The sequence below is a fragment of the Enoplosus armatus genome, chromosome 20, assembly GCF_043641665.1.
Source record: "Enoplosus armatus isolate fEnoArm2 chromosome 20, fEnoArm2.hap1, whole genome shotgun sequence".
Taxonomy (NCBI): domain Eukaryota; kingdom Metazoa; phylum Chordata; class Actinopteri; order Centrarchiformes; family Enoplosidae; genus Enoplosus; species Enoplosus armatus.
The window spans coordinates 8,880,266-9,010,411 of NC_092199.1; the positions used below are offsets into that span (position 1 = coordinate 8,880,266).

Consider the following 130,146-nt stretch of genomic DNA (forward strand, 5'->3'; position numbering starts at 1 on the left):
TGATGGGCTGCAGCTTTGAAGTCCATGTTGCTGGTCGAAGGCTGATTGATTCCAGCGAACACATTTCCATTTCACTTTCATCTCTCCACCAGTCAAATTGAATTTTTAGAACAGCAAAGATTTTCACAAATGATGGTTTCTCTCTGGTGGGGGTGCGTTCAGCGAGGTGGAGGATAAAACGTCCAACACCATGAGGGCTTAATTGATGCCATTATCATATGAACAGCACCAAAACAAAGAATTCAGTTAGACTTTGGGTGACATTTCCACATTCACGTTTAGCTGTGGCTTGATCTATGCCGTCAGTCTGCCACAATCGCTCAGCCTTTACAGGTATGAAGGCTGTGTGCTCTCACAAAGAAGCATGTTGCTTTGTGTCCCCCGGGGAATCGGCTTTTATTATCTGATAAATAGAGAGAAGCTGGAGCAAGATACTTATCTACAGACTGTACATGTCTCTGTTGTAATGCTGTGATGTGTGCCAGAGATAGGCCATTCTATTCAGATAATGCTTGTTTAAGGGTTATACTAGAAAAGAAGTGGATTGTGCGACGTGTTGTCAGGAATCAAAAGTGTTTCATTCAAGCTCTTTAATGAGATGTCAAAGATTTTTCAACACGTGCATTTGGATGTATTGAAATTTGTACCTGCTGACAGTGAACTCTTTCAAAGGATGTAGATGAATTCAAATGATAAGCATCCTTTGTCTGCCTATGAAATCTCTGTTTGGTACAATGAAATATCAGGCATTATAATGGTGGAGCACATAAAATTGTTGAAGCACGCACTAAAGAAAAAGACCTTTAATACTCTGCTCTGAATGGAGTCATGTTGCTCTGTTGCCCCCCTGTGGAGGCTTTAACAACACACATCCCGCACATTTTGAATGAAACATGGGGACAATATTGTTTCTGCTTCACATGAATTTTCAACACTTATGATGAATGACCTTTTTTTTTTCTCCAGATATGAAGCGCCCAAAGAGCCCCGACTGGCTGGACAGCAGCCCTCCTCCCAAGAGTCAGGAGGGACAGGAGGAGGAAGAAGAGGAGGAAGACGAGGAGGAGGAGGAGAGGAGGAGGGTGGCGGCGGCCGTGCACAGGGCCAAACGAGAGCGCCGTCAAGGCAGCAGCGGCAGTGCCACTATGTGCCAGGTGTGCAACATACAGCTGAACTCCAGCGCCCAGGCCCAGATCCACTACAGAGGGAAGACGCACCAGAGGAGGCTGCGCCGGCTGGCAAAGGTTGTCAGCACAGGTAGGGAGGCACTGAGTTTATTTTCTCAATAATTATTTCAAGTTATTATTTATGATTAGAATTGTTTAGCTTAAATGTAGGAGACACCTCAGGACTGCTTTTCAATACTTTACATACACCATATAAATTGAATTTTAAAGTCTCATCAAAACATTTCATCCCATTAATTTGAATGTTTTAATTTTAGACATTTTAGAGATGCCAGTGATTGTTTCTGATGCTGTTTGTATGTACTTGTGTGACTGGCTGGGATTTGTTGCGTGTCTTATCTCTGTGCTGATTCCTTCTGCTGTATTATGGGCTGTTTCTCAAAAGAGGCCACTTTATTAGGTACGTCTGTACAATCTAATGCAATCCAGTACAACAGCTCTGCCATATATTCTAGCTTATAATGGCCAGTTTTTGTTCAAACCTTCCGAGAGGTGTTAATTCTTTTTTAATTCTAATTTATTACTGAGGTCGTAGTTAGTGGTGTCGTTGTGTACTGGTCTGGTACTGGTCATTATATTTTAAATTTACAGGTGATTGTACAGTTGTACATAATAAAGTGGCCACTGAGTTTATATATTCAATACAATCTCTCTGCAGCGAGTTCAATATCAGTGAAGCTCATAATGTCAGTTATTTGACAAAACCACCACTATTGTGTATTTAGGGATCCCAACTCAAGACCCTCATACTAGCTTTTTCCAGATTTTCTAACCACATCACATGGCTCCACCACAGATCCATGGATGTAGTTTTCTCAGTTGTCATGGAGATGGATCTGTTGACGTGAACTCGGTAGCTGTTATGGTTTCCTCCATAGCACTTTGCTGCCAGAAAAGGGTGTTTGTGGTCACTTTTGAGGCTGTAGTTTGCAAAGTTGTTAAATTTTAATATAAAAAGGAATACTGATGAGCTTCAGCAGACATTCACCATTCATAACTGACTTTTCAAAGCAAATTAAGACAACTTGCAGAGACAGAAAGAGGCCAGGAAGTCCCAACATGAATGGACATTTCCCACCGCAGACATTCTGACTTGTCATAGCAGGAGAAGCACAGGTGCAACTAATCACATTAATGATGGCTTCATTATATTTTAACTGTCCCAGTAAGCCATGCCAGTGAGACATCATGCGCAATACCAGAGCCCTGGAACTGGAGCGCCTAAATGGAACAGAGCCATCATTTACGTTATTAATTACACCTGTGCTTTTCATCCGATGACCAGCTAAATTGTCTATTGTTGCTGCTCAAGTCTCAGTGCAACAGTTCAATGAAAATCGTGACACTTCATACTGGAGAGGAACAACATGTAGACCCTCACCAACATTGTCTGAGAGACTCATAACTTTATGTTTACTTGACAACACCACAAACTGCCTCAAAATGGCAGCAGTTTAATCAACAACTCTTACAGTCGGAACAAAAACAGAACATTATGACCTTCTTCAAATTGATGTTTACTGCAGGGCTGTTGTGTTGTCAGTGGTTCTGTAATTTTATCATCCGCAGTATTTTAATCAATTTCTGTTTACAAGTGGTAGTAGCATATGCTGCTTTGTTTCTGAGCCTCATGCTTCTTGGTGCCGGAGTTTGATATTTGAGGAAAATGTGTCCAAAACCTTCAAACATTATAAGTGTGACATGTTACAGTGCATGTACTGGGTCTACTTTTTTTCTGCTGAATAGACAGAATATTTTGCAACTAAATGCTACATAAAAAAGCAAAAATAGATGTTTGGAGACTCCGCAACCTGTCAGGAAAGCTTTGTTTCTCCACTGACTCTGCAAGTTCTGCAAATACAGGCTGTCCAGCAGAAGTTTAGTGTTTTTTTTGGTGGAAAATGTCTTCCAGCAGACTTGGAAACTGTACACTGATACTTTACACACCTTGTTCAGTTAGGTGTTTATTTGTTTTGACTTGAAGTTTTCTCTGCCGCGATCTTGTAAATATCTCACATCTGCAAGGCATGAGGAGGTGTTATGCACTCAGTATATATTTACTATTCCAGAGCAGCGTTTCCAAGTATTTTCTGCACACCTGTTTTGACGAGGGGGCCATTAATCACCTTCACTCAGCGCCACCTGTGTCACTCCGCCACGCTGGCCAGCTCGATCAATCAGTAGTCCGGAAAAAAAGCCTCTAATGAACAACTGGCCAATAAGATGGCACTTTTTTAATTTTGATTTATGAGGCTGTCTCTCTCTGTAGACTTACCACACATATTTAGCTGTTCCAATCTAACACGGCGCATGAAATTAGATTAAAACATCCATTGTTTAATTTCTCCCTCACTTCAACCTCATTTTGTTATCATCAGAATGGTATTGACTTTTTCTGTGTCAGATAATAGCCTTTGCAGATCATCATTCATACTTAAAAGTGTGAGACTGATCCAGAGCATAAGAACAGAATTGGTGTGTGTGTGTGTGTGTGTGTGTGTGTGTGTGTGTGTGTGTGTGTGTGTGTGTGTGTGTGTGTGTGTGTGCGCGTGCATGGTCCCCTACCTTTTGTATTTTTGACTTTCCAGCAACAAACTTTTAGTTCCTGACTCACCGATCAGGTGCTCTGACGTGGCTACAGTATTTTTTTATGGAAATCTGACTCAAAGGCCAACTTTTGTCCAGCTTTTTGGTACGAAAATAGACAATTCGCTTTCTAATGGGTGAAAATAAGAAAATGATGACTCCATATGGGAGGAAACACGTGGCTGTCTAGATCCTCCTCAGTCCTCCAGAGGGAGTTAGCAGAGACGAGAGCTGTCTCTGAAATCACTCCGACACTTATAAATCATCATTACATGAAGTCTCGCACAACTGTCATTTAGCAGAAAGTAGTGTAGAGGCCATAGACATTTCCTACTATATAGTGTATAAATACAGCCAAGATTTTCACTGTGAGGGGAATTAGCCATCCCAGACTGGGTGAAAATGTGAAAAAACAAAGAGAAAATTAACTTTTGTTTTGGTACAGCTACCCATCAGCTATAATAAAGACAGACTGTTTGTCATTTGAGACGTCTTGTAGTTAGAGTTAGTTCATGCTGTCTGCTTAAATAAACCAAAAGTGAAGCCAACAGCCAAAAGAACAGAGTGGTTTACTGAGCAGGCATCTCTGCAACCTACCACTGTCGTATATTTAAAAGGTAATCTCAAGTCTGCTAATTCGGTTTTGTAGGGCATTTTTAGGACTTTTTTTCATTTCGACATGTCACAGTAGGAAAAGCACAGGTGTAAATGATAAAATGAATGATGGTTGAATTCCATTTAGCTGCTTCAGTTTCAGGGTCCTGGGATTGTGAATGCTGACTCACTGGCCCCGTTTGCACCCGGTATTAACATGTGATCTGCATTACGAAACGTTATCTGGACAATGACATCCGGTACATGGGACTTTACATCTACACCTGGTATTTAAATGAGTTCTCATTATCTCGATTGTGTCTGCATTATGATCTTAATATGCAAATTAGTTGGGCAGGGCTGGCAGACTTCACGTCAATAGACACGTCAACAAGATTTGCTAGCTACTGCTACCACTCTAAGAGGTGGAGTTAGGTGACCTTTCAACTTCTTTTCTTCAGAATGTGGTCACGTTGTACGACATGCATTAACACCTGCCTGAGATCTGATCACCTCCAAAAGTGATCTGTCTGATCGGATGGCGTTCTGCAAACATTTACACCTGCATTAATGTGTTTTTCCTTTATCCAGGTAACGTATCCAGATACAGGACAGCATTTTTAATGTTAGGTGTAAATGGGGTGACTGTCACACTGTGGACCGGGTATAAATAGAACAGAGCCATAAATCAAGCATTTCTCGTCTGCACACTGACTGTTTTAAGTCTACTTTATTTGGTCACTTTGCATTTGTAAACTCAGTACAAACTCAAAACCTGCTTAGGTTTAGTTCGTAGTATGGAATGGGGGCACAGCTTATGTCTGATTGCGGATAGCTGTAGCCCATCATTTAGGGCTGTGTTGGCGTATTTGTTTGATTGGAGAGATTTGTTATCTAGAGAAGGAAATGAGTGTCCTGTCTTGCGCCACAATGAACTGAGAAAGCGTGTATGGTCTTTTGAATGTGACCTCCATTCTGCTCCAGTTTGCTGGCAAAACAGCAGGGAGCGATTTATTCAGATGAAATGCTTCCCTTACTGACACATTTCTCTAAAACAAGTGGTGTAGGAAATACTTCCCCACCATAATGAACACTCTTACATATACAGAATTTACTCCTCGGTGGACCGTAGTCGTAATTAACCATAACTGCAAATGTTTTAAGATGCATTTGTTTCCATTTTGATGTCTGTTATTGATGTATTGTTCATCGTTGCATGTTTGTCCTGATGTGCCACGTGTTGAGATTAGACGTGTACATCAACAGCATCAGCACTGACAGAGTTCAAACACCCAACCTGCTGCGGGCCACGGTGTCAGAGCTGCATCTCATCCACTAATTGATTGTTGAGATGAGACTCACTCTCGGGCAGCTTGTGTCAGTCCCTCAGGGTGATGGGCCTCTCGTTCCCCCACACGGGGCACGGAGTGATTTCACACCTGCCATGTTTCAACCAGCTAAATGAACCCTACAGCGTTTGACCCCTTTTTGTTTGGGTTGTTTTGAAATTGACAATACCACAGTCAAATTGAGCAGTGCACCAAACAACTGCCTGGCCTAAAAATAGCCAGGAAATGGTTTATTTGGAGCAAGAAATGCAACTAAACCGCAGACAGGAAAATAGCCTGTAAATTATCCTTTTAGAGATGCAGACTGCCTTATTTTTGCTAGTGTCCTGTACTCCTTTGTCACATTTAGGCCTGCAACTAATGTGTTTTTCATTATTGATTAATATAACCATTTCTTTCTCAGGTAATTGACATCATAAGTGCTTGGAAATCCAAGATGATGTCTTCAAATGTTTTATATTTGAACCTTCCAAAACTTTATGGTATCAGTTTACTATGAAAAGACAAGCTATGACCACAGTGTTTGTCATCTTTGCTTGAAAAATAACTTAAATGGTCAATCAATATCAAAATAATTGCATATTAATTTCAGCTCTAGTTATCAGAACATCTACATCACAATATTTGATACTGGAATGATCATTTTTAACATTTCTGCAGATGTTTTATAAATTGTAAAACTGTGTGCCTACTCACGCATGTTTGTATTTTGTTTAGCAGTGACCTTTTATCAGTGAACCAATAAAAACCATTAAAGTTTCATATCTAACCAACAGAAAAATACTGTGGATCAGTGAACTGTAGAGCAAGATAGAAGGATTTTTTTCATATCCAGCACTAAGCGTCCATTAATGTGGCAGCTGATATACAAGATAACTTTGTCCAAATAACATGACTCATTATTGGATTCAACAACCGTTTTCATGCAGAAAATGGCAGCCAAGCAGATCTTCTGTTAAACCTTGTAAACAAATAGGAAGGAAGACTCCTACACAGATTCACACACATGCCAGATTTTATACTCCGTCTCACAAGCCCATTCTCCCTGTTGCCCATTAGAGAAAAGGAGGACGAGCCAAGTCAATTAAGGTGACTGTTCATATAATTTAGTCTATGCTGCGATGAAACCGGCCTAATAATACTCGTTCCCTTCCCTCCGCTGAACTAGCGTTCCCTTTATTTAGCCTCATGAAGTGATTGCTCAAATGAAAAGAGATTTTTAATAGGGTGGTTCTCAGTGGGTGCCTTTTTGAAAAGGGAACGAACCAAAGCACTTTCCACTTCCTGCACTCCACACTAAGCTTCTGGAGTCGCTTCAGTTCAGTATGATGTGTTTGTGTCATGTGTGTACACTCACATGAAGCGTCATTTCTGATATGTGTGTAATATTTCACAGGGAAATATATATAATATATTATACTTTTTACTCTATTACATTTATCTGACAGCTATAGTTACTAGTTGCTTTTCATGTTAGATTTATATTAACAATATATGATATGTTTATATTTGTGACCTCTTAACTGTCTAATTGGGAGCACAGAAGTCTATGAGTTGTTAACAGTTCCTACACAGAGACATTTCCCCTTCAAACTTCTCAATGTTGTCCAATGATTTTACCGTTAAAGGTAAGTTTTGGTCAGGTAGGAGGTTATATAACTGCAGCTTGGTTGGGGGTAAAAAAATGACTGTGAATCTTTTTCACACACAACTCACACAGTTTGGTGGTTGGTCACTTTGGCTGTTGACGTGTGGTCCTTCTGGCATGGCATTCATTCATTTGAACAACACCATCATGTGACCTTTTTATAAGGAGCTAAACCATTGGAATCGATGGGGTGCAAGTACCTTTTCATTTATCTCCAACAGGATTCGGAGAGGAGAGGAGAGAATGATGTACTGAATGAAGGGTAAATAAAGAGGCCTTTGAAAAGGACAGTCTTAAGAACGCAGAAACATCTATTTGTGAGAGACTTTCTTTTATTCCTCCCCTGTCTCTTCCCACATACACTGTATCTCCAAGACATATATTACATACCTCTTAGAGAGACTGCACATCATTTGGTAATACCTTAGTGATGACATAATGTAATAATAACAAACAAACATGTCTTTGAAGGGATTTCTAGTAGAAGTAAGTCAAAAGCAGCAGGTTTTGCTGTGAAGTCCTGAATAGCGATTATCTTATACGTCTCTACAAAAATTGAGAACACAAACATTTGCCATCAACCTGAATGTCACTCATACAGAGTTAAAAACACGGTCACAGGATTAGCATTATTAAACTCCACTACTTATAGCTAGAAACAGTGGTGTAGTGGTGTCTTAGGTGAATATATTGTGCCTTCTTTTTTCTGAATTATGAGTCATCTACTTTTGATTTTTTCACATTTTGCTGACATTTTCAATGCACAATCTTTACTCATATTTACCTATATTGCAGTATTGCTATTTTCAGGATCTGAATGCTTCTTTCACCATTGATCAGCACAAACTGCCCTGCAATGCCACCAGTGTAACGTCCTTATCTAACATTACGTCCATGTCAGCGTCTCCCTGTGGAGATGTTTCTCCCTCTGAGCTCTTAACTGTTGTCAGTGTTGTTGTTGTCAAACAGTTTTTATATTCGCTTCATATTTATAGTTGTGTTTCCAATATGGAGTGACAGTAAAGTGAAGGGACATTTGTTGCCCGGGTTTGTCCTCAAGACAACGCTTCATCTGAGGCTTGGTGCTGTTTTTACGGGTTTTTTCATGTTGCCTTTGAGGAGGAATTGCCTTAAAGGGTTAAGTCAGAGAACAAAAATCTCTGGTGCGCAGTTAACACCACAGATTACATGAAAGACTGTAACATCCTTGCCTGCAGGCTTATTCACAAGATGTGCACTGATATGTATCTTTGGCTATTTTTAGTTAGTTATACGGTTGGTATATGCCGTATACCCGTGTATACGCAGAACCACACCTCAGGCAAGTTTCAGAGTAACCTAATGTGACTGTACTCGGATTTCCAGTCTTCTTTTGATTTGATTTTTCAAAGTAAGACTGTTCAAACACATCTTAAATCAAACCTGTAAAATAATCAGTCGGTCAGAAAGGTGACTTAAAACATTTCCTGCACCATTTATAACAATTTTGCCACTGAAAGGGAAAATTAAGCCTTTCTTCTTCCTGGAACAAAGTTTCCCCTCACTAATGGAAAATCTCTAAATTTCTCAAAAATGCTCTGCAGATCGCCTTGGCTTAGTGCTTTTCTGAAGGTTGATTTTTTCCTTCTGCTGTACACAAACATACAGTAGATACATGACATCACAAAAACAACCATGAAAGCGGTATGCAGGCATATATGCACACACACACACACACACACACACACACACACACACACATTCTTGCTGAAATATAATGTGTGAGCTGTGAAATAGGACATTTATCAGCTGGAGTTGGTGGTTGGCCTCATTTCATACAGCAGAGGCAGCTTAGCAAAAGCAGCCAGTTTTAAGATGCCACTTGATCCGTCATCAACGGCCATTCTGCACAGTCTTGAAGGCCTGCAGGAAGCTGGAGACGGAGTTGCAAAGGCAGAATGAAAGGGAGTGATGTTGGCGGATTCACTATTTCCCAGTTCGTTGACTCTGGCTGGCAGACACCTGTTTTACAGTGTTCCCTATGGCTGTGTCACCTACAGTGCAGGTCAGAGACGTCTCAGAGATTACCCGGGGAGCTGTACCTGGATTTTAGACTCAGATAAAAGAAGTAAATAGTTCATTTTTGGTGTTCTAGATGGCAGTGCATTGGGGTTGTGTTTGTGAGTCATTATCCACATAGGTAAATAGCAGTATGTTCAGCCAATGTTTAGTAGGTTTAGTAGATGAAAGCATGCTGTGTGTGGCCGACACACAACCGTTCTGCTCGAGGCTGTCTCCCTGCACTTTCATTGCAGCAGCCTGAAATCAAGTGTAAAACTGTCAGGATTTGTCAGTGTTGTGCTTCCACACCACACTTATTCAAGTGGACAAGGAGCCAGCAAGGAGCAACACAGGGCAGACACAAGCAGCCTGTGTGTGTTTGTGTGTGTGTGTCTTGTATAAGACATTTGAGGCCAGGGTTTCAGAGTACAGACTGCGAGAATAATTGTGCTTATTTGAAGTGATTATAGTGACTATGGAACAATGCATTGAAGGCCTGCCCCCCCCCCCCCCCCCCCCACCCCCAGCGACGCATACAAGCCTCTGTGTTGCCTCTACAAATATCTGGCTATGCGTTTTCAAATGCACTGAAACTCTTCCTCTCCTCCTCTTCAGCAACTAAAAGCACATAGCAGTGAATCTCAAAGTTAATGTATAATCTGTAAAGAGGGATTCACATTCCTCATAACAGTTACTTAGATTATTGACGCATTAACATATAAGCAGCAGGCTATTTTTACAACATGTGACAAAGGCCCCCAGCTGGACTTGAACCGGCGACGTCAGCACCTTAATCTGTAAAGTAACAATTAACTACTTGGAATAGCTGTCAAACTCAATTTTTAGTGGTGTAAAAGTACAATATTTCTCTTTGAAATGTAGTGACGTAAGTATAATAATAGTATAACGTCAAAATTGTACTTGAATAAATATGCTTTCCACCACTGTCTACTGGATATATTGAAACGACTCCCCACAATGACCTATCAGATTTTGAGAAATGAGCCAGTGAAGCATTGAGTTGTTGGTCAGCTACTTCAAAGGCAGGCGTCTTCTTTTCTACTGCTGTATATGAATGAAAAATACAACTCTAAAACAACATTAAAAACTGCATCTACAAACTGCAGATCAAGAGTGACTCTTGGCTGGAATATTCTCGCCACGCATCGGATCATTTCCCGATGGTAACACCAAGACCATTGCTGTGGTTTAATACGCTGCAACTCAAAGAGCCATTTGAGGTAAATATCACACAAGAAGCTGTAGAATGATTTATTCAGCTATAAAATGGCCAGTTAGCATCGTGGTGGAGCATGAACCCAGGATCAAACTCTGCTCTGCAGTGTGTCAACAGAGTAATCATCAAAAGATTAGTCAGAAAAATGAGCAAGCTATTAGTAAACAATAATCTCTCCCACCTGCTTATTAAAATAAACACTCTGTTGGAGCTGCATGCTGTTGGTTCCTTAATCTCAAATACTTTAAATTAGCATTGAGTGGGGAAAGAGCTGCACTATCAGTCTGATAAACTTCCATGATTTAGATTTCCTGTGACTCGTTACAGAGTGTTATCTCTACACTGCATGAATTATGTTTATCTTTTTTGGAAGATTGCGGTCTTCTGATAATGTATCCAAAAAAAGAGAAAATGCAAATTAATTCTGCCTTTGCATAAGAAATGCAATATATTTGCATGGCTGGATTAGAGAGATGGCTTTTGCATGGTTATTCTCTCATAATACTTACTTCAACCCTGCACTCTGCAAAATGCTGTTCATACTATCATAAATGGTAAATATAGATAACTCTTGGTTAAAGAAATATCTAATTCTTCAAGGACTATGTGGGTGCTGTGTGTTGGCTAATGACTGGTGAGACCTACATGTACATAACTGCCTCTCAAACTTGATTGTGGGATCTGATGTCCTCTCGCTGTCACTGTCCTCAAAATCACTGTCCTCACTATGAGCAAGAAAAACTCGATCGGGTTCCTTTCGAAGATGTGAGCTATTCTCCTAACAAGTAGCCCATGGAAAATCACAGTTTAGAAATATGTATAAAAATAAAATACACCTTTTAAACCATTAATAATGCTTCTTTAGAGAGTCATGGACATGCTTGTATTTTAGTTATCTTGATTTAAAGGTGTCAAAATGAGACTATGTAAGTTTTTAAAGAAGAAATAACACATTTTTCTCTCAAATGAAAAGCTGTATTAATAACATCAATAAAACACACACAATTAATAGACTTTGGGGTTTTGCTGCTACAGCCTCACTTGGTCTTGTAGGACCTATGATGGCTGATGTTAGCTAATGTTAGCAAACCTTAGATGGATATTGCCATGTAATGGTCAGTTTGCTGACTTTGGAATTGTAGCTGGTGGCCACAGTCACTTTTCATCTTTCCCTTTTCTGAAACTGTGCCGCATGTGGCTGTACTTCCTGTCCCATCTTGACATTATAGCCACTTCATGTGATCCATTAGAAACATGTCGACATATTACAACATGTAAAATCTAAAGATTTATAAATGAGAGGGTGTGGGATTCAAACAGATATGACGCGCAGTAGAGGGTTAAGCTTCAAAACACCAAACTGAGGTTTTATGTCGGGAAACTGTAGAACAAACAGTTCATTTCGATATTACTCAGGCTGCACACTGCACCGCTGCTGTTTAATTATGATAGCGATTATATCGGTCACACTGAAGTGGCAGTGAAAGAAATAATGAGTTTGTCCTGCATGAGTGACTCAGGTGTTTTGATTGAAACCGCTTCACACTCGACCTATTGGAAATGTAAACAGGAGTGTAGAAATAATCTAATCAAGTACGACTTTTGCAATCAATCATGCCCAACGCTGGACTGCAGCAACAACATCTGTTATACTTGGTGACATCAACATATAAGGGTGTATAATTTTGGACTGAAAGCTGATGACTCAGGAGAACAACATGGCGCGGCTGCATTTGAAGCAGAATAGAAAACAGATTGATAGATGATGCCTATTGTTGTCAAGTAATGCCAGGAAGGAAATTGCATTTGAGCGCCCTTAAGGGAGCATGCAGGTGTGAACCCTGAATAGAAAATGGTGCTGGGAAGAAGAGGAGGAAGAAGAAGAAGAAGAAGAATGGAGGTGGGATGTTCATGTTGTTAATAGCCAGTCCTCTGCCAGCTCTCTCTCTCTTCTTACTCACTTGCTCGCTCTTTCCCTCCCTCTCTCTCTGACATACTCACACACAGAAGAATACACACTTGCTCTTCAGACTCTCACCATCGCACTCTCAGCCTGTTTTCCTTCTCCGCCTCGCCCCCTTTCTCTCCTCCGTCTCATAAAGGGCAGCGTGATCAGCGGAGCGCAGCGCTTTTAATTGAAACACGCATGTATTGCTCTTTAGCCGCCGCAGTTTGGATCGCAGCCAGGATGTGTCATTGACCTGAGAAAAGGACTGCCTTTTCACCTCCAGTTTAGAGAATCAAAGTGGAGGGAAGATAGGCGCAGTAGAGAGACTGAGAGGGGTTTATCTGCGAGGAGGCACTTTGTTTGGTTTGTGTTCAACTTCTCTGATGGGAGATAAACTGGCAGGAGAAGCCTGAAGAGAGCGGCAAGCAGAGGAATCACAAAACACGTGGAGATGCTGTTTGGTAAGACAGTTTGTTTACTCTTACACTACATATATGTGTCAGTACTTATTTATGGGAATGGAACAATAGCCTCAAAAGTAACTGAGGTTTTATCTGGTTTTATTCGTCTTGAGATGTGATGTTTTTTGTGGATCCTTCCGCCTAAATGCATGCGAGCACTCCCCCTGTCAAATGTTTGTTTTACAACAATGACTTTACATCATTGCTCAAGGGCAGGCTCAGTCTCCTGCCTACCATCTGCCCTCTTTTCCGTTCCTCTGCATCCAAAATGAGTCCCCGGCCTGTTTGTTTTTCTAATTGACCCCTTTTGATGAAGCCAAGTGTGGAGTTCAGACCGATACAACACTGTCGCTCCCAGATGTGTCAAGTCATTTTAAAGCCACACAAGAACAGCGCTGATATCACTCTGCAGATTGCTGGCAATTATGTCTTTGCCTCCCCAGGGAAATATGCCCAGATTAGCTTGTATAATTGGAGCCTGTTAAAGATAAAGGCAGTGTGGGGATTTTTAGTCATTTGTGTTTATGTTTTTTTTTCAGCTAAGGGAGCAAAATGCTGATTGCATTTAGACTTTTTAAATTTAGAACCATTTTAGTTTTGCCAAGTTAAACTCTAACAGCACACATTGGAAGTACATGTAGACAATTTACCAGCCTCAAGTTCGCAGTTTGACCTCTAGATAAATGGATGCAAATTAATAATCGATTAGCCGATTGATTAATCGATCTTAACCAGCATCTATTTTGATAATCCTTCAATCGTTTCAGTCACCTTTCAAGCAAAAATGCCAAGAGTAGCTGGTATCAGCTCCTTAAATGTGAGAATTTTCTGTTTTTTCTGTTATTAAATCACGTAAGGGTGATTATCTCTGGGTTTTGGACTGTTTATTAGACAAAACAATGAATTTGAATATGTCCTCTGGCCTCTGGTTTTTACTATTTTTTAATCATTCTATAGGCAAAACAATTCATTGATTAATCGAGAAAATAATCAGCAGATTAATCTGTAATGAAAATAATCTCTAGGCATATGTTTGTGTTTTTAATTTTGGATGAACACTGAGAAAAACATTCTTATAGTCTTTATATGGGGAGGATGAGAAAGAAGTGTCGTTTCTCATCTCATAGAGTAAACGTAAAGCGTAGGTTTAAATGATGTGTAAACATGTGCATTTTGTGATATGCTTCAGTATCTTATAGACACATACACACTGTGCTGTGTGTGCCTGGATAGAAATGCTAAGAAGTGTCTGTGTGGCAGCTCTGGATGCCTTCTTCTTTAAACGGCAGATTAGAGAGATCAAAGGGAAACAGTTGGAGAGGAGATAACTGTAGAGTTTTTGCCTGGTGGCCATGCTGCAGCTGTCCCCAGCCCCCCACCCCTCCACCCCTCGTCACAAGCTCCGTTTTGAGGCTGCAGTCGTAGCCTATGTATATAAATCTCATTCTCTGCTCAGTATGACACGCAAGAGATGCGATGATGTATAAAAATCGTAGATTAAAGAAAACATTCTCAGCTTTGAGATTTCTATCTTTCTCTGTCTTTTGTTTGAAATTAGTAGCACAGGAGAAACTGGAGGAGTTACAATGGTAGTCTATTCCCAGTGCTTTGCTTAATACATTGGATGAAACCTTTATAATAGAGCACACCAGAAGCACAAGAGTGTAATAACACACATTAATAGCTCTGTGTATTATTCCGCATGACATGAGTGATGCAAATCGCAGACGTCCACAGTACGACACGCTGGTTTTGGTAATTTCATGTTCAGACGTGCACAATTGCCCCACAATTGGAAATGAACTGCGTCCAGTGGTGTAAGATGCCTAAGATCTGATTGCCACATGGTTGGTTCAAGTCTGTCTGGGGTATTTTTGTAGAAAACAAGAAACTGAACTGATATGATGAAGCTAACCAGGTAATACAACAAAACACAGGACGTGTAAAAGCGTAAACCTAGAAATTTAGAAAATTGATTTAATACAGAGATATGGGAAATGGGTCGCAATTAGAATGATTTCTCCACTGTGACACAGGCTGGCTTGGGTTGTGACATATAACCTCTTCAAATTGGTGAAACAAAAGTCTGCACTAAAATCGTATTTGTTCTTGTGCAAGGCCCTGTTGTGCATCATCATCAAAAATAAAACCCTGCAATGTATTCTACCACCCATACACATACAAATCGTTTACTATAAATCACAGGTTAGAAACACCACAGAATTGCTTTAAATTGCAACAAATGATAGTTGTCTGACAAGCTTAAAATAACCTACTGTAGGTTACAAATGACCTCAGTGATTGCTTGCTATCATGACATGCAGTTATTGTTTTGACTGTTCTTTGTTTATCCTCTGGTCTTTGGCAACATCTGTCAAATCTCACTTTTTTCCCTTTTACTAGTCAGAAATGTTCCTTTTAGAAAACTTGATTAAAAGCATGATCACCTTATGTTGGTTAAATATTGTAATAAGGTACAAGTTAAATATTTATAACATACATTTTTACATATAAAACTAGCGATTAGAACAAAACAGGAAATTTTCTAATACCGTAGAAAAACTGACCTAATGACCTTTCTGTGCACGACTTAAGTATTTACTCACTTTACTTTTACTCTAAATCATTTATTAGCAAAGTATAACAATAGAGTCAGGCAAATCAAGTGTGATATTATGACCCATCATATTAGCTATGAGACATTAATCTGTGTTCTATGGGGACGGCAGGAGATGCAGAAAGCAAGTCCTTGTTTCCTCGTTATGTTATGGAAAAGTTTTTTTTTCAAAATGTTTGAGGAGACAGAAGTTCATGAGTCAGTTTAGATGGGACCATTAATTTTCCTGTTGGGGCTCGAATTCAGTATCCAGCAGCGTTAATGACTCATTGTTCTAATTGTAGGGTAATGAGTATGGCGCAGTATGGTTTTAATTGATTGCAATACTGATGAGTGCAGATTATCTTAGAGCACAAATTTAATTAGGCTACTGTACTTTGACTCGGTGCCTGGTGTCGAGAGCATTTCAATTTATTTGTGCCACAGCAGCATCTGAAACACCGCACGTCATCAGTTCAGATAAAGTATGATGTGTATGATGCACATGCGTTTAAATTGGCACCAAAAATATTTAATAGCATTTAATGTGGTTAAAGTAGGAACATCGGTAAATCAGTCTGCATTTATCTACACATTAATATGAACGATTCTTCTTCGATATCTGTTGTGCACAGCTGCTTCATACAGTAAAAGCGTCTTCTTTAAATTAAATCCCTGCATCCATCTGAAGGCAGCAGAACAGATATGTTGATAAATCTGATTAGAGAGCGCAGTGCCATTACGTGCGGCCTTCGTCTGTGTTTACCTTGATTAAATTACATGCAAATGGCACCAGGCTGCTACAATATAACCCCAAAAACACCTCTACACACATCAGACAGGTCTGCTTTAACTCGGTATTAACTGACAGCAGTTAATGCAGAAGACGTCGTTGGCTGTTTCAGAGCTATACGACCAATGATGCAACTGTCTGGGAAAATATTTCCTCCGATCTATATTCCCCTTCATTCAACACTTTTACACTTCGCACTGCTGAACATAAAGAACCTAAATAGGGGGGTAACTTGGAGATGCCCACACAGTCCATGCAGCCAAGACCTACCTGTCATGGCGCTTGCGCAATTTAAATAGAGCCCAGAGTGTCATAACATTATTATGTGTTTGTAAAAATCAATCCTGTGAACACCAAATTCCTCCGTTACACACGAGTTACAATATTTGACAATTACACAAACTGTCTGATTGTTGCAGATGTAACAAAAACAAATTAAACATAGCACATTTCTTGTGTTAAAAACACCCCACATATGTTAAATCTACAAACAGTTCTTGTAAAAGTTGGGGTTAAATTTGGGTCAGAGGTTAACAAGAGAAGTAATTGCTAACATCTCTGCATGATATTTGCATTTGATTTTCAGGAACTAGTTTCAATACAGTACGCATAAAATCTGAATGGATAATGGCGTCCTCTCTTATTTTGTGTGTGTTATTCCAAATCGTAGGTGTTTGTAGGGGTTTTTCCCTCCTTTACCTCAACCCTGCTAACAGACACTGACAGCCCCAATCAGTCATTGTAGAGTGTTGACAGTGTGAGTTTGATTAGTCTGACTGGCAATGACTGTTCACACACACACACTCACACACTCGTTTCTCACTTAAGAGGACATTGCATTGACTTACATTCCCTGAATGCTTAGCCCTATTCAAAGCATGAACTATATATATGCTAACCCTAATCCTAGCCTCAATCTAAATCTAACCCTATTCAAGATGTTTTAGCCCTAAAATTGAATTAAGTTAACCCTTGTGGGGACCTGAATTTTGTCCCTGCAGTGTGACTGTGTAAACGGATGTCCCTGCAATGTGGTTAAGTATAAACATTCACACACACACACACACACATTTTACTTCCCTGGTGGTTAATAATAATAAATAGTTGTTTCATCATTTTGATTGGATGATTAGTCTTAAATTTTAGGTCTCTTAACATTTGTCCTTCAGTACTGATGTCTTCAGTAAAATCTGACTTATCATAATGAGATGGAGTTCATCTTGAGAAAATATTTGCTTCATTTTCTGATTGGGATCTGTATAGTTGGTGTACATGTCATGTGAATATGTTGTAAGCATTTTGATAGAGGCATAATTGACTTTAAAAACATCAAAAGCTGTTAAAAGATGGAAGATTTATGCAATGATTTTCTCTTCAGAATCATATCAAACTTCTGGTTGTAAATGTAGAGAGTGACTCACATCCTGCATCAAAATGAGGGCAAGATTTTTCCAAATGTGTCCTGGGAATGGAGCTGCATGCCAAGACCAACTACATTAAGTAATTTTAATGGTTTAGACACATGCCATGGATTTCTATTACATTCTGGCTTTGCCAAGAGCTCCTGCATCTTTAAGAAACTATTAACGTGTCACCATTAAGGGTAAAGAGGTAAAAACAGTGCAGCCTTACAAATACCTGGGGATGCAAATTAAACCTGACAAGTTTGACACTGTAGAAGTAATGTAGAGGAGAGATGATTGTATGCTGTTCTTGCATAATCTAGGGGACCTCTTTCACCGCCTTCAGCTTGATCGATGAGTCACTGAAACTTAATTACTTTTCTAAGAAGTTTTCAGTGGAGTTGCACCACTCACTGCTGTTACACTGGTGACTGGTTAATGCCTGAATCCCTGTCAAGATCTACATGACAGCTGTCATTTAAGTCATTTAAAGTTTTCAATTGCTGTTATTTCAAAACTATTAACACATACATCTGAAAATGTCACTTAGAGAAGTGATTTGGATCAGTAAGTTAAATTTTATTCATTTTTAGAGTGTGGGTGTGGTATCATTGGCAGCTATTAAAAAAAATTGATCAGTCTCTGTCCTTTATAAAGCCCCAGGATATGCAAAACAGTTTTACTCAAGTTGAAACATTTCCAACTCGTGCAGACGCGTCTTCGCATATACGCATCCACTTGCGTCTTTCCATTGACTTTGTGTGCCGCCTCTAAAATTCACTTTGCATTCTGTCTGAACGCATAGTAAGTACATGCAACAGACTGCTTCACATGCTCTAACAGTTGTGGCCTCTGCCCTTTTCTTTTGTGGTGGTGTGCTGGAGAGCCGGCATCAGTGTTGAGGGATGAAAACAATAAAGATGAAAGCACAGCGTTAGAAAGTTAGAAACAGAAGGAAGGATGAACTGAACTCTAAACAATCATCTCCATCCTCTCAAAGTGCAAGATGGGGCGTCTGAGACGCTCTTTTGTGTCAACAGCCGTCACACTATATAATGCTACCTGTCCAATCCTGCCTCCACTAACTAGGAGAATACTGAAGAACGCTGCCTGCACTGTGAACGCAGACTACCCCGGATTGCTATTCACATATCTGATTTTGTTATTTATTTGCATAGTTTCTGTCCGGTAGACGTTTCCTTAAATTCTCTTCGTATGAGTTGGCACATATTGTACTGTATCTTTGCGAGGGAGCTGAACAGGTGAAGCAATTTGTGGTATATAGATGGCAAGATTATTTTCTTTGAGTTTTGCTGTTTTTCCTATCATAATATATCTAACCTAATAGCCCTCATATCTTTTGTAATTTGCTTTTGTTGTGGGTTGTTTGGATTGTTTTGGTTCTGTTATTCAGTTTTTCTCTCTCCAAGGTCCACTTTCCACCACAAAGCCCACAATCTGACATTGTAATAGTGCACACGGAGGGATTGTTACTCCCCAATGTCGGTACATAGGAAGATACTCCCACAACTGCTAGTCAGATTGTCGGGAAATTTGTTACAGATATTCACTGAGCCGTGAAAATTATTTTAGCCACATCCTCACCTTTTGTCAAGCACCACAATTTGGTCAAAATTTCACACTGAACACTTCGCTTCATGACAAGGTATCTTGAAATCTTGGATATTTATGGTCCTTTTGTTGATTGGTTTTGATGATGTTTTTGTAACCTTGTTAGTGCCACCATCAGGCCGGGGAGGTCTGGCACCGTGTAGTTCCTAGAGCCATGAGAGTACATTCAAGTTCTAGGAAGAACATCATGAGAAGTAAATCTGTAAAAGCTAAAGAATGCGACTGTATTACATCTCTGTTTGGTTTTCATTTGCACTTACCTGACGAAGTCTAGTGTCCTCTCGGGGCAGAGTTCTGTCATATGAGGAAAGGATATCCAGTTCAACAACAACAAAACTAAACAGTCAGTCTAAATGGGATCCAGCACTCTGGCAAAATGACCATTTGTTCTGTTAAAGCAGCTTTTTTCTGTGTCACCACCTTTGGGGAATGGACTCTCGAGGACACTGGCACTGATACACCTTCCATGTCCTTCAAACCGGAGTTGTTAGCCTGTGGCTCTGCCTCTGTCGACATAAACTGTGAGGAAAAGTGCAGTGGTTACTCAAAAACTTCTCCTTGGTTGTGGAACAGCTGGGACTATTTCTGACTTTTGACATGCATGAAGTTGGCTTTGCAGTATTTCTACCTCTTGCTGGCTACATGACCGGCTGCTGAGGACATTTTCTGTTTTCTTAACCCTGTAAAGCCTGAACCATGAAATAATTGCCAGAAAATTCTAATTTTTGTGTGTGTTTATTGAAAAAAGAAATTAAATATCAATCTGCACATATGAGTTTTAATATGTATAATTTTTGTACAAAAACATATAAAACACAACATTTTTTACCCATTAAACTTTGAGTTTCAATGCCATCCTTTCTCACATCAGGGGGCACACTAGAGGTTGGCCTTTTGCGGGGGGGGAGGTGTTCCTCCTGCTTCTGGAGAGGATAGTGGTCTGCCACACTTGATTTTGCCCTTTCCTGCACTTGTGAGAGAGGTGCCAACAGCAGCTTGAAACCTTCGCAGGGGCATGGGTTTCTGCCTGGGCTTCAATTTCTTCTGGTGCACTGCATGTGTCTGATTGTATACATCAGGTTTTTCAGGAAAACAAATATCACACTGATGATGTAGAGGTCTCAAAAACTCATGTATCAAATATGATACACTTGGCGTTACAGGGTTAAGAAGGATTCTATCTCTGGAGTGGTGACAAATGATAATTACGTCATCGACTTATCGTATGATATATGGACACGACCTTGATCATTTTTGCTGACCTCGAATATTATATTTATTATATTATATTTTCATGCGTATTTGTTTACATAAAAAGATTTCCCCTTCACATTCATTACAAGACTTTAGCCTTTGCAGTTTTTCACAGCGCCTAAGCTGAATGAACAGAAAAAACTATGCTGAGGCACGTTTCGCTGTCATTTCTGGTTGCACTGCTTCTGTCCTCTCGTCTGCTCTGTGTTGGAGTTTCAACGTGGGTGGGGCTCATCCAGCTCCTCCTCCTCCTTCTCCTTTAATGGTGACATCTTTGATGGCCGAACAGTCCCATCCTGGACCCACCAGCTCTATTACAGGTGGGGGGTACATGTGGTGGTAGTAGTGGTGGCAACCATGGCTATATTTCTCCTGGCTCTCTTCAGCTGTCTTCTGGTTGTCCTCTCCATCTCCAGCATATGAACCCAGTGGTACGTTCAGCAGCAACATCCTCCAGGTCCTCAGGTCTGATCTTGCACTTCCTCAAAGTGTTCTTCATCTGATCCTTATAGCACTTTTTCGGCCCTCCAGCTGAGTGTTGACCATGATGTAGCTGGCCGTATAGCACTCTGTGGGGTAGCCAACATGAACCACTGCAGCTGCTGCTGGGTGATCATGGCCTCAATACTTCTGCAGTTGGTCTTTACAAGTATTTCAGTGTGAGGCACATGGCAGGTAATTCTAAGGATACGCACATGCAAGCGCACACACACACACACTCAAACTACACGTTCTGTCAGCAAAATGCATTCACGTTTTGGTATTTGCTGAAATGCTGAGTTGAATGAAAATATTGTGCTTCCAAATCTGGTGACGTGCCTCGAAAATCAAGCAGAAAATGCAAACCTGCTGAAATATGCAACTGCCAGGAGACATGACATTGCCTAGTCAATAGGAAAAGATGTTTCAAAGATCACTGAATGTCAGCAACTAAAATACACTACTTAGCTTATTAAAGTGTTTTAACCCAAAAGGGGTCTTAAATGGGCACTTGATAGTTACATACATGTTATCATACTCAAGGCTAAAGCCACATGTCCCACGAAAATAAAATCAGACCATTATTTAATTCTAACATAACCCTGTTTGGCTCCATGTTTGGCTTTATAGCCTACTTTTAAGATAGCATCTAAGACTGGCTTTCACACAGTGGTGAAATACTAACGTTACACAGTGGTGATAAATGATAAGCTAACATTCTGCCTTGGAAGTAACACTGGGTTACTGACTAGTTATACTGATATGCTAACAATTGCAGCTCACGTAAGAGCAGATAAGCGACACAGTTTAATCCAGTCCTTACACTTTTGTTTTGCGTTTTTGTTTTTGGAAAGGTTAAACAACAAGACATGACTCTCCAAACTTTTTAAATACTTCACCATGTGGAGAAAGCCAAAGCTTGACAGGTCTGCCGTGCCTAGTTACGGTTGCTAAGCTATGATTGGACAATCGCCTTTCCAGGGAGTTTAACGATTGGTCAGTTGATTAACTTGGCAGCATTATTGCCCATAATTACAGGTTTGGCGAACTTTGCTGTCCTTTAACAACTCAAGTAAACTAGAAAGAGCCCTTGAACGTGCTCTTTGTGACCTCTGTAATACATTTGATGACGCTAGCTTGTCTTCTTTAATGTATCCCTGATAAACATCTTTTGAGATGCACCAGTAAGCAGAGATACTGTGATACTCATCTCTGAAGCCGCTAATGTACGATCCTTCAAACTCGCTCCACCAGGCAGACAGCCAGAGAGAAGCATCGAGATGGAAAGCTGCTAATTACTAAGTTCATGGGGCGGATAAAGCTGCGACAGACTTTAAATATCAATAAGTATGTGCTGCACATCTGCTGACTGCCATTCAGCGGGTCTGATTGGACTCAGGCTTATCTCAATCAAGCAGATGGTGGCAGTTTATTTTAAGTGTGCTTGATACAGACATGCAGAATGCTATGGAACGGCAGAGGGTCGGTAAAGGAAACAAAACACAACACAGCGCAACAAACGCTGGTCCATCTGAGCTGCACATTTCCCAGCAGATCAACATTATCTCTTAGTGTTTGTTTATCCTTTCTGGCCTCAGAATCAAGAACGTTAACGGCAGAGCACATCATGTGCATTAAATTAGATTTTTATGTTTACCTGTTTTCAAAAGACAAAGTCTTCTTGACATAAACAAGATACGGAAATGGAAGGTAATAGTGAGAGAAGGCTTTGGCGATATCTATTTTTTCATACCTTCCTGACATTTCACCGGGGTAAACTGTATATGATGGTATTAACGTGAAAGAAAAAAATTACGTAAAGCTGAGGTGCTGGTTATAGAAGTCATTGTATACTGCCCAAGCCTAAGTGAGAGTAACTTAAATGATGCTTCACCAGAACATACCAAGATAATACTTTCCTAATGTATCAGACAGGGCAGTTATTAAATATAATTTGGTGCCAGTATTAACATTAGACTAAATATGGTGCCTTGTGGAAACTAATGCAAATAAAAAGTCTCAGCAAGCCGACAGCCTCCTGTGAAGTTCTGGTCAATGAGATGTGCATGACATTTGCTAGCTGATCTGCTGTTTCATTCCAGTATTGTGGATGAAAAGACTCTCGATGCATTTTGACTCTTCATTGTTTTTATTTGAATTCTCCTGTGTGGACATTAAAAGCAGCTGTAGCTTCTGTCTTTTGCAGAGTAATCCTGTCATTTGTTTCTTTGACCATAGGACACTAGTCCTGGATTTCACCTTGAGCAAATTCAATATAAGTTTGTGGTCCCTGGGGTGAAAATGGGCCCACAGTGCTCCAGTTGAAAGTAGGACAGATTCCCGCAGGGCCTGGATCTGGGCTGGATGGTACCCCGCAGGTAGACATTCTCATGAAGCCGCTGGCTCTGCCAGCTGCGGCTGTGTGGGTTTAAATTGACAGTGACAGCCAGCGGGAGAATTTGCCTGTTGGCCCCCAGTCGTGGCCTAAATGTACTTTGTCACAATAAAGATGATTTATTTAAAGACCACACAGTGCAAGGCAGGGGCAGCATTTTAAGCCATCATGGAAATTAGGCCTTCACTCTCCATCGTTTTGTTTCCAGTGGAGGGAGCTAAGCAGAGCTGTCAATGGCAGCTTTAATGGATGCTAATTCATCCTCCAGAGCTCATCATAAATGCCTAGTCCTCTGCCTGTTGTGTAAGCAATGAATGGCATCATCATTACTGCTGAAGCGCAGTGCACTAACCACTTCTGTTTTATGACTCAGAAAGCTGTGTGCTTCATGCTATTATGGAGTGGAAAACATACCATTCAATTTTCATTATTTGACAATGTGTTTTGCAGGCTTAACAGCAAAACCCTGTCAGAAGAGGCACACTTTTTAGCATTTCAGAACCACATCCCCCAGTGCTTAATCCTGCCTGTTTGATAAAACCATTTGTTATGACTGATTGCTATTCTGCAAATAGAAAGATTACTGTTAGTTAAAGATAGAGTGAGTGGGATTTTCTGATCTGCACCTACAGAATACACTGTGCTGTGGTGACTTTATTTTATGTGTCAAAGCAGTTCAGTTATACCAATAGAAAAACATGTGAAAAATATCCCCTCAGGAGTAAAATAATCTGTATTTTCCTCCAGTTTTCCATCTGCAGTTTGTCTTGCTGTAGATTATGCTTACACCACATTGTTTAATTCATTAAACGTATTTTGATGGTAATATTACAGCGGTAGTATTTTTAATGCTTTTCGCATTAAATTCAGTGAAATGAAGGAACAGCTCTAATTCAGCTGTTAATGTCACAAAGCATTAGCACAAAACAGAGGAAGCTCATCAGGGGATGTTGGTAGGTGTCAGAAATGAGAGCGTGCCTCCACGCTGCCATGTTGGTTCAGACTGAAGACAGAGAGCCTGGCTCAGACAGATGATCCTGGGGAATGTATTCACCATGAAAGGAGCCAAAGCAGCCGATTCGCTGCTAAGAAAGCCTCCCACCCCGCCCCCCCCCCCTTTTTTCCACCCATCATGAAAAGATGCCATTTCCTTCCCCTCTGTGATTGCTGTGATGTTGAGTCACCCAGAGACTAATCCTGGAAATAATAGAGATTAAGCTTTTCCCCCCCAGTTTTTTCAAGGTGCTATCATTTCTCCAGCTCATAATCTTTTATCCCTTCTCAATACGGGAAGGTTGGCTGCTGTGACCTACACTCCCAGCCTCCATGAAGAAGCTATCTTCCTGCATAGAAAAAGAAAGTGAATACGGATTAGTGAGCAGCAGCTGGCTCGTTTTTTAAAATGTGGAATTACTTTTATAGTAGCGAGAAAGAAGAAGAAAATCAAAAGTGACACGAACACAAGTCCTCGCTCAATTGACAGTTTGTTAAACCCCTACCAAGGGCGAAAGTGTAATAGATTTAACTGTGTGTTTGTCTGCTCCAATCCGCTATTGTTACCATGTCCAGCTAACTAGCTTACCTGCAGTAAGTGCATGTTACTTGTAAACCCCAGGGAGCATATCATTAGTTTGTGGGGTTACAGATTTTGTTAACTAAACACCCATGACAGAGCTAGCTGTGCATTATTTCCCTATTATGTGGAAGCCGGTCCTGGAGGCCAGCAGAGGTTATGGACTTTGGGAAGTTTACACTCTCCAGCCAACGTTACCCGAGACAGTCTTATGTTTGCCGAACACCTTTATTAATCCTCATTCATAAAAGTTACTGTTGTCATTAAAATTGAAAACATACTGTTTGAAAATATAAACAATTATATAAGCTAGCTAGCCAAAAAAGTGGTTATGTTACAGCAAAATTACAGTGTGAATTGACATTTTTCCTCATTACACACATAATTTGAGGACAAACTGAGCTAACTCTACTCTGCAATACAACAATAATGCTGTTACTTTATTTAAATGTCTTCTACATGGATCATCGACTAGTGAAGATGCTTATTTTTGCCTGGGACATGTAGCTTTAGCATCATAGCCATTAAACGCATATTGAAGACATTTTTTTTCTGGATAAAAAAAAAGCCAGCTGGAAACATTGTTTTCAACTGATTCATATGTGTATCACGTGTGGTAGTTTTGCTGTTTTGTTGCCCCCTTTAATTTGAGGTTATTTTCTATCTTAAATGGTTAACTAAATCCCTCTACTCAACATTGTTATTTTAGGTTATGGCCTACAGTAATTGAGTTCATGACTTCGAGTTCATGAAGTTCTAAAAGTGATGAGTGACTATTTATAAAAACTAATCAAAGCCTGCTGGTTAACATATGCTCAGCATGATTGGATAAAACTAATATAACCACAGCTTTAGTCCATCTTGAAGCTTTTGTGACACTTTTCTGGACGCAAACGAGACGGGTAACTTGAAAAGGGGAAAGTCCCGTCGGATGCATGTTCCCTCTTGTCGCCTGATGTACAAATTCTCACAGATGACGACAGTTTCTAGTTTGTTCAGCGCAAAACGCAGTTAATTAAACGTCTCGCCCTGCTGTGTTTTGTGAATATATGCGTGGGAGATTAATGAGATCAATTTCAGATTTGTGTAGGAGAGGGAATCAATGTCCCCAAAAGTCATACTGACAGGCAGATTAAGCACATCGGCCTAGCGGAGGGGGAAAAAAACAGTCTCTCATCAGCCGCTGGTTGTCTCTCTCTCTCTGTCTCTCTTTCAATTTCTCTCGTTTCTCATTCGTCTGAGCTGTATTGCACTGTAACGCAATTCAATAAACTTTATTGGCATTGGTGGTACATGAACGGTCCTGGCGGAGCACTTAAATGAAATTAGAATTCATCAAAAACAAAATCAAATGAGTAAACACATGTTACCGCTGTGTGTTTTTGTGTATGTGTGTGTTTTCCAGGGAGATATGTTTAGCACATTACACATGCAGGATCAAATAAACAGTAATAATCAGCTTTAATCCCTACTCTCATTTCAAATTCTAATCTAAACAGTATGTGGTATGCTGGAGTGCCTGTAAATCACTGAATAAACGGTGCTAAAACAAGACAAGACCTCAAGTAATTTATTGTATGTTTGATAAAGATTAAGATGTAACAACTTGGCTTTATTAGGAGTTAGTTTTAGCATTGGCAGTCCCCTATTTTCAGATGGTTTTCAGTGATGTTAATATAATAGGCTGCCTTGTTTTTTACTCAAAAGTTACAGATTATTGAGCCAAAATTTCTCCACACTTTAATAATTTCTCACTCGTCTGTCTTTCGCTCAACATTGGACTTTAAAACGTGCCTGTAATCTTTCCTCCTTTGGTAGCCAGGACTGTATTTTGACTGTGGTGATTCTGGCTTTATTTTTTGGTCACATTCATCTCTTCTCTGTAGTGAAGAGATACAGCTGCCAATTTCCATCCATGGCTTTGAATCAGATAGAAATTCACTTTTCTTTGTGTTTGCTGTTCCAGACAGGCAGTTTGTTCAGTTTTGTGTCTGTCTGGTTTGAGATTGTGATGCGGTGCTGGTCCGAGGTTAATCCCTCATTGGTGTGCTGCTGTTATTTGAGTCAGTCTGTTGACCAGTCTTTTAGTTGTTCATCTTTTTTAGTGGTTCAATTCACAGACCCTGAAATTTCAATTTGACGGATCCACAACTTTTCTTTTTATGAGTATTTTTTAGCCAAGCTAGCAGTGTGGCTCTAGGGATGGCAATGTCAGTCTGTTGGTCCTCTACTATGCTCCAGACTGAAATATAATAGGATGGATTGTCATAAGATTTTGTACAGATGTTCACGGTGCCCAGATGATGAAGCTTAATGATGCTGGTGATCCCCTGACTTTTCCTGTAGCGCCACAATGAGGTTAATGTTATGTGAACTATTGGGTTGATTGCCATAAAATCTGGTACAGACATTCATGTTCCCCTCGGGATGAATTTTAATAACTTTAGTGATTCTTAACTTTCCATCTAGAGCATCATTAGATCAACATTTTGATTTGTCCCATGCTTTGGTTTATGACCAAATATCTGCAAAACTAATCACATTCCCATCAGCTAAACATTAGCTTGTTAGCATTGTCAGTGTGAGCATGTCAGCATGCTGAGGTTAGCATTTAGCTCAAGGACAGCCCCACAGAGCTGCTAGCATTTTAGCTTTAGACTCTTTGTCATGTTTAATATTACAAGTTACATTTTCATATTTCACTTCCATATAAGGCATCTGTTTGGATTACAGATTTAAAACAAATTCTGGCAGGCTTTTTATCTTTTGCCATATTCACTGTCAGAAAAAAAAGTACCCTGAGGCATTTGTAGCTGCAGGCCGTGATGAAACAATACATGCTGTGGTGTGTTACATCCACTGCTGCTGCTCTATTAGTTGTTGCCTATAGTAAACACCAGGTCACCTGCATGGAACAATTCATCTCTCTAACTTGTTTTTATATGACCTGTATTAAGTATTCCCTCTGCAGTACTGTTCATAAAATGTATTTGGGCATGTTTTGAATTCTGCAATGGTTGTTTTTCTTTTCCCTTCCCCTTCCTCTGCTACGTCTCTCCGCTCTGCTCAGGCTTTACGAACCATTTTGAATATGGGACCAGATTAGTAAAAACATGCTAATGCTCAAGGACTTTCAAACCTGCCTCATCCCCAGAGATAAAACCTGAAATCCAGAGGTGAAAAAGCTGAAAATTGTGGAAAATTGCTTTCTTGTTGTGCTTTTCAGTACTACGAAATAACGTCAGTAGACTCCAACTTTAAGACTGACTGTATGGACTCTCTGCATCATTTATTTGTTGATAATGTATGTTTTGGTATGTTATATTTTTTGATAATTGCCATTTATTTCATTCTTTTCTTTCAATGTCTTTGTAATTCATGTAAGAAAGACTTGTTTCTTATTTTTAGTGGTTATCTTATCCAGAAGGAGATTAATTTCTCAGTAAGGGTAAACATGTACACTGTGGGTTCCTCACACATCTCTCCTAAATCCAAAGTTAGTGAGTCATCTCTCTTCATCCTCCAGTCGTCATCTGGTATGTTAATCCTTCTAGCTTCATCAGTCAATTTCATTCAGTTTTTCGATGCAGAAGGTTCCTCCTACCAGCCAATGCTCCCTTCAGCCGTCTCATCAAACTCCTCTTGACATTTTCCGTCCCGCTGAGGCCAAACCTCCCCTCCGCCCTCCATCACCACACATTTGAAATCCATACAAAGTCAAGCTCTGTCTTTCAAATGGAAGAAAAACACTTGATATTGAATTGTATAAGAGAAAATACAGCTATTTGCAACCTGTCTGGTTTTCCTATCTCACATTTTGTTCTTTTCTTTTTCACCTCAAGATAATTTGATCAAAAATGTTTCCTAAAATATTAATGAGGAGTTTCAACTTTGAGTAAACTTTGCGTTTCCTTATTTTGTAGAATATCAGCTGTGTAACCGATGGGTTTTGAAGTCAAATCCCTAAAATTTAGACATTCAAGAAACATACATACGCTACTACTATCTAGCCCTGTATGCACAAACAAAATGAAGGCACAAAATTCATCCCTATTCTCTAGAAGTTATCGAATGCCATACACACAGAAATATGAATGTATGTACAGGTATATAAGATATTGGATAATAATGGTAAAAATAAACAAAAATCACAGTTATGGATGTAATTTGAAATTGCAAGTAGAAACATCTGGTTGTCTTGTATTCAACAAGCTTCTGCTGTCATTCCTTCATACCTGAATCTCCACCAAAAACTCTACTTTTTGCTTCACTATTCATTTTAACTTCTGTCATTTACACGTGACCTTTTTAACTGAACAACCTCAGGACTTTCAGCATACAGGCATTACAAACCTTCTCCAATCACCATGCTTATGTAAGACACTGTGCATTTTAATGTGAGCTCGCTAATGTTTACTTTGGGTCTAGACAAAGGTCAGTGCCGTGGTGCTCTTTAAAGCATGAGCAGTCTGAAAGCATTTAGGCCAACTAAAATCAAGCGTGATGAGATGAGAGGTCATGTGGAAGGAGATTTCAAAGCAAAATGTGACGGTGAAATTGCTGTGGGATTTATCAAAACAAACACTACAGAGATAAAGTAATGTATGCAAAGAAACAGAATATTAGTGAGCAACAAAAAGCAAATGTATTTTTTAAGTTAAAGTACAGTCAATCTGTCACCTCAGGCCTTAAAACTTATTTGTAATTGTTTTTCTCTTCATGTTGATTGACCCATTTGCAGGATCTGAGGAAGAACAAACCACACAATTACACACACTAGAGCAGTGTTTAAAGGCCAGAGACATTTGTCAAGATAAACTATGGACTTGTAAAGCAGGAAAAGGCCACGCAAAGCCTCTCATCATTTATCCCCTGCTATTACTGAAGTCATTAAAGCTTTTCTGAGTGAATCATTCACTGTGGGACTTTGTCTTGATGTCATATGCTGTGTGCTAAACTCTGTCTTTATCCTCGTGTGTGTGTGTGTGTGTGTGTGTGTGTGTGTGTGTGTGAAGATGTGCAGCTTTGGTGGCCTCAAATGAAAAAGTCTCTCCACAAATGTGTTTAATATAGAGAATATTAACAGGATGAAGCAATAGTTAAAGAAAGCAGTTGTCACAGTGATGTGTTTACTCAAATGTGATCTTCCCCGCTGTAGGTGCCCTCTCCCAGAGCCAGGTCCACCCACTGCTGGGCTCCCTGCCTCTGCCAGGTCGACCCCTCCAGCCGCAGGCTCATGGCCAGCTGGAGCACTTCCTGCCGCTCAGGGTCAACAGCTCCTCGCCACTCAGCCTCTTCCCCAATTTCAGCACGGTAAGATCTCATATCCCATTTCTCATATACACACATCACACAGTGGGCACTCAAAAAGTGATTCCAGCCCCAAAGAGAACCTGCAATGTTTTCTCCAAACCCAAGAAAAGTTTGACTTTGGTTCCATCAAATTAAACTTGCCACTGTGGGCATATTAAAGTCTGAGATTACAATATTATAATCCTACACTCACTCAAACTAAATAATAAAAGTAGAAAATACTTCAGACTTGACCTAAGTGTTGCAGTCAGGTCCACTTGGAGTCAGACATCATGTTGAACATCACATGACGTGTGTTATGGCTTTCAAACAAATTATATCCAAAGGACACATTAGAACAGACCAACGCGCCATCTTGTCACAGTGAGTCCACTGACTCGGGTTGATGGCGTTGAATAAAGGTCTCTAGCTTGTTAATGTTGATGATGTTGTGAGTATAAAGGAAACAGACATTAGCCACAACTTGGCAGCAGAATTGCATATATTTTAGCATATGATGCGGCACCAAATTATAAGAGGAAATATTATTGTAGAGGTTACTCATTGAGGTGCTGTGTAAATGTTTAGCCTTTATTTAGTTTATTTCTAAGAACAACTTCTGACATTTTGAGATATATATGTAATATGTTTTTACTTCTTTAAAAAAATAAATGTTTTAAAAGAAACTGTGAAGAAGAACTATTAAAATGTGCACTTTGTACCCATGTTATATAGGAAAATATAAATATTATATCAGGACTTGACAGATTCTAAATTACTTGGCTCTGATCTGTGGTAAAAATATGATTGCAACATCCCAAATATAATACTCCTCTCACTCACACATACATGTTTGGTCTGGCTCTGAATGTTGAAGCGGCTTTCATAGTCTACATTTAGCTTTAACCCTTAATGAGACAAGTCAGAGGAACGTGCTAAATGCATCAGGCATGTGGGAGGCTGGGAAAAGATTCCTGTCTGACACCTAAAGCTAAAAATATGACTCAGCGAACACAGCTGCACTGTAGGGATTAAAAATATAAAATAGGGTTCTTTAAAAAGTGTGAATTCAGGACTGTAATTTCTTCATCTTTTATTCTGAAAAATATACACAACTTGTATTTATTCTAATCTAGTCTAATTCTTCAAAACCATAGCATGATGTCAATGCTACTCCTCTAGGAACACAACATGACGACAAATTGAAATGCACAATTGAGACCATTATGGTACACACACCGGGTTAAAACACGTCCTAACAGCTGCTGTGAGTGACGAGTTACAGGAAACAATGTGCCTAAAATATTAATGTTAGAAGAAATGTGTCTGTTTTTGAACAACAGGATTTTCTAGTTCTATTTCTGGTATTGTTGCCTTTTATTTGACAGGAAGACATTGGAGAGATGACAGGAAATAAGGGCAGTAGTAAAATAGTAGTATGGCATTTGTGTCATTGTAGCATTTTCCAGTTTTCCTGAAATTTCCTGTTTGCACTACTAAAGCATGAAGCAGGAGTGACGTGTGCATGTGTGTTTGTGTGTGTTTCACCTCGTAGATGGACCCAGTGCAGAAGGCAGTGATCAACCACACCTTTGGCGTTGCTCCACCCAAGAAGAAACCCATCATCTCCTGTAACATCTGTCACCTGCGCTTCAACTCCACTGTAAGTAGTACACTCGTTCAGTCCTTTTCCCTGAGATCACAGGAGGAAAACGTTTTTGGTTTCTTTCCTTCAGCTTTCTTTGAGCTTTAATCTGGAAAACTGGGTAAAACAAAAACAGGTCTGGATGCCTTTTTAATTCATCGCAGGAAGGTGGAAAAATGCAATTGACCGCTCAGTCGATCTTGTGCAGAATGTAGTCATTAAATCGCATCAACCTGTAATGCGTTTTCAAGTGAAGGGAGTGTTGAATCAACATTATCTCACTTTACTCTTTGTGAGACCCTCTTGAAGTAGGCTTTTCTAAACAATGTTCATACTTTAAAACACAATCGTGACTTATTCTCTCATGAACTGTCATCTAAAGCTCATCTTTTGATTCATTTCTTGCAGTCAAGCGTCCACATATTTGCATCACATATATTTTGGCGTCCCACGGGTCTAAAAACAATCTTGAAGCTGACTATTCTTCTTATCAGTCCGGTCAGTATATTTCTACAGCTTCCATTTTACCACTCAACCAATGGGCTCTTAAAAGGAAACCAGTCAGCTCGTTCTGTTGCTTTTTTTCTCCTTATCACACCTCCCTATTCAAATTCCTTTGGCTGCCATTCCTATTGAGTTCGTTTATACATATTTGCATTTATATTGTTAGGAGGAAGCTGGCGGAATGACAATGACTCTTCTTTGTGTGAATTGTGAAACTTAGGAAGCAGGAAACTGGAAGCAGTCCAATAAACTACCCTTACGTCCTCACCTATCCCTTTCATGCTCCTTCTGTCTTTTTCTCTCTCTGCTCTGTACTTGTGGAAATACAGTAATGTTGTCAGGAGTCTGTTTCCTAGCTAACAGGCTCTCTCCTCCCCCCTCTGTGTTACCTGCAGCTGAGCTGAGAGTGCTGGTTGACCCAGGAGTTGGATGCCAGGTTACAGGCAGGTACCAGGTCTCAACAGGGGGGCTGCACTGAGCGGCTGGAATTTGCATTTGACAAAGAAAATTGACTAAAGGAATATTTCAAGTCTTTTCATATTGTATACTCACTGCTTGTGTAGTACATACAGTAGGAACAGTAGGTTTCATTTTCACAGTCATTCATATATAGATATATTTATTTCGTTTTTAGAATCAGAATCAGAATCAGAAATACTTTATTGATCCCCGGGGGGAAGTTACAGGTGCTCCCATTCAAGAGTAGAAAAGTAGCATAAATTTAGAAATGAGAAATATATAGGATTTCAAAGTTCAACCAAAGCTATGATTTCTATAATGATTTAACAGTAGTCTATCATGCTGCATGTTTTCATTTCTTTGATGAAGATATATGACCATAAGTCATTATCACCAAAGTCATTAGAATTCATTCTCTGGGAACCATGACTACAAAATACCAAGACAATTCATAGCTGTAAAGGTATTTCAGTTTGGATAAAGTGGTGGACCGACAGTTCGGCATTTTCATCCCTAGATATTTTAAAGAGAGGAAATAGAGATGGTTTCAATGCTGTAAATTCAGTGATAACTAAATTCAAAGTTAATTATTCAGTAGTGGTTAAATTTCACAATTTGGTATTCAGTTGCTCATAAAATTTTAATTATTACAGCTATTCTTTGCTCCTACAGGAGAGTGCTTTATTGCACTGAATGTGGACCTGTCCCTACAAAATGGAAAGCTGAAGCTGTTTGTTTGGTATGAAGACAAAGATGGATGACTGTGAAAATGAATTCTACAGTATATATTACATGACCGGTGTGCATAAAAAAGGGATAGACTTGAACATTTTCAAATTATTCCTTTAAGGCTGAAAAAGCATGAAAGATTCGAGCCTGAAGAATCACACATGATATTCTAACGTTGCTGCCCTTTTGTGGAGGACGGTTGTATGAAGTGTCTGGGCATCAGTGGTGTGAGAATGCATAAAGCTGCTTGAGTCAAGGTCAGCGGAGGCCAAGAAGTCTCCTTCAGGTGTCTTTAACAGAGGATCTTTGTTTGATTCTACGTGTTATTCTCTCTTTAAGTCACTATGGTGGAACATAGTGAACTCATACTACACTGGCAGGCCAGATAGTATGCTGGTATGCAGATGGGAGCAGATTCATCCCTCTGACTCAGTTGAAAATCACGCTGAATGGTTAGTGTGCGCTGACATTCAACGTAGCCAAAGGGGTTGTACACCCTTTGCTCAGCCCTGTATTCCCCACCACACACTTTGACCCACAGTGGTACCCTTTCTGTTTGTGTAGCAGCCGTAGCTTTATGCAAAGTGTTGATGGGGAGACTTGAACCCCACCAGTCACGCACACAGCCGCTAATAGATCACCTCAGCACTCTGAGCTCAGAGGCTGTGCTGTGTACAGTGTGTGCCTGGAAACTTGTACGGATAATTTGAGCAATGACAAATTATCTAACAGCCTTGTGTGAAGCTAGATACTTGTAGTCTTGTTACACTGTTACAAACTCAGACTCTCTGTTGATTTAGGGAGTGCACTTGTGTCTTTCATATACAGAAAGGCTCTAGTGTCGCAAAAATGTGTGCTCTTAAAGGATAAGGCTGGTTATGTTTTATATTTTTCTTATTGTTGACAAAAATTTGTTAGGGACTATTTTCAGTGGTGGATTAATACACATTGGCACACTAGTGACTTTAGAGCACCAGAAAAGTGTGTGTGGTGTGTGTATGTGATTAAAAGTAAATACAGTGTCCATGTTCATTGTAATGAAGGGGAAATGTGCAACAGTGTGGCTCATTTATGGACAAAAATGGAAGAATGTGATATATTAGGCTTTGGCTACACAAATAATGCTTATTTGTAAGATCAGTTGGTCTTTTTCTTTTTGACAATAAGAAAAATCTAGAATATCATCAGTCCTATCCTTTATGACTTCTGCTTGTTTTGTACACTTGATGTCATGAATAGTTTGCTCAAGTTGCTGAAGCTATTTGAAATTTGCACCCCCTGAGAGTCGGTTATAGCAGGTCTATTTAACTCAGCATACGTTGTACAATTTGAGGAAATATGACAAAAAATTAAATCCTAACTAAAGATTCACTCACCAGCGTTTTCTCAGTTGCCATAGACAATGTTAATGAATATTAAACACAATAGTTATATTACAGATATATGTTGTTGTAGAAAATGAGAAACAAAATAATCAACAAAATGCTTGGCTTTATTGCTGTTTGTTTCCTGAAGCTAAGTATTTAAAATGTATAGATTTGACGTGTTGTGTGGAAATATCAATGTGTGTATGGATTACCAGATAGATGTGTTTTGCTTCAGTTGCACTTCTACTTACTGCAAGCTGATCTTCCTCAGTAGAGCAGGCGTGCTTTACTTAGGAAGATTTATCTACAGCCATCCAGAGCCATTTTTAGGATCCCAAATCTGCATGCATCTGCTGTCGCGCTGCCACAAATGTGTTTTCTCTCGCAGGGGAAGGCACAGGGGTCATTTTGTGTTGCAGAATAATGGACACGGGCCATTTCGTGTCAGAACGAATCAGTGGAGAGATGAGCCAGTGAGCTCAGAGGATGGTCACGAGAGTCCAAGTGATGCTCATTTGTGCACGACCATGATGATGATCAAAATGGTGATGTGACTCTCCCTCCGAGTCAAATGCTCAATCGCATAATTTCTCCCTAACTCCACGGACGCATGCCGACCCAAAGAGATGGAACAGATGGAAAGATTACAGTTTACTGATTCCATGCTGTCCTTTAATACTAATTTAATCATGTCACTGGTTCTCTTCATATACTGTACTCTGACTTTCTCCTCTGTGTGTGTGTGTGTGTGTGTGTGTGTGTGTGTGTGTGTGTGTGTGTGTGTGTGTATGTGTGTCATGGTCAGACCCAGGCGGAGGCCCACTACAAAGGTCACAAACATGCTCGCAAGCTAAAGGCTTTGGAGACCCAGAGGAACCGGCAGAAGAACGGACACAGTCCATCCACCACAGGAAGAGACAGAGAGAGGGGGAAGATGGGAGGAGGAACGGTGCCTGCAGACTCACATTTGAAAGACATATCAGGTATAAATCTTTCTTTTTTTAAGAGCACCCCTCTCTCCATCCTCTGAGTAATTAGTGGTAATTGGAGAGACGTAAGCACCAAGGCTTGGTAGCTGCCACTCAGCTGGCTAATTACCAGCTATTACCTGTCCTGCTATCATTGGCTCTGTCAGATAGGTAATTACTCCCATCAAGCAAAGACATTATCCAAGATGAGGAGCCTTAAAGCTCTTAAAAGGAGATGCTATCTGACGAGCGATGGAGCGATGTTACTTTTTTTCGTTTAGATTTTTGGTTGTAAATGTCAGTGGCTCAACACAACTCCCACTTGCAGCTTTTTGTTCCTATTATGAGATGTGTTGTCACTTTGCTTATGGACATGTCAAAGGGTGTAGAAAATTATGTACAGTGTAGATGTTGGAATTTAAATGTTGGTGGTAACTAATAAACTTATATGAGGTAGAATTTCGAGTTGTTCCTCAGTTCGAGTTGTTGGTCAATAGAGGGAAATAAGAAGGCCTTTAATGAGTCTTCGAGGACTTCAGCATCGGCTTTAAAAGGTCGGTAGGGCTGCAACTAACGAATCTGTTTATTTTTTCTTGGATTAATCTAAATCAAAACAATTTCAATTAATTGTTTAGTGTATGAAATATAAAAACAAAGTGAAGAATTACCATTACAAGTTAGAGAGCCCAAGTTTCAAATGTTTTCTTTTATCTGACCAACCGTCTAAAACTCAGAGATATTCACTTCAAGGGGCCATAAAACAAGTCCTCACATTTGAAAAGCTGGAACCAGCAAATATTTGTAATTTTTGCTTGATTAAAACACCCAAATGATTAATTGGTTGGGGTGGGTTGTTTGGGTGAAAATTGGGTCTTTGAAGTTTTGCTGAGAATAAACATCTGAGTACCAGGTCCCCTCAGGTCAGAAGTATAAACTGAAGGCCACCCAATTTATATTGCACTTTATCCAACCCTTTGCTGCAAAGTGCTGCAATTATGTGCTCAAAAATGAAGATGTGCGAGGATAAGCCCTCACTTTCCATGTGCTTATGATCTAGCTTTTTACGAGTTGTTGTAATTGTGTCAAAAAAACAAACAAACATTTGTATCAGCCTATAAAACCCACCATGTATAACTTTTGTTGTCGGTGTAAACTGCACTTTGACTTGTTAAAATCTCCCAAAACTGCACTATAGTTTCTTTAAATCCCCTGACAAAACACAGTGTCCTTTTAGCTGTTGGTTGTTCAGCATTATTGCCTACGAAAGAGCTGCACAACTGCTGTCTTTTACTCCTTTTCAGTCATTTGTCACTCAGCTTCTCATTCTGGTCTACTATAAAGTTTAACTGGCTTCCTTTCTTTTGCCCAATCCACCTTTCCTTTTCATTATTGATCTTCCCTCTACCATTTTCTTCCAGCACCTATCAATTTCCCTCTAACCACACAATGATAAGCTTGTTACATTCAGCGGTTGCCATGGTTGTTGATTGATGGGGACAGAGGGAGAGAACAAACGACAGAGAGACAGAGGAAGAATGATTGAGATGGCAGAAAAAAAGAGGGAAAATAGAGAAGAAAGAAAAATTAAGTAGATAAGGAAATTAAGTAGATAAAAGGTATAATAGGAAGGTTACATGAAAGAAATAGAACAGACGGGGAAACAATGACAGGTCGGTTGCACAACAAACGATAAGAACAGGAAGGAAAAAGAGGTCACACTTCTCTTCTAGAGGGATCGCATTAGTCAAGGAAATCTATGTATACCTTGATCGTGTAGAATTCATGTATTGTTGTGGTGTTATAAAACTGTTTGTTTACTATGAATACCAAGATTAATATCATATTGTAATACAGAGTGTAAATGGGCTCATAGTACAACTTCTATGTTTATCCATCTGTCCACAGGCCCAAGTACTTCCTCCCAACCTGCACAGCAGCAGCCAGAGAACAACCAGGCGATCTCGCTGGCACCCAGTCCTTCCTCACAGCCTTCATCCACAGACTCCTCGTCCTCGCTCCGCTCTCCTCAGCTGTCCCCACAAGTCTCCCCTGGCTCTCAGCTTTCTGATCTACATTCAGACAGTCCACCTGTGGAAGGGTGCAGCCCGGCCTCCAGTTCAGCCCCGCACTCCATGGCAGTTGAGGAGGAGGTGGTGAAGGTGGAGGAGGCTAAGGACGCCAAGGGCAACAAAAAACAACAACTCCATTGTCCCACGTGCAAAGTGACGGTTAATTCAAGCTCCCAGTTGGAGGCTCACTGTAGTGGTATGAAGTACAATACTACTGATATGTACAACCATTTATATTTGTAATAGATTATTGTGATGTTATCTATGATTCTGATATTTGGTCCTCCTCTCTGGTTGGCTGAATCAGGCTCTAAGCACAAACAGATGCTCGATGGTCCGAACATCAGCCAGTCACAGCGCAGGGTCAAGATGACATCATCGCCCAGGCCCACCTGCCGAATTAAGCAGCGAATGGGCAGCAAGACCAGAGCGGTTGTGGGTGTATCCAGCCAGCCCTTTCACTGTGAAATGTGCCAGGTGTCCGTCAACTCAGAGACACAGCTGAAGCAGGTATGTGGGTTTATCCCAATGAAATAAATGTGACTAAACGATCACTGTATAAAAATGTGGCGTGCCTAACCTTTGTATTCTACAAGGAAAACTACCCAATTTGTTTGCTCTTTGGTTTCTTAGTCAGAGGTGTCCTGACTGAATCACTGTCCCCTTTTAGCACATGAACAGCAGGAGACACAAAGAGCGTTTGGCTGGGAAGCCTGTCAAGGTGAAGTTCACCCCCTATAATAAACTACAGCCCAGTGCTGTCTTAGCGGTAAGAATCTGTCAAACACAGACACACTCACACAAACACACGTTAAACTACTTTTATTTTTGTCCACTTTGCACATGTTCATTAAATAACAATTATATGCCATTATTATATTCACATACTCAATAGATACAAATGGGAAGCTCTGCCCGGCAGTCCGATGGCTGTCAAGCGGTTGATACAATTAATAACTAAGTGCCTCTATTTGTTATATGAAAACTCTGTGCTATTTCAAAATTAGTGCCTTGTTTTAACTTAAGATTTTAGAAGCCTCAGAATGAAGCTTATTAGAGTTTGTTACCTTTTACAGTTTACAATATAAATAAAGAATGAGCGGCTTTTCTATTCTAAAGAAGAGCGATGGAGTAGACGACACTACAGTTGGTGCACATACTGTTGCAGAATGCATTTACTTAGCCATGGTAGCAGCACGGCTCGAGGGATTAAGATGGCCAACATAGTAAACATGTATAACATCAGCATGTTAGCATTGTCATTAATTTATCATTTAACTCTAAGCACCGCTGTGTCTAAGTGCAGCTCCGCAGCACTGCAAGCAATGCTTCACACTCTTAGTCTTGTCTTATATGTGTCTTTTGTCTTTGGTTTCAGACTAAACTGGCCCTGCAGAAGCAGCTATCCAAGGCCCTGCCGGCAGGGTTCCTGACCAGCCCTCTCAATCCAGCTGCCTTGTGTACTATGGCCTCTGGACCCTTGGCACTACGGCTGCCTCCGGGTCCCACGGCCTTCATACAGGGCCCCCTGATCAGCCCCACGCTCTTCAGGCCTGCCCCAGGACCTTTGAGGGCCACACATGCACCCATTATCTTCTCCCCTTACTAGCAATGAGCCAAGCTAGGCTGGAGGACCTGACCTAGCCAAAGCAGCATTGGCCGAAAAGTTTATCTTGGCCCGGTGAGGACAAAGAAAGGGACCCCGTGAAGGACACCAGGACACTATGCAGTGAGCACGAGGGCAGCATGTCAAGTTTGGCAGGTTCAAGTCATAAGAACAGTATGCATAATCCCCTGGTGTGGATTGAGATTTCAGCACTGACTGACCAGTGCCCCCCCTGCCCCCCACCCCCCTTAAAAATGGAAGGACCATCGCTCAGCTGTTTCCCCTCAACAAACTGTTGAGTGCATGTTCCCCAGGGTCTGGACCCCTCTGGAAGCCATAATGACAAGAATCTTTTAGTTTTATTTATAAGACAATAGACTAATACACTAAGGTGTTTAAATGTTACTAAGTGTTTTCTTTCAATTTGAGAGCTTTCTAGTTGTACTCTGGGAGAACAAGTACAATACTTCATTCCTGCTTTAACTTTCAGAACCAAATCTAAATCAAAAAAATCCAGAGTGTGTTAATCTATCGTGAAACTGGCTACTTTCATATAACCGACCTCCATCTATGAAAAGACAAAGGAGATCCATAACCTCGGCTTGCTGAGGATATTGCATCTCAACAAATGTACGTCTTTACAGCCAAACTCTGATATGGAGCCTTCTTCTATATAATATATAATTTTAGATAAATACATTCATTTTTTTCTCTGTCTGTGTCTTTCTCTCTTGCTCTCTGTGTAATGAGGTGACAATCAACCACCACCCTGATATGATGCCAAGAATACTCACTATATGTAGGCAGCCTACATGTAATGCATACAATGAGATGGTTTAATTTAAAGTTATCAATTTGAAACTTGTATTTCTTTGACATGAGCCATTACGACAAGCTCTTCAGGTGATGGTTAGATAAACAAGTTAGGATTTTGCAACAGCTTGATGCTGTTGAGCAACATGAAGAAACAGGCTGATGTGTGCGGTTCCCCAAAAAGTTAAATTATTTATTTAAATGTGTCTTTGACGTCTTTAATTAAACCTGTTATTTTTTAAAGAGTTGTATTAGAAAATGTTCTTTCACTTTAGAAATCCCCTCCCACCTGACTGTGCTGAATCATCCTAAGCAATATGTATTTTTGAAGTGTCACCTGGTAAAATTTATGACTATTGTAACTGTGCATCAATCGCAATAATGTAAATTATTATGTGCTAAAAATGATACTGTATTCTATATGAACTTATAAATAATACTGTTTTTTATACAGTTGTAGTAGTTTCTTTCTTCATATGGAAATATGAGTCTCTTTTACCGTTCATTATAGATTTATAGTGAATGTAGGCTTACTTCATGTATGAATATAGTTGTGGACACTTAAAGACACACACTCAGTAATAACTTGCATCATCCATATGATACTGTTCTTATTTCAGATAACTCAAAGGTGAGTGAATATCATTGGCAAAGAAAACAAATGTGACCCTTATTTTGGAACATAATGCACCTTTTCATCAAGTGCAGTATACAGTATAAAAAGTACTTTCAAGACTGAAATACTGATAAGCAGCGACATAAACACAAGCAAAGTGACACTTCACGTAAATTCTTTAGTCAGACTCAGAACTATATGGTGTTAGAGTGGTGGATAAATAAGACAAAGTCACTGCTGATGTGTCCCCTAGAGAAGAGTATACCGTGGAACTTTATGATACTCTGGTGCCCTCCAGTGGTATGTACAAACAAGAGCATTAGATTAAAGAGATACTGTTGGAAGATGTCGGTGCTATTTCCTTGTCAATCTAACAAGCAGAAAATTATGATTAAAATTAGTTATCATGCTTGTCATAATGGTATGGTATTAAAAAAATAGAAATCTCTTTTATAGTGATACACCAAAGCTACTTAAAATCATGTTTAGTTTCCTTGATAGAGCACTGATACTTTGCTTGCATGTTTACAAGGAGCAGTGTGCTATACTGCCTTCCAGATTTTAACATGGACGTTATTTATATGGAAATGTAGTGAATTTGTGAATCATTTTATCTGAAATCAAGGTAGCAGCAGCCTGACCACCATGAAGACACACAAGCAGGTGGACCTGCAGGCAGGCTCTCAGGTGAGCTCAGATGTCTGGATGTCAGTTCATGAGTTGACTGAGAAATGAACACAACTAGTTTATAGGATAGTTTAAAGGACAGAGCAACAGAATCTCAGGCGATGTTTATAACCGTAGGAGGTTTTTATTTTAAAAAGTTTTAAAAATAAATTTTAGTTAACTACATTAATAGAGTAAAATGTAAAATACCTTAGAGTTTGAAGAGAATTATATATATTCTATATAGCCTAGTTTCTCATGACCTTAAAAAAAGAAAGAAAGAAAGAAAAGAAAAAAGCCTTCAGTTCCCGGAAATGACGTTGGTTCGTGTTCGTCCTTTCCAGAAAAAATGGCAGCTGTTGACATCGACGTGCCGGTGGACACAGAATCCCAAATCCGCAATCCGGATGACCTGGAACGGTAAACATATAATTGTCCACTGTGTTTAATTGTGCTGAGTGTATACTGTGAAAATAACCGAGGATTTCCCGGCTGGACTCAACCGCCGTTAGCTGACAAGCCTCGGAAACAACAGCGCGACCAGCCCGGTGACAAGCTAACGTAAATGCTAGCTAGACTGCTAGGGGGGAAACGGCAGGAGTGTGTTTCACTGTTGCCAAATCTTAGATTTTATTGGTTTTCATAAATGGCAGCCGTAGGTGTTTTCATAGTTTCGATGGTTCTAATTAAACCACAAATTGTGAATTGTTCAAATGAACTCTTATTCGTTAGGAGAACCAAGCCAAATTAATTAGCGTGCCTTGACACATGCTCAGATACAGATATCCAAGAACTATTGTCTTTCGAGACTCGTTGGATAATGAACCTATTTTTACGGACACATTTTTTTATCTTTAGAAGGGAAATAAGGAATAAGTAACTACAGTCTCTTGCTGTACACTTGTTAAAGTTAACAGTTTCATCTTTCGAGAAATGCGGCAGCCACATAGCTTTAGCTTGGTGTTGAAACCATCAGATAAAGTTAGTGATTATCTAACTTAAGAAACGTCCCCAAACAACTAAAACCGTCTCAATTATGTAAGCGGAAGATGTCGTGATAAGACACCGAAGTTTTCAATTGCAAATTAACGATTATGGCGTCCGGTGGTTTTAGCTCACATTACCTTTCGGGATGAATCATCATCTCTGACAGTAAAGTTTCACTGCATTTTATTGGTGTCCTATCTTATATGTGACCTGTGTTACAATAAGTAGGCTTCCCAGTTGTTTTTTTAACTCTAAATGAGAAATAACAATAATTTCTATTAAACAGATTTAATTGTGTATATAATTACAGTGTCTACAAACAATACAAATAGATACAGTACAGAGTACAGTTGAGCAGGAATATTAATAAGGTTTCAAACTGCTGGTGTCAGTGTCATCATGACTTTAACTTGAGTTGCTATGTTCAATTGTTTAAATTCACTGCTGGACTGTCAGTGCTGTACACTTGCATGTTGAAGGCACATGTGTTTGCAGATGTAGACAGTAGAGATATGTTCTGCCGTGCAATTAAGGTAACTCAGAGATGTGAATCGCCACAACAGCATCCTATTCAGAATCAGAATCAGGACACATTTGTTTTGTCAAGATGGCCGTATTGTCTCAAACTTGGCAGCATACAGTTTTACAAATTAAGGGTGAATGTGCTTATTATCCGCCATGACAGCGGCATGTGACAAGCGTAACAAACCAGAGTCATGCAAAGAAATCAGTCAGACTAAAAGATGAATGCATTTTTCTAAAAGAATAAAAAAATTAAAATGTGCCGATTAATTGATGATGGAGCTGCAGATGTCGCAGCCCTTCATTTGATATTAAATACTGTTTGAGTTCTAAATTTTGCTTATACATTTTTTACAAAGTTAATCCTTATTTTAGCAGTTGTGTATCCTAACTTTACATATATGGGCCAACATGATCAGCTGTGGTTGGCTTATCACAGCTATAGTATGATATCATCATCGTTTGCATGGTTTGGTTTGGTTTTTGCACCAGTTATGGTCTTGGGTACCATGTTGGAGCCAGTCAACAGCACATTCACTCATGCACTCTATTTTCTTCTTATGCGCCCAACCTGGGATAGTGATGTTAAAGCCGCTTTTTTGTGGCTGATGGAAAACATGTTCCGTGATTTTACTGATTTGGGGTGTGGCCCGAATTATAACATGTTTTAAATGCTTCAACCCACAGAGAGCAGCGCAGCAGTAGCTTCTTCCTTACATGAATCAGTGTTGATTTGCCCTTTAACGCTTGGCACTTTTTACAGGACTGCAGCAGGTGAATTTCACTTCTATGTTTAGCTATCAGGACTATGTGTACCCTGCTTAGCTGTCCCAGTTCCAGGTGTAACACATCAGTTGAGTCCTTTCAGACTCTGCCTCATTTGCAAGAAATTCTCTGATGGATACAAATGGATACTTGCAAACCAGCCAGTCTGGTTTGGAGACAATGACTGGAGCAGTCTGAAATATAACGTTCATATTTGTTCCAGCTTTAGTTATTTCTGCAACTGAATGAGTTGATAAGGAACAAGAATCACTTTCTGCACATCTTGACTTGTGGAGGGCATTCATTGGTTGACTGGTTAAATAGTATCTTTGTTTTATATTGTATCTGTTAATTTCTGTTGTCTTCATAAAGTACCTGCTCCACCTTGACTTTGGTTTCTGTTTCTCCTCGCTGCAGTCAGGCCGAAGGCTTCAAAGAGCAAGGAAATGCATTCTACAGCCAGAAGGATTACTCTGAGGCTTTCAACTACTACACCAAGGCCATTGGTGAGATTACTGCTAACTACTCTTTATCGCTGGAGTTAAGTTTTTGCAATGGTTGTGTGGATGTACACAGCACCCATTGACCAATCTTAGTTAGTTCATACTCTCCTGTTGAGAAATGCTGCTGATCTCCTCTTGTCGCACCTCTCCCAGCAAAACAAATAACATGGAAATGTCCATAGGCAACTGAGTCGTTGCCCCCTCCTGACATATTTTTCTACACATGCTCCCTCCATGTACTTGTAACTGTATCAGGAACAATCTTTACTTCTGCCATTTGTATGGACTTATACAGGCCCAGGTATTGCTCCCCATATCAGTTTGCCCTTGTGACGTGTATTTCTTCCTTTTATCTCTAGATGCATGCCCTAAAAATGCCAGTTATTACGGCAACAGGGCAGCCACCCTCATGATGCTGTGTCGCTTTCGAGAGGCCCTAGAAGATTCCCAGCAGGCTGTGCGGCTGGATGACTGTTTCATGAAGGTGAGTTTGAACAGACTCTTGCATCTAGAACAACATCAACTTCATTCTCAGCTTTGCACGCAAGAATAGATGGTAATATGTAGACAGTCCTAAGAAGGATGTGTGCCCCTCCTGTCCCACAGGGTCACCTGCGTGAGGGCAAGTGCCACCTGTCTTTAGGAAACGCCATGGCGGCCAGTCGCTGCTTTCAGAAGGTTTTGGAGCTGGAGCCCAGCAACAGAGAGGCCCAGCAGGAGGTAGGGATCCCCTGAACTGTTCACATTTACTGTAATTAATGTATAAGGAGTTATGTATTACCACTGTAAAGAAAGTCCTGATAGATGCTTGTTGTTGTATTTTAGAATAAGACTGCAGCGACTGTACTGGAGTTCGAACGTATGGCGGAGTTTGGCTTCGAAAAGCGGGATTTCAGAAAGGTAATTTTCACCCATTCTCTTTTACGCCAATAGAACCGTCATGTCATGTGATCAGGTGTTAGTTTGGTAAGCTGGAAAGTTTTTTTTTTAGTTTCTATGGCTAATGGTCATAGTCATAACTGGAAAATATAAGCAACATCTGTGGCATCACAACACAGTTTCTGAATATACTTTGGTTTGTAATAAGCACCAGATTTACAAAAACAATTTGACAAACTTTCCAGTCCTCTACTTGAGTAGTAGAAGAAATCTTTGACTGTCAGTGGAATTGTTTGTTTAGTAGTTGACAGTTGAAACCATCTGTTTGATGTTTACACTTTGATGCATTTCCAGTCCAACACACTGTTCATTCTATACATTTTCAAATATCATCCTGATCCAGGTGGTGTTCTGTATGGACCGGGCCTTAGCTGTGGCTTCTGCCTGCCACCGCTTCAAAATCCTCAAGGCTGAGTGTCTGGCTCTGCTGGGACGCTATCCAGAAGCCCAGTCTGTAGCAAGGTAGGAACAACTGGTGTTGGGGTCATGGTGTGTGATTATTTAGTTACAGTTACACTCCTGTCATTATTGGATTGACATAACATTTTAAATATGAGTGCCGGGTCTGCTTTAGTAGCTTTCTGCTAAGATCAGTGGATTTTATGTACAGGTTCTTCACAGCAGATCTTTCTTCCTTTTACAGTGATATCCTGCGAATGGATTCAACGAACGCAGACGCGCTGTACGTTAGAGGCCTGTGTCTCTACTACGAGGACTGCATCGATAAAGCGGTGCAGTTCTTTGTCCAGGCTCTGCGCATGGCACCTGACCACGAGAAGGCTCGGCTAGCCTGCAGGGTAAGATTGTCATTTTTGTCTCATTCCTCCTCGTTTTAATTGGAAGAAGAAATAAACAGACGTGTGGTTGACCAAGGGTTGTAATTATCAGGAACTTTGATGCAGGGTTTTTATTTTAAACAGTGTTTTGAAATCTCTTATGTAAGACAAATGTGTATGAAAATGCAAAGTGACCCAAATTGCATGACTAATCCTGCCAGGGGTTGTAATGTTGGACATTTACGTCTGGGCACAGTGTTTTCCATATGTTAGCATGTCGCAGTTGCTCATCTCTTATGGCATGAGACAAATTACAAAGGCTACACTTACTGATGAACAACATGATTCAAGTTCAAACAGCTATGGTTAAAGGTACCCTGTGGAGTTGTTAGCCCATCATTTCATATTAATCCATGGATCAAAAATTGGTGGAGGTGAAGTGCAAGAAAGCTTAGCAATTTGCTCACAAAGACAGTGAAGAAGACTGCTAGCAAGTGAACATTGATGTAAACAATACTGGATTTAAAATATTAAGAAAATTGGTTTTGCAAATGTTTTTTGCGGAAGAAAATGCATTTGTGTGTTTGACCTCAAGTATACAAACAATGCAGGTTGGTAAGAAGCACTGAATGTAAACAGAACTTTTGTTTGTTTACAAGAAAAATTCACAGGGCACCTTTAAGACTGATAAAACAAATGCAAAGAGTTCACATACATGAGGAGGCATCTCAATAAATCCATGGTTCAAGACATGCTGAAATATTGAGAATATCTTCACTGCAAGTTTAAGTAAATGTTTTAAAAGAAACATTGGGACTTGTTATCTTCCTAAATCAGAATGCCAAAGCCTTAAAAGCCAAGAAAGAGGAGGGCAACCAGGCGTTTAAGAACAACAACTACGAAGCTGCCTACCAGCTGTATACTGAGGCCCTGACGATAGACCCCAACAACATCAAGACCAACGCTAAACTCTACTGCAACAGAGCCACAGCAGGAGCAAAGGTAAAAGGCAACAAACACCCTCGTGTTCTGCCACTCTGGAAATTCATGTTCATGTCTGATTATTTGCTTAAAAATAGCCGCCTTGCAGAGTGCTCAGGCTCTTCCAGGTCTTTGTCTACAATCACTTCACTGCAATTAACTTCTTCCTCATCAACAGCTGAAGAAACTTAATCAAGCCATTGAAGACTGCACCAGTGCAATCAAACTAGATGACACTTACATCAAGGCCTACTTAAGAAGAGCTCAGTGGTATGCTATACTGTCAATATGAGCACATCTTAATCCTCATTTGTGTGGTTTGTTGTTCAGCATTGTGCAGTTTGTGAGTGACTTTCTGTGACCCGTAGTTACATGAACACAGAGCAGTATGAGGAGGCTGTACGGGACTATGAAAAAGTTTACCAGACAGAGAAAACATCAGGTGAGCTGCTTTTTTTTTTTTTTGCATTTTTACCTGATTGACTAACTGGTCAGGTTTTCACACGCTCACATGACACATGTTTTGTTTTTTTTCTCTTTTCTCATTTTAGATCACAAGCATCTGCTGAAGACGGCACAGCTAGAGCTGAAGAAGAGCAAGAGGAAAGATTACTACAAGGTGCTGGGCATCGGCAAGAACGCCACAGAGGATGAGATCAAAAAGGCCTATCGCAAACGGGCCCTCATGCACCACCCAGGTAGCCATCCTTGTCTTTACACAGACGTGTAGGATACCAATTTTGATGGTGGTTATTTATCTTAAGGTCTCTGTTGTGTCATTGTCTTGCAGATCGCCACAGCGCAGCCACTCCAGAAGTGCAGAAGGAGGAGGAAAAGAAATTCAAGGAGGTGGGCGAGGCCTTCACTGTGCTCTCCGACCCAAAGAAGAAGATGCGCTATGACAGTGGACACGACCTGGATGATGACGGCTGCTTTGATGGTAGAGGTAAGTGCTTTTAGTTTTTTTCTTTTCTCTGGCTAGATTCACATTCATTCATTAGTGAAATGAAAGAGAACTCAAATATGCTTTAAAAGAATACACCAAAACATGGTCACATGCTATTCTTGAGTCAAACTAGTTAAGTTAACAAGTTATGTCTGTTTTTCCTCAAGGTGGCCATCACCAGCTAATCCATCTATATGTATTTGCTTTCTCTCTAGATTTTGATGCAAACAACATCTTCAGGGCTTTCTTTGGTGGCCATGGTGGAGGATACAGTTTTGATTCCAGTCCAGGTATGTTTTTATTTTTCAGTTTAGACATCCTTAAGTTCATTGGAGCATGGGTGGTCAGAGAAAGTGCTTCCTGTTAACTAACTTGTTTCTTTTCCTTTTCAAGATTCTGGACCTGGAAATTTCTTTTTCCAATTTGGCTAAAGCAAAGAGCATGCGGGAAAATGCAGCCCTGCAGCGGACAAAATGAAGCTGGACCCACAGTCTCCTCCTGATGCTCATTCTCCTGAGTGTCTTGCAAAATCTCCTCACTTTTCTTTTTCAAGAGGTTTTTGATTCTTGCATTCATTCCTAAATTGACTCCTTACATTGATGCTAACATACATTGGGAAATATAATTCAGAAGCTTAAGTGAAGACTTAACATTGTAAATAAAGAAGTGCTTAAGAAATCTTTTTTAAGAGGTTTGGATCAGCTGATCGGAGCATGCCCCTATTGCCAAACTCAAAATGATATTAAACAAAATCTAATCTTGTAAAACTGCCTCAACCTTTGTAAAGGTGATCAGCGGTAAGACATGCGTTGGAAATGTAAGCATCATGGTTAATTAGTTTTAGAAGACTTAACGTGGTATAAGATTTTAAGGTTCTCCTGAGACAGCTTGTCTCTATAGAGCAAGAGTCAACGTACTGTGGAAGTTCAATGTCAAAACTGACCTCAGGACAGCCTGTTAAGGACAACGCTGTGTGTGTCCAGGTTTTATTGGCTCACTTGCCAAGTATAGAATCGACATGCAGGGTTTTTGTTTCTTCTCCTTTTCTCCATGCTGCATTGTATATTTGACTCGAATGTAAAATGTTTTTTGTGTCCATAAATTTTTCTTCTTCAGTCTTCCCTCAGTCTATTTATATTTATTGTACTGTATATTTTAGACTGTATACAGCAGAATGCCAGTGTTCATTGTTTTCCTCCCTTTTTTTTTTTTTTTCATTTGTAAACGTTTTCCACGTCATCCTCTTCAAAGTAATTTTTTCATGAAACAGGCCAAACTCAGCACACACACCTACAGATTTCCTTCTGTTGAAAGATCCGGCCACACATCTGTCCTGCTGTCCCATTCAACTCAAGTGGTGCCTTACCAGAATGAGCAGATCAATTAACCTTCTTACAGTAAAAACTACATCAGACGCTGCAGAGCAAGCAACATCCTATTTGCAAAAGGCAACAATTACACTTGTATAGCATGTTTTTGTTTTTGTGCTCTTTCGCAGGAAAACCTTTTTTTCATATCTGGCCAGTAAACAAAACTTAAACTGAATTCTTCATCCTGTCACACACAGGACTGAAATGTCCTTTCATGTTCCCATGAATTACACCTAGCTGTCATCCTCCTATACTTGTCATGCACGTTCGGTCAGTACAGTCCTTCCCCTACTTGTTCCACCTGTTTTAAAAGGGGCACTGATAGTAGGTTGGAAGCTTCTACTGTTAATAGTTCTGTCACTGATCTATGTATCATTTTTAAAAGTTGTCAAAGTATTAACAGCTTTTCTTATTGCGAAAAATAAAGGCTCGTCTTTTACTGTAATGCTGGACTTTTCTCTCAAATTTATTTTTGGAATAATTTGTTGTAATCTTTTTCCACATTCCATTAGTGAGTAATTAAGTACATTTTTTCAAGAATTGTACTTATGTACACTTTATTTGACTATTTCCATTTTATGCTATTTCTACTTCAGTACATTTTAGAGGAAGATCTTGCACTTTTTACTCCACGACATTTGTTTGACACCCATAGTTACTAGTGAAGCTCAAAAACCTGATATATTGTTACAGATAAAACTACCCAACTGAATAAGTTTAAAGTAGTTTCATTTAGCTCCACCTATACCAGCTCAAACAGAAATTCTGCTATATCGTCAATCATTATCATTATTATTATTATTATTATTATTATTATATAATCCAATAATATATAACACTCTGAAGGTGGTGATACTACTTTTAGCTAAGTATCTGAGTACATTTTCAACCATAGATTCCTTGAAACCTTAACCCATGTTAACAAGAGTAATGTTTAACCTGGAAATTAACTGAAATTAACACATTTTGTACACAAGAATTCTTCCGTGAAATTGAAGGTTTATTTTAATTAACTGGTATGAAGCCAAAAAAATATATGAATTTGTCCTGTTATTCAAATGTCAGTTTTCAGCAATGGTTATTTTACTGTGTGTACCGTTTATGGCAATTTATTGTAGGTGGCTTTATATTATAAAGCTGTGGGCGTAACTGACGTCACCACGTGACCATGTTTAAACCAATCAGACGCTCGCATCGACGTGCAATCGGTCGCCAGATTATGGTGCGACAGGACGAGAGTGAGGTGGCAACTGGCAGTAGACTACGGTACAAGAAGTAGTGACTCTTTAGCTGTGTCATTCTTGAGCAGGACACGATTCCTGCACTTTCGGAGAGGTGCTACTTTCATTGACAAGGTAACCATTTTCGCTCATTTCTTTTTTTTTAATTTTTAAACACGAACGTTTGTTAGCTTCTCTGGTTACCAGTTAGCTAGCGGCTGTCTGCACCAGTGTGAGGCGACAGCAGTTAGCCAGTCTGGCAGGACTTCAGGGTGGCGGATGTGAGATGGTGTAACATTTGTCCGCAAAAAAAATGCTGTCACTGTCATCCTGCCAGACACAGAAAAGATTCAACTGCTTGCTACGTCTCACTCTGTAGGTTTTGCTATATCTACTAGCTACATCTGTCCGTTGTCATCACCTCTCCAGGAAATTGCTCTCCATTTACCCACAGCGAGCCAAGCTAAAGTTATTGAACTTGCTTGGCTTAGCTAGTTAAGGCTACAATCTGTGGGGGTGGGTGTGGTAGCTGGTACAGGAGCCTCATTCACTTGCGTTGGCCTGACGCACATGATGTGACGTTAACTTTACACGGCACTTTGCACGGCAAAAGTGATGCTAAACTCATCAAGCAGCAGCTGTGTCTGAAGCAGCGCCACCCCTCGCTGGCCATTGTGATGCTGCTGCCTCCAAATCCAGTGTCCTTCATCTCAGGAGCCTGTACAGTGGCACTGATTTCACGGCTTGATGGCCTCAAACAATGGACTGAACCCGTGGATTATGGCAGGCTAAATACTGGGACATCTGCCTCTGAAAGCATGGCAGGATAGCCTTGTAAGCTAAATCCTAGCCAGGTTAGATATCACAGACCTCTTGCAGACTGACTTTCTGTGTTGAAGTACTCTGCAGCTGACGCAGAAGCTGCTACCACAAAGCCACTGGTTGTAATTCAGAGGCTGAAATAAAAACCTCCATAAAATGTTATCAGCCAAACAAAGGCAGAAGAGATAAGATGTATGTTATCAAGGCTCCCTGCTTATCATTGTTTGGGTTGTGGTGGTGCTGGTGCTGGTGATAAAGGTACTTTATGGACCTGTTTGGGCTGTTCCACACATCAGTCTTAAATTAGAGCTGTAAACCTTGGGCTCTAGGCCAAAGGAACAGTGACCTATAAATGCATGGATGTATGTTTGTGTTGAGGCAGGGTTGGTTGAGCAGGTCTGACAACAGTGCAATGTTTGAAACCGGATTGTAAGTACCATCAGTGCAACCTGTTACCTTTATGCAGGCTTGTCTTATCCTTCACATCTTTCCTCAGATAGTATTGTGTATATACAGTAGTAGGAGAGTTTCCCCTCTGTCTTTGTGGATCATATCTAGATTTTGTCACTGATTACACTGGGGAACACAATTTTTGTTGAGTTAGGTCTGACAGCTGTTTTTAACTAATTTTTGAGTGCGGAATCCAAAACTGATCTCAGTTTTTCTCTATCACGTCAAGTTTTTGAACTATAGGATCCCCGTTTTCTTAAAAAATATGAAAAATACTATACTTAACAGATATGTGTGTGATAGTACTGACCTATTGGGAGCTGCACACACCTCTCACCGCAGTGTCTCAATTGTGACTGCACAAACAAGTTGCCTCGTAGCTGTAGATGAGTCCAATCGTAATCAGCTGGCAAGTCTTACTACAGCTAATCAGTGGAATTTTGCTTATCTGGAGGGTAAGCTGTGGAGAAAAAACTTGACGTGCTAGAAAAAAAACTGACTGCAATTTTGGAATCAGCATGCCAATTTTAGTTTTAATCAGCATAAAAATCTAACTCAACAGAATTTTTTTCCCAAATTGTTCCCCAGTGTTATACTTATATGTTAATGTGAGCATGCCTTTGAGGGCTTGGGTGTGGGCTTGATGTCTCAACTAGTTTCACAGGTTGCTTGTTCTGTCTGAACAGTTCAAAACGATGCAGAAACATGGGGGGAAAAAAGCAGCAAATTTTGCATTTGATAAGCTGTTACCAGAAAATTACTGCCAATTTTTGTTTGGAAAATGACTGAAACAATTAACCAATATTTGCAGATGAATTTTCTCTTGATCAACTGAACATTTCAGCTCTCGCAGCATCTTTGCATTTTTGACATGGGATTTTGTCTTTTTCTGTTTTTTCTTATATTCACATGTTAGAGGCTGGGTTGTTGATTGAAGGAAGGGGACAGTGTACGCACTATTTAATGAGTTGGCATGGTACCCTGCAATTGACTGAACATCTATTATAGTACCTCCCATTTTAAGCCTTAGAATGGTTAAAAATATTCACTACCTTCTCCTCCTATTAAAGTATGTGATGACAGTTTGACATGTCATTGGTGAGATGACAGCTAACTCAATTGGTAAACACAACTGTAACAATACTGAGGAGGTACAAAAGGATTTATTTTCAGTATGAATCCCAGGTTTCTAAGTTTGGAACAAAGAGTAATTGAGCTGTCATCAGTCACATACACAAGCCTTAAAACTCAGCAGTATTACTGTTTAATCTGTACTTTTTCCAGTGGCTAGCCTAAACAGATAAATTATTCTTTTAGATGAATGAACGCCTTTATGCGCATTACTAACAAAATAAGCAGAGGAGAACTATGATGATGAGTTGGTAAATTTAGGGCTTTTTTCAATTATATTTATTATGCCCTAACCAAGACAAATATTTTTTGGTATTTATTTTGGTAGTTGCCTTCACTGCCGGTCATGTGTATTGGATAAATATGTGACCATGCTGCAGATAGGGAATACTTTCACAGTTTATCTTAGTTAAATCACAATTGTAGCAAAGGATTTGTCACTGTGGAAATCTCAAACACAGATAAGCGTTGCTGGCAAGGCATCAAAAAGCTTTAGCTTGAAATGTAACCCATTAGATGAATGCTAGTCATCTGACTTTGTTAAACATTACTGTTTGACTGTTTTAACTATTTATTTATAGCGCATTTAATCAATCACTTGTACCCAGTGTCCCACATTGCATGTGCACAAAACCTGGATTAATTTTTTTCAGGATCATGTTTATACATGCAGACATGCAACTCCAACGAATGTTCTGGTAACATCCATGAAATAATGTAACCAAGTACAGTAAATCACATCATACTGTGGGCATACATATCCGTCAGGGCTTGATAGTTACCCCCATCTTGGTTGAAAATCAGAATTGACTTGGCCTGTAGGTTCTAGTTGCTTGGGTTGGTTTTTTCTTTTGTTTTATCCTTCAATATATACTGTACATATGATGATGTTGTGACTGTGAAATTTACTGTTGGCCTCCCTCTCCCAAAGGTCCTGTGCTATCCAGCGCTGCCATGTCGGCGAAAGCCATCTCAGAGCAGACAGGAAAAGAGTTCTTGTACAAGTATGTCTGCACCTCAGCGGCCGTGCAGAACCGCTTCCACTATGCCAGTGTCAGCGCTGAGACTGACTGGGACCGTCTCATACAGGAGCATCCGTGGCTGCTAACAGAGGTAAGGCTGCTGCGACACACTCAATAAATACTTGTCTGTTGGCTGTTTCCTCAGCCGGCAAAGGAATATTGAAATCATGGGGCTAATTACATACTGCATGTCACCGAAACTCTGTGCAGGACATTATGTCATTACACATGTGACAGTAATGTGGCATGTGACTATGTGTTTAGATGCAATTGAGTGACTGTTATGATTTTGTGTTTAAAGAAATTAGCGCTAGGCTAGCAAGCAGGTACCACTTATCTCTGAGGCAGTTTGATATTTTGAGCTAAGCTAGGGTGAACGAATGGATTATCAGTTCTCTAGCCATTAACTTACAGCTGAAACAAAGATATTTCCTCCTTTATTTGAGCTATCATTTTGTGTGTGTACTTTTACTAGAAACTAATACCTGCACAAGGAAAGCTTGTCATATTTATGTCATCAGTTTTGTTTGTCACACCAGTATTAATGCAAATCTGTGACTTTTGTTTAACATGTGGCTGATCTGTCTTCCCCTGTAGCGTCTGGTGGTGAAGCCAGATCAATTAATCAAACGACGTGGGAAGCTCGGGCTGGTGGGCATCAATCTGGACCTGCAGGGTGTCCGAGAGTGGCTCAAAGCCCGCCTCATGAGAGAGACCACTGTGAGTTGACTTGTCTGTCTCAGTGAGTGGTTTAGACCAAAAACAGCCCAGCATTCCCTTTTGAAACAATGAAATATGATTCAGGAAGTCTAGCTGGAGTAACAGATCCAAGCGATTTGAAGGATTATCAGACACCAAAACACCTCACAGTGGTTTATAATACCATGAGGAAGGATTTTACTTCTCTGGAAAGTTATTGTTTGTTGCTACCATCAGCAGGTAAAACAGTAGAAATATGCAGTTCACGTTACAAAGTAATTTGCCAGAAATATGTACTGGCAGTCCAGCAAAAGTTGGTTCAACTTTTTTGCCAGGCAATCTTTTGCCCCCCTGCGTTTGCCCCCTGACTGTGTCAACATAGTGATCCAATTTAAATGAATGTGCTGCATTTTTTCCACTCAGCTTTACTGGTCACTCAGCTGTCTTGTCATTCAGACAAAGAGCAGCTAGTCTTTTTCTTAAAACTGTGTCCCCATTCAAAATAACATGATTTAATTTACTCAGAATATGCTCAGAAAAATATCCAATACTTACTCTGCCAGTGTACCAGCTCACCAATAATTGTATTCATCATATCATCTCTTAACAACATATTCTTAATCTGTTTGAAATACTACATTATTATCTCTCATAGACACAGCATTGACAGTATATGGAAACTAATTTAATTAATGAAAATTCTTTGCATCTTAGATATATTCAGCACATGGTCCCTGTTCCTTAGTGTCATTTTTCAGACTAATTGTCATAAATTAAGATAGGAATGCCGTCTAACAGTCCTAGCCAGATAGTAAATCACATGACATATTGTGGCTTGAATGGCATCTGAAGAGAACGTAAGCTACAGTTCCTTGTCCGTTAGTGCCAGTATATGGACCTGTTATGTGAAGAAGGCTGCTGTGTCCAGTACCAGAGGACATAAGCTTATGTTTAGATCTGCCAGGTCAGAGGTTATGTAACGCAGTGGAGGAGGGTGGTCTATTCTGGTCCACCACACATCCATGCATACATGTTGTGCTGCACTTCAAACTGGCTGTCGCTATACTTCCAGTACATAAGGGGGAATTTACGCACTTACCATACCATTAGTTCTTTCTTTTTTAAATATCATATGTCATTCTATGTGCTTTCCTCTTAATAAAAACATTTTATCAGGTTGTGTAAAGATGACATAGTAAATTAAACCTGCATATCATGCGCAGAATCCACTTCTACTTACACTGTCCTTTTTACCAAATTTTTTTTTTTTTTATTATTTTTCTAGTTTGAGGGCTGTATTGCTATTTACTTCCAAGTGTATAACTAGGTTAGACTAACATGCTTGTCAAGTGTGACATCAAGTTGCTTGTCTTGAATAGGTGGGAAAGGCAAAGGGTGTGCTGAAGAACTTCCTCATTGAGCCGTTTGTTCCACACACACAGGTAACGTATGCCAGTTTCTTGTGTTTCGTCAGTCCACATCCTGTTTGTTATGTCTGAAAGCCAGTTCAAGTTCGTGTCTGGTGCCTTTAATCATAGCTACAATATCAAAGAGCTTCATAGACCCTAATTAACCAAGAAAACAAAGTATCAAGCCACTGTGCAGATCAATGAAACATCCAGGGTCAGGATACAAAAGTAATTTAGTAAGGATAAATGGTGTTGCAATATGTGTATAATTTGGTTGTCACCCATCAATGCGTGAGAAAACGCTCCTGTATGAAGGTCAGTTTGAATAACTTGAACATCCAGCTCATCAGCCTTTTGTAAATGGGATTGCACGCTGTGCTGTTTTTAGTAGTTAGTTTTTAGTTTTTCAAACTAAATCTGTCCAAATGTGTTTGTGTATGCTTGTATTTGCCCTAACTCTCCACTGGTCCACGCAGGAGGAGGAGTTTTATGTGTGTATTTATGCCACACGTGAGGGCGACCATGTACTTTTCCACCACGAGGGAGGAGTGGAGGTGGGTGACGTGGACGCCAAGGCCCAGAGGCTGATGGTCGCTGTGGATGACAAGCTGAGAGAGGAGCAAGTCACAGAGCAGCTCCTCACACACGTTCCCGATGACAAGAAAGAGTACGGACAAATCCTTTTTTATTGATTGTATTGTTATCCACATGGAAAGAGCTATAGTAGTTAAACAAACGTAGTCAGTTGAAAGTAAGACATAAGGATGTTTTTTACCTGAAAAACCAATAGATAGAACCACATATGATATGATATGATATGATATGAGTGATTCTGGGTCTTTCTAATGAAAAAAGTGAGGAGGTCATCTTGTATCCATTCGGACGGAGACAGGAATTGAATGGCACTTTTTTTTTTTTTTTTTATGTGATACTAAAGCAGTTATGTGACGCCAGTTTGATATATATTGCAATTTTGTTTTTATTCGATAATAGTTTATACTTTCCGTGATGTCCTGTATCAGGGCTGCTGCCAAGCACCCTGTTGATTCAACTTCACTTCAGAGAGCCTTTGATAAGAGGTGCTCCCCCTCATGTGTTAAGCCAGTAATCGCTACAAATGCAATACAGTGATAACCAGCCATGTTTTATATCATGAGATACATTTATTGTCTGACCTGTTACTGTCGTAGAAATGTGGTTGTGGTGGATTGTATTTGTTACAGTTTGTTCCTACATTTTTCTGCCAATGAATCAAGATGCACTTTGTCTTCAGTGTAGTCTGTGTGTCCTTTGCTATTGTGTGACCTTGAGCAGTTTGTTTTTTCTCCCTTTTCCAAATACCATCCCCAGTGTGCAGAGAACATGCTGATCTGTCTTTTATACAGTATGACTTTTTTTAGTTTCTCACAAGCTCTGCCCTTAGAAGTAAAGTGTGATCCACTGTGAATTCTAAAGTCTGTGTCTAAGTTGCAGCATTTAGCATAATTGTTTGGCAACAAAATATGTTATTTAATGTATTGTGGATGAAAAGCACTGGTCTACACTCTTTTATTTTATATTGTTTTCTAGTAAGACTTGTTGTCCTCGCTTGTATTGTGATTTTAATCTACTGTTTTTTGTTTTTTCCCTTCTTGAAGAGTCCTGGCCAGTTTTATAGTGGGCCTCTTCAACTTATATGAGGACCTCTACTTCACCTACCTTGAGATCAACCCTCTAGGTAAGTTTTTCTTAACTTCAAAGACCCATGCATCTCAACTGTGCATAATTATATTAATTTCTAAGTTCCAGTGTTATTCTTCAGTTTGGAAAGATGGGAACTTTTTTGTTACTCTAACAGCTCCATTTGTGCATTATCAATTCAAGAGAGTGAATTAAGTACTTGGAGAGGATTTATTATTAATTTATGGGTAGAAGTTACTAATTTATCCACATTAAGGATCAAATTTACCACTGATACTCTTCTGTAACGTCTTTATTTGATGAAAAACATGAAAATGTCAAACATAACTTTTATTCTTTTAACCAGTCGTCACCCAAAAAGGAGTGTACGTCCTCGACATGGCAGCCAAGATTGATGCCACAGCAGACTACATCTGCAAGGCTAAATGGGGTGATGTTGAGTTTCCACCTCCCTTTGGCAGAGAAGCATATCCAGAGGTGAGATCTGAAGGACAGTAAAGCAGGTTTATATCTATGTGTGTATTTAAGATCTATTGGGTTATAATACTGCAGCTGCCTTTTTCACAGCTTAATCATATGAGATGTACAAGTTCAATGTTATGGGATATGATTTGTACATTGTAGGAGGCATACATAGCTGATCTGGATGCAAAGAGTGGTGCCAGCCTGAAGCTCACCCTGCTGAACCCTCGTGGCAGGATCTGGACTATGGTGGCTGGAGGAGGGGCTTCAGTAGTCTACAGGTACTCCCATTTATTTGTTTGTATTGAGCCTTTTTAGCTAACAGGAGCAATTCAAAGTGCTTTGGTGGGTGAAAGAACCGTACTTGACTGTTCGTCTTCCCTCTTCTTTAGCGACACCATCTGTGACCTGGGCGGGGTGGATGAACTGGCCAACTATGGCGAGTACTCTGGTGCACCCAGTGAACAGCAGACCTACGACTACGCTAAAACCATCCTCTCTCTCATGACACGGGAGAAACATACTCAAGGTGGGTACAGCCAACACTTCATTAGGGCGTGCTTCTGCTGCACTTAACAGGGTCAAAAAAGTAGGCTGCAGGGGGGGGGGGGTAGTTACACAGACACGCTTTTAGAAAACAATCTTGACCGTTTCAGATAAATCACACTTTTCTTATGTCAAGTTTGCTTTAAGCATTGAATTCTGTGACTGCTATGTGACCTACTTGCTCTCCTTTAGTATGTCACAAGGCCACTGTTCACTGTGTGTATGTTGCCAACAATAGACTTCATGGCTGTCACCAAAACTACTGGAGTGTCAAATTTCAGTCATGAACATGTTCTGAACACTTCACCTCCTCTCTCTGTATCCCACAGGGAAAGTGCTGATCATTGGAGGAAGTATTGCCAACTTCACCAATGTAGCAGCCACATTCAAGGTGAAACACATTAACTGTCAACTCTAAATGTTATCACAGGCCTGCACAGTCATTGAAATGTGTGTTACTGTTTTTTTCTAAGAGAAAAACCAAGTTAGTCTCTGTATTGTTTGAGGCTAGTCTGTTTTGGAACAGCAGAGCTTCTTCAGCTTCATTCGTTGTTGAGACGCCCTATATATACTTCACATCACATTCATCTTAATACAGTATATGTCTGTACAGTGTATATTTATGGCCAGATAACATTTTTAGGTAGTGTCAACTTTAAGAGTTTGGCCTGCCTTCAAGCCGCTGCCAAATGTCAATTTCAGAGTCCAGTTTAAAGAGAACACAAACTGCCCATGAAAGCCAACTTTGTTACCTATTAAAATACATTATCTGTGTTCCTTTGGTTAATTCAGGACCATAACTCATGAATAATGCAGAGCCTTTTAATAAGTAACACGTTATAGCAGTCAACACTAAGGTGTGTGTGTGTGTGTGTGTGTGTGTATGTGGTGTGTGTGTGTGTCATTCTCCATAGGAAAATACTGACGATAATAAGTTTTGCATCCTGTTTTCTGATATGGACATGTTAAATGGTGTTAATTAAAACAACACTGCACATTCCCGTGTTGCTCACTGGTTGACTGTGTATGCAGATATTTTTGAAGATTTCACCATCTGTGATCCACATACCTGATCTGCCTGTGTCTCCCCTCAGGGCATCGTCAGGGCCATCAAAGACTACCAAGGTCCTCTGAAGGAGCACGAGGTCACCATTTTTGTTCGACGTGGCGGGCCCAACTACCAGGAGGGGCTGAGGGTGATGGGGGAAGTAGGTGAGTGAGATGAAGCTGAGGGTCATGGGGAAGAGCCCAGCCAGAGAACAAAAGAATTAGATTGACTGTAATATGTAATTCGTGACACGATTTTCAGATTATTTTATTCGACTACACATGACTGGAAAGAGGGATAATAATGTTTTTGAATGCATGCACAGCTGATATAAGAGCATGAATGGCAGTTAAAGTTGGTTAAAAACTTTTTTAAATTGAGTTTAAATCTGTTTTTCTTCTGCAGGGAAGACCACAGGTATTCCTATCCATGTGTTTGGGACTGAGACCCATATGACAGCCATTGTTGGAATGGCTCTGGGCCACCGGCCAATCCCTAACCAGCCGCCAATGGATGCACATACCGCCAACTTCCTCCTCAATGCCAGCAACAGTGCAATGGTATTTTCATTCAGTAACACATTGAGATAGGCACCACATTTTCATGTGCTAATTGTCTAGTGAGGTAAATGGACGTTTTAAATTGTGAACTGTGCTTATGTAAATCTAGTGAATTCATTTTACTGATTGTTAGAGTTAAAGGAAAGGATTATTGCTGAGTAACGTATTAACATGAGAGATTGCACAAACACATGCAGCTTTTGTTCACATGTAGCAGAAGGTGTTGCGTGTTTTAAGGGCGTTCGCTTACTAGAGATACAACTCAGTCATGCATGTTCAAACACTATTTAAGCTTCGAACAACTCCAAATTGTCTCTGCAGTACCTTTATTTTTATTTTTTTATAATTCACATAAGACTTTTTAAAATATTGTTCTTTTCAAAAATACACACCTGTCGAAGCTATATTGACTGAAATTGGAAGCTTTTGTAAGGCTTTGAATAACCTAAAATTTATTTCTCTCTATTTTCTGTGCCAGACTCCAGCTACAACAAGGACAGCTTCATTCTCTGAACCCAGGACGTCTAATGATGTCACCCCGGCCAAGAAGTCTAAAGCAGGTCTTCCAGCAGGTAACTAACACAGCAGCACTCACCCCTCCACTGCCTCTTATCAGCAAGACGCCATATGTACTCATACACGCTTTTTCATTTCTCTTCTTCTTGCGTCCTGTATTTTTCCCTCCTTTCCTGCGAATGCCATCACTGCTATTCTGCATTTTAATTTTCTTTCTATTTCTCCCTCCTCTTCCTCTTCTTGTTTTGCTGCACAAACTGTCCACTCACCCTCGCCTTTTTCATGCTTGTTTCTCTAAGACTCTCTTCATTCTATACTGTGGCCTCTGAAGAATGTGGTCACAGGCGATTGGAAAGGTAAGTGATAGGTGTGCCATGGCCACACTGCGCTCGGCTGCCCCTTTTTCTTCATCCTCCTAATCTTGCTAGAAAGGAGAGAGTCTGTGTGTGACACCTACATGCTTGCATCGCCTCAGTAGTCCAGTGGTTGCATTATATTCTTAAGTAAAAAGATTTAGAAGCAGTTGTAGATAATCCACAAATTAAGGATGTTATCAGTTTTCTAATGCTAAGACTCACAAATACAAGGATCTTTAGAAAAGGTTTGTCATCTGTAGACTGAGCTGTGTGTCGTTGATTATAAGAAGTCAGATGTTCAGCACAGGATATGTTGAAATGAGATTGCGACTGTGGCTAGACTGAACTTCTTTTAGATTGCTTTTCACAGCAGCTCAGTAAAGGCATGCTCTGTAGCAGCTGAGCTTTGCATGGTCTTTCCTCTGATGTGCTACTTGTGGAGTGTTTTCAGAGAAGTCTGTTCAATGAATAAGATAAAGATGCACTCATTCTTTTCTCCCTTTTTTTTTTTGTGCTCATTTTGTCATATTTTGTGTTCCTGTCCCGTGTGGTCACAGAAGCGCAAGCCTCTTCAGGCTGCAGCGGAGGTATGGAAGGGTGTGAAAAACCTGTCTTCCTGCCCTCTCCGCCCTCTGTCCACTTCCCCCTTCCTTCCCATTTGCCTTCCCAGTCTGTGCTTTTTCGCATTCTTATGGTAGCTTCCTCACCTTAAGGGTGCTGTTTTGGTGAATCATCTGGAATTTGTCTGGTATGGCATAAGTGTTGTGAACATAAACCATGACAGACGTTTCTTTAATATTTATTAGAATTTAATAGTAGGCGTACCTCAAGACAAAACCATGACCCACCACAGTTGGAAGAAATCTATCATTTCAACATTTGTGCTTTCCCCTCAAGACCAAGTTTGAAGTTTGAAGAAGCATTCATTTCAGTTTGCTCAAAAAAAGCCTTCAAAAGTATTGAAGAAAAGTCTATTTTCTCTTGCCTGCTTATTATATCATTAGGAATTATTGTTATAATAATAAATAATTGTAAGCCATATCATCTCTACTGGTATTTGGCCGTTATGATCTTCACACAGGTATTAAATTGCATTCTCTGTCTAAATTCTTAAATATAACTTGGTGAAACCTGCAGAAACCCTGTAAAACTGTAATTACTCGTCACTCTGCAGCCCTCTACTAAAGAGGCAGTTATGGTGCTGGACAATTGATCAGATCAGAGAGCAGCAGAAGGCAGTGAACCTGAACAAAGAGGAGAGACTTGAGAGGACTGGAACAAATGTGTGGCAAGATTGAGTGATTTAATTTAACAACAAATGCTTCCAACCACATTGTACACTAACATGCGTTCAAAACAGCACACTTGACACTCTTCAGATCATTTGCAGAGTGATGTCCTTTTTAGTGCCTCAGCTCAGCCTGGACATAGATGTTTTTCTTGCACTTCTGCTGGGTTGCTGTGGTGTCTGTCTGACCTTAACTTGAAATGTATTAAGTAAATTATTAGTAGACAGCTGTGTTTCATTTAGAAACAATGGAAGTAAAACCACTATTGGAAACTTTAAACAATATGTCCCCGATCCCAAACCTTCTACCACAACCACTGGTGCCATTTTTAACATTGCGAGACCCCAAATTAATCCTTTTAACAGTGTGACCTGGAGGTGGACAAAATAATGGACTCTCAGAGTAACTTGGTTACACTTACAAATGTGAGTTATATTTGGTTGAATGCAACAGCAGCATTTATAAGCTAAAAACAAATGTGTGGCGCCTGAATTACAATGCATCTGTGAAAAACCTGCAAAATAAGTGAAGTAGGAAGTGTGTGAAAAATGACAACATATGCTTAATGCAGGCAAACTACATCAACAAAGAGACACGTGACCTTACTTTTGGAGCCGTGCTTGCATTGGTGATGTTGTAAAGGTCATGATTAAAGACTTTGCAGAACTACAAAGTCTTTAATCATGAAGAGTTATTTTCTCTACCTCCTGTATCTCTGTGCTCAGAGTGAGGTCTCTCTGTACTCTGCTTGTTACCATCCCCATTCCTGCTGTTTTCCTGAGCCTGACCCCCCTCCCGCCTGTGATTATTTTTGTTTCTGCTTTCAGCTCTGACTTCTCTCTCTCTGCCTCTCTGCCTTCTTGTTTCTTCAGCCAAAGCCACCACGCTCTTCAGAAAACACACCAAGGCCATAGTCTGGGGCATGCAGACACGTGCCGTGCAAGGCATGATGGACTTTGACTACGTATGCTCCCGGGAGGAACCCTCTGTGGCAGCCATGGTCTACCCCTTCACGTAGGTTCCCCAAGATCAAACAATGGAGGATAATGTAACCAACACCTTTTTAGCATGTATTGTCTTCTAGTTTCTAATTTTTCATCATCCTCATCCTCATTTCCTGCTTTAACATGTCAAGTCTTCGTATCTTTTATCAAGTCGTATTTAATCCTCATTAAATGTGTTTATATTTGAGTTTAAATATTCTGACAATTAACAAACATGGCAATCTCTACTCTGTATTTATGTGGAAACCAAACCAAAAGGATCTGTAGACACGATTTTTAACTGCTCTAGTAAAGTTCAAATACAATTTTGCTATATTTATATTTGTCTTCCTCATATTTCCGTGTTGCCCAGTGGGGATCACAAGCAGAAGTTCTACTGGGGCCACAAGGAGATCCTGCTGCCGGTCTATAAGAACATGGCCGATGCCATGAAGAAGCACCCCGAGGTGGACGTTCTGATCAGCTTTGCTTCCCTGCGCTCAGCCTTTGACAGCACAGTGGAGGCCATGCAGTACACACAGGTAGAAAGACATGCTGTAAAACTATGTTTACAATCAAGCATGAACTGCATAAAGGTTAAATTCAGCCAGACGTGGAAGTCAGCTCTCTTATCTAATTTGTGTTTTCAGATCCACACTATCGCCATCATAGCTGAGGGAATCCCTGAAGCTCAGACAAGGAAGATAATCAAGATGGCTGATGAGAAAGGTGTCACTATCATTGGCCCTGCTACGGTATGCAGCCATATCACATCCAAAGAGACTATTAAAAAAGGGACTGCAGTATTGGGACTGTGAATGTAGTGGTTATTGTGAGTGTATAGATGTGTTTTAACATCAGTGTATGTATGTATGTATGTACTGGTACACATAAGTTATTTTGATACCAATTACTTTCTGTCTCCCAGGTTGGTGGCATCAAGCCAGGCTGTTTTAAGATCGGAAACACAGGTGGCATGCTGGACAACATCCTGGCTTCCAAACTTTATCGTCCCGGCAGCGTGGCATATGTGTCGCGTTCTGGGGGCATGTCCAACGAGCTGAACAACATCATCTCCCGCACCACAGACGGCGTCTATGAAGGTGTGGCCATTGGAGGAGACAGGTACTAAGAACTTATACCAGATAATTTATACCTGCTCCTTAGAAACTTACTGTTGTCTGAAAGACTTTCTAAGTCCTTGTGTTTTGGTCCTCTTTGTCCAGATATCCGGGCTCCACCTTCATGGACCACGTCCTTCGTTACCAGGACACTCCAGGGGTCGAGATGATAGTGATGCTGGGAGAGGTGGGTGTAGCTCCATGAATGTTTATATTTTAAGATTAAGATGAATGTACATTTTTGTTAATAATCAATTTGGATCATGTTGGCTGTGTTTCATGTGAATTCATATGCATTTAATGGAATTAATCTGTGGGCAAATTTTAACATCTGACAACCCAGATTGGAGGCACAGAGGAGTACAAGATCTGCCAAGGCATCAGAGAGGGCAGGATAACCAAGCCTGTGGTGTGCTGGTGCATCGGAACCTGTGCCACCATGTTCGCTTCAGAGGTTTGGTGGCTTTGTTGAAAAACACTTGCTTTGGATTTTGTTGTTGTTACTTGGGACTTGTTTTAGCTCAACCTATAATACTGCCATCCTCAGGTTCAGTTTGGCCATGCGGGGGCCTGTGCCAACCAGGCTTCAGAAACGGCAGTAGCCAAGAACCAGGCTCTGAGGGACGCTGGCGCTTATGTACCAAAGAGCTTTGATGAGCTGGGGGACGTCATCAAGTGAGAAATTCATCAGACCATCATACCACAGTTTATTAATATAAAAAAATTTTGGCGGGGGTTTTCACTGATATTATATGTGTGTATGGTGAAACAGGACCGTTTATGATGAACTGGTGGCCAATGGTACCATCATTCCCGCCCAGGAGGTGCCTCCCCCAACAGTGCCTATGGATTACTCTTGGGCCCGGGTAAGAACCTTGATCATTACCTCTTGATAAACCCAAAAATGGCTTATTTTTGTTATTTCTTTCTCTCAACAGCATCTGTCTAAACCACCGAAGATTAAATAGTTGTTGAATCTTGTATTGTTACAATTTAGAGGTCATTATTTATATATATATATAAGCTCATGTAAAAATAAGGCAATGTATTGGCCGGTAACTGTCTACATTGGCAGATATAGAATATTGACCTAGGTATGTACTGAGCGCAAGACTTAAACAGCTGAAAAATCAACTTGTCAGTGTTCTCTGGTGGACAAAATACGTAATGGCGCCTCTGTTTCTAATACCTCCAACATATCAATGGCATCTCTGTGCTGAAATTTCTTGTTATTGTTCAGCTGTCCTCTGCCTCACACATTCAAACATTTTCTCACTGTTTACCTGTGTCTAAGAACCCACCTTATATATGTTTTACTCTCCACTTGATTTCCTCCAGGAGTTGGGCCTGATCCGTAAGCCAGCTTCATTCATGACGAGCATCTGTGACGAGCGAGGCCAGGAGCTCATCTACGCTGGCATGCCCATCACTGAGGTCTTTAAGGAGGAGATGGGTTTAGGAGGAGTGCTGGGCTTGCTTTGGTTCCAACGCAGGTTGTTATGGCAGCTAGCCGGCAACTGGTGTTTAAATCAGTTACTGAGAGAAGAAGTGTCTGCTGATTGTCTTACAAATATGTTTTCAGTAGAATAAGATGTGCTGTGTTTCTGTCTAGGTTGCCGCGCTATGCCTGCCAGTTCATTGAGATGTGCCTGATGGTGACTGCTGATCATGGGCCTGCCGTCTCTGGTGCGCACAACACCATCGTCTGTGCTCGTGCTGGAAAGGACCTTATCTCAAGCCTCACCTCTGGCCTGCTCACCATCGTCAGTACTGCTCACACACAAACACAGCACATGCACTGTTCCACAATCTTTAATTAGCAACACTTGGCCCACGTAGTTAAAACTGACCAAGTTGTTTCTGCACTGAAACATGATTTTTATCCATAAATTCCAGGGGGACCGTTTCGGAGGTGCTCTGGATGCAGCTGCTAAGCAGTTCAGCAAGGCATTTGACAGTGGCATGCTGCCCATGGAGTTTGTCAACAAGATGAAGAAGGATGGCAAGCTGATAATGGGCATCGGCCACAGGGTCAAATCAGTAGGCAGCTTTTCACACTACCTCAAGTTACATTATCAAGATCCATAAATGATGTGGCATTTTTGAGTATAGTAGAAAGTTGCTAAGATTATACCTCTGAATAATCCTTGAATTTGAATATCTGAATATTCAGATTTTTATTAGATTAATGAATTTAGACAAGACTCAAAGCTGTAACGTAAAACACAGTTTGTCTCTGTTTTCAGATCAACAACCCAGACATGAGGGTGCAGATTCTGAAGGACTTTGTTAAGCAGCATTTCCCCTCCACCCAGCTACTCGACTATGCCCTGGACGTAGAGAAGATCACCACCTCCAAGGTACTTGTCAGCTGATTTATCAAGAGTGAAGCACAGCATGTGAAGACCCTCATAAAATTAAATTGGAACATTTTACTGACAAACACACATTTTGGACAGTGTGTAGAACCTTTTTAAATTAAAGTTAAATTTGGCAGAAGTTGGCAGGCTTACTGATATTCCTCTGACATGAGATAAATTGATTTCTCTTTCTTGTCCTCAGAAACCCAACCTGATCCTCAACGTGGACGGTTTTATTGGTGTTGCCTTTGTGGACCTGCTGAGGACGTGTGGCGGCTTCACACGGTAAGAATATTAAACTGCTGTGCCATGTAGAGACAGATGAGGTGGGAGTGTCAGTTCAGTAAGGGGTGAATAGTGTTACATTTTTTACTTTTCTTTTAAAATATTTTGTAGCATTTTTAATGAAGTCTAGGTTTGGTTAGTATTCAGACTTTTGGTATTTTCTTTCCATTGTAAAGTTACATTTTTCAAAAGGCAACTGTTGTTACTGTAGATTAATAGCGAACTTTCTGGTCAGTTTGTGACATGACACACTTGTACATAAAATGTAGATAACTTTTTCCTTCTATAGCATTTCTATAAACATTTCTATAAAGACATTTTTAAATGTTTATTAATGTTCAGTATTTGTCAACAATTATCACGTCTCCTATGAAGGTATATTTTATATTATTACAGCTGTGTTTTACTATATTGTCATTCATTACGGCTTATAGTAGTTGACAAATATATTAATAAAACTTTATCTGTTTACATTATAGCGTGTTTAAACCCTTTAACAAAATGTGATGCGTATAGAGACATTTTGATAGATTCACATGTCAAGAGTGCGTTGTCTGTATTGTAGCCTTCTGTGTTGATGGCACACTGTTCACTATTGTTTCTCACATGAATGTTGAACTGGTTCCAGAGATGAGGCTGATGAGTTTGTGGAGATCGGCGCACTGAATGGGATCTTTGTCCTCGGCCGCAGTATGGGCTTCATCGGTGAGTCCCGTTCAGATAGAGCCATGACACTAACTGCCCAAGTATTTAAAACCAGACATTTAACTTGTGTCTGTCTTACGTTAGGACATTACCTGGACCAGAAGAGGCTGAAACAGGGTTTGTACCGCCACCCCTGGGATGACATCTCCTATGTGCTCCCTGAACATATGTCCATGTAATCCCCACATCACAGAATGGGACACACTTCCAGATGTGACTGCACAAATGGGTCAGGTGGCATTACACATCTCACTTAATGTACATGTACTCTCCGGTTATGACAACAGCTGGGCAGGATGATTCTGGAAAGTAGAAGAACTGTCTGGCTGAGGGACCTGGGTAGAAGTTTTCAATCTAGTTTTTACGGAGGAAAAAGGGGAAATATTTTTAGATGTGAGATGTAACTTATTCAGTTTTGAACGAAGAGCCAAACATATGTAAACTGCAGCAGCAGCTGCAGGAGCACAAAATAAATTGGTACTTTAAAAAAATTGCGAAGACACCTGTTTTGCGTAGTTTGTACAAGGGCAGGATTCAAATTTGTTTCATGCTCAGCAATAAAGTAGCATATTTTTATACTACTTACAAACATTAACAAAAAAAGGAATTGATTTATTTTAATCAGCATTTGCCTGTTTTAGGTCAAAAGGAAGTATGCTTTCTGGCTTTCTGAGTATTGCACCTTAGTTTCAACAAAAGCAAATCTCGATCTAATATCCGTTTTAAATTCCTTGTCCAAGTTTCATTTCCACTGAGAAAGATCTTTGTCATCACGAGAAACCAAAGTTATTTTAGGGATTTGTTGTCTTTGTTAAAAGTAATTTAAAAAAAAACAGGGTCCGGTGGTTACAGAGCTTACGTAGATATTATGTTTTTGAAAAGGAGGCATTGTGGGATAAAGGAATTGAACCAACTCATGATGATTTACGTGTCGCTCCAACATTGCCTTTCCTAGACCAACACTGGTTCTAAACTAGTGGTTGAAATGCATCAGCTTCTGTAAATGAAATGCAGTTTTGAGGTGTTCAAGTCTCGCATAGCTATTCTGATTAACTGTATAAACGGGAAAATGTAGAAGCATCAAAAGGGGACGAACGAAATGCTTCATGAATGAGGCCTGTGAGTCTTTGAAAGCATCTTTTGGAGAGGGATCATGAAGGTGGACGTCGGCTCTGTAAAAGAATTGTTCAACTTTCACTAAAGACTTGACACCAACTCAAAACGCTTTGTAACTGCCCACTGTATGGCCTGCTGTGTTCGATCTTTGTCTTGCTGTTTTTATTTGACTGTGAAACAAAATGCTTTGTTTTTTGTAATATGCTGTCATATAGTACTATAATAATAATAAAGAACTTATTGTTTTACTTTTCATTTTGGTTGAAGTGTATAATGTCAATCTGTGCGTGTGAACGGAGGGGATGAGCAAATAATTGACCTTTTGTAGAATTGTTATGAGAGGTTGATTCAATCTTGAGAAGGGAAAATAATTGCTCATGAACAACTGGGTCTATGACTCCAGGGTCATCACTCAAGGTCAAATGCACAGATATAAATGGAGATTCGCTGTACATTGGAGCTTGAAACCACTTTTTTTTTCTTTTTTTTAAAAAAGGTAAATATTGTATTTGACGTGGCTTATGACTCAAATTAAGTTTACTGAAAGTATAGTTTTTCTTCTGTATTCACTTCTGTGGCACCCTTCACTACTTGCTTCTAAAGGACAGTGAAATCAGACAAGAATCCAATTGAACATTAACATTATGTCCAAAGAGGTAGAGGATATGACCACTTAATCTCCTGCTGACATCACAGAAAAACACAATAATTAAATTGTCTTAATCCATTAAAACTGTTTACATCTTTTTGTTTTTGTTGCAACCAAATGCAACACAAGGTCTAATACATGCACACATGTACAATGACAAACATGTCATTATAATCAATAATCAATGTTCCCTTATTGATACGGTTTTACAGTCAGTATAGTAACTATACATGACTAGTAATGTTATAACAGACACTATATATGACTGATCATTTATGGACTGAGTGTATGCTTTATGCTTGCCAGGGCAGGACATGATATATCTTCAGTTATTCAGCTGATGTTATTCACCAGCAGTTAGAGCATTCGCAGCACGCATGCGCGAAAACGTTGCATCCTCTTAAACAAAGTTAAATCTCGCCAAAATAAAGACGTGCTAATGCGTCATTACATGAAAAAAGAACATCTCGGACTTTTCTGTATTTGCGTCAGAGATTTGTCTCCTGTGCCAACAGAGATGTCTGCTTGAATCTGAGAGCCTCGTTTTGGCGCTACAGTAAAAAACATTTGGGATATTGTGAAAGACGGAAGTGAGCACTCCTGTTTTCCGATCACGGCTGTGGACGCTGCGCATGCATGTCAGTGTTTGAATGCTTATTTGCGTGTGTTGTATATGCCTATGAGGTCTTCCCAAAGATAGTTCAGAGCTTGCATTTGCCTCCGAGTCTATCCCGCTGCGGTATGGCAGCGGCAGCAGAAGGGCCGGGGGACTGTAGCCGGAGCAGCGGCGCACCGGGAGTGCGAACAGGTGACGGGGAACCTGAGGAGGCCGAGGAGTTCACCTGCTCGGCCTACTGCACGGAGCTCTCCCGGCGGCAGAACGAGCAGAGGAAGGCGGGGCTGTTCTGCGACGTGACGCTGGTCTTCAGCTCCAGCGGGGGGTCCGGTGAGGAGAGGGTCCAGACCTTAACCGCCCACCGCTCAGTGTTATCCGCGGCGTCGCAGTACTTTACGCTGCTGCTCGGCGGACAGTTTTCAGAGTCGGTGTCGGGGCGAGTGGAGCTGAAGGAGTGGAGCTCCGCAACGGGACCAGACCCAGAAACAGTGGAGAGTGTCATACAGTTCATCTACACAGGAGAGATCAGGGTGACCACTGCCAATGTGCATGAAGTGCTGGAACTTGCTGACAGGTAATATATATTAAAACCATACATTTAATCTGAATAAGAACATTAACTTCGCACTTGCTTATACACGGAAGTGTTGGGTAGTTGTCCCACAGGCTTTATGTTTCTAGTGTTAAATGAGCCACACCTTGTCTGTATCCTCATACCAGCAGGTGTGACTTGTTTGGAGTTTACACACACCTGTAGAACTTGGCAATCCATGGTTATCCATTTTATTTAACTATCCATTAAGTTATAAGTCTGCATGTATTCAGTATAACAACAGAATGGCAGGAATATGGCTAAATTATCAGCCAAAGGCCTATGTTTGGGATAAATGATGGCCCAAGTCTTTACTATTAATCTATATGGGCTAGGGCTGCAACTAACGATTCATCATTAATTAATCCAAAAATGGCATAAAATCACAATTTCCCAAAGAGCCCAAGTTGACATATTTAAATTGTTTGTTTTGTCAAAATCCCAAAGATAGGCCTATTTGGTTTGATATCCTAGAAGACTAAGAAAGACAAATATTCACATTTGAGAAGCTGGATCCAGTGAACCTTTGACATTTTTGCTTAACGAAGGACTTGACTGATTCGACTGATCAATACAATTGTTGCCAATTCAAATCATTTAATCATTATATGAAAAATTCAGCTAGTTATCTTCCACATGTGGCCCCAAAAATACATTCTGTTTGGTAGTTGGGTTTAACAAGCACGGAAGAAACAAGAGATATTCTTTGCAATCCAAGTAAAAACTCCTGTTTCAAGGTTATATAATAGTAGTAGTGCAAGAAACATCAAGGCAATATGTCTCACCAGTACAAAAATCCAAAAGGAAACCACTACATGAAAGGTTTTCTAGCAGAGAGGGTGTCTTCCATGTTTCTACACTGCTTATTACACCTGCTTTAGTCTCTGTTGTAGTCAGTGCCACATTATACTTATTACTGCACTAAGTGATAGGCTTTACTACTAGTCCAAACTCCACTTTTATACATGAATGTTCTGATAATTATGACATGTTCAAACAGGTTCCTGTTGGCGCAGCTGAAGTCCTTCTGCGGAGAGTTTCTGATCAATAAATTGAGCTTGTCCAACTGTGTAGCAGTGCACAGCCTCGCCCACATGTACACCCTGGACCAGCTGGCCAAGGGAGCCGCTAAGAAGATTCGGAGAAACTTCCACAAAGTTATCCGCAACGAGGAATTCTACACGCTGCCGTTTCACCTGGTGCGGGACTGGCTGTCAGACTCAGAAATCACTGTGGATTCGGAGCAGGAGTTGTTTGAGGCCATCGTAAAATGGGTGCACCAAAACACGGAGGAGCGGGAGCAGCATTTTGAGGAGCTGTTCAGGCTTTTAAGGCTGCCTCAGATTGCTCCGACCTACCTGACACGGGTGGTGAGAAAGGAGCCCTTAGTGGCAAACAATGCAGCTTGTCGGCAGCTGGTGTCTGACGCCCTTGAGGCCCACGCTGTTCGCCTCGAGAGCCTCAAGTCGGCTGATTTAGAGCCCTGTGCCTCCTACAAGGCAGCAATCCAGCCACGGTTTGGACAGAACATGGATGTAATCATGGTAGTGGGTGGTGTTTCAGAAGGCGGAGACTATTTGAGTGAGTGTGTGGGCTATTTTGTTGCTGAGGACCGTTGGGTCAACCTGCCACACATTCACAACCACCTTGACGGACATGCCATCGCAGTCACTGACAGCCATGTTTATGTGGCAGGCTCCATGGAGCCAGGCTTCGCCAAGACGGTGGAGCGCTACAACCCCAACCTCAACTCCTGGGAGCAGGTCAGCAGCCTGACCACCCGCAAGCACTCCTTCGGCCTCACATGTGTCAAAGACATACTTTACAGCATTGGTGGTCACGGCAACTTCAGTCCAGGCTTTAAAGATGTTACTGTGTACGAGCCTGAGCAGGACGAGTGGCAAAATCTTGACCCAGCACCAAAGATACTACGAGATGTAAAAACGGTGAGCGTGGAGGACCGCTACGTGTACGTGATGGCCAGGACCCCTGTGGACATGGACAATGAGGATGGACTGAGCACTGTGACCACTTGCTACGATACAGAGAATCACAAGTGGCAGGAAGTGGACTCCTTACCACTCATCGATAATTACTGTAGTTTTCAAATGGCTGTTGCATCCACCAACTTCTACCACACGGCTTCCTGTTGCGCCAAGAGCTACAAGGTAACAGTGGAGGCCGCTCAGCAGAAGATAAGCAGAAACATCTCTGACGACATCCTCGACAGCCTCCCTCCAGAGGTCCTCAGCATGGAAGGTGCAGCTGTTTGCTACCTGGGTGAAGACATATTCATCATTGGCGGGTGGAGGAATAGCAACAACATGGACAAGCAGTACCGCAAGGAAGCCTACCGTTACTGCGCTGAGAGGAAGCGCTGGATGCTGCTGCCACCCCTGCCTCAGCCGCGCTGCCGAGCCGCAGCCTCTCACGTTCGCATCCCGTACCAGTATCTTCACGGCTGCCAGCACTACCCCATGCCCCAGAACCTGGCCCGCCAGCGAGACCGCATGCAGCAGATGCAGCAGCTCCATCGCCGCACCCTCACTCTGCGCAGACAGCTGCAGTCTCAAATTGAATGTTGAGATTGAAAGCTGCACGGCATTCTGCCTTTTCTAGCTAGCACTTAATCTTTTGCTAAATGCCTTGCTGTTACCGCAAAACATTAATCTTATTTTTTGCCTTTATTGAGGTGAAATGTCTGCATGGGTTTACCGGGGGCTGGTTAGCAGGAAAGAATTATTATCAGTCTTACATAATCATTTTGGCCTTACATTATTAGCTTATGCCTTACTTTTATTCTGCTAGTAAATTATACTGTGATTGCTGTGGCATTTTCTGAAGAGATTGTTGATTTCATTGCTAAACAACTTAGCTTAGCTTTTCGTATGTGGCCTGTATTAATGCCTAAATGATGTCAGAATATGTTGTAGTGCAAGTTAGAATAAACCAATGACAGTTATCAGTAATACTTTTCTGTGACATTTGGTTCAGTGTTGAGACGTAAACAAAGTAAATGATGTCTGCATTTATTGTGATGTAAGTTAGAAGAAAATGACAAATGATCAGTGTGGGGGTTATGACCTTACTATAAGCTGAGAAATCAGCTTTAACGTTTTACTCCTCTCACTACTTGCATCTACTTTCTCTTCTACCTCCAGTTTCCATGGTTTTACCTTTTTTGCACTGTAGGGATTGAACTATCTAAATATTGATCGTATATAGTGTGTGCCCCACTTGAAATAGACAATCATTTATCAGACTTTTTGTAGCAAGAATTAAGTATTGAGCAAAGCACATATTGGGGAACAGGTTGTTCAGGTTGTTATGTTTATGTTGTTATGTGTTCCCCTCAGGTTTTACAGATTGTACAATACTTACCACCCCAATGGATGTGCATAAATGTGTATGATTTATTTCTTAAATATTTCAAAACTTGCTTTATTTGATTTACCAGGTTGTTGCAGTTTGAAAGATAGACCAAATACCACCATAATAATGATGAAAAGTCATTGTTGGTAAAAGAAGCTCTATTTCTTATATTTAAATGTGGTTTGTTGGTTTTAGTAGACTTGTTTGGTTTTGTTCTGCCTTTGTGCTTCTGGCAGAATTTTCTCTGCCTCTTATTTTGTGGATTAGAGCTCATGTTCACATATGGACTCTGCACTGTGGAAAGACTATGAAATGTGTGAAACACATTAAACCAGGAGGCTAATATGTTTTTGTGCATGGTTCTCTCAAAGTTCCCAACTGTGCCATAACATCCCAACTGCCCCTTATTAATGCAATTGAGTTAATTGTATTTCCTGCACTAAAGGACCTTGAATGTTAATGTAAACAGTGTACAGTGTTGCTTTTTTTTGACTACAATCTTCTGACTCAAAACACCATGTTGTGTGGACCAGTTGCTGAGCTCAGTGTGTTTCTCCATTACTGTCAATATTGCGAATGCCTGTGGTATCCCCAGCCAAGCTGTTTATTAAGATTATCTAATTAGTCTTTGTGTTTTTCCACCAACATACTGTACATAATGTGAGCAGTATTAATTGATGAATTAGTTTGAAGCCAATTTTCTCATGTAAAGTGCAAACAACCACAGGATTACTGCAGAATGCAACAGAGCAGGCAGATTTTAGTCATTAGCCGTAGTATATCAATATTACATTTAAGGCTGTGTTTCAAGTTCAGGTTTTTGTCCCAATTTGATCATTGGAGAGTTGGAGAGTGGCGTATATGCAGATTCCATGCAGCCACATGCACTGTGTTATATATTGTGTCATTCCATTTGTATGTGCAAGAGCTGTAAGTGTACAGACATTTGCAATAAATAATAAATAATCAAGTAATTTTGTTATCTATCTATCTATCTATCTATCTATCTATCTACAAATATGCCTCTTTGTTATGACAGGGAAAACTCCACAGCCCTTTCTTTTAGCTTAGGAGTTCTCTCTGTCCCTTTTGTAAAAGATTTCTGAACTGCTCTCAAGATGAAACTCTTTGCTTGGATCTTTTAATACCATTTAAGAGGACCTTCAATAGTAAGAAAAGACACTTATCTATACGGCTCCTGATGTTCCTTTAAAATAATGTAATGTGTCATTTAATGTAATGTAATCTCTTTAATGTAATTTAATGGCTTTAGATATAATGTGATGTAATACGGTACCACGCGAAAACGCCCTCCGTGAAGTAGGAACTGAAGTGCGTCGGAACCATTATTTGTATTACGTAGAAGTGGGGGAAGGCTACGGGTGCGACACAGTCACAAACCGTAAACAAGTAATTCAAACTAGTAGTCGACTGTGAATTGTTACATTATTTAATCATTATGTCTTTTAAAGATATGCAGATGTCTTTTAACAGTATGAACCTTTAACGCTTGTTCTAATAACGGTTTACTCCTCGCTGACACGTCAGTTCGTTTGAAAATGGTACGTTGTAACGACCAGCTGTTACGTAACGGTAATCATTGCAGTCATATACAGCGTTAGCTAGTCAAACAGGCTAAAGTTAAAACATTCTCAGGTTTTGGATGCTAAAACAACGAATTACAATGTGTTTTCATTCAAATATGGGGCACTTTTGTGTAACGAATGAAACATGGTGTGAGACTGCTGCAGTCAGCAGTTTGTTAGTAGCTAGTTAGCTAGCTCTAACTATAGACTAACTATCGCTGTAGCGTGTGTTGTTTAATGCCAATAAATTAACGCTAGGCCTGATTTAATGCGTTAATATACATGTACATTGGAACTAACTGCAGGGAAAATAGGACTTGCCTTGAAAGAACAGCTCAATTTCAACACAAGTGAAAATTTATTATAATTAATTTTCATCATTGGAAACTTTATTCTCCATATATGTTGGAATTATATACTGCGGTCAAATGTCACGTGTTTGCATGTTCAGCTAACCTGACTAAAAGACTTCTCTGGGTTACACAATGAGTTAATTTAGAGGAACTGTACTAATCGCACACTGTCTCTATTTTTCCTAAAATACCAAATTACCAGTTATGCCCAGGAAAGCTCTGGACCTGTAAGAATTACCCAAATGAGTTTTCTCCTTGGCTTTATGCAGATATACCATATTCCCTGGATCTACACACCGGTGCGGACCGTCCTGGCAATCTGGCACCAGCTGACCAAGACTGAGGTGAGGAAGTTCTTCTGAATAAAGACAGTGGAAGTTTCATTTCAGAGACTTTACCTTGCTACGTAAACATAAATCTGGTTTGAAAGTGTCTGTGCATGTGTGTGTGTGTTGAACTTGATATAAACTAAAGTGGAAGCATGTAATATATCCCAGTATAAAGCCTGCTTTTCCACCCATCACCTCCTCTTCTGCTCTCCTCCTTTCCCTGGGACTGGTGTCTGGATATATACATGTGATGTAAGACTGAACTCTTACTCTCTTACTCTCTGCGCAGATCCCAGAGCTGGCCAAGTGCTCTGTGCTGATGAGGGAGCGCAGCAGAGTGGAGGAGACAATCCACGCCATGCAGCGAGCAGGTGCAGGCAGCCTGCAGGTGAGTGGCACATTTCATCAGGAGTGAGAATATATTCTGAATCAAATACAGGAAACACAAGGCTTTTCTGGGTGTAAAGAGGTGGATAGTGATACTACAGCTAGCAGTTACTCATGCTTGGAAAGTTTAACTTAGCAAAATGAATCAAGGGTAAACCGCAGTCAAAACCAATGCTCATGTTCAGCTTATTACATACCATTTATATGAACACCAGAGAAGATGCTCTATGGTAGAGGGTCCAGACAAGTGCATTCCTTTCAAATCTAAATTAAAGGGACTGAAATTTGATTTGAGTCCTGCTACAAAAATGCAAAAGTAAACCTTGCCTCCATGGCTAGAGAAAGAAAGAAAATTGTACTTTGTGTGTGATTGCATCATACATGTGTGTTTGCTGAGTGTTATTATTCACAAATTGTCACATTTCCTCAGGTAATCTCGGACTTCGATATGACACTGACCAGATTTGCCCACAATGGCAAGAGAGTGCCCACAACACACAGTAAGCGTACAGGCCACAGATAACTGACTCTTTGAAGATAGAGGTCTTATGATAAGCCTGCACATTTGCATTATGAGATCCAAATGATTTATTAATTGACGGTCTGAATGTCTTGTGCCTTTCAGAAACTGTTACAAACCTGTTTACCTTTCTTCTTCCAGACATCCTGGATAACCGGTTGTTGATCAATGAAGACTGCACCAAAAAGGTAAATGAGCTACAGTCATGAGGTCATTAATAAGTGTACATTTTAAAAGATAATGGCTCCATTTTACACATGTATAATTGTTCCCTCTGCAGTAACTGTAGCTGTAACATGCACAATGACGTTTACAAATGCACATTTTGTTTCAGACCATGAACTGCTAGATAAACTAATGCTTGATACAGACCAGCGACGTACATGCTAATACATCCCTTTCAGGTGGTCTGTAAATAAATGTTCAGTATGTTTTGTTGTTCCATGGTAGATGAGGGAGCTGTTGAACACCTACTATCCCATAGAGATTGACCCGAGCAGGACTGCGGAAGAAAAGCTGCCTCTCATGGTGGAGTGGTAAGAAACAAAGACGATCTAAACAATAACCCCTGTCAAATACATCTTTTCAGTATTTTAAACTGTCACTATTTGAAGCTCCACTTCCTGAATCAAACCCAAGCCTGACTGAGATGCTACATTTGTCTTGTGCTGCTCTCTACAGGTGGAGTAAAGTCCACGAGCTGCTGATTCAGCAGAGGATCAGGAGGGACATGTTGGCCCAGGCTGTCAAGGAATCCAGCGCTATGCTCAGGTACACACTGTGCTCAAATCTCATAATCGCCAAGAATCTGGTTCCACAGAGAAACATTTCCAGATGTTTCCCCATCAGATCAGGTTGAACATAGATTACACCAATCTAACTTCTTGCTTTACTATTTTACGACATATCATGGAAGAATCTGCAACACTTGCTCTTGACTCAAAATTCTGACATACTGTCATTTAAACCAGTGGTGTTTTTGGTGGTGTGTGTGGTTTCTTTAGGGACGGCTACAAAGGGTTCTTTGACCGTTTGGCGGAGCAACAGGTCCCTCTGTTGATCTTCTCGGCAGGCGTTGGAGACGTCCTGGAGGAGGTGATTCGACAGAACCTCGTCTTCCATCCCAACGTCCACATCATCTCCAACTACATGGACTTTGACCAAACTGTGAGTTTGACAACACCATGTGCATTATTGTATGAAATGTCCTGCATAATATGTAAATAGCTGAGAAGATCTTCCTCTGTACTTTTTTAAAAGACAAACATGATCCAGTGACTGAACCAGAGATGGCCAACTAACGTTACAGGATTACAAAGTACAAAAGCAGCTTTTATGCAAAGGGGCAATAAGCAAGATTATTCCTGCCCCGCAGCAATACACCACATCAGTGGAGGTTTGATAAGTTTGTCGATAAATACAATTATTACTCTTCGATATCTGTTCTATTCTATTTATCATGTTACAATTCCTCTTTCTTGGTTGCTAAGTAAAAGTGAATCAGTAAAAGTGCATCCACAGCAGTAAAATGCTAAAAAGTAAAGGATCTGAATCATTCTTCCACCTCTTGTTACAGTAACTGAACACTCTCTTGTTAATAAGGGGGTCCTGCGAGCCTTCAAAGGCCAACTGATCCACACTTTCAACAAGAGGGAAGGCGCTCTGTCACACGCAGCCGGCCTCAGAGAGCTGCAGGGCCGACCCAACGTGCTGCTGCTGGGAGACTCTTTAGGAGACCTGACCATGGCTGACGGGGTGCCCGAGCACCAGAACATCCTCACCATTGGCTTCCTCAACGACCAGGTTAGACAGAAACACAGTGTCATGTCGTCCTGGGGTTCCTTTTATATCAACACGGTGAGTTTCAGAAATTGAGTCCCAACTGTCTGCGCTCTGTGTCTCTCAGGTGGAAGAGAGAAAAGAGTCTTACATCAACTCCTTCGACATCGTTCTGGTGAAGGACGAGACGATGGACGTTCCGAACGCCATCCTCAGATACATTACCTCATCAAGAGACAACAAGTAAGACGCACAAGGAGGAACTGGACACTTTATGACAACATACACACAGATGGACTTGTTCACTCCATTCACCATGTTGCTGGACAATCACACATCATCACTTACCTCAAACCAAAACTCAAAACTGGACTCTTTGGCTGCTGCGTCCACTGGAGTGGTTAATGGTGCAAATCACACTTTTTTTATTTCATTTTTACACTCTCAGTGGTTTCATTCATTGTCCAAACGGCTAAAAAGATCTAAATTAGGTGATGCATTTGCAACTTAGTTTAGAAGAATCTGGGATTCATGCCAGCAACCTTACAGACTATTAGAGGGTGGGCTTTGAGTAAAACTCCTCTTCCTGCTGTCTTGATAGAAACAGTAGCGCCATAATAGCAGCCTTAACAAAACTCAGTGACAGTGACAATTTATATTGTCTTATTTCAAATGCGTAAAACCTGCAGCCCTCCCTCTGAAAACAACTCAGCAACCTCTTGTGGTGAACCATTGCACGGTGTATTTCTAATTTTCTGTCCTCTTTTCACTCCTTCTTACTTTGTTGTTTTACAGTATGAGGACGGGCTGCTTTTAAAAAACCTCATGTTCAAGCAAAGACGTAAAACACATTTTGTAAATGTCTCTTTATCTTCCAAGTCTTCATATTGACCCTGTTCTAATATGTTTAGTGTGTACTGTATATGTACCTATATATACCTCTGTGTATACTGCAAGTCCTTGGTGCTCACATCTACACATACAGTAAACACACAGCATCAGTTTACTTGCAGGATACAGATAACTTGACAGTGATGTTCTCAGTCTTTAAGCTATTCTAGTAGTTATTAAGTCAGTCACTTTGACCGTTTTTTTACCTGTGACAGTAAAGACTACCACGTTAATGCCAGCATCAAGCACAATGCCAGTGTAGCACTATTCCCAAGAAGGGAAGAGTGTTTTGTCTTTTAACTGAAACACTGTAGCTACTATACATTAGGACTTAACATTGAGCTAGTTTGCACTTTACTCCAGGTGTTGTTGTTGAAAAGATGAATATGCACTAACTTGTAAGTGGGCTCTTCTCAGCTAAAGGTTATAGTTCACGTTTTTAAAAATGTATTTATCATACGTTGGGATTTTCTCCCAGTAAAAAGCAGCAAGCTTCAGTTAAACAACAACTGCCCCTTGACTTTCTTTGGTGCAGGTAATGTCTCAAAAAAAAAGTGAACTATCTCTTTAATAACATTTAACATTTGGTCTTGTGACGGTAAGGTGGTCTGTAGCGCAATAGATGGCTGAGTCATGTTGTAGTTTTTAGGTTCTTTCTATTAGAGATGCATCAATATTAATAGTAACTATATTAGATATTTCTACCTGCTTTTTAAAATGACTATAATACTTTTTCTCTGTCACTAATTTGGCCCTAAATGTGACACACTGTTAAGACACGATTACAAAGAGATGCATCATTTAAAATGCTACTGTGCTGTGCTACCAGATGCTCTTCTTTTGCAGAGTACTTAGTGTTTTCCAGGTCTTTTTTTAAAAGCTGCTCATAAAATGTATTATACAAAAGAATTTCTGGTGCATTGCTCAAAGTCACATTGGTGCCAGACACTGTCTTGTGTGATCACCTTCAATGGAAAAAAAAAAAGACCACAAATATGCCACGTAACAAAAACTGATGTTGTGTTTTCATCAGATAGTATTAGCTACAACAGTGTATTGATGTGCATTTATCTTTATTATTATTATTTGTAAAGGTGAGCACTCCACCAATTTAGCATAGCACGTTTTGGACAGTTAGAAAAAAAAAAGAAGTATCAAATCAATTTAGGAGAACCAGAGACATCTTTTTTTATTATTCCACGCATTCTTCTTCCTTGTCAACAACAACAAAAACAATTTTCTTACAAAAATTTTAATTAATGTGACTTTCAGGGAAAAATAAAGGTGCTTGTTTGGTTTCATCAAAACTATCAAAAACAGAGATACAACACAGAACTCCATGAAAAGACCCTTTGCACTATTTTCTTGTCATTTCAAAAGACTGAAAGTATTAAACCATGACGCTGTGGGAAAAGTCTCTCGTTGCTTGTTTTTAAGGTGTTGGGGGTTTGTTTTTTTTCCCTGAGAGAGAGAATGAAAGCATTTGTCCTCATCACAACTCCTCGTGCCTCGCCTCTTCCCTTTCTTTGTCCTCGTCTACCTTCAGCTTGAGTTCGTTGGCCGTGATCACTCCATCCTTATTTCGGTCCTGGTTGTTGAACATGTCTTCAATAACCTGCTCCATGATAATTCCAGGCTTTAGACGACCTTTGCCCTCTGCCACCTGCAGCTTGATGAACTCCCCGAACTGCAACGTGAGATAAATGAGTGTTACTGATCAAGTTGTAGAAGTTGGACTAGACTTTTCCAGTGTTATGGCTGAGATGTTAGCATTAAGGAAAACACTGTAAGAAAAATTCTACATGTACACAGCTGTCTTTATGTTAATCCGATGGCATTAAATTCAGACTTGTGACTCCCATGCTTATTCAGACATGAGACCGACATGTGAAATTGCCTTCAGATTAACGTAAACAAGTGCACTTTAAAGATTTAAATGGTTGCTTTGGAGATTTCAATCATCACATGTTCTTCAGCAGCTGATGAGAGTTTGCTTTTTTCCATTCTTTCTGAACATTTTAAAGGACATTTTGTGGATGTTGGCTTCCTTCTAGTTCTCAGAAATGAAATTTGAACATCTACAGCACATGAAGAACAAGTGACATGTTTGAAAGCTGCAAAACTGCTGTTTCCAAGGTCAAGAATGCACTTTGAATCTCACTCTTTTAAATTGTTCTGATAGTAAACGTCTTTGTAGAACAATGAAACAACCAGCAGTGTCATCCTTGATGTGACCACCAGATGGTGCCACAGTGAAGTATTTTCAAATCTGAGTGGGTTTAATGAGCCATTCCACCAATTTTACTCAAGCACTGTACTTCAGAACAGTTTTGAAGTATTTGTACTTTACTTATGTATTTACATTTGATGCTACTTTATACTTCTATTTTACTACTTTTCAGAGGGAAATATTGTCCTTTTTACTACTAGTGTAGTTAGTAATTTAGAATTTAATAGATTAGTTTATAATCCAATAATATAATATATATAATGAATACATTTTCTGCATGACAACTACTTTTACATTTGAGTAAGTTCTTCTTATATTCATGTGTAAGTATGTTTAGCAATGTATGTTAAGTTCCTCGTACTACAGCAGATCCATCTAGCCTTTGACTAGAAAAATATGATGCTGCAGAAGCAGTTGTTTCCAGTGACAGAAAACATGAATTAAGCAGTCAACATGTGGGATCCAGGACATAGAAGTTAACCAACAGCTTGTGAGAAAGCATTTCACAAAAATGCAGTCAATGCTATGAAGCTGCCACCTTGTTCTGTCTGCTCACTGGCTATTGAAAAATAAATACTTTTATGGGCTGATCATGTGCCATGTGATGTAATGTAGGTGGTGGTCACAGTAACGTACCTCCTCCTGGGGCACCTCTTTGTTCTTGTTGACGTCCAGGGCTTCAAACAGGTCTGCAGGACTGTCCTGGAGCCACACAAACAGGTAACCAGGCGGCACTCCCTTCTCAAAGCTCGCCAGTTCAACCTCAAAGACCAACACGGCGCTGCTCGGCACACCAGTGGCTGACAGAAAGAAAGCAAGAAAAACACTTTAACTATCAACCGCTTAGTATCCGTGAAAAGAACACCTTCAATCAAAATACACTTTAACTTCAACAAACAAAAACCAGGTTCATATGTTTTAGATGGAGCCAAATTAGAGGCTCGTAAATCAGATGAGCTGTTTCTTTGACAAGAAACCAAACCATCGTCCTCCCGATGAAGAGGAGTACCGCGTGGTCGTGTTTCATGGGTCTTGGTTGTTGCGAGGCAAAGCAGAAGTCTCACCTCCTTTTTCTCCGTGGCCGAGGTGAGGCGGCACCGTTATCACCCTCTTCTCTCCCACACACATGCCTCTCAGGCCCTCGTCCAGCCCGTCGATCACCTTGTCCGACCCCAGCACCGCATCCTGAAGGTGATCGTAGTCGTGTCTGAGGACGAGGTTCATTATCGGACAAATTAAAGTGGGAATGTAATGTATGTTTATGTTGTTGTTGTTTTTTATTTAAAATTTGCCAAACATCAGTGTTAAAAATATGGGATGACTCACGAGGAGAAGAGCGGCGTGCCGTCCACCAGCGTGCAGTTGTAGTGGTAGCGGACGAGGTCGTTCACCCCGGTGGTCTCGTTACACGCCTCGGGTCTGTAGGTGACCTGGACTTCCACTGTGTCGTTGGGGTTGTGGAAGTCGATGACGTGAATGTCAAACACCAGCACAGCAGAAGGGGGGATGACGTTACCTGGACAGACCACATGTAATTATTTAATCTTCACGGTAACCACACTGTGATCTGCTCTTTGCCTCATTCACCTTCAGTGTCTTTCAGTGGTGTCTGCTATGGTTACGTCATCTGATTTTCCTGTCATATCATTTATTTGAATTATCAGGCTAATTGCAACTCAATATCGTTTAATCTCTCAATTATTTCTACAATTAATCTTTTAGTCTAGAAAATTGTGAAAAATGTGGCATTCGATGTATAACTTGAACGAATCAATTATATGATTTTTTTGTGACATTTTTTCCCCCTGGTTTTTAGTTACTTCATTGTGTGAAGTTTGAATACAAACAGGTTCTAAACATGACAGATTGTTCAGAAGTCCCATCATATTATATCTTTTGGTCCAAAAATGCTATTTCACAGTCATTTTAATGGGTTATTTTCCCAGAAGCGAAGCTCTGATTCAACGCAGATGTGGAATAGTGAACCAGCAGTTATTATTAAATTGTTTAAAACCAACCGGGGCAGACGACTGAAGGCTGCAGGAACAGCTATAGTAACTTACCTGCTCCTTGCTCTCCATACGCCAGGTGTGGAGGGATGGTGACCCTCCTCCTCTCCCCAATGCAGACTCCCAGCAGGGCCTGGTCCATGCCTGCTATCACATACCCCATCCCGATGTAGGTGTTGTATGTAGTGTTCCTCTGGTAGCTGTTATCAGACGAGCACGGTTTAATATGACTACAACATAACTGACAATCAGCTTCAGTGTGACCTGAACTCACCTGGTGTCAAAGGTGACTCCGTTCAGGAAGGTACCGTTGTAGTGGTACCGAGTGTAATCCCCGACCACAGACCTGCGTGTGCACGACTCCGGCACCACCTGGTTCTCAACGGTGATGTTATCCTTTGGGTTATGAATGTCCACCAACAGGACATCAAACACCAGCGTCGCCTGGGAGGGAATCTCTTTACCTGGTGAGCAGAGAGGTGGAGAACTTCAAACGTCACACCTACCAACATTTAGCAACATTAACATAAGACTTAAGTGGTGTTTTTTTTGTGTTTTTGATCTCATTTATGTTACACTATCGATTCCTTGCTGAATTTTCTTATAAACAAACAAAAGTTATGTTTACATTCTCAGTTTCTCACCAAAACACACTGTGTATATCTTTGAGGCCTAACAAATAAGATGAATGTATTTCCTCCCTTATTAACCATTTGTTTAACTTTTTAAATTATGTTAAATTGTGCATTGTTTACATCCATGTTTACTTGCATGTGTGTTCTCATACATGTAAACTCCACAGGGCGGCTTTAAGTTCTATAAAGAAGAATTGTGCTCTGTGTATAAGCATTTTAAAGATAAGATGTGGTTTCAGGGATTCGCCTGTTGATTCCTTGTCCTTGTAGCATTATTTTATTCCTCTGACCTCCTGGTGTTTGGAGAAGCAGGGTTCGATTGCAAAGCAGGAACACCAAATCGGCTACCACCTCTTCCTCATCCATTTTAAGTTTAAATGTCATGTGCTCTCTCTTCCGCTGTCATTTGTACTTACCTGATCCTTTTTCTCCATAGGCTTTGAAGGGTGGGATGACGATATGTCTGATCTCTCCCACACACATGCCCAGCAGGCCCTCATCCATGCCCTTGATCAGCCACCCCTCGCCCACTAAGGAGTCGTGGGTCTGCTTCCTCATGTAGCTACGTAGGGCTCATACAAGCGCAAAGTCAAACACACAACATACCTGGATGACACAGTACAAACAGAAGAGAGCTGTCATTCGGGCAGTACCTTGTTTCAGAGCCTGGAGATCAGAATGAGATTTAGTTTGCTTCACTGACTGTGGTTTATTTACTGTTTTAAGGGCAACAAATGCTAATCACTTCCTATATTGTTTCATGCTAAAGTCAGCACTTTGGTAGAGCACAAACGCTCGCAGTCATCTAAGCCAGAATTCACCTGGAGTCGAAGACGGTGCCGTCGAGCAGAGTGCCATTGAAGTGGTAGCGCACAAAGTCGGTGCGCTTCACAGAGCGCTTGCAGTCTTTGGGAGTGGTGATGGTTTTGGTGACCACGAGGTCGGCTTTGTTCCACAGATCCAGCAGATGGATGTCAAACACCAGGGTGGCGTCTGGAGGAACCACATCGCCTGTAAACATGGTTAGATGAGGGTTAGACGAGGGCTGCATAGCAAAGGCATCAGAACTGTTTGGAAAAATCAACACTATAATCCACACCAATGTTTACTGAAAGTCTCTGTGAATCCCCAGTTGAAACAGGACACTGGGATGGGCTGTAATGAGGGTTTATTCATACCGTCAAGTAACCACTTAATGTACATTATCTGCATGTCAAGACACCACTTCCAGCAAGTTAAATCATTTAATTTTGACATATCAAAACAAGGTGACAAACTCTAGTCTTCAGCCGTGGCAGCATGGATGTCAGTGTTGGTCCGTTCGTTGGTCGGACGATCCACTTTGGTCCAGACTGGATGGATTGCCATAAACTTTGGTACAAGCACTCATGGTTCCCAGAGGATGAATCCTACTGACTTTGGTAGATCCCCTGACCTTTCCTCTAGCGCCACCATGTGAATGACATTTATGGTTTGTAAGTGAAATGCCTCAACAACTACTGGATGGCTTGCCATGAAATTCGGTGCACATTCATGTCCCCCTCAGGACAAAATGTAATTTTGATGATTCCTACTCATCTTCCTCCATCATCAGGTCAAAATTTCAGTTTGTCCAATACTTTGGTTTTCTGACTGATTACCTGCGAATCTAACAACATTCCCATCTACCACAGCTGTACTGTTATGTTTAGTGCTAATCAGCTAATGTTAGCAGGCTAACATGCTATTCTAAGATGTTGAAAAATGGAAAACATTATACCTGATTAGCATCAGCCTGTTAGCATGTTGCTCAAAGCACCACTGTGCCTAAGTACAGCCTCACAGAGCTGCCAGCATGGCTGTGAACACTTAGTATTTATTTATTATGAAAAGTCTGTCACCAAACAGCAATATAAACTCTGAGAAGCAGAGGGGTCAGAAATGAGCTGTGGGCCCCTGTAGAGCCCCCAAAACAACAACTCAGTATTAGTGACCCATGTTAATTAGTTTGCAATAATTGTATGAGACGCAAATGTATTCATGCATATGCACCATGTAAGCATAATATCAACTTAAATATAAAATCTATTAAAACTACATTTTGACACAGGGCCCCTCTATAAGACAAGGCACAAGAAGGGCCAAATCTGTAATTAAACAATTGCCACATAGACAACCTGGAGCCTTCAGGGCCCCTGGGGTTATATTAATAATAGTATAATATTAACTCCTGTTAAAATCTGCTGTGCTGTATCTGATTTTTAAAACTAGAGCATCCTATTCATGGTTATTTAAAATCTGCTAAAACTCCGAGCTCTCACTCCTGCAGAACAATTCACTATGTGACATTTTCATTTACCTGCACCGGTGCTTCCATAGGCCAGGTGAGGAGGGACGGTGATCGTCCTGCGCTCGTTCACACACATGCCCTGCAGACCTTTATCAATGCCCGCGATAAGCCGGCCCTCCCCGATCAGGCCCACCTTGGCGTCTCCTCTCTGGTGGCTGTGAAGGAAAACCAAAAAGTTAACAAGGAGATGTCAGGAGTGAGTCAACTTCAAGAGGATGTGAACTCTGAAAGAAGGACTACATCTGTAGGGCATGCATGTAGATCATTTTTAATAGACCATCGCAAACCTGTTTTGACATGAAGATCTCATCTCTACCCAACCAAACTTTGAATGTGTTTTATGGCCTCTGAAGCATAATTGCCAACTTTGCAAGTAAAGAGAGAAAAACTAAATTAATGCACTGAGAATTTCAGAATTTACCTCGAATCAAATGTTTTCCCGTCGACAAATGTGGCGTTATAGTGATAGCGGACAAAATCCCCAGTTTTCGATTCTCTGGCACAGACTTTGGGGATGAAGTATCTGTCCACGACTACATCTCCTACCACAGGACTGGGATTACACTCCACCGAAGACCACGAAGTGAGGAGGAAAAGGGCAATGCAGCAGGCAAACATCTTTACAGAATCTGCTCAAATAACTTGGAGGGATTCAAAACAATAAACAATCACTAAATGGATAAATTTGGAGGCCTACAGTCGTGTGCGCGCTTCACGCAGAGGGCCGAGGCTGCAGATGTGGAGCAGGGCAGCGGCGTCTGACTGCTGTAAACGTGGACAATCTCCAGGTTGCAGTGAAGACTTTTTACCAGAGGGAAGGAATGTCGGACTTGGGGGTGGGAAGCGCCTGTGTCAAGCTCACCACAATAACAAAAGTGCACTACTTCCTGTAAAAACAAATCAAAGAAAATCACACTAGGTTTTGTAGCTGGAAGGACACAAAGGAAGGAAATTAAAGTAGGCTACATGAAGCATATCATTTCCACATTCTTCTACTTTCAAAATAAAATAGGAGCGACCACGGCCTTTACTGGAGATTTGGGTGATTGTTTTCCTCTTTGGTAAAAATGAAAATTTGTAAAATACATATATATTTTTTCAAATGGTCGATTTCCGCTTTTATTTTGAAAGCAAAGTCGCACGGTGTTCTGTCTGGCTTGACTCTTGAGCACCGCTGTATACAGCTGCAGACCGCAGAGACCCGCCTCTCTGGATCGGCCTCTCAGAGCCGTAAAGTGGCCTGAAAGCCCCCAAAGTTTCAGCTTTTTCATTAATGCTGTGAAAAGTTCAAGTAGCTCTAAAATAGCGACAAGACGTCTCAATATGAAAACAACAAATAGGTCTAATAATCCCAAAGTTTTTCCTACAGGACACTCTTTATTATATCCTATTATATTTCATTCACAACTACTGGACGTAAATGTATACATCTCATCTCATGTAGTTTTATTTATAAACTTGTGAGTGAGCAATGAGCCACCAGAACAAACGAGACTACAATGGGCACAAGCGGTCACTTTTACGCACGACTGTTCTTGTGCCAAATAAGGAATCCGTGTGACAGCTGTAGGCCTGCACTGAGAAACCCGAGACAGTAACCTCTGAAAGGCCCAATCCCGGAATTCCCACAGACCCCTAAGCACTTCAGCAGACCACCACACAGACGCTGGAAAAGTTACCAGAAGAAGAAAACGGGCGTAGACTAATATGTGGGATATTATCTTATCATGGTTGCATTTTGCGCAAAAGGGGACGCGTTGTTGACGTTGCTTTGTTTGACCTTTGCGTTTATGACAGCCGCACAATATGAAAACTACAATTTCAGAAATTTCCCCAAAGAGGAGCTCATGCCCCTCACCACTGCGTATGGATCAGCTTTGGAGCATTACGCAGCAGAGGGGTGGACGGAGTCGATCAAATATTTGGAATTGAGTTTGCGTTTGCACCGTCTTCTCAGAGACAGCGTGAGATACTGCATGCTGCACTGTAACAGTAGCAAACACACAGAACCGTCCTTTACAGGAAACAGGGACCTCAGCGTCCACTGGCACGTCATGATGAGAGCGTCCTGTCAGAAGAAGTGCAGGGCGCATTTCCCCGCGCTGCAGCTCCCTCCGCCCGGCAGAGAGATCCTGGAGGACTTCAGCAGAAGGTCTCCCTACAGATACCTGCACTTTGCGCACTCCAGGGTGAGACGCACTATCTTTAAGGACACCATATATATACATTTTTGCCACTGAGGCTGCTGTATTAAAAGTGTCTTCACAGAAAGGATCTTTGTGATTACCTGGTCTTTCTCCAGTCCCTCTACACTTAAATCTAACAAAGGCAAAATGCCCCCAAATAACCATTAACAAACTTGATAATCTTGGCTCCTTTTTGACAGATAACCTACAGCATCCTACCCAGTTTGGGTTGTAGGACAAGAGAAACAAAAGACTGAATGCGTGTTTTTCTCCCAGCTGAACGACCTGCAGAGGGCTGTCCCATGTGCCTACACCTACCTCCAGAAGAACCCTGAGGACCAGGAGATGCACCGACTCATGGAGGAGTACAAGAGCCAGTACGACCTGAGCGGCTTCCTCATCGACCACGAAGAACAACCATATGAGGCGAGGACAGCTTCTCTGTCCTTTAACACAACATCAACAGCAACAAAAAGCTTCCTGTATCAGCTTCTGACGTGAAATAAAATATGCAAATAATTAGGTGGTTACAGTTGCATGATTGAACATCCATTGAAATAGTGCAAAAAAAAAAAACATGCCACTCCCTCACTAGATCACAGCTATTTTAACCACGTCTGTACAGAAAACCACTGCCAGAGTAATGTGTAAAAGAATAGGACTTTTGTTTCAACATCAGAACTATTCCCATCAGACTGATCCTCTCCTACCAGCTGTTTCTATCACAGGCTCCTCTGACTGTACCAATCATTTCCTGTCTAGGCCTCCTTTCTGAGGGGAGTGAAACTCATCAATTCAGGCGACTACAGCAGCAGTGTTGAACACATGGAGGAGGCTTTGAGGCTCTACCTCCATGAGTATGACCTCTGTCAGGCAGACTGTGAAGGGATCAGCCAACTTTCACCAGGCGGTGACTTCTACGCAGTCATAGCAGGTCAGTATGCAGTATTTAAAAATGACCACAATGAACAGATAAACATACTGGTCAGTACTCACACACACCACTGATGTTACTGGTTTCATTTTATGACAAAATAATCTCTGCTCTGCTTTTCCACAGATGTTTATGTCGACATATTAGAGTGTAAACTGAAGTGTGAAGAAAACTTGATGCCTAATGTCGGTGGTTACTTTGTGGAGACATTTGTGGCCACTATCTACCACTACCTCCAGTTCGCCTATTACAAGTGTAAGTTTTCAGTTTACAGCTTTCCATCCCTGAATAATATTCCTTATCAATACTCATTTGTGTGTCTGCTGGGGTTTTTTTCTCTGACCAGTGAACGAGGGCCGCAGTGCGGTGCCCTGTGCGCACAGCTACTTCCTGTTTGAACCTGAAGACCAGGTCATGAAGCAGAACCTGCTGTATTATGAAGCCTACAGTGAACAGTGGGGCCTTCAGCACGAACACTTCACACCCAGGATGGTGAGAGGAAAACTGTCAAATCTGTCACAACTATCTAACGTCTGATGCTCTTGTTGTGTCTTGATGATCTGTCTGTTTCAACAGGAGGCTCTCAAACACTTCAACCAGACTGTCACTCAAAAGCAGATGCTGACATTTGCAGAGAAGTACTTAGCATTGGATGATGAGGTGAGATTACAGAAAAATTATGACATATTGAATTGTAGTATTTTTTTTAACAAGCGCCTGTGATTACCCAAACATAAGTAAGACTCTGAGGCTGCTTAACACAGAACCACTTTTAGTAGCGCTGCTATTCTTCAGTGACATGAAAACAAAAGGCTTGTTTGCTAAAGTTGGAATAAAGAAAATTTAAATGACCGCATTAAGAGAAATCCTATAAGAATATTGATTTCTATTTCCTTATGTAGTACAAAGGCAAGTCATGTGTGATGTTTGATCTGTATAAAACATGTATGGAAAACCGTTTTAGATAGTTGTTTGTTGTTTTTTTTTCAGGGTTTTCTTGGACCAGAGGAAGCTGCACGTTTGGCCCCCGAGTCGCCCGATGTTGAGTTTGAAGGGATTGGAGACTACGAGGAGTCCATCTACGCTAACTGGAGGCAGCCACAGGGCAAAGGAGACGCAGGGGAGTCAAATATCTGGAGAGCTGAAAGTGAGGATTTCCGTAACAGTAGATCTGAAAATGTCAAAAGTCAGTAATCAGAGTGCAGCTCTTTCACATTTCAGTTTTATGTCCTCTTCCGTCCTTACAGTTTGGTTGAATTATTCTCATTTGTATCCATCTACGCTGTGTTTTTAAGAAATGAAAGAACTGTTTTCACTTTTTTTCCTCCAAACTAGAGACATTCATATTAATTAGTGTTAATGAGTAATTAATGTGAAAGACTGTATATTACCATAGATGAGTGAATAATGTCACAGTATACATGTACCTTAGAATGCTCATAGGCCTTGCATTGATTCATGACGTAGTTTAATGACCATATTAATACTAGTAGTACTGTAATTACTTGTCTCTCTACTTAAGTTGTTAAGAATAGTAAAGTATATTATTGGAGTTGGTACTAATGTTTAACTCCTGAATTGCTGTGATTAATACTTCCATATGGCAAACAAAGTATACATTGAGTTTGTACATGTTTTAACAAAATACTTTTACATCTTTTGAGTGCATCAAATGCTGGATTGTGTTGATTGCCAGAGAAATGTTGTTTGTGCTCAGAGAGGTCAGTTTCAGTCCTCAACAAACGCGGCAGAAACATCCAGCAAGTATTCAAAAATATTTACAAATCAAAGTAGGAGGAACCACAAGCCAGGTTCAAGTTAACCCTTCACCATCACTGCTATACTGTATATTTATATACGGCTGTGTGAGGCTGCACAGTGATGCTTTGAGCTAAATGCTAACACTAGCATGGCAACATGCACACAATGAAGATGCCAACATGCTAATGTTTAGCAGGTATAATGTTTACCATGTTCACCATCTTAGCTTGTTAGCATGTTAAAATTAGCTAATTAGCCATAAACACACCTTACAGCCAAGGCTACTACTAGAGACAGTAAATCCAGTTAGTTACACTTCAAAGACTTTTGTTCGTTTGGAAAACTCTGGACAGAAAAACAGGGTTTTGTGCACAACATCACATTATATGTTGAACAAGTATCAGAGAGAGGAGAGAGAGAACATCCTGCAGAACCGCTGTCTCTTAAAACTGGATTTAACACAACACACAGCTGAACTGAACACACAGTCACTGTTATTCAGATATGTTTTAATATATGTTTTAAGATACAGTAATAGTATTTACATGGAAAGCTAATACTGGTTACCTTCCTGTAGGCTAAGCTATGTTGACTTCTGTGTGTTCATGGTGCCAAAATCCTTTTGATGAGTCCAACTACAACATGTGATCACAAGCAGTGGCAGTAAACACAGTGTGACCTGAGCTTTCAGCCAAGTCTGTCCTTGAGTTATTATATTCATATGTACGGAATAAAGAGTTCAAGTATGACTAAAGGGATGCATTGACAGTTTTAATTCAGTCTGCGTTGAAAAATTCGGAGAAAACTTGCATTTTTAACCTCATCCTGCTAGTAGAACTAAAAAAAAAGTTAGCTTCAAAAAACAATTTCTATGACTAACTGCACTCATTTGCTTTCAATTAGGAATGCCATTAAGTCTTTTTATTGATTAACTTAATTTCAGAGGCAGAAACCTTCACCAGACAGACTCTCGTGACTCAAAATGTCAACATATTCCTTTAATGCTACTGTAGGTCGACTGGCAGTGTAACTTGGATCATCTCCTCTGGCACCTGCTGTTATATGCTGTTGCACAGTTCCTGATTGTTATTGGTGAAACGAAGCTTCTCAAGCAGTCTTTGTATACAATAACAACCACAGGAGGACATCTTCTTAACCTGATTTAAATGGAGAGAGTGACGCACATAAAAGCTGCAGAATTGGACTCTTTGTTTTTTAAAGGGAGAACATTCTCGATACTTGTTGTGATGTTTGTTTGTCACCTTGAACACACTCTGGTAGTTGATTATTTTTTAAATGTACATATTTATTGCTTATTATGTGGATCTGTTCAGTCAGAATTAAATTATCTGAAGCCATTTAGAGGTTTGAAATCTATTTTTTTTGCCATTACCTCAGCTTGACCCAAACTATAATTTCTGTATATGCGTGGAATTGAGGGGGATCCTGCGTTAAATCTGAGCTTGGAAACCTGTGATCTAGGTCATAATTTTGCAGCTTGAAACTTGAAAATCTCTCAGAGCTTCTCTGCGGCCCAAATGATCATGCATGTAGCCAACAGGAGGAGCTCAGACTTCAGATTTGAATCCTCTCTTCACAATGAGCAGTTTTACGCTGAGAGGCAGGAAGAGTCTTCTCTCTCCGGACTTGTGCTTCCACTCAGATCGGCAGTGAGTCACTGCTGTCTAAATGAGTCAACCTTATATACACTATGTACATCAGCACCTATGTTCAGCATACTTGTATGCATATTGGTTGTATATGGATTACATATCATACGGGATAAAACATTCGGTGTGTTTATGTGCGACTGTGTATCCAGCTTGGCTGCAGGATAGTGCACAGTACGTAGATGTCATCAGCACAGAGACACAACTAGCTTCCTTGCAGGCCTGAACTATACATTCATACATTGATGCATATTATGTAGAAGCGTTGATTTAAGATGGACTACTGTTTGATAATGAAAGGCAGCATAAGAGGAGAACGTATGGCTATTACTGTGGAATGTAAAGTCCTATAGCACACAAAAATAACCCTCATCTAGACAGATAAAATGTCAACATTCACTATTTGGTGATATCTATACACTTCTATTGCAGTTAAGGTCTCACCACTGAAAGGAGGTGGTTGTGTTCTCCATGAGGTTAAATATGTGTATTAACAGGAGGCTTCCTAAAAGAAGTCCAGACGAGGAGAAGAATGTCGCCTTCTTCCATGAAATCACTTAAAGGGGTAAAAAGCATAATAACAGTCGGTGTGGCAGAAGAACAGCTGAAACCAGTGGAAGGGAAAAGAAAAGTTGAGGCCCTGTGTGAGTGTGTCCTGGACAAATAAACATGGAGGCGATACAGACGACTTCTATTGGACGTTTGTACCCAGAAGGGATAGTCTGGGCCGTTCAGATCTGGTGGGAATGTCTCCCCAGGGCTTCCATACCGCAGTTAAAAAAATGTACTTTCCAGGAGGAGAATACAGATGAAGTCAGAAGAGGAAACAGAAAAGGTCTGAGGGCTCGGAAGTGGAAGACATCTTTGTTTTGTCTCCTCAGAGCGGACTGGACACAGTGTAAGGTAGACAGGACAGCACAGAGATACGACTCAAACTCCCGAAGATCTGGAAAGAGAAGAGGAATGCAGAAAGAAGATGAAGAAGATAAGGAGGGAGAGATAAAACGTGGAAAAGATGGAGGCAGATTAGATTTTCAATTCAATTGATTGTTTGGACTATAAAACATTAGGAAACAGTTAAAAATGCACCATTTCCTAGAGCTCAATGTGACATCTTCACGTCTTGTTTTGTCCGACTTACTGTCCAAAACCCAAAGATGTTATATTTACTGTAACATAAGACAAGTTCTCACATTTGAGAACCTGGAACGATTAATCAACTTGCTTGTTGCTGACTAAATTTCTGTTGATTGACTAATCAATGAAGCGACTGATCGTTGCAGCTGTAACGCAGATAAAATCATAAAATAATAAGGAAAATAACCCAAAAAACTAAAACTTAAAAAGAAGAGTTCACCTTTTATTATTGAAAGTCTTATGAATATTACAAAGTCGACAATGGCAGCCAGGTTAGTGAGGGGACATGCAGTACAAATAATAATGAAGCAAACTAGGATTATAGATTATGTTTCCTAATACTGTTCATCTATATAATATTTGATTGATTTTGTGTATTTTAAAGGCCCATCTATCAAAGAGTATTGCAAACTAGCATAGACTATATATAAATGCTTTGGTTCATGCTATAGACTTGTCCCTATACAAATAAATATTAGATACAAAATGTGTGAAAGGTGAAAAATAAGCAGGTGACAGATACATGTGTGTGCTCAGACAGGATTCTTATAAAATGGATGGCTTTATGTTTACATAATGAACGGTGATTCAAGACTGATAGTGTTTTGGTGTCTGGATCAGGACTGAAAGGCGGGATCGTACCTTCCTCTTCGGATGTTTCTGGATCCGCAATGAGGCAGGAACAAGATGGAGGGAGTGGACAAAGTGAAGCAGAAAATATAAATCAGGTAAGACTATCGACTGCTGTTTCATGTGAGCAAGAAGCAGTGTGAAAAAAGAAACATGCGATGAACCCAAGGCCTTAAAAGCAAAGCAGTAACCAGAAACTCACATCTTTATCTTTTGTTATGCAGAAAGTGAACTCTACTACTGAGGAACTTGCAACTGCAGTGTCTTTCCAAGCAGATTTGATGCTATCAAGCTACAGTCATGAGATTCAAGCAAAAGATTACAGCATTTTCGTTTGTTTGCATCCTGCAGGCATGCCACAGCAAAGCTAGCATGGAGCAAGACAGCATTGTGTGAGCAAAACAATCTACAGAAAGAAGGCCGGAAGTCAAATCCAGCTGTGCAGAGAGGAGCATGGAGAGAGTTTGTTAATCTGTTTATTGTGCTATAGGAAATCTGCATCACTAAGTCAGGGCCAAACTTAAAATAATAATCCATCGATTTAGCATCACACTCCTAAACACTGTCAGACTCGCCAGGGCCGGATTTAAAAATCATATATAGATAGTCTTTTTATGCCGTGCATTCTTCTTCAAAACCTGCCTACATTACCCACAATGCAACTCGACCACCGACAATCCAGTTGGAGATTCAGGTGTGTTATGCTAGTAGAGGCTAATGTAGCCTCGAGCTGCTAGCCTCAAGCAGAGATGAGGAGCGGACTACAGAGGCCTGGTGAGCTCACTTCTTTCTAACTCCACACCCAATGATGTTTTTCATTTTCAAACTTGTAGTTTTCAACCAACACTGACTCAAGTGACATCAACTTGAGGTTATTTCTCACTTGACGCAGCGCCCTCTGGAGCCACAAAAGGCTTTAAACAACTTTTTCACATATGCAGTCGTACCACCCAACACCTAAACACACTGATGTGTAAAATCGAGTTCCCCTTTAAAGGACACGCAGATTTATTTAGTGTGGCGTGAGAGTTTCTAGCAGTTTCACTTGTGTGTTCAGTATAAGACTGCAGCTAATAATTATTTACATTATTTACACAATTAATGTGTTGATTATATTAGTCAATTAAACGTTAAGTCTACAAAATGTCCAGCAATAGTGAGAAAGACTAGTCACAATTTCCCAGAGACCAAAGTGACATCCGTCCAAAAGCTGGAACCAGAAAAAATTATTTGAATAGTGCTGCAACTAACAATTCTTTTTTTTTTATCACTGATTAATCTACCAATTATTTTCTTGATTGATCGATTGGTCCATAAAATGTCTTGTTTTGTCTGACAGTCCAAGACCCAAAGATGAACAGTTTTCTATCATAGAAGACTTTAAAACCAAAAAACATTCATGTGAAAAAGTAAACTTTTTTGCCAATTTTGCTTATTTTTAACAAATAATCTGCTTCAATCAACTGACTATTGATTATTTAACAAACTGTTACAACACTAGTTCAGTATTTAGCTCATTACAAATGAAACGAATGTAGCTTCTACAGTCCACTAAACAAAGTGCTACAGTTCTTAGCAAATTTAATAAATATCATATATTGCAAGTGGTGACAATCCTGCCCGTCATCTCATGCCATGATGGAGATTTCATTAAAGAGCCAAAAGGACTCACGAGGGTTTTTAAGTACCATCATTCATGGAAAACCCATCTACCGCACGTCCACCAGCTTTGATAATAACAAATTAATTAATCATAACAAATACTCCCTGGTTGTGAGTATGGATCAGACAGCAAGCAGAGGAGCATTCAGCAGCGAGCCGCAGGCATGTGTGTTAGCTGACAGAGGAACACAGCAGGCGCACACAGATGGAGGCATGCCAGAGCTCTTACTTAAATCCCCAGCCAGTTCCCCCCAGGACTATCGCTGCCACGAGAATTGCACCGGCAACCGAACCTATTATGATATTGGTACCACTGGGACCTGTGGGAGTGAAGGAGTCAGCCAGTGAGGGAAAAAAATAGCATGTGAGAGTGCCGAGTACTAAAAATTAGAAATACTTTTGGTCATGCTTTGTATCTCTGTTGACAGTAAAGCATCAAGAAATAGTTAAGAGCTGTAGAATATTAAATGTTCAGTGTTACTCAAAACACTTTCATCCAGCGTGGAAAAGTAGAAGTTATGATACCTGCTGTCAAGTGTGAATTGTGATTTGATGCTTGATTTCTAGGTGGTAAAATATCCTTCAGCCCCCACGTCCTGCTCCATTTATTTCTAATAATCAGTGATGTCATTAATACGCTGATAGGTGGTGATGACTGCAGTGGCCCACAGCTGGAAAGGGCCCAAAATGAACTCCAGTAGTTTGTACAATTTATTTCTTGTATAAAGCATTGTTTAACAGTGATCTATGAATAGAGGAAGGATGTAGTGGAATACCTCTTTAAAAGACGTATAAGAACAAGTGACTGTACAAGAAAACACAGAATACGATGCTCATTCTGTAGATTCATGTTTCTTCACATTGTCATAATTCTTCATTTAAATGTCGCTTTTCAATCAGTTTTTATGCTGCATTTTATATTTTTGTTATATTTTGTTTATTTTATGCGTGAACCATTTCCATTCACTTATTTCTATTCGGTGTTTTAATTGTTCTTAGAGTTGCTAAAGAGATGTAACAAGTAGAAGTGCTTTTCTTTCTTGTCTGCTTTTGCTACTGTTTGCACAACAACTAGCCAGAAGCCTTACGGAATTGCTCAAGTTTAATTTGAACAGATTCAGTCTAACTTGCAGAAAATAAAATCACATCATTTAGCTTTAGAGTGAGACAGTTTTTGGTTCATATGTTGAAGAAGGAAAGATCTGCCATTCTTGCTGTGTGTGCAGATGGCAGTTTTCGGACTATCCGATGTGGACAAATTATTTCTTTTGGGGGAAAAAATGAGGAGACATAAATGACTTTATGTTCACATTTTTCTGTCACAGAAGTGAGGCTGTAACAGTCCTGAGTGTAGTTACCTCTGTATTTCTCTGGGCCCTCTGGCGGGGTGGGGATGGGGATTGGGTCAAACACGCTACAGTCCTTCCCAGTGTAGTCTGGATCGCAGATACACTTCACCTCGTTACTGCAAGTCTGCAGGACGGAGAGAGGAGAAACTTGAATGGACGTTTTCAACATTTCATCTCATTCAAAACCTTTGTTTTCACCAGCGAAACTCTAATGTTGTACTGCCGTAAAGCTCCACAAAGCAAACAGATAATAAAATGTTGAGGTGGGACCCGACGGCAGTGGCAGACTCACCCCGTGGTGGGAGCAGATGCGTGAGGACGAGGAGCCCGGGCAGGTGCTGAGGTTGAAGGTGGTGACGGGGAGGCAGCGACGCTCCAAACACATCATGTTTGGCCCACATGGCGTCCCGTCCTCCACATAGCCCAGATCCAAGCCGTCATCCAGCACTGCATGGCCGCCCCTGCAGGTCACATGGTCACATTAAAACATGGTGATTCTACTTCTCCCAGGGTTACCCGACTCTATCTGAGTGGGCATTATCTCAACAACTGTAATTCCTATAAAACACAATTAAAATACCACATTAACTATTCATTTCAACTTATTCTGATACTTAATACAGATCAATTCCTCTGTTTATTAATGTACGTCATAAATCTTTCTCTTTCTATCACATACTCTACATCTAAATGGGCTGATGGCAACAAAAAAGTCAAGGCACACTGCTTTGTTACGGTTCAGTGAAAAAGCCTTTATTACAGAGGCTACATGATTAAAACAAAATAAAAGCATATTGGCGTTCAGTTTGACCCAGAGAAGACCAGATGATACGTGTTACGTGTTTTGTTTGTCTTGTTTGTCTTGTTTCTCTGTGTGACCATCAAAACAAAAATACAAGAGGCACAAATTCAAATTCTGCCATCTTTTCCGCATGAAGTGAATCCTAATTTTGGTTAAGCAGCCTTCTGTATTTGTTAATCCTTCAGTTGTAAAAGCGGCCTCACCTGCAGTCCATGTATCTGTTCTGATGGTGGATGGTCAGACTGGTGAGCCTCCCCTGCAGTTCACCAAACCTCGGCTTAGCTGTCAGATTGGTGCACAGCAGCAAACCACACAGAACGTCTCTGATGAGGGAGGAAAGTAAGAAATAATGAAATAATGACAAAACCCCCCCCAAAAAATTCAGACTCATATGAGATTTTATAACAAAAAAAAAACGAGTGTGAGTTCAGGCTCTCTTTGCAGCATCCTCCATCAGTTGTTTTTTTTGTTTTTTAATTACAATTTTGTGTGTATGTCCTGTATTTTATGTGGCCACACTGTTCACTCACTGCTTGTTACACTGCACCCATCCCTGACCACTGGAGTCCGGGCCACAGTTTCCTTTCTCTGTGCCCTCAGAGTTCAGCTTTTCATAGCAGAACCTGTCAGCTGAGTCTGAGAAGAGAGAACAGAGTCACGCACTGCACTACAACCCGTGGCCTTGCTTTCATTCTTACAAAGCTCTTTTCAGAAAATATAAAATACTTTTTTAACAATCAGAGGGTCATGCAACATGGAGAAACAAAGCTCAATACTGAATCCAAACCTACTGTAGCCCCACAGAGTCCTGCACTGGCCATCTCTGGTCTTACAGCGACCTCCGTAACAACGACCCTGAGGAGAGAGGACATACAGAAAAAGACATGTTTTATTAAATGTAATAAGAGAAGCAGTAACAAACACTTGGCAAATAGCATGACTTTACCTGTCCAGCGTCACACATGTAGCCATCCAGTTTGTGGACATTATGAGGACACTGCAAGAGAGAGAGCATTATCTGTCTGTTGGGTTTCAGAGGTCTGAATTTTATTTTCAAGCATCTTGAAAAAAAGGGAAACAGATGTGTCGGGGCTTCTTCTACCTGGCTGGAGTCTCCTGTGCAGGTCTCAGGAATGTCACAGTCGTTAACAGCGTCACGGCATGTCGCCCCTCTCAGCTCATACTGTCAAAAAACAACCACAGAAGAAGACGGAAAACGGAGAGAAACAAAGAAAGTAGAAGGCAAATAATAAGCAAGAGAGTCAATCAGGGCCTTAATAAACGGCAACAAACTATCCAGTTAAAGTGGTGTTATTTATTAAAGCAGCTGACCTTGCAGTCCCTGCAGCAGAGCCCATTGCTGCACATGGCATTGTGGGTAAGGGTACACTTCTTACAGCAGTTGGCTCCACTCCGTGCACACTCCTGTGGGTCAGAGAGGCCTTACAGTATCTGTATCATGAGTGTCAGGGTGCTTTTGCCTCAAGGCTTTCCTGACATCCTGAACCCACATAACTGCCTACACTTCCAATCCAACTACAATCTGACACAGCGCAGTTAATTAGTTCATTCAGATGTACTAACCACTAGTGATCCGCAGTCACATTCCTCTCCCAGCTCCACAAATCCATTCCCACACTCTGGTGGGTCTAACAACTACAGGAGGAGAAAAATATACACGGTAACTATAGAGTCGAACAATACATTTCATCAGAACTATCATTGAAAATACATTTAAACCAATTTTGTTTTTTGATTTTTGAGACACTGAAAATGTTCTACCCGTGTGAAACAGGTCTTTAAAGTAAGTAGATTTGCTTTAATTGTTTATTATATAATAAAAACAAAAAAAATCAAGGTTAAGAGTTAATCCATTCAGACTTCAGTAAGAACTGTTACAGTTTTTCACCTTGCTGGGCTTGTTGAAGAGACAGCTGCCTCCTCCCTGTTGGAGGAAGCGCAGGTACTCGTCTATACTGCAGCGAGAGAACTTCCTGGGCAGGTAGTAACTAATTGATACAAAACAAAAACAAAAAACACACAACTCAGAAATAACTCACTGTTTTTGCAATATTGCTTAAAACCTTCAAAAGTCAGTATTAAAATATGATAACCTGTCAACCAAAATCATGTTTATATTTTGCCCAAATAAAGAAACTTTTACAAGCTACAGTTGATGCTCCTTAATTTTGTCATTACTTTGTAGATCACTGGCTGGATAGAAGAGACGTGCAGGAAAGACAAGAACTAGTCAATAAAACTGTAGATGATTTACTGAGACATATTTGACAAAAATGACTGGGAACACGTCCGTCTTTGTTTCCACAGACTCCAGTTTTAGTTAAGAATTCTTTTAGGTCACTGATTAATATATTGTACATTAAGTGCATACCCTGTATCCTCCATGATGCAGCCCAGCCATGGGTCTGGACACCTGCAGTCTCCTGGACACACACACACACACACACACACACACACACACACACACACACACACACACACGCACACACACACGCACACACACACGCACACACACACAAAACATTTCTGTGGACATGTTTGAGCAACTCTGTGATCTCACCACTTGAGGGAGCCGTTAGTGCAGCAGAATTTCCTCAGTGATGAATTTAAATACAATCAGCACGTTCTCAGTGAAAAATCATCAGTTGTAAAATACATTAACACTACTTGAATTTGTTAAAGGCATTTGCAAAAGATTTTAGATCTAACAGGACAATAAAATTTAGAATATTTTATCTGAGACAGCTTTGCTGAAATTATCATAATATTGCAGGAAGGAATAATTTAAAACAGGAACAAAACACAAGTATGTCTGGTGGACGGTGAATGGTATTTAAAGTAAAAAGCTTGCACGGAAAATTGCCTTCTTAGCTACGCCTCTGTGTTTCTGAATCATGACACGAGACATTTCGATCAATGTCTGCAATGTACATTCGTCTCACCTGCAGCCGGTCGCTCTTTGTTTCTCAGCATGCCGATGTTCTGGCCAAGACTCTGACACAACGTGATGGCCATGGGGCCCACACTGCCAAACTGAACACACACACACACACATAAATCTTACAAAAATAATAATCTTATAAAAAGTAACGACAACAGCTGGCCTCAGTTACAGACACATAAGAACAATTTATTACTTCTATAAATACACTATTTTTCTGAAGTTCATTAGACAAATGATTTGCAGCCGGTCTCTCTGATCTATACATGGTGGAGACACAAGTCTCACCTCATTGATGCCTCCACCCCTGGTGAGGGAGCAGATGCCCCCGATGTAGGCCGCCTCGCTGCGACTGCTCATGAACGTCCTCCCACTGTAGTAAAGACAACAAGACTGCTATAATAATAGGCACAGAGGAGGAGGAAGAGAAGAAGAAGAATGTGGAGAAGAAGAAGGGGGATAAGAAGAAGGGGGATGTGGAGAAGGAGGAGGAGGAGGAAGAGAAGAAGAAAAAGACAAAGAAGAAGGAGGAAAAGGGAGGAGAAGGAAGAAGAAGAAGAAGAAGAAGAAGAAGGGGGATTGGAGGGGGATATGGAGGGGAAGAAGGAGGAGGAGAGGGAGAAGAAGGGGGGATGTTGAGAAGGAGGAGGAAGAGGAGGAGAAGAAGAAAAAGACAAAGAAGGAGGAGGAGAAGGAAGAGGGGGAGGAGAAGAAGACAAAGAAAAAGAAGGAAAAAGACGAAGAAGAAGAAGAAGAAGAAGAAGAAGAAGAAGAAGAAGAAGAAGAAGAAGAAGAAGAATGGGGATGTGGAGGAGGAGGAGATGTAAAAGAAAGGGGGAGGAAGAGGAGAATGATAACAACACCAAGTAAAATCAGGAGGTTGAACCCACGAGAAGAGGTGAACGGCGTCGCAGCGTTCCTTGATGCTCTCCTTCCTGTACTTCATGAAGTCGCGCAGGGTGAGCAAGGCGTCGTCGCCCACGGAGACCCTGTTTTCAGAAGACCAGGTTTCCATGGCCACCAGGACGATGCGAGTGTTGAGCTGCTCCTTGTAGATCTGGACTCATCACGAGCAGGAATTATGCAACAGAAAAATTCATCTTTGTCCTTTTGTCAGTTATTTGCCATCGTCCCTCAAAACAAAAATTTGTGAAAGTGAATATTGTAGTGACATAGAATTTTTATTTAGCCCCATTTCTACATGGGAAAAGGAAAAAAAGAAGATGTTTGGTCTTCTTCTCATCTCATTATGAGGAATAATGACAAAGAAAAGTGCATCCTTTAAGGAGAACACAACAGGAGGGAGGAGAGCTGGAACTACAGACATGTTACCATCAAGGATAATTTGACTAATTTAACATAAATGCAATGTTTAAAACGGTATGAATTCAGTTAAATATTGCGGATGATGGAGACTGTTGCATCTGTCTCCTTTAGACATGGAGTGGGAGAAGGCAGGCAGCAGTTGGTTGCCTTGGAAACCAGCATCAGTGTGACTGTCCCCAGTCAGTGAAGGGTTTCCCATGCTGATGCTACAGCAGAGGACACGAGCACAGAGTGAATTATTTACTTCACTTGGCTGCTTTGGAAGGTAATATATAATTAATAAATAATAATTATATATATATATATATATATATATATATATATATATATATATATATATATATATATATATATATATATAAAATCAGAATATGTGTGTGTGTTCCTCTTCAGTGCCTATTTAATAACATCTCACCACACATAGGTAACCGGGCAAAGTCCTTCCTCCCCATTGTGTTTCTTCTTCATAGTATTTGTTTGGTCTTTGATTATATGGCGCTCAAATTGATGTAACTCACGTTGAACTGCCTTGAAACCAATATAAAGATAATTATAGCAAAATAAAACTGGGCTTTATTTATATCAACTACATTTAAACATCATTACATTTTTACTTATTTAGAAATGGACCATTAAAATCATCCATAAAAAAAGTCCCTGTTAAATGATGATGATGATTCAAGAGATAAAAGCAAATATTTGCCATTTGACAGAGTAATGTAACAGCCAGAGTGAAAAAACTGAAAGATTTGTGACAGCAAATAGACCTTAAACAAACTCTGATACACAACACAACTTCAACACAATCTGAAACCAAACCTGAGATGGTTCAAAATAATACCAGACGGTAAAAGAGCTGGTGTGAACAAGAGATGGCAGCTGTCCCACTCAGGAAAAAGCTCTGAAATGTGGCAACTGTCCTAAATAAGCTCAAGAGAGTTCCCACAATAGATCCACTATGAAGGGGTGCCATGGTTAAAAAGAACAGATGATAGGAAGAGGAAGCTCATAGTTAACTCCTCGGCAATATTTCAACTCACCGCATCGGCCATGTTCACCACCGCTTTGGCAAAGTTCTTCGTCTGAGTGACCGACCGACGGAGCTGCACAAACTAACAAGAGGAGAAAAACGCTGTTACTTTCGTCTTTCTTCCTGCGCTGATTATTAAGTCTTATCAACAGAGCAGCAGCTGATTAAATCCTCTTTTTAATGAGAGTCGTGCTCACTTCTTCTTATTGCCTTCACGCAGCGGTTACAGAGATAAGGTAAAAGGAAACGCCTCGGAGCTTTCGGCTTCAAACATACCAGTTCGTGGTCGTTCACCACCATCAGCTCGATGTACTTGGTCTCAGTCTGGACGGTGCGCTGGCCTCGCCGCACCTGGAGGGGGCAAAAGAAATCCACACAGCAAGACGTCAGAGTATGCTGTCATAATCACCTTCACACAGGACAAACAGACACGCACACAAGCCCAGCAGGTGAAACCATTACTCACACACACACACACACACACACACACATACACACACACACGCTGATGCTGGTGAAACTCTAGTCTTTGTCCTTGAGAGGGCAACAACAACTTGGAGACAAACAATCTTTCATTCATTTGGCAGAATATTTGGGCGAACTTTCAAATCTTTTTCTTGGTAACATTAAATATTCATGACTAAATAAGCGACAGTCAAAGTTTCATAATAAATATCCTTACGCGTTATCTGGTAAGATTTTAACACTCAAAAACTTCATCAGGACTGTGTAGTCATAGTTTGATCAGACTTAATTGAGCTTGCAAAATAAGCAAACCTGGTTTACATTTGGCCATAACATATCTGCTAGAGTTGTGCACACACACATTTCGAGTTGCTGCTGCTTACTTTCAGTTTTACCTCCAGACAAAGCTGTTTGGATGATCAGGCTAAACTGTTGGCTTGTTTACAACCTGTCTGATCGTCTGACTACTCATGTTTCTGATTGGACGTCTATGTAGAGATGTGAGGTGAGGACATGTCATGGCAAGCCATTGTTGATATTTCAGTGTGAACCACAGAGGTGGACCGACCGACATTGACATCCCTAGAGTCACGCAGCAAGCGCGGCTAAAAATGTCAAAACTGATGCAGCGGAGGCTGAGCATCTTTAGTCTAAAAGCATCTTTCGTTATGCCTGATAAAACCCACGTCTTTCAAACTTCACACCCTCTGTTTGTGATGCTCCTTTAGACATTTCTAGTCCAAGCCTAATCCAAAATGAATCAAGTGGCATCACTCGAGTAATTTTTACTTATCTTGGGATTCTATTTTCATTAGCATGAAAGCTGAGACAAGCTATCAGCATGTGTGTGGAAATTTGGCATCATCTGAGAGACTTCTCTGTAAAATATTAATTGTGTTTGCATATCTCAGCTCTGATGTTTCTCTCACGGTGACACTTGCTGCAATGCATGCAACACGTTCCTGGCGGGCCGTCTGTGTGCAAACATGGAGGTGTGTGTTGGCGAGCAGACGCTCATAGAGTCCGTCTGAAAACTGACTTGTCTTTTTGAGCGTCTCAGGCCTTCTGTAAAGACGGGCTGCTCCTCATCAGGCCAGCCGTCTCCATCCTTCAGCTTGCCGTCTCCTTCGCTGTGGACGTCTGTCTGCCCCTCAGGCTCTGTGCTGTTCACAGAGCATCCTGGAAAACACACACACACACGCACAGAGTAAGTGAGAGTGAGAGAGAAAAGTGGCTAGTCATCAGTCCAGGGATGGATGTAACCATGTATTTTAGTCCACTGATCTGCAGGAGAAATCAATAACACACAGCCAGCAGAGGAGAGAGGAGGAAAGGGGAAGAGGACAAATGGGAAGAGAGAGAGAGGGGTGAGGAGGCAGGGAGGAGCGGCAAGGGTTGGGTAACAGGAAGTGGGGGGGCAGCCAAATGAGATGTTTAGCAAGGGCGAGGAGGGCAGCTGGACAACCTGAGGAGGACACTATACACTGTAATGTGTGTGTGTGTGTGTGTGTGTGTGTGTGTGTGTGTGTGTGTGTGTGAGAGAGAGAGAGTGTGAGAGAGAAAAGCAGCCAAAACAGACTTGCATTACAGAACATTTGATTTAGTTTTGTCAAGGACGTGGCTGAACATGTCGTCTCCAAACACGAAATGGCAAGCAGCCTTTGGATTCATCAACAAGCTGCATCCTGCCGGGTTTCATCAATATCTAAGTTTGATATCTGACTTTTAACTACAGCACCCAAAAACAGGCCAATGAATGTGTCTTTTAACAGCAAAACACCGATCAAATATGTATCACGTCACAAAGTTTTATCAAAATCGATTGAAGATGTCATAAAAGTATTACAGCTTAGATTTGAGCAGCAGGTTTTGTGTCACTAAGGTTTAGGATTTAGAAATTAGAGGGCGGAGCAGAGACAAAACTTAATCATCACATCAAGAGGGACTGAAATACTCTCAGCTGCAGAGCAAAGTAACTGTGAGGGGTTTCTCTGTAAGGCTGACGGTGGTCCTACCTGGACAGGGAGGTGGAAAGAGGTCGATGTCTGGCATCCGATATACAATGTGGTCATTCTGCTCCTGAGAGACGTCATAACAAACAGAGAGAAAGAGGAGGAAGGAATTAGTCTTTTTCTGGTCTGAAAGTGATGTTGTCACTGAGTTTAGAGTAAAACAAATAGTTTTATGTTATAACTTCTTTTCTGAGCTGCTTGTTTTGAAATGATGACTCTTCTTTGCATTGCTGTGATTTCTGAAGATTATAAAGGGTTCACAGAAGAGCCAGTTCTGGGTTCAACATTCATGCCTGCCTGAGATTTATTAACACCAAATGCAGCTCTATATGAGTGATGACATCCCCTCAAACAAAAGAAAAACATGCCTTTCTAATCATACAAGCCTGAACTTTAGTCCACAGCTTCTCTGTGTTAGAAAGCGCTGCCGTGTCCTCTGAGGTTCACGTGGATCAACGGGAAGGAAAGTGCTCTGATGCATAATTAATCAATCACTGGGCTGTCATAATGGCAATAACACTGCTGGACACTGTGGTACAATTGAGCTGGGGATAAATACTTTATGAAAATGACCCATCTGAGATAGGGAGCCGAGGAGAGCGAGGGAGAGTTTGAAGATGAGCTGAGAGGCCATTGATCCATCTCTCCAGTCTATGTAATTGAGCTGTACTTCGATTACTGTGGGCCTTAATGGAAAAAAGAAAAGCTCAGCCTCTTCCACTCTAAACACTTTCGTCCCGCTCCCTTTGGCCACTCTGTTATACGTCCTCTTCTTTTTAATACCAGATCTATTCTAAAATCAAATCCGGGTATTTTTGAAAGATCTAAAAAGCCTCTTAAACTTTTTGTTTTTGGTCGATTATTTTTATTATTCCTGTCTCTGTGGGATGATATGAGACAGGAGATGTGTGTCAGTGCTGGTGGATTGTGTATCAACTCAATACTTTCCACACAGCAACTCAGAGATAGAGTAACACTGTCTGGACTGACGGTAAGTCCGAAAAATAGGGACTAAGAGAGAAAGTGAGACTGTAAGGATTTCAACCATATTTTGAAGGACTGGTGCCAGTTTTACCAGACCTTTTTCACACGACCTGGTTGCTGCCTTGGTTTGATGCCAAGAAACTAGATATGCATGCGTTTACTTCTAATCCAACTAGTTGATCCACTCCACTGAGTTTCTCCTCCTAAAGTCATGACTCACCTCGCCACTACCAACAGGTTCGATCCCGTACGAGAAGTTCCCGTCAGAAAACATGCCCCTGAAACAAACAAAAGTATGTAGTAGCGGTATGTTACAATACGCCTGGAGATGTTTGTGCCAGTCTGTGTTGTTGGAGGTGGATGATGGGATGGCAGCCAGGATAAATAGGAATTAGGGTTGGGCTTGTTGTACTGACAGTCCTGGACTTTGTTTTTTGTTTTTAGGCAAAATATTGTCAAGAAATCCTTTGCCAACTTCTAGAGGTATCCCATTTTGTAATTTTTCTATATATTTTATTTCTACACTCACATAATGTTTCATACCATCTATATGCACAACCAGCATATGTTTTGTAAAGCAGCTGGTTAGCTTAGTTTAGCACAAAGACTAGAAACAGGGGGAAACAGCCCAGCCTGGCTCTGTACAAAGGTTAGTACCATTAACGTGTATCTCATTTGTTTCATCCGTACAAAAGCCAAAACTTTGTAACCTTTGGACAGAGCCAAGCTACCTGTTTCTAGTCTTTATGCTATGCTAAGCTAAGCTAAGCTAAGCTAAGCAGCTGCTGGCTCCAGCAAAATTTACCGTACAGGCGTGAGAGCAAATAAGCCTCCTTGTTAAAATCTCAAACTATCCTAAATAAACTAAATAGTACTTAATTTCCTGCTTGAGGACTTTTTCGAAAATCGACAGAGCCCCCAAATCTACAGCAAGTCTTTGAACATGAGAATCACATACAAACACCAAACTTTGGTGTTTTTCAGGGTGAAGTGACAACGTTTACTCAAAGTATTCGACTCACCGTAGGCCGTGGCAAGTGGATAGAGCAGCCCAGGAGCCCGGCAGCCCCCGCACACGCCCATGGTAGTAGCAGTGCTCTCCTCCCTGGAAACAAATCGTAGATTACAGTGAAACACTGAACCCTCCATTATCCAGTAACATGATCACGTCAAATTTCAGAAAATGAAACCAACACCGACTTCGAACCCCTCGCTGTTGCTGATCTTCTGGCCCCTAAATACACAGGTAGATACAGGGCAGGTATTTACTGTCAGACCTGGGGCCTACAGGCCGACCTGGTGGGTCAACTGAAGGATATCAGTGACAACTGTACGACAACAGCGTCCGGGAAAACCTACACCTACACTGGCTGCAGCTGAGTTGAGTTTCACCAAGGAAAAGCTGTGCGCATACAGTGCATGTTTGAGTCATGAAGAGAGCAATTCAAGTGCAACAAGGCCAGGGGTCAAATGGGAGAAACTCAGAGATGGATTCAGGTTTCAATGTAAAGTAAGCATAAGTAAACATGTACAATGTGAAATAAATTCAGAATATTCCTTCAGATTACACTTCAGATTTTAAATAGAAAGTCAGTTTTTTGCATGCATTGACGTTGACATTGTGAGTATGAGTATCTCAAAGAATGACTGTCACTTATACAGAAACCTGACTATATAATCTTCTTGCAGCTGCAAATGTGTTTTTAAAATCGGTAAACAAAATCACAGAAACTCAATTCACTGTAATTTTGACTGTTGGTTTCAGTTGAACATTCTGTTGCTAGTAGCAACCTCCACTGGCAACGTTCCATAGCAGTTACAGTTTAACTGACATTGTTACATTGAGCCTTTTGTAGTTAGGCTCTGGTGCTAATTAGCAAATTATTTAGCAATGTTCATATAATGCCCTTTGTTACCTCTATTCATGGTTACACAAATGCCAAGATTTTAATTTGAGATAAGTAAACTTTTCTCTGATTTTAGAGAGGTCCCCCAAAAGCTACAGAAGACATCATTCAACTGTTTTTAAAGGCTGTAAGGTTGACTTGTAAATCGACTTTGACACGTAAGAATCGGTAGAGTGCCCCTTTAATAAAGGATAAAATAACTTTGTCAGTGTGTGTATGCCAGTTTCAGGTGATACTTTCAGTTTGGCAGAACTGCTGTAAGGTGTTAGCTGTACATCCGGCTCCCAGATACCTTCACCTGATTATTCATAATCCCCTGAAAGGCTCCAACTGGATGATCATGTTGTGAATATAGTGTTTCCACGCTGCTTCTCACAGTACAGGAATGATCAGATTACGACAATCGGAGAGGAGGCTTGCCACTGTCATTCAAGCAGCACATGCATGTGTTTGAATGTGTCAGCAAATAAAAGTTGTTGAGAAAGAGAGGATTTTTTTTAAATATACAGCAGGCTTCATCCAAATGGATGGAGATTACAATCACGTGTTTGTTTGCAGCTACTTGGATCTATGGAGTGTGTGTACGCGTGTGTGTGTGTGTGTGTGTGTGTGTGTGTGAGATGGAGAGCGTCAGTTTCAGGTGTTTGTAATGAACCCCAATAAGTCATGTCTGCCACCTGAGCCTGCTGTTGTCTGGCACGGCTGATAGACCCAAACGGAAAGAGGCAACGTGGAGCTGCAACTCAAACCTGAAAAAAACCTTGACACCCTGTCAAGTCAAGTACAAACTCACGAAAATATTTCCCATTACATATAAGACCACTATTCAATAACAATAAGCTGTTTCTGTGCCTTAAGTGGCTTTGGTCCTGGACCTGGTGGTCTGTCAACTATGGCATGCTCATCCCACCTCACGTCAGTCACACAAAGCTAAAATCTCTTGTTTTTGAGTCTCGTTCATCCCTCAGCCATGCTAGCAGCTCTGTTGGGCTGTACTAAGGCACAGCGATGCTTTGAGCTTAATACTAACATGCTCACAATGACAATGCTATCATGCTGATGTTTAGCAGGTATAATGTCTTCCATTATCACCACTTTAGTCTAGCATGTTAGCATGCTAATATTTTGCTAATTAGCAAAAACACATAGCACAGCTGAGGCTGATGGAATTTAGTCATAAACCGAAGTATTGGACAAATAAAAATGTTGATCTGATGATGGAGCTAGATGAACAGTTAGGGGATCATCAGTCCGGGGAACATGAATGTCTGCACAAAAGTTCATGGCAATCCATCCAACAGATGTATAATTTCAGGCATCAGTTCAAAGATTTGGAACCACATAGAGTCTAAAAATTAACTTAAAATAATGACCACTTAAATTTAGTCCCAGTATTTTTTCATCAAGCTTATTTAGATTCAGTGTCAGTTCATCTGTTGAGGAAGAAAAGGACTTTAATCATTCATACCGAATAGTGAGAGAGCCCGCAGCACTTAGTCCGGGGCAAGATGATAAATAAATAAAAGGCAGGATTACAAGGCTAAATGGAGGAAATCAAATTGCCTAACACAGCAGACACACACTGACTTTCAGGGACTGAGTGCGCCTCTCAGAGGAGATGCATGTGCTTCAAGCAATGGCCACTCACACACGCAAAAAAAACAAATTTGTATAAGAAATCATAGATGAATCGTTTGCTGGGAGGACAGGGACAGGTAAGCAGGACACTACATCAGAAGTGAGTGACTATAGGAAAGAAACAAAAACTGCTTGCACGCACAAATGGCAAATAAACAGTTACGTCCCGCAGAGATGGGAGGATTCAATTTGACATTATAAACTCTAACTGAATTAGAAAAGCTGGAGTTACTCGTTGTCTGGACTTTGACTCAGCATTGTTGAGCTGAGAGGAGCACAAGAAAAGTAATGGAACAAGAGGAGCTAATGTAAAGTGAAAGGAACACAAGATAGAACAAAAGCATCATTTAGGAATATTAGACTTCCTCAGTGAGCAAGAGAAGCATGTTTATTCCCAAATGAGTTTTTCAGATATCATAAAGCCACACTGGCAGGCGAAGACTGACTGAATAATTTAAGAGTGAAACTATTTAGAGAAAAACATTTTAATTTTAATCATTATAATTAATAAGAACAGTGAACACAAAACACTCCCGTCTCCCTCTGATTGTGTTTGATTGAAGCTAATTCATCATCAGTGCCCAGGTACTTAGATTATTATCTAATATGCAATGCTGCAAGCTGAGGGTGGTAAACATTGTCCATCAATACATTAGTCTGTAAATGATATGTTTGGTACTGAGCTGAAGCGCTATATGTGATCAGAGTGTCAGGAATAAAACAAAAATGGTTTTTCATAGTGACATCTTACGTTTTCAATCAATCACAATAAACAAAAGAGTTTGTTGGTGTGAAGGCTCAAAGAACACTCAAAACAGATTTTCAAATTTCAGAAAATAAAAAGAATCTGCTGATTGTCAAAAATCAATGAAGCAAGTATTCAGCAGGACTCTGACACACATAAAACAGATCCCATAAATTCCCTTCTCATCCCTAATTCAATTCCTCTTTTAGTCATTGTGGGACATTGAGATTCAATCTGAACGAGCCAGTCACCAGTTCAATGCAACTGCATAGATCCACAGGGACCAATAAAAAGTGACACACAAAGGCAGGAGCCATTTATTGGCACTTCAATAAAACTAAATAAATCCAGATGGAGATGGTGGTGGGGGAGGGGGCTGCATACAGCAGGTTCTTAGTCCTGCATGCAGAAAAGGAAATGTCGATATAAGCAATTTGTGGAGTCTATTGTGTAATTTCTCCATAGATGCATGCAGGTGTTTGCATGTGTATCAGAACATTTTCAGGTATTTACATATATTTAGCTCATGCAGACATATAACTATAATGTATAATGTTAACTGACATGCACCATTTCAAGGTCATAGCATAAATGTGCAACATCCAAGCCGATCAGAAACAACTATTCATCCTGACATGGATTGAATACAATTTTAGTTTTTCCTTCTACTGATTTAGCTAACTATAGACTAATATTAATCCTTATATATTTATCTAAATTGCGTCTCATTTCTACATTTGATATCAATGAATATATTTGTACCATATTGCCAATTATTTGCTTTTGATACAGCTTTTGATACGGAGAATATGGACACTTTGAGTAAATGAATTGCATTTAAATCATTTTTATAATGAAATTATGGCTAAAAATGTATACTTCCAACACAGAACTATCTTTTAGATGCAATATAGAATTACCTCATGGTGTGCCACAAGGATCCATTCTTGGCCAACTATTATTTCTAACTAATCATGATCTCTTTTGAGAGTAATAAAATGCCTCAGGTCTTAGCTTCTCAAACATCTTATTAACTTATGGAGCCCTTTCCCCCCGAAATTACATCTTCCTTTAAGTCTTACAGAACATGGACAAGCATAATTTATGTTTTATATTTGAGATTTTATGATTACATAATCTGCATATATCTTTGATATTGTGATTATTGTTTTATATAACATAGGTAGAGAGATAATGAATACATCCATTTGAGACTTTTTCTTCTCCCGGAACACAATATTCAATATATATCTGTATATATATTTTTGTCATTTGCTTGATTTAAACCTGTGCAACTCAATGATTGTGCCAACATTACACATCTGGTTCCAAAGGTCAGGGCAGAGGGTGGTTGTAAGATCTGGTTTAGTTGGTTCTGGAAATGGACATGATTTGAATTCCCCTCACGGCACAACAAAATAGACCTGCACTGCTGCTGCTGACTGCTGGTACCCATGGCAACCATCTACTGATTGGTCAGGTGGTCTTTGGCAGAGAAAAAGAGAGTGAAAGAGAGAGAGAGAGATAGGGACAGAAAGAGGGAGGGACAGAGGCTAAAATAAAGCAGAGGATACAGACAGAAAGATGGCGTTGAGAGTCAAGCTGTCTGCATTAACTGCCTGTCTGAGACCATGTAAACAAACTAGACCAACAACATTACTATAGGGCAGTTTGCGCAAATGTAATGCATGACAGGGAGGACAACATCACCTCCTCAATCACCAGTCCACGTGGTGCAACAGCAGCTTGAAAGCTATCGCACAAATGTCAACAGATTCAACATGATGTGTGGAAGACACCAGAGCAGGCAGCAAAACAAATGAGCCAACAGTCAGCTAATACACCCCTGAAGCAAATCTTCACAGCCATTTACACTACCCTCTAGACATTTGCCATATGCTGCTATTAGTTTCTATTGATTCTGTTCAATTTCACTCAGGGGGAATACACCCATTGGAAACATGTTCTAATACACACTGGACATAAAAGCTACATGCTTGTAGGCATTGGCACAAAATCAATTTCTATCAAATTGGCTCTGACGGAAAACTTTATTTAAGTTTATTAAAGGAATAGTTCGACATGTTTGAAATTTTTTGTATGGTAAACATGAAGCTTAACTTAGCATAAAGACTGGAAACGGGGAAACAGCTAGCCTGGCTCTGTGGTAGCGAACAAGCGCATTGCACAAAATGTCAAACTACCTCTATAAGCTAGTCTTACCATATTCTGTGACAGCTGCCCGTCCTCATCATAGTGACGCTCCACATAGTCCGTAGACAGGAGGTTGCTGGGGAGAAGAAGAAGAAAAAAGCAAGAACAATAATCATTTTAACATTTAGTATCAACCTGAACTCAATACTTCTGTAACTGTTTGAAAAAGCAAGCTTGTAGCACTGTGTGACTATTAGAGGCCATTATGGGTCATTATTCTGGAGTGCTATCTAATCAGCATCAAACATTAGGACTTGCGTGACTCTAGATCAACAAATGGCTGATTCATAAGTAAAACCAAAATGTGTGAAGATTCATTTATTCTAAGTGCTTAGAGAGTCAGGGAACAGTATTACATGAATGCAGTCCATTAGAGCAAAATGTATGTGGAGGGAGAAGAGGGGGAGGGGAGGTATACATTTAGACCGTCGTTTAGCCCGCAGCCAGTCCTTATAGTGCCAACACACAGGACATACAGTACAATATTGTAGGTGGGCGGGAGAGATGGATGAAGAAAGATAGGCAGTAAGCGAGTGCATGTCAGTGACTGCTGTAAACAAAGCATTAAACACTTTGTGGTGTGGATGTGCGAACGCTTTGCAGGCATGCGTTGACTTACTGGTTGAGTTCCAGGTCAAGGATGAAGGATGCGCCGAAGGCCTCCACCAAGAAGCTGCTCTGGGCCAGATGGACGGGCTGAGGGAGGGAGGGAGGAGAAGTTGGGAGAAGGAGGCGTAAGAGATAGAGAAGAAAAAAAGGACTGAGATACTTATCATTAAGAAACAGATTTACGTAGAAAGAAGTCGAATCTGATTGATTGGAAAATACACCAAGTTTGGACACGATTGTTCACTTCAGTGGATCAATGGAATCATTAGAAATCAATGGCTTTATTTGACCAATTTCAAGTTTGTTATGCTGTGTCCCACTATACAGTATGTCCTATATACTAATATAGTTAGTATACAAGAAGTCGACATACTTAACTGTTTTATATATAAAATATACACCTGGAATTAACATGTGATCTGTTACTGGATACGTTATCTGGACAATGACATCGGATTCATGGCTCTTTGCATTTACACCTGGTATTAAAACACATTCTAAAATGCAGATCTCAATATGCAAATTAGTTAGGTGGGTCTGGCGGACTTGTTGATAGACATAGCGTGTCTCAGGTCAAGAGAAGCAATGTCACAAACGGACATCATTCATTTCTAAAGCACAGTTTTGCGTGGGAAGACTTGCAAGCTGCTACTACTTGTAGCTTTTGCCAGGCTTGCTTAAGCTCACAGGAGGCGGCAGAATGAGGTGACCTTTGATGTACGGTAGAACAGAAACTAAGCATAAATATATTCTTGGACGTTTAAAGCTTGATTTTGGATCATTAAACCACGCATCTCTAATTCATACCCCTGCATGGTGTTGGTCCCAGACATTAACTCAAACAAATGACTTTCAGGAAACTGTGACAGAATATGATAAAGAGAGAGTGGAGGAGGGAAGAAGACTGATGCATGTTCAATATGAAATCATTTAACATTGTGCATGGAGACAAAAGCAACAAAGACTAAGATAATAAAGGCACTTCGTCCTCCAGTGACCTCTCCCTGAAGGCGGGACAGCCTCATCCATCCCTGAGGCTTTTTTTGGATAAACTGGGTGTTGGAGCTCATCAGCTCTAACCTTGTGCCGAGGTGAGTCCCATCCACATCACAACACAGAGCTCTGCGGTGGCTCCCATCAGTGCTTACTGGCCAGCTCCAAGGCAGGTCTCATTAGTATTACCATGCACTCTCTGCAAACCACTTAGTATCAATCTAAATCTCCACTGGGTCCACATACTGTACAATAAAAAGCCCACAACGGTGCCTGTGAGCAGAGATAAGACAGCTGCATCAGGGCTCTGACTTTATTGTATTGTATTTTTCATTTTAACGTCAAAATCTTTCGTAAATGATTGGTGACTGAACTCTATTTTAAAGTATAAATACAAAATATTCCCTGCATGAACATGAGCTAATTGCTGTTAGAAAGATGCAAGCATTATATAGGCTGCGGTCATTTACAATGGGCAGCTGTCATTACTTAGGATAAAACATTGATGGATTAATAAAAACAAAATGGGATAACTGACCAAAAGCTGAGGCCCAGCTTGTTTTAGAGAAAGACATTGACCTTAATCTTAGTTTACAGTAGCACTTTGATCATCTTCATTTTTCCTCTGCTTCAGACCAGAAAGAGGTTACAGGAAAGAAATGTAACTTCATCTAATTGTACTCTCAGTTGAAGGAACCACTCAGAAGTTTTTTTTTTTTTTTTTAATACTTTCTATGTCAAATTCACACAAAAGATTATCATTGCGTGTTAGGATACATTTTCTTTTAAATATGACTCTGAAAGGACTCTGCTGATTCTACCTCACATCTAAATTCACATTCTGTAGCGCTGCGGCACTCAGACGGAAAACAACGGCACTCATCTTCCCGAGGGCTCCTACAGTCTCGGAAGAGATCATGAGACGCCGGCCACAGAGGGTAGCTCAAGGTCAGACCCGTGTCATATCCACTGACCGGCCAGCCGCTGACTGACAGACAGTGTTCATAGCGAAGGTAACGAGAGAGGACAGGTACAGGTGTGAAATATTATCTAATGGACTGGGCTGAGTTTTGTCTGCCCTGTTGTGGCCCGAGCAAGCTGGGCATCGTGTGGGGGATGAGGGGTGTCACAGGGTGGGGTAGAAGTGACAGACACATGACCTCATAAGAGAGGACAAACGGGTGAATCAGACAGTGAGCAGGTGGAGGTTAGAGTTTTAGAAATCAGCTGTCTTATGGCATTTGTTGAATATATAACAATGTTTTTCTCTCGCTTTATCATGTAATTTTTCCCATTGAAATCTCCCAGATATTTTATTTTGTTTTATTTATTTTATTTTTATTTATCTATTTTTCATTTTAAGGTTATAGGGTTGGGGAATGGTGTTGGAAAAATGGAGGCACGCTGTGCAGAGTATGGACACACAATATACAGTATATGTTGATATGTGGATGTACTAAATCGTCTTGCTGCACTAACACCACAGTTAAAGTCATAAAAATTGATCACAAAAAAAGACAAACTATCTAGAAATATTATAACTAAAACATGATCATTTAAAATGGAAATCATTTCTGTCCAACAGGAAAACGTCTCAATAACAATATCCTCAAAACATTCACCATTAAAATGTGTGAACTGACACACTTTCTATAATCTATCCATTTCAACTCCGTCTTTGTTTAATAGATTATTAGGTTGGTGGTTTAGTTAGACGTTGGACAGTTGAATGTGATCAGACATTCCTGAAGCATGAATGACACCCATTTACTGGGGAGACCTTGGTCACAATGAGATCTACAGCTACTGTATAGAACATGTAGAAACTAAGATTAAATGAAGGGGAATAATAATACATGTGTGCTCAGCTCTGGTGGGTCGCGGGATGGATGTGAAACAAGTCACAGATGCAGACTGAACTCACCTGCTCTCCGGCTGTGTAGTTCTTGACCCGGGTGTCCAGGCGGCTGTGGAGCAGCTCCTCCTGGGAGTGGATCTGTTGCAGGAGCCGCTTGGGCTGAACCACCTCTTCTGCAGGAGGCTGCCTTCCCTCCAGGCTCCCCCATTCCCTCAGACCTGCAGAGGAGTGTACAGACGGGATGAGCTGCCACAGAGCAGCCTAAAAGGTGTGTGGAGCTCTAAATGTGAGGCTTATTTCTGCAGTGGGATTAAACAGCTGATGGGGAACTGCTTGTTGACACCGATGCAACAATTACACGGTCCTTGTTGTTAGAGAGCGCAGGTTAAGTGGATGCAATAATGATCAAAAACTATCCATTTGTCACTGAGCACAGGTTGCCTGTAATAAACTAAATCATTATGTAAGAGCAAAGCCTCTTACCTGTCACGGCGCACCGCGCACACACTGCAGCGAACAGCAGGCATCTCACAGCGAGCATGGTGCTCACATAGTCCTGGTGGTTTCCTCGGTGCGGCGCCGTTAAATGAAGTGAAAAGAGGCGTGAGCGGAGCTGCTGCAGGACTGCTGATGACACTGAGGACAAACTGAACAACCGGGTTCCTTTGAACGCGGCGCCCGCATCTCTCAGCTCCCTCTCCGCCTCTGGCGAGTTAAAAGCATCCTGACGAGGCTCCTCTGCTCAGCATGGTGTGAGTGTGTGTGTGTGTGTGTGTGTGTCACCGAGCTCCGCGGCGCGATCACACACTCGTCTTTCGGCCTCGACGTTTCTGGGCTCGCTTGAAGCAATGAGGCTGCGCGAGGAGCCTAGAAACAAGGAGCACGTGGGGCTTGACGGGCCCACCCAAGCTGTCTGATGGGTCCAAAACTCGGGTCCAGGGACCCAAGGGTACCACCTGACCGAATAAAATATTGTATGTATTTCAGCATCAGGAGACATGTTCATTCTTTAATGGAAAATAACAGTTTGTGATTAATAAGTCACGTTTAAAAAGCATTAGACTTGGCGCTTTAAATCAGCTTTTATCTTTTTAATAATAGAATGGACTTTAAAGCATATTTTGTCGTCTCAGTTGATTGGATTCATATAAGAAAAGCTCATCACAAATATACACTACTCACAAAAAGTTAGGGATATTCGGCTTTTGGATGAAATTTCAGAATGCACTATAACCTTTACAGGTGAACTTAATTTGACCTTCTCTAAACTTTTGAATGTACATGTCCAACTGTCCAGTGTTTCAGTACTTATTGCATAACATGCTGTTCTCTAACAAGGTGATTAACCGCAAAAATCACAACAAGTGTCTGATCCATGAATCGACCACTAAATGTTCTGGTTCAATGACAATTTGTATTTAAACAGTCCTCTTCGTCATGCTGTTCACATTTTGACATCATGAGACCAAGACGACACCTAACAATCGATCAACAGTGACTGGCCATTGCGAGGCTTCAAATGGGATGTTTTCAGAGGGAAGTCGCCACTGAGCTTAGAGTTTTCACAGAGTGTCATCAGCAGGTTGCAACAGAGACAGAGAGAGACTGGTAGAGTCACAGAAAGGCATAGAAGTGGACGTCCTTTGGCCACATCCCATGCTGATGACAGCTTCATTGTGAACAGTGCCCTGCGGAACCAGATGGTGAATGCCACTCAACTCCAGGCACGTTTAAGTGAGGTGAGAGGCACCCGAGTGTCACGTCAGACCATTCGAAACCGCTTACATCAGCATGGTCTGCGTGCTAGACGAGCTGTAAGGGTACCTGACCACACCACCAGGGACAGGCGTCATCGTCTTGCATGGGCCAGGGAGCATTTGCGCTGGATGAGGAACCAGTGGGCCTCAGTGCTGTTCTCTGATGAAAGTCGATTCACATTGAGCAGAAATGATGGCCGCCAACGCTGTTGGACACGTCAAGGAGAACGCTATGCATCAGCCACTGTTGTCACCAGATGAGCCTTTGGAGTTGGTGGTGTTACAGTCTGGGCAGGTGTGTCTAGTCAACACAGAACTGCCCTACACCTTGTGAATGGTACTGTGACAAGCCGATACTACCTGAATAACATCATTAATCCAGTCATTGTGCCTCTGCATGAGCAACACAGGCCTGATTTCATCTTCATGGACGACCATGCCCCAGCTCATCGAGGTCGCATCATCAGGGAACGGCTGCTGGAGGCTGGGGTCCCTCAAATGGAGTGGCCTGCACTTTCTCCAGACCTGAATCCCATAGAAAACCAATGGGATCAGCTGAGTCGTCGTGTAGAGGGTCGTAACCCCGCACCCCAGAACCTCAATGACCTGAGGGCAGCCCTTCAAGAAGAGTGGAATGCCATGCCTCAGCAGACAATAAGTCGACTTGTGAACAGCATAAGACGTCGTTGTCAAGCTGTAATTGATGCTCAAGGACACATGACAAGTTATTGAGACTGACATTTTTTGTTGTGGTATACCCACCACTGTTGTTAGCTTTTGTTTCAATAAATTGTTTGAGATGAAGAAATTACCATTGCATGCTTCTACTTAAATGGCCTACTTTCATGATATAATATCACTGTAGCATTAAGTTTTTACATTTTCCATAAACCCGAAAGTCAAATATCCCTAACTTTTTGTGAGTAGTGTAGTTAGTCCATCATTCATTTTGCCTATAATAGTTTTTACTCAGAGAACCTTTTGGTAAATACCCAGCTAAAGATCAGCTGTCTGGATCCCAGGATAAATCTGATCTGATCTGACTCTCAATCCCAATTCTTAAGCCAACATGGATGAGAAGTAGTCCTTAAACAGCTTTCCATATTTATTGCATATAGTGCTCACAAAGAGCTGTTAAAACTGAAAATCGAATCAATGTTATAGCTCCCTGGCCTCATTACAACCTTCGGAAACAAATATTAGTCTTTTATATTATTACATTTAAAGAGATAACTTATTAATGATCAAACTTGACTACAGACTACAATCCATCAACCCCACACACAAACATGTGAAATGGAAGTCTGTGGATGGGAGTACCTTGACCAGAACATTTGGGATTTTGAGCTTTGTATCTCACTTGAACTTGAACCCTCATCTCCCTGTTGGAAATGAAATCCTCACAAGACACAATTCCCACATTTCCACTCACAGAACACAACAACCAAAAAGTCTCCTAAATTAAAGGGTAGGATTGTTGTCCCTTCTTTGGTGGCAAGCTGCTGCGGTCTTGGCCAGGGCCACCCACACAAAGGATCCCTTCATTCCAACAAATCTGGATAGTCAAGGGTTACGTGACAAGGCTTGGAGATTAGATATCAAATATTGTTTGTGTCAGCTCGAAGCTGGGCTGACGAGCCAAGCAGGACACATCTGTTGCCCTTGCCTCATCCTTCCGTTTGCCAGAGTCAGCATTTATTAAGACAAGAAAAATTATCTTCAGCATACTGCAACAGTTCTTAATCCTTCCTTTACCTGAACAACAACTTTTTCCATGTAGCAAGAAATGTTTATGGATAAAATCATTTATTTAAAAACACTGTACAAGAATTGACTTCACATTTTCCAAAGAGACCTGCTCGTCTTCCACACACTGAAAATGTGGGTTTTTAGTTTTGTCTGTCATGGTGAGCAATGACAAGTCCTTAATGGTGGGTGACCTTACACTTCAAGAAGTAGTGAAGTGAAGAAGATAATAAACCTCCCTGTGGCTGCAGCACACTGTGAAGCAGTCGTCTCTCCTTGACAAAGCCGGTGCTTTGGCTCACCTTCAAAAAGACAGGAAATGCCATTTGACATTCATCAGACAGTTTTCTGTCTCACAGGTTGTGCAAGTCCTCCACTCTACCAATGCCTCATCAACGCCGACGCGAGTGGGGTCTGATCCAGACGCAGCACTTACAGTAATTGAGTAATGCCCCCCTTCAGAAAAGCCTCATTAAATTCTCAATACCACCATGTGTTCCCGGACATAGCTGCTGAATGTGCAGTCAGCACGACATGCAGAATATTGCTTAGGGGTCTGAGCACAAGGAGGATTAGCAGTTGAGAGGAAAAATGATAATGGATGCTCTTCAAATTCAGAGGAAGATGCCACTAAGTAACATCTACTGTAGCAAAAGATAAAAGTAAAAATAAAAATCTGCATCTCTAAAAACAGCTTATTACATTTTAGTTTGCACTAAGTTTTAAATATTTATTCAGTGTACAGTTCATTGACTTATTTTGATGAGCTTAAGTGCTGCCCATTGTTTCTTGCGGTGGGATATGCAGCTCCAAAGTCAAGACTTACTACTCAAGATGCCTTACATGGCTTCCAGACAGTGGTTCTTCCAGTTCTTCATAATGGTCAAGTAAGTAGCCATCAGTGCTGAACCTCAACAATCTGTACCACAGTCCTGGAAAATGCTGAGGGGTCCATTTCTTCCCCACACAGTGAGGTCGCTGGGGCTGGCGGCTGAAGGACAGTGTGGAGACGTGACTCGTAGCTGGTGTCGTGCGTCCAGGTGCACGGCCTCTGGAGGAGTTCTTTGTCGAGCTCACAGCTTTGCTCTGTGGGCGACGGAGGAGCGCCCGAGGTTGGGCCCAGCCGTGACAGCAGGTCACAGTCCCAGTCAGAGTCTGATGATGATGGAGAGAACGTGGCCAAGTCTGGGATGAGGGCTGACTCGATGCACACTGAGGTGGAGTGGGATAGTGAACGTTGAGAGCCCTGACTGGAAAACTGTGACACTGAAACACTGTGAGATTTATCATTGGGGGACTGAAGTGGAGGATCGAAACGCTTTGCTTTTGAGGAGAACGGCCATGGTGGCTGATTGGCAACAGAAGTGCCTAAAATGTCCATTTCATTTGGTGCCTTAGTGACATTCTGTACAGTTGGAACACAAAACATAGTAAAAGACTGTTTTAAACCAAAAGAGACCTTTGGGTTCGGACAGGGCTTTATTATCTGACAAGAGACCTCGTCAAATAATAAACAGCCCTCAGGTTTTGTCATAATGTCACTTTCTGGTTCTGCACTGTTATGTGTTTGTTCAGTCCAGCTACCACAGTAGCCATGTTTTGCTGTAATCCTCCTCCTTTTGCTCCGGCTGTGTTTGGGGCTGGCTGATCTACAGCGCTTTTTGGGGTTTGGTGCCGTCGCTGACTGTCGAGGGAGGGAACGAGATCTACGCGAAAACAGCGTAGCACACTCCAGACCAGCGGTGGAACATATGATCCCACTAAATCCTAAAAGACATTCTTGGTTTGGTCCTTTTACTCCTTCTGCATTTGTCAAAGCCACGAAAGGAAGAAGTGGGGTGGAGAGAGGAAATGTGACAGCTGGGACAGACTGAGACAAACTTTCTGCAGTGTCCATTTCACAAGCGTGTCCTTCCACAGCCTCCTCTGCAGTGTACCGTTGAGGACTGAGGACCGGAGGCTCAGAGTATGGGGGGTACGGCTCCAAAATGTCTGAGGGATAAGGGACTTGGGGGCTGAGGACCGGAGGCAGGGAGTAAGGGTCAGGGGATGGACATGGCGTGTCAGGACAGGGGAAGAGATGTTGAGTATCAAGCTGCTGGCTGGCTCGGTCGTGGGCTTGTGGTTCAACATCTAATACAGGCATGGTTGGACTTGAAGCGCGAGGACAGCTGTCAGGGAGCTGGCTGTCTGTGTTAGTGGTGACATGCTGGATGTCAGCAGGTGGGGTGGCTGGACTTGGGATGGGAAACTGAAGTCCTGTTGACGTGCTGACTGGTCCAGATGAAAGAGGACCCCTAGTAGGGCTGGAGACGTGAGCAAACACTGATGATCCTTGTCTCTGAAGAGCCTGAACAGCATGCTCTGTCTCAGCATCAGTGAGAGGCTCCAGTTCATCCTGGATGGGTAAAGGAGTTGGTGGTCTAGGAGGACGACAGAGAAAAACCCTCCATTTAGACACAGAAAGACCACTGTGGTCCAGCGAAAAAGCTCATTTCAGGAATTTAGAAACATTAGTACATTGCTAGGTAATAATAAAAACCCACCGGTTCAGTGTTTCCTCTGATTGTGGAGGTGGATTGGGGTTGAACCCTGGAAGCATCTCAGCCACGAGTTGGTCCACCACACTGTAGTTCGAGAGATCCAGCACAAACGCACGGTGCTGATCAGACTGCAAGTGCTGCAAGGGCCAACAAAAACCACAAGTTACAGATGTAAATACAAGCCAAACAATGCAGTTATGTGCCAACAAAAGTCATTCTTAAAGGTGGCACCTCCTCCAGATTAGTGAATGGTTGATGGCAGCATTCACAGTAAGACAGGTCCTTTTTGCGTGGCCGCCGAGCTGAAGGGTTACAGCTGAGTGGGGTTTGAGAATTGTCCTGAATGCTGCTTTCAACCCTTTTCTTCTCCCTAATTAACAAAGAATGAACCAAGATTATGATAAATCCTTCATAACAGACTTTTTTTTTTTACAGCATTGAACAAACTTTCTAAATGGATTGCAGTTTATTTCCTGTTGTATGTTTCTTACATCAACGCAAGGCGGGAAATAAACTTCAAACCAAACTGTTTGTTAGCAAAACAAAGCAGTTGAACAAACCTTTTATTTTCTCCTTGCTCTGTCCGTTTTTCAAATCGTGGAGGAGGATGTTCAAAGGGACTAAATCGGCCCGAGTACCACAGAGTGGGGAAAGTCAAAGACTGCATATGCAGGGGCCTGTATTTCCTGGTTAGATAACAAAACAGAATTTAATACACAAAATGTAAATTAAATAAAAAGTAATTTGGCATCAAAACTGTTACACATTAAAAAAACAAAATACAATGCAATAACACTAGACATCTGAATGAAGAATATTATATAGAACTGAATGTGATCTGAGATCAACCCCAGCTCGGCTAATATTCAAATGCTTCATGGGTTCAATTTCTCACAGCTATGGTCTATGCATTAGCCAGAGCACTTCAATTAACTGAAATGAGAGGACAAATGAAAAGACCTGTTAGCACATAGAGCTCCCCTGCAGGAGCAGGCAGTGGAGCTTGCAAAGCCTCCTCGAATAGAAATCGTATCCGCTTGAGCTCTGGACTCCTGGGGAGCAGCATCACTGGGGGGGAGGGGGCTCGTCACATTACACGAAGGGACTCCTTAACAGGTTCAATTAAGAAAATCACCTGAGCTGAAATGCAAACCTCCACAACTAGCGCTCAGTGGGGTAGGAAGGGCAGAAACACGGGGACAGGTCAATGCCGCCCATTGTTGTTTCACTTGTCATTATGCCTGAACTGCAAAAAAGGATCTAATCTGATACTAAACAACCATTACATGAACCCGGGCAGGAATAAAAACTTAATATCCCTTTGCCTGGTTGAATTTTAGCTCATCTGTCTTGATTAAATGGAAACAAAGTCGAAGATTAAAGCTATAAACAACATTTTACCCGAACAATGTATCAAATGACAATGGGAACACAATGTTACAAAGTGAAAGGGGTCGCTCGTAGTGATGTAAAGAATTATTACCGGAATCCGCTTGGCTTAATGGAGCTTTAGAGTGAGTTTCAGCTCACTGTTTATGTGCCTGGCCTGTAAGTTTACTGTTTTTGGTTCACTCTCACTGTTCTCATAGTGTTGTTTTCAGCAAAAAGACTCTAAAAACCCACCGTACACTACCTGCTCAGCACCAAACCGCAGACAGACACAGTAAGCAACTAGCTAGTGAGCATAGTGGAACATTTAGCAGCTAAAGAGCCAGATATTTCCCTCAGGAGATGGTGAAGACCAAGAACAGAGGTGAGAGTGAATATTGGACTTACATTTGCCAGGTGTCCAAAACATGACTCCAACTGAGTTCTCCATAACTACTGGATGTGTAAATGTGCAACTGTTTGCTAACAAGTTCGCCATATAAACTTAAAAAGGTGATATGTCAATGCTGTGTTCACAGTTTGTTTCCACTGCCCCCAAGTGCCCAACAAAAATCAGTTCTTGCAGGTTTAAGGGAGAGGATTGGACGGTCAAATCCTCCTCTCCTGCTAGAGAGAAAATAAAACAAAACATAAACTGCACTGAACGAAGGATGACACTCACCTGCTCAAGTCTTCGATTTTAAGATAGGGAGACCTCAAAGCTGCAGCTGCAGACCAGGAGAAGAGAAGAGGAACAGAAAAACAATTACATTAAACACTTATACCCACAGAAATAAAGTATTGCTGGGAAATAAACACATAAATATAAACAAACCTTTGACAACATGAGCACCTTGTAGTTTCGTAGTCCTCTGTATCAAGAGAAAGTTTAAAATGAGACTCATTAATATTAAAGATAGACAGCCAATACATTATCTACATTATACAGCAATCATATATTTGTTCTTCATAAACCCTAACAAAGTTCATTACATTTCAACAGTACTTTATTTAATTTAACTCCTGTCTGTCTTGCCTCTAAAAATGCATTTTAAGAACTTTTTTCCCTTTTACCAATTTATTCATAAATTATTTACTTGCTTGTTTTTCTATATATTAAACTGCTCATACTGCAACATTTGGATATTTCACTTTGATGTAAGTGAAAAGATGTTCAGCGCAAATATCTTACCTCTGGCCTCTTGTGTGTCGCACTGATGCACTCTCGAGTCAACTGTTTCAAATATAAAAGGACATCTGATACCACATTAAGGAACAATAAAAGACTTTGACACAATGTTCTGTAATTACGAACGTGACATTTCTAACAGCAGACTTATTCAGCATGTATCAGTAAGACACAGCGGCGCAGAACAAAATATAAGCACTCACACGGTGCCATCTGCTGTGAGCAGAGGTTCACTGCACTACAGATGTGAACACACACAAGCCAGATAAGAGTTTGCATCAAATCATGTTATCATTTTTACGTGGAATTTTTCATCACTCAAGTTAGTCAAAAGGATACCATCCACATACAAAATCTTCACGCCCCATGATTGGGCATTGGCCAAAACACTGCTCCTCTGCAGTCGTTCCTACAAGACAGAGCCATCAGAATGAAGTCAAGATAACAAACCACATCAGTCTTCAGTATATCACCAATACCCTCAAACTAAAAAATAAAGCCCACAGATCTGCAAGATAAAACATATTTTGGCTGCACTGACTTACATTGTTGCGAATGGCTTTTTCAAGCAGGGCCTTCCCACGGCTGCCACAAGCCTGTAGAGAAAAACACAGCACAGATATATATATATAGCATTCTAGCCTATACTTTATAGTGACAACCACCGGGATATTGTACAAATGTGCAATGTACTGAAACAGAAGAGTTCAAGCTGATTTATATGATGTCAAAACACATTCATTAGGTAAATAATTACAGATCATATAAATCAATTAATTAAACAGAACTAGCTGTTTGGTAAAATTGACTTGACTAATATTTAACGTTCATCCTTTTGTGATTTTCTTTTGCCAATTATCAGGTTAAATTATATTTAATAATATTTCTTTAGTACCAACTCCCTTGTAAGCTGTAAAAGATGTAAAAACATGCGTGAGTTATGCTCAGTACCACTGGTCTAGGAGTTCCTGGTCGCGGTTTGTCATTGCTGAGGACACTCTCTCGCGTCATTATGGGACGCTGGGCTTCTTCACTTGTCCCCTTTGCCCCTGCTTTGGTGTTGGTACACTTCAGGTCTTTAAGGCACTCTTGACTTCCAGTCACAACAAAGCTCACATCCTTGTGCAGGAAACTCTCAACCCCCTTCAGAATAAGAAAAAACAAAAAAAATCTTTCCACATTTTTCCTGGCACTGGCAAAATGTTTGATTTTAATCTGACTTTGAAGGCAGACAAATTGATGCAAATTCATGGTGTAGCCAAATTCTTGCATTTTTTATATCTAAAATGTCACTTCCTAGATCAAAACCTGACAACAATTCTTGTACGTAAACAACAACAACAACAACAACATAGGATCCACGGGCATACTGCCTTCATCTTCACACAAGCTTACCCCTCCTAGAAGAGATATGGTCTCCACAAGCAGGGCTGTTGAGCGTTTCTTCACGCTGTCCAGGTAGAAGGTCTTCCCCTCCAGCTTCTTTTGCCCAGGACACAGTGAGCCCAGAAGGCCTCGCTCCTCTGCACACTGCTGGTGCTGCATGATCCTGGTGCAGTAAAGGAGCTTACAACTTGACAAAAAAACACCAGGATCCTACTTAAAAGAGAGAATAAAGTGTTAATTAAATGTTATGAGTCTGCATAAACATTTGACAGAGCAAATTAAAAAAAAGAGCCAGATAGCCCTTATACAAACGGTTATTGTACTAATAATGTGTAATAACTTAACAATGTTTCCAAAATGATTTGGGTAAATTAATACAAGGTGTCCAATGCCTTGAAGTAAAACAACAGTATACCCGTCCATAATCATGCACGTAAATAAAAATAATAAATTACAGGGTGTCTACAGTTGTTACGAGTTAAATGTCATCTAGTTTCTTCTCAATGGTCACATTTGGTAGACTTTACAATGATTAGTTTGCTCAAAACAAGGTTGCAGCAATTTTACAACTTGCCATCGAAAAGAAAAAGTATGTAGCTTTTGGTTTTACGACCAAACTGCAACGGCGCAGTAAACGCATTATTAACCTAGCCCCCTTCCTAGTTAGCAAACGTAGCTGTGATTAGCTAGCCGAGCTTAGCTAACTTAGCTTTCCTTGAAACAGACAACGCCTGGGATAAAAAAGGGACATCTAGACATCGCTAGTTTATAATAAGGATTAATCGTCTGTTAAACCGTTTCCCACATAATCGGGGCAATAAGACAGAAAGGCTGCTCACTTACGGCTTTGTTACTGTGCTGGAGAACTATGATAAATAAATTGTTGCTAATGATTCTCCAGAAGGTGGTCGAGGAGCAACCGCCGCTTTTTTAAAAACACTGGCGGAGACGTGAACGTAACGTCGACGTCACATCCGATAAAACGCTGCCTTCGGGTGCTTTTTACATATCCTGGCTACAGACCACTGAATGGCAGCCTGCCACATCTCGTGTGATCTAGTCTATAGTCAAATGTTTTGAAATGTATCGATGAAGTGAAATGAAATTCAAATACAGTCTGCTCACCATCCTCTCGAGCATCAACGTACTTATGTCTCAAAGTCGGTGACACGTGCTGTGCTTGCATTTTGAGTTTTACGTAAGCTTCTGACGGTACCCTAAACGCAGCACAAAGGATGTAGTGGCAGCATGGTCTCTAGTAATTAGACAACTTGACTACTATTTGATCCCTTTTTGTCCAGCAGGGGGCAGTGTGCCCTTAAATCAATTATCTCAGTCAAGAAACTACATTGGCAATTTGAATCTTTGTACTTGCTTTCATGGGGTAAATTCATACATCTCACCTCTAGGATGATTTAAACTTACTATGTTTTCTACTGTTATGACACTAAAATTGTTAAATGTAAGACAAAGACCAGGAGACATATAATACAAATTCTTTATTCAAAACATACAAAAACACTGGCA

At 40.8% G+C, this 130,146-nt stretch overlaps 7 protein-coding genes and 1 pseudogene across 8 annotated transcripts; 6 read left to right on the forward strand and 2 right to left on the reverse strand.

Moving 5' to 3' along the window:
* The first annotated feature begins 968 nt into the window (after positions 1–968).
* On the forward strand, positions 969–39,818 carry LOC139303516 (zinc finger protein 385B-like). The gene is made up of 8 exons (XM_070927358.1): positions 969–1,257; positions 30,335–30,489; positions 32,024–32,131; positions 35,978–36,155; positions 38,046–38,405; positions 38,517–38,719; positions 38,880–38,978; positions 39,588–39,818. The coding sequence occupies exons 1-8, from the start codon at positions 969–971 to the stop codon at positions 39,816–39,818; spliced, it is 1,623 nt and encodes a 540-aa protein (XP_070783459.1).
* A 2,441-nt stretch (positions 39,819–42,259) lies between these two features.
* On the forward strand, positions 42,260–49,444 carry LOC139303044 (dnaJ homolog subfamily C member 7-like). Of its 2 annotated transcripts, none has more exons than XM_070926739.1 (14): positions 42,260–42,330; positions 44,602–44,690; positions 45,047–45,171; positions 45,294–45,407; positions 45,513–45,587; positions 45,970–46,088; positions 46,270–46,423; positions 47,240–47,404; positions 47,562–47,653; positions 47,752–47,825; positions 47,935–48,081; positions 48,174–48,329; positions 48,545–48,619; positions 48,723–49,444. In XM_070926739.1, exons 1-14 carry the CDS (start codon positions 42,260–42,262, stop codon positions 48,758–48,760), a joined length of 1,494 nt encoding a protein of 497 aa, XP_070782840.1. In that variant the 3' UTR covers positions 48,761–49,444. The 2 variants fall into 2 exon arrangements, with proteins under 2 accessions (XP_070782840.1, XP_070782842.1); XM_070926741.1 differs by having other exon boundaries at positions 48,545–48,613.
* A 1,477-nt stretch (positions 49,445–50,921) lies between these two features.
* On the forward strand, positions 50,922–69,734 carry aclyb (ATP citrate lyase b). Its single transcript, XM_070926679.1, has 30 exons — positions 50,922–51,054; positions 54,254–54,435; positions 54,942–55,064; positions 56,423–56,485; positions 56,929–57,119; positions 58,090–58,169; positions 58,479–58,609; positions 58,757–58,875; positions 58,987–59,123; positions 59,470–59,531; positions 60,235–60,352; positions 60,594–60,748; positions 61,227–61,320; positions 61,564–61,620; positions 62,178–62,207; positions 63,782–63,923; positions 64,266–64,434; positions 64,543–64,647; positions 64,821–65,017; positions 65,119–65,200; positions 65,357–65,467; positions 65,561–65,688; positions 65,786–65,879; positions 66,352–66,506; positions 66,626–66,776; positions 66,910–67,053; positions 67,260–67,373; positions 67,576–67,658; positions 68,287–68,363; positions 68,448–69,734. The coding sequence occupies exons 2-30, from the start codon at positions 54,277–54,279 to the stop codon at positions 68,540–68,542; spliced, it is 3,366 nt and encodes a 1,121-aa protein (XP_070782780.1). The 5' UTR covers positions 50,922–51,054; positions 54,254–54,276; the 3' UTR covers positions 68,543–69,734.
* A 1,014-nt stretch (positions 69,735–70,748) lies between these two features.
* Positions 70,749–74,073, forward strand: klhl11 (kelch-like family member 11). Its single transcript, XM_070927360.1, has 2 exons — positions 70,749–71,318; positions 72,337–74,073. Exons 1-2 carry the CDS (start codon positions 70,765–70,767, stop codon positions 73,919–73,921), a joined length of 2,139 nt encoding a protein of 712 aa, XP_070783461.1. The 5' UTR covers positions 70,749–70,764; the 3' UTR covers positions 73,922–74,073.
* Positions 74,074–76,910: 2,837 nt separating this feature from the next.
* On the forward strand, positions 76,911–79,909 carry LOC139303468 (7-methylguanosine phosphate-specific 5'-nucleotidase-like). The gene is made up of 9 exons (XM_070927301.1): positions 76,911–76,991; positions 77,266–77,364; positions 77,794–77,863; positions 78,025–78,071; positions 78,334–78,419; positions 78,565–78,654; positions 78,888–79,050; positions 79,486–79,686; positions 79,790–79,909. Exons 1-9 carry the CDS (start codon positions 76,911–76,913, stop codon positions 79,907–79,909), a joined length of 957 nt encoding a protein of 318 aa, XP_070783402.1.
* A 69-nt stretch (positions 79,910–79,978) lies between these two features.
* LOC139303612 (endoplasmic reticulum protein SC65-like) lies at positions 79,979–94,533 on the forward strand (annotated as a pseudogene).
* On the reverse strand, positions 81,724–88,529 carry fkbp10b (FKBP prolyl isomerase 10b). The gene is made up of 10 exons (XM_070927583.1): positions 88,178–88,529; positions 87,766–87,911; positions 86,249–86,438; positions 85,844–85,989; positions 85,067–85,256; positions 84,847–84,992; positions 84,110–84,299; positions 83,848–83,990; positions 83,420–83,583; positions 81,724–82,240 (listed from the first exon to the last, which is right to left on the reverse strand). Exons 1-10 carry the CDS (start codon positions 88,372–88,374, stop codon positions 82,046–82,048), a joined length of 1,707 nt encoding a protein of 568 aa, XP_070783684.1. The 5' UTR covers positions 88,375–88,529; the 3' UTR covers positions 81,724–82,045.
* A 1,113-nt stretch (positions 94,534–95,646) lies between the features above and the next one.
* On the reverse strand, positions 95,647–119,242 carry adam11 (ADAM metallopeptidase domain 11). The gene is made up of 26 exons (XM_070927582.1): positions 119,114–119,242; positions 118,697–118,848; positions 115,790–115,866; positions 115,180–115,246; positions 109,689–109,771; positions 108,887–108,944; positions 107,686–107,749; positions 106,710–106,849; positions 105,482–105,556; positions 105,216–105,287; positions 103,740–103,906; positions 103,138–103,222; positions 102,851–102,941; positions 102,280–102,331; positions 101,797–101,896; positions 101,472–101,543; positions 101,220–101,312; positions 100,990–101,070; positions 100,834–100,884; positions 100,679–100,742; positions 100,418–100,523; positions 100,091–100,210; positions 99,378–99,546; positions 99,095–99,209; positions 97,966–98,056; positions 95,647–96,104 (listed from the first exon to the last, which is right to left on the reverse strand). The coding sequence occupies exons 1-26, from the start codon at positions 119,169–119,171 to the stop codon at positions 96,062–96,064; spliced, it is 2,346 nt and encodes a 781-aa protein (XP_070783683.1). The 5' UTR covers positions 119,172–119,242; the 3' UTR covers positions 95,647–96,061.
* Between the last annotated feature and the right edge of the window lie 10,904 nt (positions 119,243–130,146).

Bases quoted from the DNA above. Each gene is read 5' to 3' on its own strand.
- LOC139303516 (XM_070927358.1), top strand. From the start codon at position 969: ATGAAGCGCCCAAAGAGCCCCGACTGGCTGGACAGCAGCCCTCCTCCC. The intron at 30,490-32,023 runs GTAAGATCTCAT...TTCACCTCGTAG, and splicing joins TCTTCCCCAATTTCAGCACG to ATGGACCCAGTGCAGAAGGC. The intron at 38,406-38,516 runs GTATGAAGTACA...TGGCTGAATCAG, and splicing joins GTTGGAGGCTCACTGTAGTG to GCTCTAAGCACAAACAGATG.
- LOC139303044 (XM_070926739.1), top strand. From the start codon at position 42,260: ATGGCAGCTGTTGACATCGACGTGCCGGTGGACACAGAATCCCAAATC. The intron at 45,408-45,512 runs GTAGGGATCCCC...GTTGTATTTTAG, and splicing joins ACAGAGAGGCCCAGCAGGAG to AATAAGACTGCAGCGACTGT. The intron at 46,424-47,239 runs GTAAGATTGTCA...TTCCTAAATCAG, and splicing joins AGGCTCGGCTAGCCTGCAGG to AATGCCAAAGCCTTAAAAGC.
- aclyb (XM_070926679.1), top strand. From the start codon at position 54,277: ATGTCGGCGAAAGCCATCTCAGAGCAGACAGGAAAAGAGTTCTTGTAC. The intron at 58,610-58,756 runs GTGAGATCTGAA...TGTACATTGTAG, and splicing joins GCAGAGAAGCATATCCAGAG to GAGGCATACATAGCTGATCT. The intron at 66,507-66,625 runs GTTGTTATGGCA...GTTTCTGTCTAG, and splicing joins TTGCTTTGGTTCCAACGCAG to GTTGCCGCGCTATGCCTGCC.
- klhl11 (XM_070927360.1), top strand. From the start codon at position 70,765: ATGTCAGTGTTTGAATGCTTATTTGCGTGTGTTGTATATGCCTATGAG. The intron at 71,319-72,336 runs GTAATATATATT...ATGTTCAAACAG, and splicing joins GTGCTGGAACTTGCTGACAG to GTTCCTGTTGGCGCAGCTGA.
- LOC139303468 (XM_070927301.1), top strand. From the start codon at position 76,911: ATGCAGATATACCATATTCCCTGGATCTACACACCGGTGCGGACCGTC. The intron at 78,420-78,564 runs GTAAGAAACAAA...TGCTCTCTACAG, and splicing joins CTGCCTCTCATGGTGGAGTG to GTGGAGTAAAGTCCACGAGC. The intron at 78,655-78,887 runs GTACACACTGTG...TGGTTTCTTTAG, and splicing joins GAATCCAGCGCTATGCTCAG to GGACGGCTACAAAGGGTTCT.
- fkbp10b (XM_070927583.1), bottom strand. From the start codon at position 88,374: ATGTTTGCCTGCTGCATTGCCCTTTTCCTCCTCACTTCGTGGTCTTCG. The intron at 87,912-88,177 runs GTAAATTCTGAA...TTTCCTTCACAG, and splicing joins GGGAAAACATTTGATTCGAG to CCACCAGAGAGGAGACGCCA. The intron at 86,439-87,765 runs GTAAATGAAAAT...CCATGTTTACAG, and splicing joins CTATGGAAGCACCGGTGCAG to GCGATGTGGTTCCTCCAGAC.
- adam11 (XM_070927582.1), bottom strand. From the start codon at position 119,171: ATGCTCGCTGTGAGATGCCTGCTGTTCGCTGCAGTGTGTGCGCGGTGC. The intron at 103,907-105,215 runs GTGAGTTGAAAT...TGATGAGTCCAG, and splicing joins TGGTGAACATGGCCGATGCG to ATCTACAAGGAGCAGCTCAA. The intron at 102,332-102,850 runs GTGAGACGAATG...GTGTGTGTCCAG, and splicing joins CAAAGAGCGACCGGCTGCAG to GAGACTGCAGGTGTCCAGAC.